The sequence below is a fragment of the Malaclemys terrapin genome, unplaced genomic scaffold (genome assembly GCF_027887155.1).
Source record: "Malaclemys terrapin pileata isolate rMalTer1 unplaced genomic scaffold, rMalTer1.hap1 scaffold_58, whole genome shotgun sequence".
Lineage (NCBI taxonomy): Eukaryota > Metazoa > Chordata > Testudines > Emydidae > Malaclemys > Malaclemys terrapin.
The window spans coordinates 41,274-148,949 of NW_026530219.1; the positions used below are offsets into that span (position 1 = coordinate 41,274).

General features: G+C 65.6%; 10 protein-coding genes and 1 long non-coding RNA gene across 12 annotated transcripts; 4 read left to right on the forward strand and 7 right to left on the reverse strand.

The window, feature by feature from the left end:
- The first annotated feature begins 1,325 nt into the window (after nt 1-1,325).
- On the forward strand, nt 1,326-5,439 carry EGFL8 (EGF like domain multiple 8). The gene is given in 10 exon segments (XM_054015172.1): nt 1,326-1,336; nt 1,413-1,536; nt 1,538-1,575; nt 1,996-2,030; nt 2,033-2,107; nt 2,201-2,296; nt 2,549-2,713; nt 3,274-3,350; nt 4,289-4,451; nt 5,242-5,439. Coding segments are annotated over 10 exon segments (834 nt in total). The 3' UTR covers nt 5,292-5,439.
- A 2,634-nt stretch (nt 5,440-8,073) lies between these two features.
- Nucleotides 8,074-21,560, reverse strand: AGPAT1 (1-acylglycerol-3-phosphate O-acyltransferase 1). Its single transcript, XM_054015178.1, has 7 exons — nt 21,409-21,560; nt 12,234-12,422; nt 11,904-12,037; nt 11,286-11,461; nt 10,936-11,031; nt 10,163-10,235; nt 8,074-9,293 (listed from the first exon to the last, which is right to left on the reverse strand). The coding sequence occupies exons 2-7, from the start codon at nt 12,416-12,418 to the stop codon at nt 9,133-9,135; spliced, it is 825 nt and encodes a 274-aa protein (XP_053871153.1). The 5' UTR covers nt 12,419-12,422; nt 21,409-21,560; the 3' UTR covers nt 8,074-9,132.
- A 6,071-nt stretch (nt 21,561-27,631) lies between these two features.
- RNF5 (ring finger protein 5) lies at nt 27,632-30,360 on the forward strand. Of its 2 annotated transcripts, none has more exons than XM_054015175.1 (6): nt 27,632-27,872; nt 28,289-28,307; nt 28,536-28,648; nt 29,105-29,159; nt 29,258-29,362; nt 29,784-30,360. In XM_054015175.1, the coding sequence occupies exons 1-6, from the start codon at nt 27,736-27,738 to the stop codon at nt 30,027-30,029; spliced, it is 675 nt and encodes a 224-aa protein (XP_053871150.1). In that variant the 5' UTR covers nt 27,632-27,735; the 3' UTR covers nt 30,030-30,360. The 2 variants fall into 2 exon arrangements, with proteins under 2 accessions (XP_053871150.1, XP_053871151.1); XM_054015176.1 differs by having other exon boundaries at nt 29,258-29,366; nt 29,784-29,972.
- A 2,322-nt stretch (nt 30,361-32,682) lies between these two features.
- PBX2 (PBX homeobox 2) lies at nt 32,683-40,771 on the reverse strand. The gene is given in 12 exon segments (XM_054015177.1): nt 32,683-33,749; nt 33,751-33,780; nt 34,389-34,475; nt 35,113-35,200; nt 36,123-36,277; nt 36,374-36,475; nt 36,477-36,510; nt 37,040-37,170; nt 37,172-37,231; nt 37,426-37,670; nt 39,608-39,681; nt 40,569-40,771. Coding segments are annotated over 12 exon segments (1,203 nt in total). The 5' UTR covers nt 40,703-40,771; the 3' UTR covers nt 32,683-33,686.
- A 1,433-nt stretch (nt 40,772-42,204) lies between these two features.
- GPSM3 (G protein signaling modulator 3) lies at nt 42,205-46,942 on the forward strand. Its single transcript, XM_054015174.1, is given in 6 exon segments — nt 42,205-42,287; nt 42,837-43,058; nt 43,150-43,333; nt 43,852-44,054; nt 46,706-46,756; nt 46,758-46,942. Coding segments are annotated over 6 exon segments (837 nt in total). The 5' UTR covers nt 42,205-42,206; the 3' UTR covers nt 46,854-46,942.
- A 29-nt stretch (nt 46,943-46,971) lies between these two features.
- Nucleotides 46,972-64,437, reverse strand: NOTCH4 (notch receptor 4). Its single transcript, XM_054015158.1, is given in 29 exon segments — nt 46,972-48,459; nt 48,946-49,043; nt 49,209-49,356; nt 49,827-50,077; nt 50,582-50,726; nt 50,903-50,963; nt 51,043-51,262; nt 51,494-51,894; nt 52,046-52,420; nt 52,767-53,047; nt 53,050-53,189; nt 53,516-53,629; nt 53,771-53,909; nt 54,016-54,118; nt 54,120-54,201; nt 54,419-54,572; nt 54,757-54,845; nt 55,070-55,222; nt 55,593-55,738; nt 55,830-56,028; nt 56,603-56,902; nt 57,556-57,711; nt 57,891-58,083; nt 58,085-58,128; nt 58,544-58,666; nt 60,335-60,673; nt 61,277-61,545; nt 61,660-61,735; nt 64,248-64,437. Coding segments are annotated over 29 exon segments (5,154 nt in total). The 5' UTR covers nt 64,303-64,437; the 3' UTR covers nt 46,972-48,159.
- Nucleotides 64,438-65,753: 1,316 nt separating this feature from the next.
- On the reverse strand, nt 65,754-74,038 carry ATF6B (activating transcription factor 6 beta). Its single transcript, XM_054015168.1, has 16 exons — nt 73,928-74,038; nt 73,444-73,520; nt 73,149-73,230; nt 72,848-72,939; nt 72,610-72,751; nt 72,132-72,308; nt 71,819-72,006; nt 71,086-71,271; nt 69,703-69,794; nt 69,304-69,468; nt 69,124-69,231; nt 68,689-68,776; nt 68,377-68,447; nt 68,151-68,262; nt 67,121-67,205; nt 65,754-66,698 (listed from the first exon to the last, which is right to left on the reverse strand). Exons 1-16 carry the CDS (start codon nt 74,010-74,012, stop codon nt 66,463-66,465), a joined length of 1,986 nt encoding a protein of 661 aa, XP_053871143.1. The 5' UTR covers nt 74,013-74,038; the 3' UTR covers nt 65,754-66,462.
- A 1,515-nt stretch (nt 74,039-75,553) lies between these two features.
- Nucleotides 75,554-77,483, reverse strand: LOC128829767 (uncharacterized). Its single transcript, XR_008443455.1, has 3 exons — nt 77,402-77,483; nt 77,146-77,235; nt 75,554-75,824 (listed from the first exon to the last, which is right to left on the reverse strand). It is a non-coding gene; the product is annotated as an uncharacterized LOC128829767 (long non-coding RNA).
- An 825-nt stretch (nt 77,484-78,308) lies between these two features.
- On the forward strand, nt 78,309-80,957 carry FKBPL (FKBP prolyl isomerase like). Its single transcript, XM_054015170.1, has 2 exons — nt 78,309-78,381; nt 79,151-80,957. The coding sequence occupies exon 2, from the start codon at nt 79,245-79,247 to the stop codon at nt 80,163-80,165; it is 921 nt and encodes a 306-aa protein (XP_053871145.1). The 5' UTR covers nt 78,309-78,381; nt 79,151-79,244; the 3' UTR covers nt 80,166-80,957.
- A 1,736-nt stretch (nt 80,958-82,693) lies between these two features.
- Nucleotides 82,694-94,506, reverse strand: PRRT1 (proline rich transmembrane protein 1). Its single transcript, XM_054015169.1, has 4 exons — nt 94,431-94,506; nt 85,374-85,798; nt 84,861-85,031; nt 82,694-84,642 (listed from the first exon to the last, which is right to left on the reverse strand). Exons 1-4 carry the CDS (start codon nt 94,447-94,449, stop codon nt 84,466-84,468), a joined length of 792 nt encoding a protein of 263 aa, XP_053871144.1. The 5' UTR covers nt 94,450-94,506; the 3' UTR covers nt 82,694-84,465.
- An 8,754-nt stretch (nt 94,507-103,260) lies between these two features.
- On the reverse strand, nt 103,261-107,670 carry LOC128829760 (carnitine O-acetyltransferase-like). The gene is made up of 9 exons (XM_054015161.1): nt 107,646-107,670; nt 107,161-107,339; nt 106,801-106,901; nt 105,961-106,080; nt 105,562-105,684; nt 105,286-105,421; nt 105,137-105,199; nt 104,538-104,675; nt 103,261-103,842 (listed from the first exon to the last, which is right to left on the reverse strand). Exons 1-9 carry the CDS (start codon nt 107,650-107,652, stop codon nt 103,594-103,596), a joined length of 1,116 nt encoding a protein of 371 aa, XP_053871136.1. The 5' UTR covers nt 107,653-107,670; the 3' UTR covers nt 103,261-103,593.
- Nucleotides 107,671-107,676: the final 6 nt, after the last annotated feature.

Genomic DNA, 107,676 nt, shown 5'->3' on the forward strand with positions numbered 1-107,676 from the left:
TCACACCCCCATGGGTGCAGGGAACAAAGCGGCAGCATCAGGGCCCCGGGGTGTGGATTCGGGGGGGCACAATGGGGCCTTTCTCGTCCGGGCGCTGAGGGGGGGGCGGCGCCGGGGGCGTGAATCAGACGCGGAGGCCGAAATGCCAAGGGGCACCAGGCGGGGGGGCGGGACCGACCCCACCCTGCTGACTCCAAGGAGGGAGGGGCTAGGGGGTCCCTGGGGTCTCTCGGGGGGAGGGGCTCTGGGCCTGGGGGGGGATTCCCTGACCAACACGGGAGGCGGGGGGACGGGATTCCAGCCCCCCTGGCCACAGGGAGGCGGCTCACAGACCAGGAGGAAGGAGCAGGCCGGGTCCTGGGACGAGCAGAACAGGTGAGGGGGGGCGGGGGATGGACGCGGGGGGCTATGAGGTGTGGGGCTGGAGGGTGGGTCTGTGGGGTGTCCCTATCTCCAGTGCATTTCCCTACTTTCCCTAACAAACTCCCACACCCAGGACTACTGGGTTCTCTCCCTGGCTCTGGAGAGGAGTGGGAGCTGGTGGGTCAGAGCAGGGCAGGCTGGGAGCCCGGACTCCTGGGTTCTCTCCCCGGCTCTGGGAGGGGAGTAGGGGCTGGTGGGTTAGAGCCGGGGGCTGGGCTGGGAGCCAGGACTCCTGGGTTCTCTCCCCCCTCTGGGAGGGGAGTGGGGGCTGGTGGGTTAGAGTGGGGGGGGGCGCTGGGAGCCAGGACTCCTCGGTTCTCTCCCCGGCTCTGGGAGGGGAGTGGGGTCTAGTGGTTAGAGCAGGGGTGGCTGGGAGCCCGGACTCATGGGTTCTCTCCCTGGCTCTGGGAGGGGAGTGGGGGCTGGTGGGTTAGAGTGGGGAGGGGGCTGGGAGCCCGGACTCCTGGGTTCTCTGCCGCTCTGGGATGGGGGTGGGCTCCCAGACCCGAAGGTTCAGTAGAGCTACCCCCTCCCACAGGGGGTCTGAACAGGATATGAGCCCCCGACTCCTGGGTTCTGTACTGACCCCCGTTGCAGGAGGCGGGTGTCCCGGATGCCTGGGTTCAGTAATTGTCTCCTCTCTCCTGCAGGGAGCCCCATTGGAGCCCCATTGGAATCGGGCCCCCCCTTCTCTGAGCGCCGTGGCCGGAGGCCCCCCAACATGTCAGGGGTGCTGCCCACACTGATGGCCGTGCTGTGGGGGGGGATCCTGGGGGTCGGGGGGGCAGGGAGCCAAGCCAGAAAGGTGAGAGGGGAGCTCTAGGGTGGGGATGTGGGGCCCTGGGGTCGGTGGGGGTCTCCTTGGAGTGGGAGGGGACCCTGGGGTGACTGTGAGGATATGGATGCTGGGAGGGTCTGAGGGGGCTGGGAGGATACGGGGGTTGGGGGGGGGCTTTGAGCAGAGAAGGGCTCTGGGGGGGTCTCTGGAGATGTGGGGGGGGCTGCTCTCTCACCATCTCTCCCCCCAGCCGGGGTGTCTGCGCCCGTCATACCCTGCGGGTCCCCCTGGTTTACAACGAGACCTTCGCCCGGCCACTGCACCAGCCCTACCTCAACCCTGTGCCCCGGGGGCCGCATCTGCAGCACCTACAGGTATTCCCCCCCCCCCGCAGAACTCCTGGGTTCTCTCCCTGGCTCTGGGAGGGGAGTGGGGGCTGGTGGGTTAGAGCCGGGGGGGCTGGAGCCACAACTCTTGTCTTCTTGGTCCAGCTCTGGGAGGGGAGTGGGGGCTGGTGGTTAGAGCAGGGGGGACTGGGAGCCAGGACTCCTGGGTTCTCTCCCCGGCTCCGGGAGGGGAGTGGGGGCTGGTGGTTAGAGTAGGGGGCTGGGAGCCAGGACTCCTGGGTTCTCTCCCTGGCTCTGAGAGGGGAGCAGGGGCTGGTGGGTTAGAGCAGGGGGGGCTGGGAGCCAGGACTCCTGGGTTCTCTCCTTGGCTGTGGGAGGGGAGTGGGGGCTGGTGGTTAGAGCTGGGCGGTGGGAGCCAGGACTCCTGGGTCCCATCGCTGCCCACAGGACCACGTACCGCGTGGCCGTGCGCCAGGTGACCAGGACGTGCTGCAGACCGACGCCATCTGCTGCCAGGGCTGGAAGAAGAGGCACGTGGGGGCCAACACCTGCGAGGAGGGTGAGTCAGGGAGGGGGGCCCGGCTGGGTGGGGTGGGACCCCCAACCCCTCCCCCACCCCGCTAACCCCATCAACGTCCTTCTCCCTCCACAGCTGTGTGCCACAAGCCCTGTCAGAACGGGGGCGTCTGCGCCAGCCCCGACCGGTGCCACTGCCGCCCCGGATGGGGGGGGCGCTACTGCCACGTGGGTGAGTAGAACCCAGGCGTCCAGGCCCCCCACCCATTCCCGTGCTCTAACCCACCTGCCCCCACTCCCCTCCTGGAGCCGGGGAGAGAACCCAGGAGTCCTGGCTCCCAGCCCCCCCTGCTCTAACCCCCCAGCGCCGGGGAGAGAACCCAGGAGTCCTGGCTCCCAGCTCCCCCTACTCTAACCCCCCAGTCCGCCTCCCCTCCCAGAGAACCCAGGTGTCCTGCCCCACAGTGGGGTCTCTCCTCTCTAGATGTGGACGAATGCCGCTCGCCCGCCCCCCTCTGCCCCCAGCGTTGCCTCAACACCCCGGGCAGCTACCGGTGCCAGTGTGAGCCCGGCTTCGCCCCGGGGCCTGATGGGACCGGCTGCCACCTGCTGCCCACCGCCCACACCGCCCCACTGCCCACACCCCCAGGTACGTGGGGCACCACTGGGGGTGGGGGAGCCCAGACTCCTGGGTTCTCTCCCCGGCTCTGGGAGGGGAGTGGGGGCTGGTGGGTTGGAGCCGGGGGGGGCTGGGAGCCAGGACTCCTGGGTTCTCTCCCGGCTCTGGGAGGGGAGTGGGGGCTGGTGGGTTAGAACAGAGGGGGCTGGGAGCCAGGACTCCTGGGTTCTCTCCCCGGCTCTGGGAGGGGAGTGGGGGCTGGTGGATTAGAGCAGGGGGGGCTGGGAGCCCGGACTCCTGGGTTCTATCCCCAGCTCTGGGAGGGGAGTGGGGGGGTCTAGTGGTTAGAGCAGCGGGGGGCTGGGAGCCCGGACTCCTGGGTTCTCTCCCCGGCTCTGGGAGGGGAGTGGGGTCTGGTGGGTTGGAGTCAGGGGGGGGCTGGGAGCCAGGACTCCTGGGTTCTCTCCCAGCTCGGGGAGGGCAGTGGGGGCTGGGGGGTTAGACCGTGGAGGGGCCGGACTCCTGGGTTCTCGGGGGGGGGGCGTTGTTTGTTCTCTCAGTGCCCTCTCCTCTCCCTCCCCCCCCCCCAGCGCGGGACCCCCCCGCCCCGGAGCGCCTGACCCGGCAGGTGCAGGAGCTGCAGCAGCAGATGGAGAAGTTGGAGGAGGTGAGGGGGGGAGGGGCTGGGCGGAGCTTAGGGGGCTGGGGGCGGGGTTACCGGCTTGGAGGGAGGGGCGGGGGGAGATGGGGGGTGCAGGGGGCTAGTGACATGATATGCGGGAGCTGGGTGGGAGAGAGGAGGGGCGGCGGGAGTTTCGGGTTTCAGATGTGGGGGGACTCGGGGGCGCTGGAGGAGTTTGGGGGCTCGGCCGTGTTGGGGGGCCCAGGTGTCGGGGGGCCGCTGGGAGTTTGGGGGCTCAGAGGGTGTCGGGGGGCGCTAGGGGGGGTTGGGGGACATGGGGGCGCTAGGGGGGTTGGCTCAGGGGGTGTCGGGGGGTCCGCTGGGAGTTTGGGGTCAGAGGGTGTTGGGGGCGCTAGGGGGAGTTGGGGGGACATGGGGGCGCTGGGGGGAGTTGGGGGGACATGGGGGCACTGGGGGGAGTTGGCTCATGGGGTGTCGGGGGGCCCGCTGGGAGTTTGGGGTCAGAGGGTGTCGGGGGCGCTAGGGGGGTTGGGGGGACATGTGGGGCGCTAGGGGGCTTGGGGGGACATGGGGGCGCTGGGGGGAGTTGGCTCAGGGGGTGTCGGGAGGCTCTGGGGGGAGTTGGGGGGACATGGGGGCGCTAGGGGAGGTTGGGGGGACATGGGGGCTCTGGGGGGAGTTGGCTCAGGGGGTGTCGGGGGGCTCTGGGGGGAGTTGGGGGGACATGGGGGCGCTAGGGGAGGTTGGGGGGACATGGGGGCACTAGGGGGAGTTGGGGGGATATGGGGGCGCTGGGGGAGTTGGCTCATGGGGTGTCGGGGGGCGCTGGGGGGAGTTGGGGGGACATGGGGCGCTAGGGGGAGTTGGGGGGACATGGGGACGCTAGGGGGAGTTGGCTCATGGGGTGTCGGGGGGGCCGCTGGGAGTTTGGGGCTCACCCCCCACTGACGCTGCCCCCCCAGCGCGTGGAGCGGGCCCTGGGGACCCTGCGCCGGCTGCTGCCGCCCCCCCTGGCCGATCTGGGCCCCGCCGAGCTCGCCGAGCTCTGGAGCCGCCTCCGGTACCTGGACCGGGTGGACTCGCTCAGCGACCAGCTGCTGCTGCTGGAGGAGAGACTGGGGGCCTGTGAGTGACCCCGCCCCCCCGGATCCCCCAAATCCCCCTGCCCCCACTGCCTGGGAGTGACCCCGCCCCCCCGGGTCCCCCAAATCCCCCTGCCCCCACTGCCTGGGAGTGACCCCACCCCCCCGGGCCCCCCAAATCCCCCTGCCCCCACTGCCTGGGAGTGACCCCGCCTCCCCGGACCCCCCAAATCCCCCTGCCCCCACTGCCTGGGAGTGACCCCGCCCCCCCGGGTCCCCCAAATCCCCCTGCCCCCACTGCCTGGGAGTGACCCCGCCCCCCCGGACTCCCCAAATCCCCCTGCCCCCACTGCCTGGGAGTGACCCCGCCCCCCCGGGCCCCCCAAATCCCCCTGCCCCCACTGCCTGGGAGTGACCCCGCCTCCCCGCGGGCCCCCCAAATCCCCCTGCCCCCACTCCCAGGGAGAGACCCCGCCCCCCGCCCCCCGGGCCCCCCAAATCCCCCTGCCCGGGAGTGACCCCGCCCCCTCCGCGGGCCCCCCAAATGCTCCTGCCCCCCACTGCCTGTGAGTGACCCCGCTCCCCCCGGGTCCCCCAAATATCCACGCCCCCAGCCGCCCCGCGCCTAGGAGTGACCCCGGCCCCCCTGCGGGCTCCCCAAATCCCCCCTGCCTGGGAGTGACCCTGGACCCCCCCAAATTCCCCCCGCCCCCTTCACTCACAAGCTGTGGGGACCCGGCCCTGGCGGGGGAGGGGAACTGCCGGGCCTGCAGCTTTGCGGGGGGGGGGGTCGCGGGGGCTCCCCCAGTTTAACCCTTTCTCTGCCCCCCCAGGCTCCTGCCAGGACGGGAGAAACGGGTTCGGATACGAAGTGAACCGGTGACGCCCACCCCGCCCGGCGAAAAACTGAGGGGGGGGCAAGGAATGGGGGGTGTCCCCCCCGCGCTTTAAACCCTTGTTAATACCTCTAATTTATGCCGGGACGTTGCTAATTAGCACAGATGAATTAAATAGTTAATTGGATTCCCGCCTCCAGCCCCAGGGCCTTTATTTGGTGCAAAGGGGCGGGTGGGGGATGGGAGCCCCCAGCCCGGACTCCTGGGTTCTCTTGCCAACTCTCCCTGCTCTCAGGGCCTGGCCGGTTTCTTTCCTCCCCTCATTGTTCTCACATTTTCCGGGCCGGGCGGGCTGGGTGCCAGGGGCCCGGTGCCGAGAAGCAGCAGGAAGGGGGGGTGGGGGGCAGAGGAAATGAGTCGGGGGGTGAATACGGCACCCAGCGCTTCTGCAGATGGGGCCACCCCTCGGTGTCCCCCCTCCCCCAGCTCTGCCGGTGCCCCTCACTCCCGACCCGCAGCCCCTGCCAGCCGGCCCTGCCCCCCCCAGCTCTGCCGGTGCCCCTCACTCCCGACCCGCAGCCCCTGCCAGCCCAGCCCCCCCCCAGCCCTGCCGGTGCCCCTCACTCCTGACCCGCAGCCCCTGCCAGCCCAGCCCTGCCCCCCCCAGCTCTGCCAGTGCCCCTCACTCCTGACCCGCAGCCCCTGCCAGCCCAGCCCTGCCCCCCCCAGCTCTGCCAGTGCCCCTCACTCCCGACCCGCAGCCCCTGCCAGCCCAGCCCTGCCCCCCCCAGCTCTGCCGGTGCCCCTCACTCCTGACCCGCAGCCCCTGCCAGCCCAGCCCCCCCCCCCCAGCTCTGCTGGTGCCCCTCACTCCCGACCCACAGCCCCTGCTAGCCCGGCCCTGCCCCCCCCAGCTCTGCCGGTGCCCCTCACTCCCGACCCGCAGCCCCTGCTAGCCCAGCACTGCCCCCCCCAGCTCTGCCGGTGCCCTTCACTCCCGACCCGCAGCCCCTGCCCCCCCAGCTCTGCCGGTGCCCCTCACTCCCGACCCGCAGCCCCTGCCAGCCCAGCCCTGCCGGTGCCCCTGAGCCCCCTCACCATGGCAACAGGGCACTGCACAGGCCCTCCCCCCCTCGCGGTTCATGGGGGGCTCTGGGTTGCTGAATTAGGCCCACATGCCATTAGCCCCGCCCCCTCCCTGATCCAGGGCAGGATGTCACCCCAGAACTATGACATCATCCTTTGCTGCATGACATCACAGCCTGCTGTCCCTGCCAGGCTCAGCGCGTGTGATGGTATCATTCTGTGTGACATCATCATATCTGTGTGATGTCACAGCCCTCTCCGGAGGTCACGCCCCCAAACTCCATGACCTCACCAGCCTTTCCCCAGGCGGGCCGACTATGGCGTGACATCATCCGCTGCGTGTGACATCATCAGTATGTGTGTAATGGCAGCACTCCCCACCCCCAGGCCAATGAGGTAATCACTCTACGTGACCTCAGTGCCCCACCCCCTGTGATATCATCAGCCCCTTTGCCCCCCTGACATTGCTTAATATTTGTGATGTCACAGTCTCCCACATGTGACATCAGGCGGTGACCTTGGGGACAGGGGCTGGAACAGAATTCAGGGCCACACCCCCTACCCCTAGGGGTGTGCCCCACAGGGGAGGAGCCAGATGGCCAAGGCTCCTCCCATCTCAGGTGACTGCCCCATATTGGCCTGGGATGGACGTGAAGGGGTGTGACAAAGGAGGGGGGGATTTTCTGTAACACTTGTACGATTCCTAAGCGTGCCTCAGTTTCCCTCCTTGGTACTCAGCGCTGCAAAGGCTCGGGCCCTGGTGCTGTCTGGGGGCGTTACAGGCCAGGCTGGGGTGGCCTGGCCCATTTGCTGCAGCAAGCCCCACAGATGGGGGCGCGGGGGCCACAGGCTCCATCTGGGGGGCCCTGAGCCAGACCCTGGGCAGTTGTGGGGCACTGTGAGCCCAGCCCGCTAAGGGGTCAATCCCAGCGGCCTGGGCACAGAGCAGAGCCTGGGGGTCAATTACCAGGGGGAGGAGATCCTGGCCCAGGCCCCGCCCACAGTGACCAGGGGGAGGAGCTCCCGACTCAGGCCCCGCCCCCACTGACCAGGGGGAGGAGGTTTTGACCCAAGCCCCGCCCTGTTACCAGGGGGAGGAGCTCCCGGCCAAAGCCCCGCCCTGTTACCAGGGGGAGGGGCTCCCGGCCAAAGCCCCGCCCCGTTAGCAGGGGGAGGGGCTCCCGGCCAAAGCCCCGCCCCAACCACACCCACAGTGACCAGGGGGAGGCACCGTGGGGCAGCCACATTCTATGGTGTTTATTAAAAGCAGAACGGTCGCGGGCGCAGGGACCCAACCCCCCCCATAACCCCCCCGGGAGAGGGTGCCCTGGGGGATCCCTAGGGGGCTGGGTGCCCCCCTCACCCCAGGTCCCCCCATGGAGCAGACGGGGCGAGGGGAACAATTGGCAAGATCCTGCCCCCCCGCAAAGTACACACAAAGAAACAGTTAATAAATACATACCATGGCCCCCTGCTCCTAGGGGCATGGCCTATCCTGACAGCCAATCAGAAGCCAGCACTCCCTCCCCCCCAAAAAATGGAGCCCCTGCACAAATGACCCCCCCCCATCAGAAGCCAGGTTTCCTGGCCAGCCCCCATCCCCCTCTCTGCCCCCCCCACCCCCCATTACCCCTCCTTCCCTCCCCATCCCTGCCCCTCTCCCCCACTAGCCCCATCACCCCACCCAGCCCCCACATCCTGATCTCCTGCCCTCCACCAGCCTCGCAATCCCCGCCAATCCCCTTCCCTCCACCCCGCCGACCCCTTCCTTCCTCTGACCCCCGTCCATGGAGCAAACCCCTCCCCCCAGCTAGGGGGGACTCCAGGGCCACCCCCCCATTTCCCCTGGGGGGGGTTATGCCACCTCCCCCCATCCATCCCGCAGCATCTCCGCCTCTGGGGGCATCAACAGGGGGACGCGACGCCCCCTTCCTGGGCGGGATCCATCCAGATTGGGGGGGGGGGTAATAAACATCCCTCCCTCCCCGGGGAAGAGTCTTCCATTGATGAGTGAATCTGAGGGGGGGGGGGGGAAATTGTCTTTCCTGTGTCCACTCCCCCCCCCCGCCCGCTCCACATAGCACCGTCCATCGTGTCCCTGGCACGGTCTCCTTTCCACGGTGCGCCCACAGCTGGGGGGCAGAGGGCATGTGGGGGAGGAACGAACGTCTCTTCCATGGGTTCCTCCCCCCCAGCAGGGTGGAGTGGAACGGTCTGTGGCTTCCTTCCCCCCAGCAGGAGGCTAGAGTGGAATGGTCTGTGGCTTTCTCCCCCCCCCCCAACAGGAGGTTGGAGTGGACCGGTCCAGCTTCCTTTCCTCCCCCTACCAGGAGGTTGGAGTGGAACAGTCCCTGGCCTTCTTTCTCTGCTCCCCCCAAAGGTTGAAGTGGAACAGTCTGCAGTTTGCTTTCTTCCTGGGGCAGGTTGGAGTGGAACAATCCATGAGATCCTTTTTTCCCCGGTTCCCCCCTGTGGGAGGGAGGAATGGGTTGGTCCACAGCGTCTGTTCTTCCTCCCAGCAGGAGGCTAGAGTGGATGGTCCATTATTTAATCCTCCTTCCCCCGTTAGGAAATTGGAATGGATCAGTCCATGGTTCAGACTGGAGTGGATCAGTCCATGTTGACAGGACTGGGGGGAGGTGATGGTGGGGGAGCGGGAGATACCAAGTGGCTAAACCGGGAGGGGGGTGTCGGAATGCTGGGTTAGTAGATCTGGTCCCTGGCTGCTCTGCCTGGTGGGCGTGGCTGGTGCTGGCTCCGCCCACTCGGCAAAGGCTCCGCCCCAGCTGGCTGGCGGGGGTGTCACTGTGGGGCAGGGGGGTCCGGGCCAGGGCTCAGCTCCCCCGACAGGCTGTCGAAGGCCTCGAGCATGGCCTGGCGCACGCGTTCCGTCAGCGCCGGCACCGCCTCCGGGCCCAGCCCCTGCGTGGGCATCGGCGCCAGCACCTGGATCAGACAGCGCCCTGCGGGGGAGGGGGGCACGTGAGGGGGGCGGGAGCGGCCGAACCGCCCCGCCTCCAGCCCCCCCAGGTCCCTTCCCCCACCTCTGGCCCCTCACAGCACCCTTCTCCCCTGACCCACCCCACAGGCCCCCCTTCTCTAACCTCCGGCCCCCCACAGCTACCTTCCCCCACCTCCAGCCCCCCACAGCTCCCTTCCCCCCCCGACCCACCCCGCACAGCCCCTTCCCCCACCTATGGCCCCCCACAGCTCCCTTCCCCCACCGCAAGCCCCCTTCTCCCGCCTATGGCCCCCCACAGCTCCCTTCCCTCCTGACCCACCCTGCATGGCCCCCTTCTCTAACCTACAACCCCCCACAGACCCCTTCCCCCATCTCCAGCCCCCCACAGCTCCCTTCTCCCGCCGCAGTCCCCTTCCCCCACCTATGGCCCCCCACAGTTCCCTTCTCCCCTGGCCCACCCCGCACTGCCCCTTCCCCCACCTACGGCCCCCCACAGCCCCCTTCCCCCACCTCTGGCCCCCCACAGCTCCCTTCTCCCCTGGACCACCCCGCATGGCCCCTTCCCCCACCTCTGGCCCCCCACAGCTCCCTTCCCCCCTGACCCACCGCGCACGCCCCCCTTCTCTAACCTCCGCCCCCCCCACAGCTCCCTTCCCCCACCTATGGCCCCCCACAGCTCCCTTCTTCCCCAACCCCCCTGCACGGCCCCCCTTTTCCCACCTACAGCGCCCCCAGCAACGCCCCCAAACATCCCCCTTCCCCTCCCCACCTACAGCCCCCCCATTCCCCGGACCTCCCACCTACAGCCCCCCAACCCCCCACACACAGCCCCCCTCCACCAGCCCCTCCCTGACCCCTGGGGTTGCTCACCCGTCGTGAATCTTCTCTCCTTCTTGCTGTAGAAATCGCGGTACGAGGACATCACGATGGGGATCACGGGCACCTGCGGGGGGAGGGGGGATCAGAATCGTACCCTGTAGCTCCAAGCAGCGCCCTGTACCCCCGTATCCGTCACGTCTCACACCTAGCTCCCGTGAGCTGCTGAGACCCGCTGGTCTGGGCAGCGTTGGGGTGCAGGGGGTTATGGGGGGATCACTGGGGCCGGCGAGTGGGGGAGCTGGAATCCGGGATTTGCAATTAATAAACCTCTGTTCTGCTGTCCCTCGACCAGGGGGTTTGCTCGGGGATCTCGGCTCCTATACAAAGGCTGGGCCGTGTCCTCCCCACAGCAAGGGGGGCAGACGGGTAATGAACTCACGCTTGGCAGGCTCAGGGGGCAAGGCCGGGGCTGGGGGGAATTGGCCGGGGCCTGGCTCTGGGTGTGAATCGGGAGCAGCTGGAGCTGGGTGTGGGGCTCCCCGTGGGGCTGAGTGATCACAGCACCCGGAGGGGTTTGCTGCAGGTCACTGGCTTGGCTCTGGGAGAGACGGCGCAGGCTGGGGAATGAAGGGGGCCCAGTGGTGCCACGGTCCCAGGCTGCACCCCGGGGACCCCATCACCTCCCCCCCCCTCGAGTAACTCACTGCACCCAGCCCAGCCAATATGGGGCTGAGAATCTCCCCAGTAGCCGCCTGCCATCAACCTGCTACCTGGGCCCGCGCGGCCGGGAGGGGGAGCCCGGGGGGGTCGTTGGGGGAACGTACCTGGGCCTGCACGGCCAGGTGGAAGGCCCCGCGTTTGAAGGGCAGCATGGAGCCGTTGTGGTTCCTGGTTCCTTCGGGGAACACCCAGACCCGGACCTGCCAGAGAGCGCAGGGTGAGAGCAGGGACCCACGCAGCACAACCCCCCCCGAGTCCCCTCACATCCCCCCAGGAAGTCCCCCATATCTCCCACCTCCACACAGACACCCCCATGGAGCCCCCCCAAACACAGCCCCTCATAGAGCCCCCCCAGACACCCTCACCCCAAACACACAGACACCCCCATGGAGCTGCCCCCACCCTCACCACATGCGCCTCCCCCCCGGCTGTGCACCCCCCGTTCTCCCCCTACATTGTCGCGCAGCATGGTCTGCGCCGTCTCCGACATGACGCCGATGGCGTCGTCCGTTTTCTTGCGGTTGATGAAGATGATGCCGCCGAGCCAGCAGGCCAGCCCCACGGTGCCCATGTACATCAGCTCCTTCTTGGCTATGGGCACGCAGCGGTCGGGCAGCACCTCCATCATCCCTGTGGGGAGCAAGGGGTTAACGGGCTGAGCACCCCGCCCACCCCCCTCAACCAGCCCTGCGGGGAGTGAGGGGTTAATGGGCTGGGAGCCCCGCCCCCACCAGCTGTCCCCGCCCTACTCTGCCCTCTGTTGGGCCCAGGAGGGACTGCAGTAGCCGGGTGCTCCCCCTCCAGAACCCCACCCCCAGCCCCACCCAGCCCGGAGCCCCGCCCCCAGCCCAAGCCCCGCCCGGCGCCCCCAGCCCAGACCCCCACCTCCAGCCCCGCCCCAGCACCCCCAGCCCAAGCCCCGCCCCCAGCGGCGCACCCAGCAGGTCGAGGGAGCTCTGGTGGTTGGAGACGACGACGTAGGGCTCGGGCAGGTTGAAATGCTCCAGCCCCGCCCCAGCACCCCCAGCCCAAGCCCCGCCCCCAGCCCGGAGCCCCGCCCCCAGCGGCGCACCCAGCAGGTCGAGGGAGCTCTGGTGGTTGGAGACGACGACGTAGGGCTCGGGCAGGTTGAAATGCTCCAGGCCGCGCACCTCGATGCGTATGCCGTACAGGTACTTCACGTGGTGCAGCATGAACCGGATGATCCTGGGGGGAGGGGAGCAGACACACGCTGGGGGGGGCAGTGTGGGGGGTCCCCCAACAACCAGAGCCTGGGGGTCAGGAACCCTCCCCTCCCGGCTACAGCCCTGCCCCTGCCGTATCCCACCCCCTGGCACCTTGACATGGCCCCCCCCGCTCTATCCCCTCCCCCAGCGGAGAGCCCCCCCCGGCCCGCACTCACTTCATGTTCTCCACGCTGCGGCCCCGCAGGGCGCAGAGCGGGATGACCAGCACGGCGAGCGTCAGGATCCAGCCGTTGTAGAAGGCCATCTTGCAGAAGTACCGGAAGGTGGCGTTGCACTCGTAGAGCAGGGGCACGGCCAGCAGGAGCAGGGCGAGCGCCCACTGGGCCAGCGACAGCTCCATGGCCCTGCGGGGACACGGCCCGTCACGCAGGCTGCCAGGCAGAGCCGGGCTAGCGGGGGCTGTGGGTCAGGAGTGAGGGGCACAGGCAGGGCTGGGGGGGCAGGGCCGGGCTGGCAGGGGCTGCGGGTCGGGAGTGAGGGGCACCGGCAGGGCTGGGGGGGCAGGGCTGGGCTGGCAGGGGCTGCGGGTCGGGAGTGAGGGGCACCGGCAGGGCTGGGGGGGCAGGGCTGGGCTGGCAGGGGCTGCGGGTCGGGAGTGAGGGGCACCGGCAGAGCTGGGGGCCCAGGGCTGGGCTGGCAGGGGCTGCGGGTTGGGAGTGAGGGGCACCGGCAGAGCTGGGGGGGGCAGTGTCGGGCTGGCAGGGGCTGCGGGTTGGGAGTGAGGGGCACCGGCAGAGCTGGGGGGGGCAGTGCCGGGCTGGCAGGGGCTGCGGGTTGGGAGTGAGGGGCACCGGCAGAGCTGGGGGGGGGCAGTGCCGGGCTGGCAGGGGTTGCGGGTCGGGAGTGAGGGGCACCGGCAGGGCTGGGGGGGCAGGACTGGGCTGGCAGGGGCTGTGGGTCGGGAGTGAGGGGCACCGGCAGAGCTGGGGGAGGCAGGGCCGGGCTGGCGGGGGCTGCAGGCGTGAGGGGTGCCAGCGCCTGGCGTGGCGTTGGGCAGGGAGTCCCACGCCGATTTCGCTGGCACAAGCCCGGCTTTCCCTGGCGAAAGGCCCCAAGCCCCCCACAGCCCCTGACACGCGCTGAGCGCCGGCCGAGGGGTGGAACGGCCCGTCTGGGCCTCTCCGGAGCTGCCAGAACCGAGCAGCAAAGGGACCGGGGGCTTTGCCAGGCCAAAGGGAAAGTCACCAGCGGGCAGAGCGCCGGGGGGAGCGGCCGCAGCCAGAGAGAAACCAGAACCAGTCCAGCAACCTCAGTTGTAAAAATACAATAGACAGACAGACAGACAAGACACACACACACACACACACACCCCGACACTGCCCCTGCCACGCACATCTACGCACAGGGGGTGTGTAACAACCGGGTGTATACAGGAGACGGGAGTCGGGAGTCACACGCCCAGCGGGTGTGCACACACCAGGCCGAACACATGCACACAGGCTGTGTCCGCAGTGCACATCTGTGTAGGCTGCGTGTAGACATGACAAAGTGGGAATTGTTTGCAGTGTTTTATGAAGCCGCGGGGTGCCTCAGTTTCCCCTACCCTGTACACGGTGCCCAGCGGGTGGCAGCGCCCGGGCAGGGTGGAATGGACAGCACCAGCAGGGAACTGGCTCAAGCCGACCCAGAGCAAGACGGGGGCTGGAGAGACGGTGCCGCTCACCGGGGGTGTGGAGCCAGCAGGGCCAGGCCTGGGGACAAGCGAGTGGGGGCACACACACAGCTTGTCCGCAGTACACGTACACACGGTGTGTACAATTATACACACACACAGCTTGTCCACAGTACACGTACACACGGTGTGTACAATTATACCCACACCCGGCTTGTCCACAATACACGTACACACAGTGTGTACAATTACATACACACACGGCTTATCTGCAGTACGTACACACTGTGTGTACAATTACATACACACACGGCTTATCTGCAGTACGTACACACTGTGTGTACAATTATACACACACACGGCTTGTCTGCAGAATGCGTACACACCGTGTGTACAATTATACCCACACCCGGCTTGTCCACAATACACGTACACACGGTGTGTACAATTATATACACACACGGCTTGTCCACAGTACACGTACACACAGTGTGTACAATTATATACACATCCAGCTTATCTGCAGTACGCGTACACACTGTGTGTACAATTCTACACATGGCTTATCTGCAGAATGCGGACACATGGTGTGTACAGTCGTACATACACAGCTTGTCTGCAGTACGCGTCACCATTTTCAAAAAGGGAGCCAGGCCGACTGTGTGGACTTTTGGGGCACTGGGGAGATTCTCGCCAGAGCCGCACTGAATCACCTGCTCCCTCTTGCGGAGGACGCGCTGCCAGAACCCCAGCACAGCTTCAGACCATCCCGAGGCGCCGCTGACGTGACCTCCGCAGCCGGGCAGATCCGGGAGAAATGCCAGGAACACCCCCAGGAGCTGCATACGGCCTTTAGCGATCTGATCAACGCCGTCGACTCTGTCAACCACAAGGCTCTGTGGAAAAGCGTGGAAAAGTTTGGCTGCCCGAGCAAACGTATCACCACGGTAAGACTCCTCCATGACCAGATGACTGCCTCCACCCTGAGCCCTGTGTCATCCGAACTGGCATGGAACAAGGCTGTGTCCCGGCACCCAGCCTTTTCTCCATTTTCTTAGCTAACCCAAGCCCGTCTACCACAGGGCATTGGCGATTGATGGCCACCTCTTCAGCCTTTCTCGTCTCCGGGCCAGAACGAATATCGGCAACAATACCCCAACTCCGGTATGCCGGTGATTGTGCTGTAGTTGTGCACTCAAAGGAGGAGACCTACAAACAGCCCGTAATTGCTTCTGACTCTGAACATCAGCAAAAGAAAAGCTCTCCACCAGCCAGTCCCTGGTCAAGCATCAGACCCAGCAACGAAGATCTACGCTGACAAAGAGGAAGTGGAAAATGTAGAATTCTTTGCTATCTTGGCAGCCATCTCTCAGAGAGGGCAGATGGGGATGTCGACACTCAGCACAGGCCGGGCGTTCAACGATCAGAACACACACGAGACTTCTCATGCACAAAGCGGTGGTAACCCCAACGCTCCTCTCCGGCTGTGAGACGTGGGCAACTGACGGAAAACACCAGCACCAGTACTTCCTTTGGAAGATCCTCCACGTAACGTGGGAGGCTCGTCACACTAATGTCAGTGTCCTCACAGAGGCCAACATCGTCAGTGATTATCCCGCCCCAGCTGAGGCGGAGCGGGCCCCGCGTGCGCATGCCTGACGTGCGCTTACCAAAACAACAGCTGTATGCCCAGCTCACTGAAGGAGAAAGGAAACGGGGAGGCCAAAAGAAACGCTTCAAAGAGACCTGCAAGATCAATCCCAAGAGATGTGGCATCAGCACCACATACTGGGAGACAGCAGCCCAGGAGAGGGGTAACTGGCCAAGACTTGTCACAGAGGGAATGTCCACTGTTGAGGAAAATCGCCTTGCCCTGGTCGCAGAAAAACGCCAGCCAAGAAAGGAAACACAACGGTCACGCAGCAATCGCGGGCCAGCCCTGGCTTCCAACACCACCCGCAACGTCTGCCACGGATCGGACTCCTCAGTCACCACAGGACCCATGAAAACTAAAACCTGGGAAAGATCATCCTCGCGGGATCGCTGACGAGGACGCGTACACACGGTGTGTACAAATGTACACGCGCACGGCTTGTCCGCAGTACGCGCACACACGGTGTGTACAATTGTACACGCGAACGGCTTGTCCGCAGTACGCGCACACACCGTGTGTACAATTGTACACGCGCACGGCTTGTCCGCAGTACGCGCACACACGGTGTGTACAATTGTACACGCGCACGGCTTGTCCGCAGTACGCGCACACACCGTGTGTACAATTGTACACGCGCACGGCTTGTCCGCAGTACGCGCACACACCGTGTGTACAATTGTACACGCGCACGGCTTGTCCGGAGTACGCGCACACACAGTGTGTACAATTATGCACACACTGAGCTTATCTGCGGTACGCGTACACACGGTGTATGTAATATCGACACCCCCGGACTGCACCTGCGCTGTATGCATGTGCCCGGGGGGCGTGCCCTAGAAGGCAGATTGCACACCCAGGGCGTGGCTGCAGCGTCCATGCTCACCCGGTGTGCCGATAACCATAGAATATCAGGGTGGGAAGGGACCTCAGGAGGTATCTAGTCCAACCCCCTGCTCAAAGCAGGGCCAATCCCAACTAAATCGTCCCAGCCAGGGCTTTGTCAAGCTGGGCCTTAAAAACCTCCAAGGAAGGAGATTCCACCACCTCCCTAGGGAACCCATTCCAGTGTTTCACCACCCTCCTAGGGAAATAGTGTTTCCTAATATCCAACCTAGACCTCCCCCACTGCAACTTGAGACCATTGCTCCTTGTTCTGTCATCTGCCACCACTGAGAACAGCCGAACTCCATCCTCTTTGGAACCCCCCTTCAGGTAGTTGAAAGCAGCTATCAAATCCCCCCTCATTCTTTAGTCTGCAGACTAAACAATCCCAGTTCCCTCAGCCGCTCCTCATAAGTCATGTGCTCCAGCCCCCTAATCATTTTCGTTGCCCTCCGCTGGACTCTTTCCAATTTTTCCACATCCTTCTTGTAGTGTGGGGCCCAAAACTGGACACAATACTCCAGATGAGGCCTCACCAATGTCAAATAGAGGGGAACGATCACGTCCCAAGATCTGCTGGCAATGCCCCTACTTATACAGCCCAAAATGCTGTTAGCTTTCTTGGCAACAAGGGCACACTGTTGACTCATATCCAGCTTCTCGTCCACTGTAACCCCTAGGTCCTTTTCTGCGGAACTGCTGCCTAGCCACTCGGTCCCTAGTCTGTAACAGTGAATGGGATTCTTCCGGCCTAAGGGCAGGACTCTACACTTGCCTTTGTTGAACCTCATCAGATTTCATTTGGCCCAATCCTCCAATTTGTCTAGGTCCCTCTGTATCCTATCCCTACCCTCCAGCATATCTACCACTCCTCCCAGTTGTGTCATCTGCAAACTTGCTGAGAGTGCAGTCCATGCCATCCTCCAGATCATTAATGAAGATACTGAACCGGCCCCAGGACCGACCCTTGGGGCACTCCGCTTGAAACCGGCTGCCAACTAGACATGGAGCAGTTGATCACTACCCGTTGAGCCCGACGATCTAGGCAGCTTTCTATCCACCTTACAGTCCATTCATCCAGCCCATACTTCTTTAACTTGCTGGCAAGAATACTGTGGGAGACCGTATCAAAAGCTTTGCTAAAGTCAAGGAATAACACATCCACTGCTCTCCCCTCATCCACAGAGCCAGTTATCTCATCATAGAAGGCAATTAGGTTAGTCAGGCACGACTTCCCCTTGGTGAATCCATGCTGCCTGTTCCTGATCACTTTCCTCTCCTCTAAGTGCCTCAGAATTGATTCCTTCTGGATCTGCTCCATGATTTTTCCAGGGACTGAGGTGAGGCTGACTGGCCTGTAGTTCCCCGGATCCTCCTCCTTCCCTTTTTTAAAGATGGGCACTACATTAGCCTTTTTCCAGTCATCTGGGACCTCCCCCGATCGCCATGAGTTTTCAAAGATAATGGCTAATGGCTCTGCAATCTCATCCGCCAACTCCTTTAGCACCCTCGGATGCAGCACATCCGGCCCCATGGACTTGTGCTCGTCCAGGTTTTCTAGATAGTCCCGAACCACTTCTTTCTCCACAGAGGGCTGGTCACCTCCTCCCCATACTGTGCTGCCCAGTCCAGCAGTCTGGGAGCTGACCTTGTTCGTGAAGACAGAGGCAAAAAAAGCATTGAGTACATTAGCTTTTTCCACATCCTCCGTCACTAGGTTGCCTCCCTCATTCAGTAAGGGGCCCACACTTTCCTTGATTTTCTTCTTGTTGCTAACATACCTGAAGAAACCCTTCTTGTTACTCTTAACATCTCTTGCTAGCTGCAACTCCAAGTGTGCTTTGGCCTTCCTGATTTCACTCTTGCATGCCTGAGCAATATTTTTATACTCCTCCCTGGTCATTTGTCCAATCTTCCACTTCTTGTAAGCTTCTTTTTTGCGTTTAAGATCAGCAAGGATTTCACTGTTTAGCCAAGCTAGTCACCTGCCATATTTACTGTTCTTTCTACACATCAGGATGGTTTGTTCCTGCAATCTCAATAAGGATTCTTTAAAATACATTTAAAATAATGCCGGGAATGTCACCCCGCAGCCGATCAGTCCGTCGGAGCGCGTCCCTTTACAGCGCACTATGCACTCATGGGCAGGATGTTCACAAGCGTCTCTCGCACGCTGGATCTGCACACGCCATGCATCTCCGCTACGGAGGCCCAGTGCAGCTCTAAATGCACTGTAAATTCCCATGCACGCAGCGCGTACAGACGGAGCCGGTGCCATCGACACAGCCTGTGCCCAGCGGCCTGGAACCCCCCTGAACTCTGGGGCACCCCAGGGACCCTTCTCCAGCCCCATCGCTCTCTCCCCACTAGGACCCTCCACGAGCCATGGCCCCAGTGATGTCCCTGTGCCCGATGCCGTGCCCTGGCCTGCGCCCGCTGGCAGGGCAGGCAGACGGCGGGGGTTCCCGGGGCCGGACGTGCAGTCAGCTGCCCCCCTCACAGCACCCCCAGAGTTCCCAGACACGGAGGCTGCCCTGGAATCTGGCTCTGTTCGGGTCAGCGCTCATGTCCTGCTCACCCTTCGCTCGGACCCCCGGAGCACCACGGTGTGTGTGTGTGGGGGAAACTACACCTGGCTTTAACACTCGCTTAACACCCCCGTCCCACCACAACCTCCTGCTGTGTACAACACCCCCACGGGGCGTGCAACACACGGTCAGAATACAGACACACCCCACACCTGTACCTAACACACAGAGCATGGATCACACTCATGGGGTGTGCAACACACAGTCAGCATACAGACACACCCCACACCTGTACCTAATACACAGAGCATGGATCACACCCGCGGGGTGTGTAACACACTGTCAGAGTACAGACACACCTCATACCTGTACCTAACACACAAAGCATGGATCACACTCACGGGGTGTGCAACACACAGTCAGAGTACAGACACACCCCACACCTGTACCTAACACACAGAGCATGGATCACACCCACAGGGTGTGCAACACACAGTCAGAGTACAGACACACCGCACTCCTGTACCTAACACACACAGCGTGGATCACACCACGGGGCGTGTAACACACAGTCAGGATACAGACACACCGCACTCCTGTACCTAACACACACAGAATGGATCACACTCACGGGGCGTGTAACACACTGTCAGAGTACAGACACACCTCACACCCCTACCTAACACACAGAGTGTGGCTCACACCCCGCCAGGCGCACACCTGCAGGGTATGTAACACATTGTCTATACACATGGTATATATAATATGTTGACACTCTTTCACACGCATGTCACACACACACACAAACATACAGAGTATGTCATATTGTGTCTGTACACACACCGGGTAGGTAATATACTGGTGCTAAACGTACCCCTTCCCCCCCCCTCCAGTATATAATGTATACACAAACACGCAGGGTATATAATATTGTCTACATACTCACACACAGGTTTTGCATATAACACACTATCTATACAGCTCTCTGCACGGCATGCGATATACACCCTGTGTGTGTATCTAGGGTCAGCACAACACACTGCCATAAACACGCCCAGAGGATATACAATATACTGTCTCTACACACGCAGGGTAGGCATAGAATATCCTGTCTCTACACACATACACACACTGTAACATATCACCCTACACACACTGTGTGTGAGTGTAACAGAAGCACACACACTGAACAGCCATACGCGCTCAGTACTTGCCCAAACGCAGGGTGTGTATCCAACAGACAGAGACCGTACACAACCCCCCCACACACACACACACACAACCACGCCCTATACACACCTCTCGCCCAGGCACACCAAGTTGTTTGGCTGGGAATTTCCTACGGTTTTTCTAACCCCAGCGGGGTGACATCAAGGGCGCGGCCCGGCTGGAAACACCCGCTCAGAGCGGAGAACAAGCGAGCAGAGAGGGATGGGGAATTTCCTCGCCTGGGGCTGGAAGAAAACCTGACGCTGGCGGAGAAGGTGACCAGGCGGGGATGGAGATGGGGGTAAGTGAGGGGAGCTCCGGGGAATGGCGCGAGCAGCTCGCACCGGAAAAGTCTGGCTGGCCACATGGTCCAAATACACAGGACTCCAAATTCCTGAGATGGGGGCTGCCGGCCATGCGGGCGTCTCATCCGCGCGTGGGCCTCTGTCGGGCGCACTGCCAAGCCGCGCCCACGGCCCGCACGGCCAGAAACTTTGGGACGGGAAAGCGAGAGGTGCCTCCCGCAAGCCCATGACTCCCGGAGCTGGGGGTTCAAGGGAGTTGAGCCCGCTGCCCCCCGCTAGTCCAGAGACAGGGAGGCTGGGCAGCCCACGCTGTGAGCACGGGATGGGAACCGCACGGGACCACGCGGGGGCCGGAGAGAAACAAAGCAAAGCAGCCCCCCTGGGCCGGGCAGCGCCATCGTGCCAGTCCCTGGCAGTGCCTCCGTGAGACGGGCAATGCCCCAGCCGGGCCTTGGGGGCACGTCGCTGCCCGGCACACAGCCCCCGCTCGGGGATAAATACCCGCCCCCCCCCGGCGCACTGGGGAGACACACACCCAGCCTGTCTGGTACAACACGGTGTGTCCATCGCACAGACTGTACCACAACCCGCCGGGCCCACGGGGCAGTGCAGCTGTCACTCACACACACACACACACACAGCGTGCCCAGCCCGGACACAGCCCCTATCCCGCACCCGGGGCAATGAGCTCGGGGCCCCTCAGCCCCCCAGGACACCGGGGGGGAGGGGCTGGGCTCTGTGCCACAGGCCCCCAATCGCCGAGCGGGGGAGGGGGCAGGAGCTGACTCAGGAAGGGGAAGAGATAAAAGGAGGCAGGCGGGGGGGGGGAGCGAGGGCGGATGGGGTGACAGACAGTGACCCCCCCTCACAGTCCCAGCCCCTCCGCCCCCAGGGACATGTCCAGCTGGGGGGACCCCCGAACTCCACCCCCCACACAGCCCCCCTCCCACAGCCCGCCCGGCCTCGGCCCCCCAATCCCCAGCCCCCCCTCTGCCCCCCAATCCTCCCCCCCAGCCCCACCTCCCGGCCTCTGCCCCCCAATTCCCCCCGCCCGGCCTCTCCCCCCCAACCCCACAATCCTCGCTCCCCCGCCCTCCAACCTCCAACCCCACAATCCCCCGCCCGGGCTCCCCCCGGCACCTGGGGCTGGTGGGGTCGGGCGGCGCCGCGCCCCGCGCCGGGCTCTACCCCCCGCGCCCCCGGGATCGGGGTCGGGATCGGGGCCGGGCCATGGCGCCTGGTGCTGATGCTGCGGGCGAGGGAGATGCTGATGCTCCGGCTCCGGCTCCGGCTCCGGCTGCTGCGGCGGCGCCTCCCCCCGCGCCTGGGGGGCCCGGCAGGAAGTGGGGGGGGGCGGGTGACGGGCTGCGCCGGCAGCCAATCAGCCCCGCGCCTGCCCTGCTCCGCCCCGCCCCCCTTGTGCCCCCCGCCCCTCCCCTCCTTCCTCCAGCCCCCCTTGTATCTCCCATCCCATCCCCCCTCTCCTTCTATCCCCCTCCCCCCTTGTGCCCCCCGCCCCTCCCCTCCTTCCTCCAGCCCCCCCGCCCCTCCTCCGCCCCCAGCCCCCCTTGTATCTCCCATCCCATCCCCCCTCCCCTTCTATCCCCCTCCCCCTCCTTCATCTAGTCCCCCTCCTCCGCCCCCAGCCCCCCTTCTATCCCCATCCCCTCCCCCGCCCCCCTTATGTCCCCCCTCCATCCCCCCACCCTCTATCCCAGTCCTCTCTTCTAGCCCCCGCCCCTCTATCCCTCCCTGCTCTCCCTCCTCCACCCCCTCCCTCCTATCCCCCAGCCAGCCAGCCCCCTCCCCTCTTCTATCCTCCCACCCCGTCCCCCCAGCCCCCAGTCCTTCCCCGCTCTGTCCCTCCTCCGGCCCTCATCCCCATCCCCATCCCTCCATCTACCCCCACCCTCTCTCCGGCATCCCTCCTCTACCCCCCTGTCCCGCTCTGTCCCTCCTCCGGCCCCCATCCCCACCCTCTCTCCCGCATCCCTCCTCTACCCCCCTGTCCCGCTCTGTCCCTCCTCCGGCCCCCATCCCCACCCTCTCTCCCGCATCCCTCCTCTACCCCCCTGTCCCGATCTGTCCCTCCTCCGGACCCCATCCCCATCCTCTCTCCCCCATCCCTCCTCTACCCCCCTGTCCCGATCTGTCCCTCCTCCGGCCCCCATCCCCATCCCCATCCCTCCATCTACCCCCACCCTCTCTCCCGCATCCCTCCTCTACCCCCCTGTCCCGATCTGTCCCTCCTCCGGCCCTCATCCCCACCCTCTCTCCCGCATCCCTCCTCTACCCCCCTGTCCCGATCTGTCCCTCCTCCGGCCCCCATCCCCACCCTCTCTCCCGCATCCCTCCTCTACCCCCCTGTCCCGCTCTGTCCCTCCTCCGGCCCCCATCCCCATCCCCATCCCTCCATCTACCCCCACCCTCTCTCCGGCATCCCTCCTCTACCCCCCTGTCCCGATCTGTCCCTCCTCCGGCCCTCATCCCCACCCTCTCTCCCGCATCCCTCCTCTACCCCCCTGTCCCGATCTGTCCCTCCTCCGGCCCCCATCCCCATCCCCATCCCTCCATCTACCCCCACCCTCTCTCCCGCATCCCTCCTCTACCCCCCTGTCCCGATCTGTCCCTCCTCCGGCCCCCATCCCCATCCCCATCCCTCCATCTACCCCCACCCTCTCTCCGGCATCCCTCCTCTACCCCCCTGTCCCGATCTGTCCCTCCTCCGGCCCTCATCCCCATCTCCATCCCTCCATCTACCCCCCACCCTCTCTCCGGCATCCCTCCTCTACCCCCCTGTCCCGATCTGTCCCTCCTCCGGCCCCCATCCCCATCCCCATCCCTCCATCTACCCCCACCCTCTCTCCGGCATCCCTCCTCTACCCCCCTATCCCGATCTGTCCCTCCTCCGGCCCCCATCCCCACCCTCTCTCCCGCATCCCTCCTCTACCCCCCTGTCCTGACTGTCCCTCCTCCGGCCCCCATCCCCACCCTCTCTCCCGCATCCCTCCTCTACCCCCCTGTCCCGATCTGTCCCTCCTCCGGCCCCCATCCCCACCCTCTCTCCCGCATCCCTCCTCTACCCCCCTGTCCCGATCTGTCCCTCCTCCGGCCCCCATCCCCATCCTCTCTCCCGCATCCCTCCTCTACCCCCCTGTCCCGATCTGTCCCTCCTCCGGCCCCCATCCCCACCCTCTCTCCCGCATCCCTCCTCTACCCCCCTGTCCCGATCTGTCCCTCCTCCGACCCCCATCCCCATCCTCTCTCCCGCATCCCTCCTCTACCCCCCTGTCCCGCTCTGTCCCTCCTCCGGCCCTCATCCCCATCCCCATCCCTCCATCTACCCCCACCCTCTCTCCGGCATCCCTCCTCTACCCCCCTGTCCCGATCTGTCCCTCCTCCGGCCCCCATCCCCACCCTCTCTCCCCCATCCCTCCTCTACCCCCCTGTCCCGATCTGTCCCTCCTCCGGCCCCCATCCCCACCCTCTCTCCCGCATCCCTCCTCTACCCCCCTGTCCCGATCTGTCCCTCCTCCGGACCCCATCCCCATCCTCTCTCCCCCATCCGTCCTCTACCCCCCTGTCCCGATCTGTCCCTCCTCCGGCCCCCATCCCCATCCTCTCTCCCCCATCCGTCCTCTACCCCCCTGTCCCGATCTGTCCCTCCTCCGGCCCCCATCCCCATCCTCTCTCCCGCATCCCTCCTCTACCCCCCTGTCCCGCTCTGTCCCTCCTCCGGCCCCCATCCCCATCCCTCCATCTACCCCCCACCCTCTCTCCCGCATCCCTCCTCTACCCCCCTGTCCCGATCTGTCCCTCCTCCGGCCCCCATCCCCATCCCCATCCCTCCATCTACCCCCCACCCTCTCTCCCGCATCCCTCCTCTACCCCCCTGTCCCGATCTGTCCCTCCTCCAGCCCCCATCCCCACCCTCTCTCCCCCATCCCTCCTCTACCCCCCTGTCCCGATCTGTCCCTCCTCCGGCCCCCATCCCCATCCTCTCTCCCCCATCCCTCCTCTACCCCCCTGTCCCGATCTGTCCCTCCTCCGGCCCCCATCCCCATCCCCATCCCTCCATCTACCCCCCACCCTCTCTCCCCCATCCCTCCTCTACCCCCCTGTCCCGATCTGTCCCTCCTCCGGCCCCCATCCCCATCCTCTCTCCCCCATCCGTCCTCTACCCCCCTCTCCCAATCTGTCCATCCCTCCCCTCCCACCTCCCGCTGCCCGGCCCACTCTGGAGCGGCTTCTGGCTGTCAGGACCTACGGCCGGCCAGACTGGGCCAGGACAGCGGGACACCCACCTTGCGTCCCGTCTCTGGCAGCACCGGCACCAGACGCCTCCGAGGGGATGAACAGAGCAGGGCAGTTCTGGGGCTCCCCGTCCCATCACCTAGTCCAGCGCCGGGCACTCAGGGCATTGGGGGCACCCGGGGCTGCGTCTCCGCCTATCTCAGATCCGTCTCCAGCCCTTCGCCTGGCCTCCTGCGGGCACCGCGGCTTTCGCTGGCCGTGGTGCTTCCCCTCGCCCTTGGTCCGCTGCTTCCCTTCCCTCCTCCATCCGCCTTCGTGTCCTGCTCTTCCAGCCCTTCCTCCTCTCTGTCCTCCTGCCTTCCCCCTTCCTTCTTCCCTCCCTTCTCTGTTTGCCGGCAGCTGGGAATGGGTGATGGGATGGATCACTCGATGATTCCCTGTTCTGTTCATTCCCTCTGGGGCACGCGGCATTGGCCACAGTCAGAGACAGGACCAGGGCCGGTTGCAGGTACAGGCTTACCAAGCAGGTGCTTGGGGCGGCCACTTCGGAGAGGGGCAGCACGTCCAGCTGTTCGGCGGCAATTCGGCGGACAGTCCCTCACTCCTGCTCGGAGCGAAGGACCTCCCACCGAATTGCCGCCGCAGATCGCGATCGCGGCTTTTTTTTGTTTGGTTGGGTTTTTTTGTTTGACTGCTTGGGGCGGCCAAAACCCTGGAGCTCTGACCCAGTATGACCGATCTTATGTTCTCTCTTCCATGTGTCCACGTGTTCCTTCCTTTGCCTTCTCTATTCGCTCGGGCTGGCTCCCACCTCCGCCCGGTCTCTGTCCTTCGGGTCTAGTCTGTATCCTCGCCCGGCCTCTCTCCTCCACCCCGTCTCTGTCCTCCGCCCGGTCTCTGTCCTTCGGGTCCAGTCTGTATCCTCGCCTGGCCTCTCTCCTCCGCCCCGTCTCTGTCCTCTGCCCGGTCTCTGTCCTTTGGGTCCAGTCTGTATCCTCGCCCGGCCTCTCTCCTCCACCCCGTCTCTGTCCTCCGCCCGGTCTCTGTCCTTCGGGTCCAGTCTGTATCCTCGCCCGGCCTCTCTCCTCCACCCCGTCTCTGTCCTCTGCCCGGTCTCTGTCCTTTGGGTCCAGTCTGTATCCTCGCCCGGCCTCTCTCCTCCACCCCGTCTCTGTCCTCCGCCCGGTCTCTGTCCTTCGGGTCCAGTCTGTATCCTCGCCTGGCCTCTCTCCTCCGCCCGGTCTCTGTCCTTTGGGTCCAGTCTGTATCCTCGCCTGGCCTCTCTCCTCCACCCCGTCTCTGTCCTCCGCCCGGTCTCTGTCCTTCGGGTCCAGTCTGTATCCTCGCCTGGCCTCTCTCCTCCACCCCGTCTCTGTCCTCTGCCCGGTCTCTGTCCTTTGGGTCCAGTCTGTATCCTCGCCCGGCCTCTCTCCTCCACCCCGTCTCTGTCCTCCGCCCGGTCTCTGTCCTTCGGGTCCAGTCTGTATCCTCGCCTGGCCTCTCTCCTCCGCCCGGTCTCTGTCCTTCGGGTCCAGTCTGTATCCTCGCCTGGCCTCTCTCCTCCGCCCGGTCTCTGTCCTTTGGGTCCAGTCTGTATCCTCGCCCGGCCTCTCTCCTCCACCCCGTCTCTGTCCTCCGCCCGGTCTCTGTCCTTCGGGTCCAGTCTGTATCCTCGCCTGGCCTCTCTCCTCCGCCCCGTCTCTGTCCTCTGCCCGGTCTCTGTCCTTTGGGTCCAGTCTGTATCCTCGCCCGGCCTCTCTCCTCCACCCCGTCTCTGTCCTCTGCCCGGTCTCTGTCCTTCGGGTCCAGGCTGTATCCTCGCCTGGCCTCTCTCCTCCGCCCGGCCTCTGTCCTTCCTGTCCAGTCTGTATCCTCGCCTGGCCTCTCTCCTCCGCCCGGCCTCTGTCCTTCCTGTTCAGGCTGTATTCTCCATCCCATCTCTCTCCTCCGCCTCATCTCTCTCCTCCGCCCGGCCTCTGTCCTTCCTGTCCAGGCTGTATTCTCCATCCCATCTCTCTCCTCCGCCTCATCTCTCTCCTCCGCCCGGCCTCTGTCCTTCGTTCCTTCTCTCTCCTCTGTCACCTCTGTCTCTTTCGTTCTCTCCCCCCGGCCGGCCGGGGGCCCCAGGCAGACGGAGGGGGCTGAGGTTGCTGGAGGATCGGGGGGCCGGGGTTTACTCCGACGGGCGGGGGCGCAATGGGCGGATTGGCCGGTTACTATAATGGTGTTGGCCTGGTTGCTGGTAACCATGGCTATAGGGTTGGGTTGATGGGCATGGGGCTGGCAGTTGTCATGGTAACGTGACAGGGTTAGCGACGACCGAGGTGACATGGTGAGGTTGGCGGTTGCCATGGCAGGGTGGGTGGTTGCTATGGTGACATGGAGGGGATGACCGGTTGCCATGTTGGAATTGGTAGTTGCCATAGTGACATGGCCAGGTCCAGGGTTGCCACAATGACATGGCGGGGAGGGTGTGGTTGCCATGGTTGCACAGCAGCCATTTTACCCAGGCCACTCTGGCCATTGAGGGGCTCAGGCTTCGCCCTGGGCACTAGGCCCCAAACCGGAAGTGTCTCCCACCCAATCAGGGCCTCCCCCACCAGGCACCCCTCCCGCTCTGCCGCCAAGACCCTCCTCCAATCACTTCTGGGTCCCTGAGCCAATTGGACGGTGATTGGATCAACGGGATGTCGATCAATCTCTGTCTCGCCACATTACCCTGCCGCAGCCAATTAGTCGGCTGGATGTTAGAGTGACAGAAGCACTGACCAATAAAAATCCGTCTGGTCGCAGAGAAAACCCGCCCCCAGGTCGCTGATGGGCATTGGATTAGTGCTGTCAATCAAGATTTTCTCCCCGCCAAGAGCCAATACCCGCCTCTTTCCCCATCAGCCAATAAAATAAAGCTGAGGCTTGATAGACGGGGTAGAAGCCAATAGGAATAGCCTGTGTCGCCGCCACTAGGAAGAGGGTTCTAAACAGCATTACCCAATAGGAGATGGGCAGATTTTGATTGACAGCTAGAAGAGCCAATAGAAATGTTAGATGCCGTAAGACAGGTTTTACTGAGCAGCAGCCAATGGACTCCCTCGCTAAATGTGATTGACAGCGGTGGTGTCCATTGAGCGAGCGGGAGCGTTGATTGGCCGTCGGGGTGGCCAATGGGATTATCTAGGGAAGGAGGAGGCGTTCCCGTCCAGGGGGGGGCGGAAGATGGCGGCAGGAACGGGCCCGGGGGTCCCGGACGGGGGCCCTGAGGTGCCAAACCGCGACCGCGGCGCCTTCGAATGTAACATCTGCCTGGAGCCGGCCCGGGAGGCGGTGATCGGGCTCTGCGGGCACCTGTACTGGTGAGGGGGCGGGGTGTGTCAGGGGTGGGGACGGATGTGTCGGGTGGGGGCGGGGCAGGGCGAAGGGGGCGGGGCGGAGCGGGGGGGGTAGAAGGGGGGGTTGGGGACGGATGTGGGGGGCGGGGCAGGGTGAAGGGGGAGGGGCGTGTGGGGGTGGGGCAGGGTGAAGGGGGGCGTGCCGGGGCGTCTCGGGGGCGGGAGGTGAAGGGGATTTTGGGGATGGATGTGGGGGGCGGGGCAGGAGGTGAAGGGGGGGTTGGGGATGGATGTGGGGGTGGGGCAGGGAAGTGAAGGGGGTTGGGGATGGATGTGGGGGGCGGGGCAGGGTGAAGGGGGTGCAGGGGCGTGAAGAGGAGGTTGGGAACGGATGTATGGGGGGCAGGACCCATGTAATTCCTTCTCTCTCTCCCCCCCAGCTGGCCCTGCCTGCACCAGGTGAGTCCCAAGCGGGGGGGTGGAGGTTCCTCCCCTCCCCTCCCATAATGCTTCAGTGCCCCCTGCCCGTGGCCCCCAACAGCCCCCTGCCCGTGATTTTCAGGCCCCCCTCTGCAGGGTGACTCCCTCGGGCCCCCCCTAAGCCTGTGTCTGCCCCCGAACTCCGTTGGGGGGGGAAGCAGAGGCAGTGGGGGGCTGCTGCTAACCTCCCCTCCCACCCCCACACAGTGGCTGGAGACCCGCCCCGAGCGCCAGGAATGCCCCGTCTGCAAAGCCGGCATCAGCCGCGACCAGGTCATCCCACTCTACGGCCGGGGCAGCGCCGGCCAGCAGGACCCCAGGTGCGGGGCGAGGGGGGGGGGTGCGGCAGGACCCCAGGTGCGGGGCGAGGGGGGGGGGGGTGCGGCAGGACCCCGGGGAGGGGCGAAGGGGGGCAGGACCCCAGGTGCGGGGCGAGGGGGGGGGGGGGTGCGGCAGGACCCCGGGGAGGGGCGAGGGGGGGCAGGACCCCAGGTGCGGGGCGAGGGGGGGGGTGCGGCAGGACCCCGGGGAGGGGCGAGGGGCGGGGCAGGACCCCAAGTGCAGGGCGGGGGGGGGGGGGGGGCGGCAGGACCCCAGGACCTGGGGGGTTGCAGGATGTGGATAGGGGAGGTGGGGCTGAGGGAGAGTGGCAGAACCCAGATATTGGGGGGGGGACGGGGACAGGAGGGGATGGATGAGAAGCATCAGGGGAGATGGGAGGCAGGGAGGGGGGTGTTGTTCTGACCCATCCCCCACGCTGTCTCTGCCCTCCCCAGATTGAAGACCCCCCCTCGGCCACGGGGGCAGCGCCCAGAGCCGGAGAGCCGCGGGGTGAGTGCGAGGCAGCAGCCTCCCTTCCCCCCCGGTGCTAACGCCCCCTCTCTCCCCAGGGCTGGGCCCCCCCGTGCTAACGCCCCCTCTCTCCACAGGGCCTGCCTCCGCCCTACCACGACGCCGGCTTCCACATGGCCTTTGGCATCGGAGCCTTCCCCTTCGGGGTCTTCACCACCGTGCTGCGGGGGCCCGAGGCCAGAGTAGGTACGGACCCCCCCGCTGCTACCCCCAGATCCCCCACGGACCCCCCTGCTGCTACCCACAGATCCCCCACAGAGCCCCCTGCTGCTACCCCCAGCCTCCCAGATCTCCCTGCTGCTACCCACGGAGCCCCCACGGAGCCCCTGCCGCTACCCCCAACCCCCCAGATCTCCCTGCTGCTACCCACAGATCCCCTACCCCCCCACTGCTCCTCCCCCAGCTCCCCACCACACGCTGCCCATTCCAACTCCTCCTGCTATCCCAACCCCCCACAACTTTCCACTGCTCCCTGTGCTCCCCACCCCCTCCCATTCCATTGCACCCCATGCTGGACCCAGCCCACCGCTTGGCATGGGGGGGCGGGGGGGCTGGGCTGGATTTCCCCGGCTCCCCCTTCCACTTACCTCTCTCTACCCCCAGATGAAGCCGGCGCCCCCCGTCCCTCGGGCTGGCAGGATTCGCTCTTCCTCTTCCTGGCCATCTTCTTCTTCTTCTGGCTCCTCAGCGTCTGACCCCAGGGGGCCCAGCCCCCCAACACGGCCCCAGGACACTGCTGGACTCGACCTGCCCCGCCCCCAACACGGGCCCGGGACACTGCCGGACTCACGTCCTGCCCCGGCCCACACGGACGAGGAGGGGGGTCTCCCCGCCCCCTGTGTGGGCTGAGAACGGGGGACTGATGGTGGGTTTGGGGGTGATGTGGGCCCCCAAGGGGCTGGGCTGACCCCCGCTTACACTACACAATATAAATGTCTGTGGCACCCCCTGCAGGCAGGCCCAGGAACTGCAGCTGGACAGAAGTGCAGCCGGGGGGTGCCCCGTGCTAGTGGGGGTGGTTTGGGGGGGTAGCAGGAGCCTGGGGGGGCTCTCTGGCTATTGGTATAATGGTGGTTGAATGGAGGTGAAGAGCAGCTGGGAATGGAGGGTGGGGGGCAGGGGGGATTTGGGGTTCACAGTGTACGTTCCCAGCACTGATTAAAACACCAGTGATTCTTCAGCCCCCTGCGAAGAGTGTGGGGGGAGGGAACTAAGGGGTCTGGGGGGCTTGGCCCCAGTGCCCGAGAAACCAGAACTGTGACCTGTCAGGCGTGGGCCTGAGGTAGACGGGGCTGTAGGCAGGGCGAGGAGGGGAAAGCGGGGGGCTGGAGGGAGGAGACAGGAAGGAAGGGGTCAGGGGAAAGTGGGGGGCCAGAGGAGGGTGGGGGGCAGGGGAAAGCAGGCAGGAAGGCGGGGGGCTGAGAGGTTCTGTGACCGGCCCAGAGGAGCCCACGATGGAGCGGAGCCAGGGGGTCTGGCTGTGCCCCTGGGGACCCCTGGCAGCTCCCCCGGGAATCGCAGCCCTGGCCCCTGGGGCGAAAGGCCATGAGCGGCTGGTGAGCGCCAGCGAACGTGTCACCGGGTGGGGAGCACCACGGGGGAGGTGGAGAAAAGGGAACAGCAGGGGCTGTGGGTCAGGAGTGAGGGGCACTGGCAGGGCTGGGGCGGGCAGGACTGGGCTAACAGGGGCTGCGGGTTGGGAGTGAGGGGCACCAGCAGAGCTGGGGGGGGCAGAGCTGGGCTGGCAGGGGCTGCAGGTCAGGAGTGAGGGGCACTGGCAGGGCTGGGCTAGCAGAGGGCTGTGGGTTAGGAGTGAGGGGCATGGGCAGAACTGGGGGGCAAGGCTGGGCTGACAGGGGCTGCGGGTTGGGAGTGAGGGGCACTGGCAGGGCTGGGCTAGCAGAGGGTTGTGGGTCAGGAGTGAGGGGCAGGGCTGGGCTAGCAGGGGGCTGTGGTCAGGAGTGAGGGGCATGGGCAGAGTGGGGGGCAGGACTGGGGCGGAGTTGTGGGGGGAGACATGGCTGGGCCCATTGGAGAGTCAGGCACCTCTGGGGGGGGGGGGGGGGCAGGTGCAGTTCCCCTCACCCATGTCCCCCAGCCAGCTCTCCCCCAGCTATGCCGGGGCAAGCCTGAGATATGGGGGGGGGCAGAGCCCATCCCGCCTGCTTCTGGGGAGGGGAACAGGGCAAACAGCTGGAGACAGATGGGGGGGTTCACACTGCTTCCCCCCCAAGCAGCACCTGCAGCTGCTGCCCAAGGTGGGGGGCTGGTACTGAGAGCAGATGTCACCCCTTTGGGCAGCCTTGGTTTTGGGGTTCAGGTTGGGGGAACTGATTTGGAGAGACAGCAAGTTTCAGGGAACACACACACACCCCTGAAATCCACGGACCTGAAATAACCAGCAAGTGGAAAAAATATATTTTATTATATAGGCAAAAAAGTCTGTACAACAGCAAAGGGGGGGGCAGAACCCCAGGGGGGGACCCCAAACCAACACAGATGGCCTGTGCTGCACCCCCTCCCCCCACTAATTCATTTGAGGCCTAGTTCCCCCTCAGAAGCCTGCTCTTGAGTAAGGCTCATCTCTCCTAGGTTGGACCTACAGCCCCACACTAGGGTCACAGGGTGCAGGGGAGGCCCCCATGTTGCTCCTGGGCTCCCCCCATGCAACCACCTGCGTGTCCCCCCATTGCAGTCTCCCTAAAGTAGCCAAGGAGCCAGCATTGATGGAAGAGATGAAAGGGCTGCCCTCAGCCAAGCAAAACAGGAGGTGGGGGGAGGACAGACCCCCCCACCTTATTAACTGATAGAAGAGGGGGCAGGGTCCCACACACACAGCTGGGGAAGGGAGGCCCCATTTCTGAGGGAGAGAAACAGGGAAATGGCCCCATGAACGGGAAGGGGATGGAGGTTCTGGGGTTGCTGGGGGCGGGGGGAAAATCAGGGAAGATCCGAGGGGAAGGAGGGGGGTGATGGATCACGGGGGGCGGGAAATCAGCGTGATGATAAATCCAAGGGGTTGAGGTGACAGGGTTCAGGGTAGGGGTGGTGATCGAAGTGATGGGGCAGCATGTGTGGGGATTGGGGTAATGGGGGTTCAGGGTGAGGGACGGGTGATGGGAGGTTTGAGGCGGGAAGCAGCCGCGGGGGGTTACATTCCAACCAGCTGCTCCCCAAGAAAACCCAAACAAAACAAACAGCCCAAACCAAAGGGTAACTCCTGGGGGAGATGCCCAGGGACCCCCCGTGACACCCCCCCACCCCAAGAGCCATGGGGGGACACCCAGAAAAACAACAAAAGTTAAGAAACATATGGCAAAAAAAATGTTTTTTTTTTCCCATTCTAAACATTCCCCCCCACACACACTCGCATTGGGGGAGTCATGTCAGGTGTGATGAGCCCCCCACCCACTGAACTCCCCCCACAGCCCCCATCCAGTCCCGCCCGCTTACCCAGGACCCCAGTAACCCCCTCCTCCACTCCAGCCCCCCCTCCCTCAACTAACCCCCTCTCCAACCTCCCTCCCCCGGCAGACACACGCCATAGTTGCAGACAATAAAAGAAATTAACCTTGACAGTGGCGGGGGAAGGGGGGAGATGGGGCCCAGCGCCCCCCATGTCGTGGGGGGGCTGGGGGTCAGAGGTAGAAGGTTCCATGGTCTCTGGCTCGGAGTCCGAGTCTCTCTTGGTGTCGCGTTGAGGTAAATGAAGTAAGGGGCCCGCGGCGCCGGGCGAAACGCAGTCCCCTTCCCGCGCCGGCCTGGCCGCTCCTCGGGAATTCGTCCCGGCACTCCCATCTGGCTCGCGCGGGCCGGCCCTGCGTCCCCCGCCGGCTTTCAATGGCTAGAGTTCGACTGGTCAGTCTCCCGCCATGTTCGCTGCTCCTCTTCTCCCGCCGGCGCCCCCCGCCTCCTCCTTACGGCCCCTCCCCATCACGTCTTTCCTCCCCCCGCCCCTCTCTCCACACACCCCCGTTTCCCGCGGCTGGGCGGGGCACTGGGGCTCTGCTCCCGCAAACATCCTGTCCTGGAGCCCCACGTGCTCAGCGCCCCGGGGGGCACAAATGGGAGCAGGGGGCAGCCAGCCAGAGCAGGTGTCGGGGGGGGGGGGGTAGCGAGAGACGGCTGGACACGGGCCGAGCGCGGCGGGAAACGGCCGTGCGAGGGAGCTGAGAAAACGGGGAGAACCCGGCCGAAACGGCGAGGCCGGCGCACGGGGACGAGAAGGAAACGCCCTGAAGAGTGACAAAGCCGGGGGGGGGAAGCCGGGGGGGTCTTGGCCCCACATGGGGGAGTCGGGGGGGGGGGGGCTCACAACCTTTGTGCTGCTCGTTCAATACCAAAAAACGCCCAGGGAGCCTGGATTCGGCTCCGGCCCCCTCTGGATTCACCCTACAAAGCGATGCCGTCGGGGGGTCCCCATGGGCACCACCTTGGCTTGTTTCCCATGAAGAGATGCCAGCCCCCCCGCCCCCCATGGATGTGGGGGGGCGGCCGGGGGGTGGATCAGTTGGAGGTGTCGGAGTGGACGCTACCGGGTCCTTCCGTGGGGGACGTCACCGAGGAGGGGGGTAGCGGCTTCCTGCCACCCGCCATTAGCCTGGGGGGGGTCAAAGGTCACAGGTTACATTGAGCCACGCCCCTACCCCCCCCCAACATCCCTCAGAGGTTATGGGGGATCCCCTGCCCCCTGCCCCATTGAGAACAGCGGGCTCCGGAGCAGTGGGGGGGGTGGGACGGATGGGGGCGGGAGGCAGTGGGTGAGGGAGGATTGGGGGGGGTGGGACAGATGTGGGGCGGGAGGCAGCGGGTGAGGGAGGATTGAGGGGGTGGGGGAGGATTGGGGGGTGGAACGGATGGGGGCGGGAGGCAGCGGGGGGGGAGAATTGGGGGGGCGGGAGGCAGCGGGTGAGGGAGGATTGGGGGGGCGGGACAGATGTGGGGGCGGGAGGCAGCGGGTGAGGGAGGATTGAGGGGGTGGGGGAGGATTGGGGGGTGGAACGGATGGGGCGGGAGGCAGCGCGGGGGGGAGAATTGGGGGGGCGGGAGGCAGTGGGTGGGCGGGGGATGGGGAGCAGGAGGCAGCTGGGGTTGGGGGGTGGGACGGATGTGGGGCGGGGAGGCAGCGGGTGGGGAAGCATTGAGGGGGCGGGAGGCAGCAGGGGGGCTGGGAGGCAGCAGGCAGGGGTTCGGGGGGAACGGACTCACCCTCACGTCGCGGGGGCTGTAGAGCTGGCCGGGCACCAGGCCCTCCCCATAGGGCCCCTGGCTCATGGAGTGAGGCACAGACTCCACCTGTGGGGCGGGGGGGAGAGACTGAGGGGCCAGATCCACAGGGTGGGGGGGACGCACACCGGACCTAGGGGTCGGGCGGGGGGGGGCGCGAGCGGCATCGCCCCAGCCCTGGGGAGGTGGGAGGGGTCAGAGCTCAGGGGGCCGAGGCAGGTCACACGGGCGGGAGACAGACAGAGCTTGGCCCCGGGGGTTCCCCCACCTGGGCCTGGCTCTGGGGGAGCAGGGGGGCTGCAGGCCCAGACGTCCAGCCTCGGGGGGCAGGGAAGCCTTGGGGCTTCTCCTGGAGGGCGAGTGAGACCCCCAGGGGGTCCCCCCAGAGCCTGTTGCGAAGTTGGGGCCGTAGCCCTAATCCGGGGGGGCTGTGACGGGGGGCTCACCTGGGAGGGGGGGGGTACATCTCCCAATCCGGGCGGGCTGTGACGGGGGGCTCACCTGGGAGAGGGGGGAAACGTCCCTGATCTGGGGGGGCTGTGACGGGAGGCTCACCAAGGAGGGGGGGTACGTGTCCCCGATCTGGGCGGGCTGTGACGGGGGACTCACCTGGGAGCGGGGGGACACATCCCTGATCGGGGGGGGCTGTGACGGGGGGCTCAACAGGGAGGGGGGGGGTACGCGTTGCCGATCGGGGGGGGCTCACCTGGGATGGGGGGTACGTGTCCCCGTTGAGTCCCGGCAGCCCAAGGAACATGTCGCTGGAGCTGGAGAGGTTGAAGGAGCCGCCGGACCTGCGGGGGGGGGACGGGGACGACGACGCTCAGAGCCGGACGCGGGTTAAAAGCGCGGCCGGCCCAGCCAGCAGGGGGCGCTGTGGGGAGCAGGGTGGGGTGGGGCTCTCCCAGTGACGCCTGGACAGCAGGGGGTGCTATGGGGGGGTTCCCAGCCTGGCGTGGGCGGGGCAGTTACCTGTGGAGGAGGGGGGGGGGCAGGGCTTCCGGCTCGGGCGGGGCAGTTAACTGCAGAGGAGGAGGGGGTGGCCGGGGGCTCCCGGCGGGGGCGGGGCAGTTACCTGCGGAGGAGGGGGTGGGCGGGGGCTCCCGGCGGGGGCGGGGCAGTTACCTGCGGAGGAGGGGTGGGCGGGGGCTCCCGGCGGGGGCGGGGCAGTTACCTGCAGAGGAGGAGGGAGGGGGCGGGCGGGGGCTCCCAGCAGGGGCGGGGCAGTTACCTGCGGAGGAGGGGTGGGCGGGGGCTCCCGGCAGGGGCGGGGCAGTTACCTGCGGAGGAGGAGGGGGCGGGCGGGGGCTCCCGGCGGGGGGCGGGGCAGTTACCTGCAGAGGAGGGGGTGGGCGGGGGCTCCTGGCGGGGGCGTTACCTGTGGAGGAGGAGGGGGCGGGCGGGGCAGTTACCTGCGGAGGAGGAGGGGGCGGGGCTCCCGGCGGGGGCAGGGCAGTTACCTGCGGAGGAGGAGGGGGCGGGCGGGGGCTCCCGGCGGGGGGCGGGGCAGTTACCTGCGGAGGAGGGGGGTGGGCGGGGCTCCCGGCGGGGGCGGGGCAGTTACCTGCGGAGGAGGAGGGGGCGGGCGGGGGCTCCCGGCGGGGGCGGGGCAGTTACCTGCGGAGGAGGAGGGGGCGGGGCTCCCGGCGGGGGGCGGGGCAGTTACCTGTGGAGGAGGGGGTGGGCGGGGCTCCCGGCGGGGGCGGGGGCAGTTACCTGCGGAGGAGGGGGTGGGCGGGGAGTCGCCCCCCGCTCTGGGTCCCGTGGGTGACGCTCACGGCGGTTTTCACGGCGTAAATATTCGCCTCCTCCTGGAACTTACCAATGTTCTTCTTATAGCGAATGCGCTTGTTGCCAAACCAGTTGGAGACCTGGGGGGCCGGGGACAGAGGGACCATTGAGTAGGGCAGGATCCCCCCTTCCCCGTCCGCCCCCCGGCCCGGCCCCCCGGCCCGCCCCCCGCACACCTGGGAGATGGTGATGCCGCACTTCTTGGCCAGCTCCTCCTTGGCCTCCTCGCTGGGGTAGGGGTTGCTCAGGTGGGAGTAGAAATACTCGTTCAGCACCTCGGGTCGCCTGCTTGCTGAAGTTACGTCGCTTCCGCCTGGGGGGCGAGGGGGTGAGTGGGGGGAACGCGGGGGGCTCCCGGCCGAATCGCACAGGGGCTGGAGGCGGCCCCTCCCAACCTCCCCCAGCACCCCTGTCCCGATTCCCGCGGCACTGCAGGGAGACTCGGGGGGCCCTGATGCGCGAGACCCTGGGGGAGGGGGGGGGGCTGGTGTCAAGAAGCCCCATGTGCGCTCCGGGGCCTGGGCTTTGGGGTTGGGGCAGCATCAGGTTTATGTTAGTGGGGGAAGGCTGGGTGCAGGGGGTGGGGCCAGGCACCAGGGGGGCGGGGCTGGGGGCGGGCACAATGGGCGGGGGCCAGGCGCAGGGAGGCGGGGCCAGGCGCAGGGGGCGGGGCCAGGCGTCCAGGAAGCGGGAGCACAGGATCATGACGGCCTCGCACGTGCTCTGGGGTGAGTAGAGGGGGGCGGGGGGCGGGCGCAGGGGGCGGGTGCAGGGGGCGGCGCTGGGAGGCGGGGGCCAGGCGCTGGGGGGCGGGGCCAGGCGCTGGGGGGCGGGGCTGGTACCTGGCGTCCAGGAAGCGGGAGCGCAGGATCATGACGGCCTCACACGTGCTCTGTTTCAGCTGCATCTGGATGGAGCTGAACTTGCGGTGAATGATCCCGACCATCCGCTCGATCTCCCGCGGCGCCACCGGGGCGCGTCCGGCTCTGCTCCCGCAGCAGGTTCATCACGTGCGTCGTGAACTCGTTACACGCCTGCGGGGGGCAGGGCTCAGCACAGCACCAACTTCGCCCCTGGCCAGGCCCCGCCCTCCCAGTCAGGCTCCCGGGCCCGAGGACCCCAGCCCCGCCCCAACTCGTCCCCTCAGCCCTGGTGCCCCATGCCCCAGCCCATGGTCCCAGCCCCGCCCCCTGACCCAGGCCCCACCCCTGACGCAGGCCCCGCCCACCTGCTCATATTTCTCCAGCTCGGCATGGTAGATCTGGCGGATCTGCGCCAGCTTGTTGCGATAATCCGAGTGCTCAATGGAGTTATCGGGGGAGACACCCCCCGAGGCCGCCGCTGCCGCCGCCGCTGCTGCCGATCCGCCTCCCTTCTCGGGCCCGGCCACCCCCTCGGCCAGCAGCATGTTGTCCAGTCGCATCAGCTGCGGGTCCACCGGCTCCTCCTCCTGGCTGCTCCGCACGCTGAGCCCTGCCGGGGGCGGCGGGGGGTGAGACACACGGTGCCCCTCACTCCCGACCCGCAGCCCCCGGCCCCGCCGGCGCCCCTCACTCCCGACCCGCAGCCCCCGGCCCCGCCGGCGCCCCTCGCTCCCGACCCGCGGCCCCCGGCCCGGCCCCGCCGGCGCCCCTCACTCCCGACCCGCGGCCCCCGGCCCGGCCGACGCCCCTCGCTCCCGACCCGCGGCCCCCGGCCCGGCCGACGCCCCTCGCTCCCGACCCGCAGCCCCCGGCCCGGCCCCGCCGGCGCCCCTCGCTCCCGACCCGCAGCCCCCGGCCCGGCCCCGCCGGCGCCCCTCGCTCCCGACCCGCAGCCCCCGGCCCGGCCGACGCCCCTCGCTCCCGATCCGGCCGGCGCCCCTTGCTCCCGACCCGGCCGGCGCCCCTCGCTCCCGACCCGCAGCCCCCGGCCCGGCCGACGCCCCTCGCTCCCGACCCGGCCGGCGCCCCTCGCTCCCGACCCGGCCGGCGCCCCTCGCTCCCGACCCGCAGCCCCTCCGCTCCGCCGGCGCCCCTCGCTCCCGACCCGTAGCCCCTCCGCTCCGCCGGCGCCCCTCACTCCAGACCCGCAGCCCCCCCACTCCGCCAGCGCCCCTCACTCCCGACCCGCAGCCCCCAGCCCAGCCGGCGCCCCTCACTCCCGACCCGCAGCCCCCAACCCAGCCGGCGCCCCTCACTCCCGACCCGCAGCCCCCGGCCCAGCCGGCGCCCCTCACTCCCGACCCACAGCCCCCGGCCCGGCCGGCGCCCCTCGCTCCCGACCTGGCCGGCGCCCCTCACTCCCGACCCGCAGCTCCCAGCCCCCCAGCGTCCCTCACTCCCGACCCGCAGCCCCCTCCTCCTCCGCCGGCGCCCCTCACTCCCGACCCGCAGCCCCCCCGCTCCGCCGGCACCCCTCACTCCCAACCCGCAGCCCCCGGCCCGGCCGGCGACCCTCACTCCCGACCCGCAGCCCCCCCGCTCCTCCGGCGCCCCTCACTCCCGACCCGCAGCCCCCCCGCTCCGCCGGTGCCCCTCACTCCCGACCCGCAGCCCCTTCAGCTGGCGCTGTCAAAAGTTAAGCCCCCCTCGCTGGCCCCATGGTCGCCATGGTGACGACCTAGTAATGACTCTTCCTCTCCTGGGAAGGCCCCCTCCAACCCCCCCGCACTCTCAGGGGACCCCCAATAACTCCCTGGGGTTAGTTGGGGGGGGCCAGGGGGTGCAGACCCCAGGCCCAAACAGCCCCCCCTGGGGCACACACGGAACCGACACCAATCCTCCCCCCCAACAAACGCCTCCCCCCCCCCCCTGGCTCCCTTGCTCGCTGGCACACGCCCCCCCAGGCCACGCCCGGCTGCTCCCTGTTTCCTACACACGCGCCTGACTGACACCCACAACCAGCACACTCACACTCACAGATCTACAGCTGGGGGCACCTGATCCGCGAGGTTGTGTGTGTGTGTGTCTGTGTGTCCGTGTCCGTGCACACGCGTGTGTATCTGTCAGTATTAGTACAGTGTGTGTCACACATAGACACACTGCCAGCCGAGTACACACACACACACACACACACAATATCTCTGTACACACACGACTTCCACGCATGTAGCAACACACGTAAATCCCATGCACACAATAGTGTGCATATGGACACAACGCAATTTCTGTGTGTTTTAAACACCCCCCCGACACACACACACCCCAGCCAGGGTCCCCCCAACGCAGGGTGCTGACCAGCTGGATGTAACACACCCCCACACACAGGGTCCTGTTGCACACACAGACCCAGCTGCCCAGGCCCCCCGGCATGTGGGGCACAGGGAGGGGGGGCCGATGCTCAGTGCCTGGACCCCGCCCAGGCCGCGCTCCGGCCCCAGACAGGGGCTGCCCAGGCGGAGGGGGACGGGGGGCCCGGGACCCCCCTACCTGTCTTCTCCTTGATCTCGCACAGGACGGTGAACAGCGCCGGCTTCATGCGGTGGCAGTTCAGGGCATGTTTCCTGCGGGGGGGGGGGGGGGAGTGAGAGATAAAGCAGCTTTATACGGGGGGGGACACTCCTGCCCCCCCAGTAATTCCACACTATGACCCACAACCCTTTGGATAAGGACTCCTGGGTTCTCTCCCCAGGTCTGGGAGGGGAGTGGGGGCTGGTGGTTAGAGCAGGGGGGGCTGGGAGCCAGGACTCCTGGGTTCTCTCCCCGGCTCTGAGAGGGGAGTGGGGGCTGGCGGGCGAGTCCAGGAGCCAGGACTCCTGGGTTCCCTGCCTATATCAGGGAGGAGAGTGGGGGTTGGTGGGCTGGGCTGGTGTGGGGGGAAGCCCAGACTCCTGGGTTCTTTCCCGGCTCTGGGAGGGGAGTGGGGCCTAGTGGGGTGGGGTGGGCTGGTGGGGCCTGGGAGCCCGGACTCCTGGGTTCCCTGCTTGGCTCCGGGAGAGGGGGTGGGGGAGCCCGGACTCCTAGGTTTCCTGCTTGGCTCTGGGAGGGAAGGGGGGGAGCCCGGACTCCTGGGTTCTCTGCTTGGCTCCGGGAGTGGGGGAGGGGAGCCCGGACTCCTGGGTTCCCTGCTTGGCTCCGGGAGAGGGGGTGGGGGAGCCCGGACTCCTGGGTTCCCTGCTTGGCTCCGGGAGAGGGGGTGGGGGAGCCCGGACTCCTGGGTTCCCTGCTTGGCTCCGGGAGAGGGGGTGGGGGAGCCCGGACTCCTGGGTTCCCTGCTTGGCTCTGGGAGGGAAGGGGGGGGAGCCCGGACTCCTGGGTTCCCTGCTTGGCTCCGGGAGAGAGGATGGGGGAGCCCGGACTCCTGGGTTCCCTGCTTGGCTCTGGGAGGGAAGGGGGGGAGCCCGGACTCCTGGGTTCCCTGCCTGGCTCCGGACGCTGCCCCCCCCCGTACTTGGCCTGCGCCTCGTCCAGGCTCTGCTCCGTGATGCCCATGATCTGCTGCAGGATCTCGCCGAGCTCCTGGCGCCGGGGCTCGCCGGGCTCGGGCCGGCCGGGGGGGGGCAGCAGCCGCCCCTGCTCCTCCATGGCCCGACAGCGCCGGGGGGGCCCCGGGAGACTCCGGGGCTGCCAAGATGGAGCCGCGGCGGGGCGGGGCGGGGGGGGGTCGGGGCTCGCCCGGGCTCGCTGCAGCCGGCGCGTATCGGTGCTGCCCCCTGGCGGCCGCGGGGGGAAGGGGGGGGCCTTAAAGGGACAGGACAGGAATTTCCGGGGGGTGAGGGCGCTCACAGGTGGAGGGGCCGGGAGCCAGGACTCCTGGGTTCTCTCCCCAGCGCTGGGCGGGGGAGGGGCCAGGAGCCAGGACTCCTGGGACCAGGCTACAGAAAATTTTCTTTTATTTCCTCCAGACAAGGGCGGGGACTGGGGCCCCTTAGCACCCCCCCCCGCAGCGATTGGGGGAGGGGAGAGCAGGGAACAGCCAATCACGTTCAAGGCAGCCAGGGCCCCTCCCCCCGCCGCGCCCCTGGACGGGGCGGGCCTGTAACCGGACCCCTCAAAGGGGCCTGGGAAGGGCGGGGAGACCTGGGGGGGGTGAGCTGTGGGGCTGTCACTTGGGGATCCCAGACCCCCCTGTGACCACTAGACCCCACTCCCCTCTGAGGGCTGGAGCCCCTCACTCCCGACCCACAGCCCCTGCCAGCCCAGCCCTGGGCCCCCCCAGCTCTGCCGGTGCCCCTCACTCCCGACCCGCAGCCCCTGCTAGCCCAGCCCTGGGTACCCCCCAGCTCTGCCGGTGCCCCTCACTCCCGACCCACAGCCCCTGCCAGCCCAGCCCTGTCCCCCCAGCTCTGCCGGTGCCCCTCACTCCCGACCCCCAGCCCCTGCCAGCCCAGCCCTGGGTACCCCCCAGCTCTGCCGGTGCCCCTCACTCCCGACCCACAGCCCCTGCTAGCCCAGCCCTGAGCCCCCCACAGCTCTGCCGGTGCCCCTCACTCCCGACCCACAGCCCCTGCCAGCCCAGCTCTGCCCCCCCCAGCTCTGCCGGTGCCCCTCACTCCCGACCCACAGCCCCTGCCGGCCCAGCCCTGCCCCCCCAGCTCTGCCGGTGCCCCTCACTCCCGACCCACAGCCCCTGCCGGCCCGGCCCTGCCCCCCCCAGCTCTGCCGGTGCCCCTCACTCCAGACCCACAGCCCCCGCCGGCCCAGCTCTGCCCCCCCCCAGCTCTGCCGGTGCCCCTCACTCCCGACCCGCAGCCCCCGCTAGCCCAGCCCTGCCCCCCCCAGCTCTGCCGGTGCCCCTCACTCCCGACCCGCAGCCCCCGCCAGCCCGGCCCTGCCCCCCCAGCTCTCCCGGTGCCCCTCACTCCCGACCTGCAGCCCCTGCCAGCCCAGCCCTGGGCTCCCCTCAGCCCTGCTGGTGCCCCTCACTCCCTGCGGCCCTGACTGCCTGGGGAGGGCACCCCCTGCTCTGGCTGTTGCTGGGGGGGAAGTGAGTTGTTGGGGGCGGGGGGGGATTGTGCAAAGTGGAAACCGCGTCTCTTTGGGCGCAACATCCTGTGACGTGGGGGCGCGGGGGGGCAGGCGCCAGCCAATGGGGCGCTGGCAGGAAGGGCCGTGGTGGGGCAGCCAGGGCCCCGAACGGGGCGCGGCAGAGGGGCAGCCGGGAGCCGCGGTGAGGGGGGAGCTGGGGGGCAGCGGGTGGGGGCTGGGTGCTCCTCTGGGTGCGCGGGGCCAGTGGGTGGGAACAGGTGGGTTCGAGTGGGGGAGGGGCAATGAGGGACTGGGGTGGGGGCCCTGGAGAGGTCACAGGGGCTGGGGGAGGGGAGGGGAGGGGGGGTCTCGCGGTGGGGGTCGGGGGGGGGCATGGTGCCAAAGTCCGGTTACTTTCAGTGGGGGAGCCCAGCTTCTGTCCCCCTCCCCTGGCTCCCTCCCCTAGACTGCCCTGCCCCCCTGCTGGCCCCCTCCCCTGCCTGTCCTAGGCCTAGACCTCTCCCCTTCCCCCAACTTCTTCCCCTCCCCCAGCCCCCTCGGCCCCTCCCCCCATTTCCTCCCCTGGCTGGGGCAGGGGCTGGTGGCGGGGTTTGGGAAGCCCATGGGGGGCAGGGTTGGGGGGCAGCTGGAGAGAGATGGAGCCGGCCCAGGCTGAGGGGAGCGCCGGGGGACAGCGGGATGGGCCCCCCATATCTCTGCCCCCCACATCTCTGCCCCCTTCCTGTTCCAGGCCATGACTAGTTTGGAGAGTGAGGGGGCGGTGGGGGACAACGCCCAGCTGTGCCCCCCCAGCCCAGCTTCCTTTGGGGGCTCAGCCCCCACGACTGACCCCCTGGTGCCCCCAGACGAGGACGTCGCAGGGAGGGACCCTGGGGACCTCTCGGTGGGACAGGACCGGACCAGCAGCGACCGCCCTGCCCCGGACAGCTCCGACTCCCCCACACCGACAGAGGTGAGGAACGGAACCCAGGCGTCCTGGCGCCCCCCTCCCTCCCCCGCGCCGGGCAGGGAACCCAGGCGTCCTGACCCCGCTCTCCCCCCAGGCCGACCCCCTGGACCCCTTCGACCGGGAGCGGCTCTTCGACCTGCTCTTCCGCTCCCAGAGCCGGCGGCTGAATGAGCAGCGCTGTGTCCTGCCCGGCCTGCGGGGGGCACCCCGCCACGACCCCGCCCGGCCCTGGCGCTCGCTGCCCGGGACCCCCACCGAGGGCCTGCTGGGGGGAGCAGGTAAGAGACGCGGCCCCGCGCCGGCCTGTCCTGTGCCCCAACATCTCCTGACCCCTCCCCCCGACTCCCTGCCCCCCAACCCCTCGCCTGGCCCCAGCCCCAGCCCCTGCCCCTGCCCCCAAACCTTCTCCTCTGCCCCTGAATCCCTCCCCCTTCCCCTCTGCCCCCCAACCCCTTCCCCTCTGCCCCAGCCCCCTCTTCTCTATCGCCCTGACCCAACCCCTCCTTCAATCCCTCTGCACGCCCCATGGCCCCCATCCCTTCCCCCTCACCCTGTGCCCCTCTCAGCTCCCCCCATCCAGCCCCTCCATTCCCAGCCTTCTTCCTCTTACCCCCATCACCTCCATCCCTCTGCCAGCCATGGGGGGGAGGGTGCAGTCTGGCAGGGGGTGCAGCCGGGGGGGGTGCAGCTATGGGGTGCAGTGGGGGGTGAAGTGGGGGTGCAGCTGGGGGGGGTGTAGCAGGGGTAGAGCTGGGGGGCACCGTCCAGCCCTGTCTAACCCCCCCCAACCCCCCAGGGAAGTTCTGCTCGCTCACCTCGCTGCAGGCCGAGCAGTTCTTCGAGCTGGTGGCCACGGCCCAGGCCCGGCGGCTGGACGACCAGCGGGCTGACTTCGCGGGGGACCCCGGGGCCGAGGAGGGGGCTGAAGAGGGGGCCAAGGGGCCTCCGGAGCCCCCCGACCAGGGGGAGGAGTTGTACAGCACCATCCTCACCCACCAGGTAAGAGGTTGGCCCCCCGGAACCCCCACCCCTGAGTCCTGCCTGACCCCCCAGTCCCCGAGACCCCCACCCCATAACCCCTCCCTCCAGACCCCCCGAGATCATAGAATATCAGAGTTGGAAGGGACCTCAGGAGGTATCTAGTCCAACCCCCTGCTCAAAGCAGGACCAATTCCCAACTAAATCATCCCAGCCAGGGCTCTGTCAAGCTGGGCCTTAAAAACCTCTAAGGATGGAGATTCCACCACCTCCCTAGGTAATGCATTCCAGTGCTTCACGACCCTCCTAGTGAAATAGTGTTTCCTAATATCCAACCTAAACCTCCCCCACTGCAACTTGAGACCATTGCTCCTTGTTCTGTCATCTACCACCACTGAGAACAGCCGAGCTCCATCCTCTTTGGAACCCCCCTTCAGGTAGTTGAAGGCTGCTATCAAATCCCCCCTCATTCCTCTCTTCTGGAGACTAAACAATCCCAGTTCCCTCAGCCTCTCCTCATAAATCATGTGCTCCAGACCCCTAACCATTTTCATTGCCCTTCGCTGGACTCTTTCCAATTTTTCCACATCCTTCTTGTAGTGTGGGGCCCAAAACTGGACACAGTACTCCAGGTGAGGCCTCACCAGTGTCGAATAAAGGGGAACGATCACGTTCCTCGATCTGCTGGCAATGCCCCTACTTATACAGCCCAAAATGCCCTTAGCCTTCTTGGCAACAAGAGCACACTGTGTTGTACTTAAAGTACTGCACCGGATCTTTTCAGGGGGAATAAGGCAAAACGCCACATTTATTAGTAATACATGTATTCATTAACACTGTATCATATGCATATAATATATTACACACACACACACACACACACACAAACACACTCCGTCTTGTTGTTACCAATTAGTTGCTCCCCTTAACTTCACTGGCCAGGTGAGTTAGATGGGGGAGGGGGTGGAGCCGGGCTTCTGCCGATCCGGATCGATGCTCCCATGTTGACAAGACGAGACCCGGGGTCCTCTGCAAGACACCTCACTTTTATAGCAGCTTTCCTCTTATGCAAATCTAGACCAGATTCAAACTCTGTGTCTGTGTCCATTGGTCCTTTGTGCTGCTTTCTTTTGAGTGTTGTCCCAATGCTGCAAAGAGGGTGTTTCCAAAAGAAGGTGCTTGCTTCTAACCCCCGAGGCCGTCGGTATGTCTGCTTGTCTTTAATGAGCCCACTTGACACGTTTTATTGTCCTTGGGTCTGGCTCCCAGCCCCTCTCCAACAGTTGAGGCTGTCTGGAGGTGCTGCCTTCCATGCCTTGCTCATCCACACCTCATTCGTTCAACAGGGCAATTGATTAAGAGTGGGGGGGGAGCTCTTGTTCTACTGCTAGCAAAAAGAAATTTTTCTTCTATCTTATTCTATCCTGAGGGGCTATAATATTATACCAAGGGCAATGAAAAGTTTCTAAATGAGGCTTTGATAACAGAGGTCACACGTGGGTAGACCCACCAGAAGAGGCACAATGTAAAGTCATATGAAAATTATCAGAGATTTATCTACAACTGTTGACTCATATCCAGCTTCTCGTCCACTGTGACCCCTAGGTCCTTTTCTACAGAACTGCTACCTAGCCATTCGGTCCCTAGTCTGTAGCAGTGCATGGGATTCTTCCGTCCTAAGTGCAGGACTCTGCACTTGTCCTTGTTGAACCTCATCAGGTTTCTTTTGGTCCAGTCCTCACATTTGTCTAGGTCCCTCTGTATCCGATCCCTACCTTCTAGTGTATCTACAACGCCTCCTAGTGTAGTGTCATCTGCAAACTTGCTGAGAGTGCAGTCCACGCCATCCTCCAGATCATTAATGAAGATATTGAACAAAACCGGCCCCAGGACCGACCCTTGGGGCACTCTGCTTGATACGGGCTGCCAACTAGACATGGAGCCATTGATCACTACCCGTTGAGCCTGACGATCTAGCCAGCTTTCTATCCACCTTACAGTCCATTCATCCAGCCCATACTTCTTTAACTTGGCGGCAAGAATACTGTGGGAGACCGTATCAAAAGCTTTGCTAAAGTCAAGGAATAACACGTCCACTGCTTTCCCCTCATCCACAGAGCCAGTTATCTCATCATAGAAGGCAATTAGGTTAGTCAGGCATGACTTCCCCTTGGTGAATCCATGCTGACTGTTCCTGATCACTTTCCTCTCCTCTAAGTGTTTCATAATTGATTCCTTGAGGACCTGCTCCATGATTTTTCCAGGGACTGAGGTGAGGCTGACTGGCCTGTAGTTCCCCGGATCCTCCTCCTTCCCTTTTTTAAAGATGGGCACTACATTAGCCTTTTTCCAGTCATCTGGGACCTCCCCCGATCGCCATGAGTTTTCAAAGATAATGGCTAATGGCTCTGCAATCTCATCCGCCAACTCCTTTAGCACCCTCGGATGCAGCACATCCGGCCCCATGGACTTGTGCTCGTCCAGGTTTTCTAAATAGTCCCGAACCACTTCTTTCTCCACAGAGGGCTGCTCACCTCCTCCCCAGGATCTCTCCCAGGGGCTCCTGCCCATCAGTTCCCTGAGATCCCCCCAGACCTGCCACCCCTGTGCCCTAACCCATGACCCCTAACAGCCCCCCCCCCCGCAGACACTAACCCCCGTCCCCCCCCCAGAGCCAGCGGCTGGAGGAGCAGCGCAGCGACCCCCCCCATCCCGCTGGGGGCCCAGGAGCTCTTCGACCTGCTGCTGCGGGTGCAGGGGGGACGCATGGAGGAGCAGCGCTCGGAGCTCCCCCCTGCCCTGCTGCCCCACCCCTGCTGAGCCCCCCCCGACGGGCAGGGGAAGGGGGGGCCGAGACCAGGCCCAGCTCGCTGCAGGAATGGGGGAGACAGCAGCTGAAACGGGGAGGGCTCATTCCCTCCCCAGTCCCCCGCTGATAGCTGAGAATGGACACAACTCGCTGTAGAAATGGGGGTCCCCCGCCCCCCCTACTAACACCTGGGGGCTGGGAATGGACACAGATCATGACGGAAATGGGGAACCCCCCAGGAAGCCCCGACTAACGCTACTGGCTGAGACTGGCCCCAACTTGCTGCAGGAATTGGGGGGACCCTGGAGAGCTCAGCTGAGAACAGGGGCCTCAGTGCACAGATGGGGGACCCACCCACGTCCCCCCCCCACACACCAACGACCAGGGGCTGAGACCAGGCCGGACTCGCTGCAGGAACGGGGAACCCCCCCACGCCTGAGACCAGCCACGCCTCCTGATGCCCCCGGGTGGGCAAAGACGGGGGCTCCTGCCCCCCCCCCCCCCAGAGCCGCCCGGGGGGGGGAATGGAGCCAGAGACTCAGAGTTTTCTAAGCTAATTCCTGATGTTTGTGAAAAAGTAAAAAAACTGCTGGGGCAAAGGGGGGTGACGGCTTCTGATTGGGGGGGCAGGAGCCAGGACTCCTGGGTTCACTCCGGGGTCTGGACTGGGCAGCGTCTCCCTGCGCCTCCGTTTCCCCCTCTGCCCCCCCCAGACATTTTATCCCAGCCAGAGACAGAGGCATCAACTCACTTTATTCTCCAGCTGCATGGGGGTGTGTGTGTAAATGGGGGTATAAATATGTGGGAGAGGGCGGGGGCAGGGGTTGGTGCCGGGGGGGGGTCATCCACCCACCACCTGTCCCTCTGTGACAGGCAGGGTTGCAAAGCCCCGCCTCTTCCTGCTCCATGACATCATCACAAGGCTCCCCGTGTGACATCATCAGTTCCTGGGAGTGTGACATCACTTCCTGCCTGTCGTGCTTTCCCATTGGGCGCTGTCACGTCTTGTCAATGATGTCAGAGCACCTGAGGCTGTCAGTGTCCTGGGTGACATCATTTCCTGTCCACTGGGTTGCACGTTATGACATCACCGCCTTCCGTGTGACATCATTTCCAGGCTGCGACATCAGCATCCCGTGGGCATGTCACCACGCCACGGTGTGACCTCACTTCCTGTCTCTGACATCATCCTCCGGCGCTCGCTCTGCCCGCCTGGTGATGTCACAGCCCGGCATGGCCACACCCCTCTGCTGTCCAATCCGAGCCCCCTCCCCAGCAGCGCCCCGGGGGCGGAGTCACTGCACCGGGGAGGCGGAGTCACTGCACCAGGGCGGCGTCCGATTGGCCGGGAGCCCAGGGCCGGTGGGGCGCGAGGCAGGGGGCGGGCGGCTCCGGCTGCTCCAAGAGGGGGTGGCGCCTGGGGGGGCGGCGGGGCGGGGGGCCCAGGCGGGGGTCGTCCAGCAGGCGGAGCAGGTCGTGGTGGGCGCGGGAGAGGGCGGCGTCGCGGGGCAGGTGACCCAGCTCGTCCGGGAGCTGCCGGCTCGCCCGGTGCCGGAGCAGGATCCGCACCACGTCCGCGCTGCCCTCCCGGGCCGCCAGGAACAGCGGGGTCTGCGCCTGCGGGCACAGGGGGGTCAGGACACGCGGGGGGGCTGGGAGCCAGGACTCCTGGGCTCTCTGCCCGGCTCTGGGAGGGGAGTGGGGGCTGGTGGGTTAGAGCAGGGGGGCTGGGAGCCAGGACTCCTGGGTTCTCTCCCCGGCTCTAGGAGGGGAGTGGGGGCTGGTGGGTTAGAGCAGGGGGGGCTGGGAGCCAGGACTCCTGGGTTCTCCCTGGCTCTGGGAAGGGAGGGGGGCTGGTGGGTTAGAGCAGGGGGGGCTGGGAGCCAGGACTCCTGGGTTCTCTCCCTGGCTCTGGGAGGGGAGGGGGGCTGGTGGGTTAGAGCAGGGGGGGCTGGGAACCAGGACTCCTGGGTTCTCTCCCCAGCTCTGGGAGGGGAGTGGGGCCTAGTGGTTAGAGCAGGGGGGGCTGGGAGCCAGGACTCTGGGGTTCTCCCCTGACTGTGCTAATGGAGGACCCCACCCCCCCAGTCCGGGCCCCGTTACCCGGTTGTCCTGGGCGTCCTTGCTGGCGCCGCTCCGGAGCAGGGCGAGGGCGGCCTGGGCGTTATTCACAGCTGCAGCCCAGTGCAGGGCCGTCTTCCCTGCCAGGCAAGGGCGGGGTGAGACAGCGGAGCCAGGACCCCCGGCCTGCCCCCCCCACCCCTTCTCTGCGGCCCCCCCCGGCACCCTCTGCCCACAGCCCAGCCCCCTGGCGCCCCCTGCTGGCCCCGTCCCCCTCGCCCAGGCCCCCGGCGCCCCCTGCTGACCCCACTTGTCGGCGGCATTGACAGCCGCCCCGCCCCGCAGCAGCTCCTCCGTCCCACTCTCCACCGCCAGGCGCGTGGCCAGGATCAGGGGGGTGGCACCGTCGCTCATCCGGGCGTCCAGGTCCGTCTGCCGGCAGCGAATCAGGATCTGGAGGGGGGAGGGGTGTGTGCGTGTGACATTAGGGGCGGGGCCTCCAGCCCCATTCCCCGCCCCCTACCCCATGTGGCATGGGGCATGGTTCTGTGGCGCAGCCATCTTGGATTGTCCCCCATTCCCCAGCTAGGGCCCACTGGGATCTGCCCCCTGCCTGGAATTTCACACTTGATTTCTGCCCTGGGAACGGGGCGGGGGGGGGAGTCGTACCAGAGTGGGAGGGCTGCGGGTTTGGGACTGGGGGGCCGTCTGGGAGGGGGAGGTTAGGGGGTTGTGGCTGGATGCTGCAGAGATCGGGGCGTGGTTTGCACCAGCCATCAGTAGGGCTCAGAGTGAACAGCCCAACTCGGGGCAGGTGGGGACAGACAGAGTAGCAACATCCAGCTCTCTGCAGGACTAGACAGGGACTTGGGGGACAGATCCCCCATTCCTGTCCCCCACCTCCCACCACCCTGCCCCCGCACCTGGCAGGCCCCCAGGGCATCGGCCCCAATGGCACTGTGCAGGGGGCTGCGCCCCGCCCGGTCCCGTGTGTTGGGGTTGGCACCGGCATCCAGGAGGCTGCGGACGGCGCTGGCCCGGGCGAAGCGGGCGGCCAGGTGCAGGGCCGTCTCCCCCGTCGCATCCGTCTGGGCGTCCAGCTGCGCCCCCTGCGCCAGCAGCTCCCCCACGGTGCCCCCCGCGCACACCGCTGCCATCAGCGGCGTCACCCCATCTGCCATGGTGCCGAGAGACAAGCGTCAGGACGGGGGCAGGACTTCCCCCTTTCCCTGCCTGCCCTGGGGCGGGCTTCCTGTTTTCCCACTTCCTGTGGGTGGGACTTACCTCCGTCACCGAATCCCTATAGGGCGGGACTTCCTCTTTTCCCCACCTGCCCTGGGGGGCTTCCTGTTTTCCCACTTCCTGTGGGCAGCACTTCCCCCTCTCAGCCAACCTCTAGCATGGGACTTCCTCTTGCCATGGGGGGCGGGACTTCCCCTTCCTCTGCAGGCCGGGACTCCCTCCTTTCACTCACTTCCTGCAGGGCAGGAATTCCCATGTGTAGTGGGCGGAACTTCCTCCTTTCCTCTGGGTGAAACTTCCTGTGGGCAGGACATCACCCTATCATCCCCCCGGGTGGGAATTCCCACTTCCTGTGGGCAGGGTTTCCTCCCCACCCTGTACTAATTCTGCGTATGTTTGAGGATACTGGGAGGGGGGACCCCACCCTGCCCCTCACCTGGCCCCCTGGTGTCGAGGTCCCGCCCCTCGGGGTCCTCGTCCTGGGGCGGGGTCAGCATGATGCATTGTGGGATGGGAGCCCCGGCACGCAGGTGCTTGGGTGTCCATTGCCGGCAGTCCTGGTCCGAGGGGGGGGCGTCAGCCTGGCAGGAGGGGGATGGGGATTAATGGCCCCCCAAGTGTTATCGCCTCCCCACCAACCCCTGGCTTTGGGGCTCCCAGCCCCTCCCTCCGGGCAATGCCCCCAACCTCTCAATGGGAAGACGGGTCCCTGCCTGGCCCCCCGGGGCTCCCAGCCCAGTTGGGGTCACCCCGATACCTCGATTTCCTGAGAGGTCGGCTGCCCGTCGTCCTCCAACTCGGGGTCCAGCTTCAGAGGCCTGGGAAGGAGAAGTGGGGTGAGTGTCCCAGCCTGGCCCCCCAGGGGGTGCTGGGGGGGGGTGTCGCTATGTCACTCACTTCAGCCCGATGGCATCCTCTCCGACGGGGTCCCGGCGGCGCCGGGCGTTGGGGTCCCGGGGGCGGGCGAACCCCGCGGGTAGCCAGAGCACCCCCTGTTTCCTCGTCCCCCGGCGGCGCAGCCGGAGCCCGACCACGGCCCCCAGGGCCAGCACCAGCCCCCCCGCGAGCAGGCTGCCGAGCAGGGGCCAGGGCAGCCGTGGGGCAGAGGCCTGGGGTTCTGGGGGGGGGGGGAGAGGCAGGGGGTGAAATTGGGGGCACAGGCTGACCCCCAATGACGGATCCTCCCCCACACCCCTCTTGGGACCCCTTCCCAACCTGGCCCCACTACCCCCCACCACTGCCTTGACCCCTCCCTGTCCCCCCTGGCCTGCCCCCCCTTGAGTATCCCTCCACGATCCCCCCCAGCCTGTGCCCCCACTGCCCTGCCCCCTCCCCAGCCCCCGCTTACCGCTGCTGGCCTCTTCGACCCACACGGCCGCCAGGGGGTGGGGGGTCAGCGCCCCCAGAGCGTTGGAGGCGGCCAGCGCCCCCAGGAAGCGCCGGGCGCCCTCGGGGGTTGTCAGGCAGCGCCCGGCGCAGCGGGACCCGTCCACCACCAGGAACACGACGGACCTGGGGGGCGGCGCGGGGTCAGGGGCTGCTGGAAAGGGAGGTTTTGGGGAGCAGGGTCTCTCCCTATGGGGGTGGGGTCCGTGTTGGGACAGGGTGTTGATTGGGGAATCGGGAGTGGGAGGGATTGGGGGGGTCTCACCCGATGGTGTCCCTCTCCCCCATGGCAGGTCCCCGCAGTTGGCTGGGGATTCAGGGGCTGTGGAGATTGGGGGTGGGGCAATGGGGGATTTGGAAGGTCGAAGGGATTTGGGGGGTCAGGGTGTGTGGATTTTGGGGTGCAGGAATGCAGGATTTGGGGGTCAGGGGATGGGGGATTTGGAAGGTCAGGGTGTGTGGATATTGGGGTGTGGGAATGCGGGATTTGGGGGTTCAGGGGAGTCTCACTCACCCGATGGCATCCGTCTCCCCCTCCTGGCCGGCTGCGGTGGGCGCAGGGTGTGGGGCAGGGCGGGGGGGCCTCCGGCCGGTGCGGTTCCCCCCGCCTGGCCCCTCGCGCCCTGTGTAGGGGTACAGCCTGGGCCGGCCCTGGGGGTCGCGCCGGGGGCTCAGCCCCACACGCAGGGCCAGCGCCAGGGCGTGGAGAAGGCCGGGCAGGGCCGGGGGGGGCAGGGCGGCCGCCAGCCCCAGGGTGGCCCCCTCCCCCGCCGGCCCGGCCCCCCCCAGGGCGCAGTCCCCCCCGTCCCAGCCGCACTCGGGGGTCAGGCAGCCCCGGTCGCAGTGTCCGTTGGCAAAGTGGTCGTGGCAGTAGTGGGCGTAGGCCAGGCTGGTGGCAGAGACACGGGTTGGGGGTACCCTGCAGAGCTCCCCGGACCCACCCCCCACAGCCCCCCCGGGTCCCCCAGATTCCCCCAATCCACCCCCCACAGAGCCCCCCAGGATCTGCCCCCGCAGCCCCCCGGTCACACTTGGAGACACCCCCTGAACCCCCAATCCCTCTCAGCCCCCAATGTTCCCCCGCCCGGCAGCCCCCCAGATGCACCCACTCCCCATCCCCCCGATGAGACCCCCCCATCGCAGACCCCATCCCCCCACCCCAGCAGCGAGTCCGAGCTCAAAGCCGGCCCCGTTCCCCGCCCCAGCCCAGCCCGGCGCCCCCCGAGGCCCCTCACCTGCAGGTGGCCGGGCGGCAGTCGTACCCGTCGTACAGACAGGCCTCGCTGTCGCACTGGGGCTGGCAGCGCCCGTCGCGGAAGCCCGGCTGGCACAGCTCCGGGCACCCCGCCCAGGGCTCCAGCACCCCCAGCGAGCAGTCACCCCCGTCCCAGGCGCTGGAGGGGGAGCTGCAGGCCGGGTGGCAGATGCCATCCCCCGCCAGCTCCCTGCAGGGCCCCCCCCGCCCCAGGCTGGGGGCAGGCCGAGCCGCCAGGGGGGCAGGGCGCCGGGGGGCGGGGCTGGAGGCAATCGGGGCCCCCGTAGCCTCCCGGGCAGAGGCAGCGGGGACCGGCCGGGGGCTGGACACACACCCCTTTGTGGTGGCAGTAGTGGGATCCACAGGGGGGCAGCTGGACGTCGCAGGTGGCACCGCTGTAACCCTGGGGGTGCGGAAAGAGGTGGGGGTCAGATGGATAATGAGGAAAGGGACCCAGGCATCCGGCAAGGGAGAGGCAAAAGGACCCAAGTGTCCGGCAGGGGAAGGGGAGCAGGGAAAGGATCCAGGAATCTGGCGATGGAGGGGGAAAGGGACCCAGGCATCAGGGGCGGGGGAATGGGGAGCGGTGAAAGGACCCAGGCGTCCGGCAGGGAATGGAGAGCGGGGAAAGGACCCAGGCGTCCGGTAGTGGAGGGGGAAAAGGACCCAGGCATTTGGGTCAGGGGAGGAGGGAGTGGGGAAAGGACCCAGGCGTCCGGGGGAGCTCACCGAAGGGCAGCGGCAGGTGAAGCCGGAGGGGGTGCTGGCCGTCACAGCGCAGGTCCCCCCCATTGGCACATGGGTTTGATTGGCAGCTGTCAATCACTGACTCACACCGGGATCCTGGCGGGGGGGCACAGGAGAGTTAGAACAGGCCGTCCCTGGAGCCCCCCCGCCGCCCAACAACCCCCCTCGACCGCCCCCACTCCCAACGAACCCTTCCCCATCCTGCCCTGGCCCCCCGCCCCTCCCCCGCCCACTTACCGTGCGTGCTGGGGGGGCAGGCGCAGTAGGGGCCGGTGGGGCGCTGGGAGCAGGTGCCCCCGTTCTGGCAGGGCAGGGGTTGGCAGGGCCCCCCAGGCCCCGGCTCTGAGCAGTTCACCCCGTGCTGCCCGGGCGGGCACTACAATGGGGAGAGGTCAGGGGTCAGCCCAGGCAGGGTCCCCCCCCAGCACAGGGCCGAGGGACCCCGGCGTCCGGGCAGGGACCCCGGCGTCCGCGCAGCTCACCTGGCAGACGTAGCCCCCAGGCCGGGCCAGGCAGGTGGCCCCGTGTTCGCATGGGTCCGGTTGGCACCGATTGGCCTCCTGGCGGCAGGATGGGCCCCCCCAGCCCGGCAGGCAGGAGCAGCGCGGGGTCCCCGCCCCGTCCACGCAGTGCCCCCCCGTTCCCGCACAGCTCCTCCAGCCGCACCCCTGGGGGCAGAGCAGGGCAGTGAGCCCCCGGCTGGAGCTGCCCCCCCCACCTCCCAGAGCCCCCCTTTCCCTCCCCCACTGCCTCCACCCCTCCTCATGCTCCTGCTACCCCCTCCCCCAGCATCCCCCAGTCCCCCTCCCCCACTCCCCTCATTCCTTTTCCTTGAACCCCCAGACCTCCGGCCCCCCATTCCTCCCTCCAGCCCCCCCTCGGCACCTCGTCTCTGGGCGGCCGCCTGGCAGGGGCTCTGCGGCTCCTGGCATAGGGGCCCCCCCCAGGCTGGGGGGCAGCGGCAGCGGGGTGGGGAGGGGCCGCCCAGCTGGCAGCGCCCCCCGTTCTGGCATGGGGGGCAGCGGGGGGGCAGCGGCGTCTGGGGGAGAGACAGAGACCATCAGGGAGAACCCCCAGCCCCTCAGTGGGGAGACACTGTATCCCCCTCCCCCCCTGCCCCTTTCCCCTCCCTGCTCCCCTCCCCCCCTGCCCCTCACCTGGCAGCGCTCCCCTCCCCCCTGCCCCTTTCCCCTCCCTGCTCCCCTCCCCCCCCTGCCCCTCACCTGGCAGCGCTCCCCACTGAATGCCGGGGGGCAGAGGCAGCTGAAGGATCCGGCCCCGTCCAGGCAGGACCCACCGTTCCCGCAGGGATCTGGGGGAGAGCTGGGGTCAGTGCCACCCCCTACAGTGCCCCTCGGCCCCAGCCCCCCAGCCTCCCAGCCCTGAGACCCCCCCACCTCCTTAGCCCCAGCCCATCCCGGTACCGGCCTCCCTGCCCCCCAGCCCTGAGACCCCCCCCAGCCCCTTAGTCCCCCCCTCATGTCCCCCAGACCTGAGTCCCCCCACCCAATGACCCCCCCGGTCCCCCCCACTCACTGGGGGCGCACTGGTCCAGGTCGCTCTCACAACGCTCCCCGCTGAACCCTGGGGGGCAGAGGCAGAGGTACCCCACAGGGCTGTTCTGGCAGGTGCCCCCGTTCCGACACGGCCCCCCCCGGCACCCGTCCAGCTCCTCCTCGCACCTCACACCTGGGGGCAGAGACAGAGCGGGGAACCCAGGGCAGGGCTGGGCTGACAGGGGGCTGCGGGTCGGGATTGAGGGGCACCGGGGGAGCAGGGGCTGCGGGTCAGGAGTGGGGGGCACTGGGGGAGCCGGGGGCTGCGGGTCAGGAGTGGGGGGCGCCGGGGGAGCCGGGGGCTGTAGGTCAGGAGTGGGGGGCGCCGGGGGAGCAGGGGGCTGCGGGTCAGGAGGGGGGGCGCCGGGCAGAGCTGGGGGGCTGCGGATCAGGAGTGAGGGGCGCCAGGGGAGCCGGGGGCTGCGGGTCGGGAGTGAGGGGCACCGGGCAGAGCTGGGGGGCTGCGGGTCGGGAGTGGGGGTCGGGAGTGGGGGGGCCATTACCTGTGAACCCCTGGGGGCAGGTGCAGCTGTAGCCGTGGGGCTGGGGCTGGCAGGTCGCCCCCTGGGGGCAGGGCCCCGAATCGCAGTGGTCGATCTCGGCCGAGCAGTCCCGGCCCGTCCAGCCGGGGGCGCAGACGCACAGAGCCCTGTGTGAGGCAGGGGGGCGGGGTCAGTGTGAGGTTCCGCCCCCCAACCCCGGCCCCCCCTTACCCACCCCCCAGCCCCGGCCCCCCTTACCCCTGCGGGTGGCTCTGGCAGGTGCCCTGGGCGCAGGGCCACTGGCTGCAGGCGTCGCTCCAGGGGGCGCAGTCGGGGCCCGTGAAGCCCGGGGGGCAGAGGCAGGAGAAGCCACCCGCGATCTCCAGGCAGGTGCCCCCCCGGCAGGGGTCACTGGCGCAGGCCCCCACCTCTTCCAGGCAGCGCGGCCCCTCGAACCCTGGGGCGACGGGGGGGTCAGGGGGGCTCCAACCCAGCTCCCCAGTCCCTGCCCCACGTCCCCCAGGGGAATCCCCCAAATCCGCCCCCCTATGCCCGTGTCCCCTGGGTCCTTGTACCCCCAAATCTACACTCCCCTGTCCCAGTTCTAATGTCCCCCAACAGAGACAGATCCCCCAAGTCCCGGTCCATGCCCAGCCCCCCCCCCGAGACAGCCCCCACCCCCCCATTCCCGGTCCATGCCCAGCCCCCCAGATCCCGGTCCATGCCCAGCCCCCCCATGACAGCCCCCAGCCCCCCAGATCCCAGTCCATGCCCAGCCCCCCCATGGCAGCCCCCAGCCCCCCAGATCTCGGTCCATGTCCAGCCCCCCGAGACAGCCCCCAGCCCCCCCAAGGCAGCCCCCAGCCCCCCAGATCCCAGTCCATGCCCAGCCCCCCCATGGCAGCCCCCAGCCCCCCAGATCTCGGTCCATGTCCAGCCCCCCGAGACAGCCCCCAGCCCCCCAGATCCCAGTCCATGCCCAGCCCCCTCATGGCAGCCCCCAGACCCCCAGATCCCAGTGGGTGTCTCACCAGGGGGGCAGTGGCAGCGGAAGGCCCCCGTCCCGGCCTGGCAGCGCCCCCCGTTCCCGCAGGGGTGACTGGCGCAGGGGTCGGCCTCTCGCTCGCATGTGGGCCCCAGGGAGCCTGGGGGGCAGAGGCACTGGAAGTGGCCAAGCAGGTCCAGGCAGGGCGCCCCCCGCAGGCAGGGCTGGCTCAGACACTCGTTCACGTCGGCCTCGCAGCGGGACCCCGTGTAGCCGGCCGGGCAGCGGCACCGGAAGGAGCCCACGGTGTTCTCACAGCGCCCGCCGTGCTCGCACGGCTCCGCGCCTGGGGGAGGGGCGTCAGGGGGCTGGCGTGGGGCCAACACGGCAATGACACACGATGAACACGCCTGGACACGGGGGGCCAGGCACTGACACGCGATGAACACGCCTGGACATGGGTCCATGTGCAGACATGCGGACATGCCTGGAAACGGGGAGCCATGCACCGACACACGATGAACATGCCTGGACACGGGGGGGCAGGCACCAACACACAATGAACACGCCTGGACTCAGGGGCCATGTGCAGACACACGATCAACACGCCTGGACACGGGGGGCCATGAACCAACATGTGATGAACATGCGTGGACTTGGGGGGGGCACGCAATGACATGTGATGGACACATGTAGACAACACACACAGACACACATGGAAAATATGCCCAGACATGTAATGCACACACACAGTCATGTGATGCAGATGAAGGCACACAAACAACACAAATGTGCATGTCCACACAGACACACAGGATGGTGCATAAACGTGCAAAGCACACGCACAGACACAGGGCAACAGGCAGAGATTTAATTCACGGGCCTGGCCCACATGCTCAGCGACACGGGACCAGCACCGACGTGCCGTTCACGTGACATGCGGGCAGAGACACGCAGCTGATCGTGCCCTGCCTGTGCCCGACCCCCGGTCTCACTCACCCAGCTGGCACTCGTCCAGGTCCTGGTGGCAGGTGGGCCCGGTGGAGCCCGGCTGGCACACGCACACAGCCGAGCCCGTCAGGGGGTTGGTGTCGCACGAGGCCTCCGCGTGGCAGGGGCTGCTCAGGCAGACGTCGCTCAGGTGGCACAGGAGCCCTGGGGGCGTCAGATGGGGTGAGAGATGCTCCCACCCAGAGCCAGCCGCACCCAGATCGGGGCCTGCCCCATTCCCCACCCCCCTGAGCCAGCCAGTCCCCACCCTGGGGCCGGACGGGAGCCGGCGCCCCCTAGAGGGGACAGGCCCACCCCACTCCCCACCCCCCCGCCGGCCCCACCTGTGCGCCCCGGGGGGCACTGGCAGAGGAAGGTGCCCACACGGTCCAGGCAGGTGGCGCCGGGGAAGCAGGTGGCCGAGACGCAGTCGTCCACGTTGTGGCTGCAGCTGGTGCCCGACCAGCCGTTGACGCAGACGCAGCGGAAGCCCCCGGGCAGGTTGTGGCAGGTGCCGCCGTGGTGGCAGGGGGGGGGGGCCCGGCGCCAGGCACTCGTCCTCGTCCCCCGCACAGTCCCAGCCTGTGGGGAGCATGTCAGGATGCCGGGGGGGGCTAGTGGTTAGAGCGGGGGGGCTGGGAGCCAGAACTCCTGGGTTCTATCCCAGCTCTGGGAGGGGAGTGGGGGCTAGTGGTTAGAGCAGGGGGTACTGGGAGCCAGAACTCCTGGGTTCTCTCCCTGGCTCTGGGAGGGGAGTGGGGGCTGGTGGGTTAGAGCAGGGGGGCTGGGAGCCAGGACTCCTGGGTTCTCTCCCGGCTCTGGGAGGGCAGTGGGAGCTAGTGGTTAGAGCAGGGGGGGCTGGGAGCCAGGACTCCTGGTTCTCTCCCCAGCTCTGGGAGGGGAGTGGGGCCTGGTGGTTAGAGTGGGGGGGAGGGGGTCTGTGAGCCAGGACGCCTGGGTCCTGTCCCTAGTAAGGGATGGGGGGTGTCCTACTCACCCGTCCAGCCGGGGGGGCAGAGGCAGGAGTATGTCCCCACCCCGTCCTGGCAAGCCCCCCCGTTCCGGCAGTGGTGCTCCACGCAGTCGTCGGGGTTCACCTCACACAGCTGCCCCGTGTACCCTGGGGGGGGACAGAGAGAGACGCCCCCGGGGGGGGGTAATTCAGCCGCAGTCGCTCCCCTCCACAGCGGGCGGCCATGTTGGGAGCCACGGTTCCAGGGCGGAGGGGCTGGGGAGGTTGGCTATCTTGGAGACTGGCCTCCGGTGGTGCCTGCTGACCCCCCCACACCGAGTCCCCCCCATTCCCAGTCACCCCCAGGAACGGGTCTGGTTCTAATTAGCCCCGTCCCATAACGGCCCCGTTGAACATAACAGCTGGTGGGAGGAACCAAGAACATGGCGGCCATATTGGATTGGTCTGTCTAGGGGAAGGTGCCTCTGGGACGTTCTGAGTGTGATCTCATCTCTCACTGACAGGGCCAGGCCAGAGAGAGTCAATTCCCGCCGACACCCACCTGCCCCAGGGCCCAACTTCAGAGACTCGTTAGGAAGATCTGGGAACGAGCAGAGCTGGGAAACGCAGCCGCATCGTTAGGGAGACGGGAGCTGTGTGCTCAGGGCTTGGGGGGTCAGCAAAGTCTTGTCTATTGCTAGGGCTTCGATTCAAAGACCAAAACAGGGATATTAACATTTAGGGAGACACTGGCGGGAAATAGTGTCATTGTCTCTGTGTCTCTTTGAAGGTTGTGGTGACCTGGATCTGAACTGTTCAATGGATAAATGACCCTGTGCTAATTGCCAGGATGTTTAAAAGAAGGAGAGTTAGGCCTATTGTTTTCTCAGGCCGAAAGGCTGCTGGAAATGTGTAAGAACCCTGGGACATGATCCTGCTTCATCTCAGATCTGCTTTAGGTTTCAAGAGGGGGAAACCTTAAGCCACAAGGATTGAGATCTCCAGTCACTGACTGGAGTCACCCTGAATATGGACATTGGACTATAACCTCTGGACTATTTCTAAAAGGACTTTTGGCAACTACAAGCTCATCTCTGCTGTGTCTGAACCTCAAGAATTGAATTCAAGTCTGTCTGTAGATTGATCTTTTAACCAACACTCTCTCGCTTTTCTTTTTTAATAAATTTTAGTTTAGTTAATAAGAATTGGCTATAGTGTGTATTTTGGGTAAGATCTGAGTTATCATTGGACCTGGGTGTGTGGCTGATCCTTTGGGGTTGGAAGAACCTTTTCTTTTATATGATGAAGTAAGATTCTCAGTAATCATCATCATATCTGACGTGTGTCTGGACGGAGGCCTGAGGCTGGGCACTTTAAGGGAACTGCGTTGTTTGGACGTCTGAGTAACCAGTGAGGTTCTATAGAAGCTGTTTTGGGCTGGTTGGTAAATCTCAGCACTGGAGGATCCACCAGCGTTTGGGGTTTGTCTGCCCCGGTCTGTTTGCAGTTCACCCTCGTTGAGTGACCTCAGCTGGCTCCCACAGGCAGCACCGTTACAGCCTCGATGGGGCGGCCATATTGGATTGGTTCTGTCTAGGGGAAGGCATCTCAATGTGGCGGCCATATTGGATTGGCCCTGTCCGGGGGATGAGAAATGGATGGGGCGGCCCTACTGGGACGGTCCAGTCTACAGGAACGGGCCAGGGCCTGGCGGCCATATTGGGCACCAGCGGACGATACGTCACCTCGGCGGCCATGTTGAATGTCGGCCCCATGTGCAGCAAGGCGCCCCCGGCCCAGCCCCAGCCCCCGCCCCCGCCGCGGCGCAGCCCCCACCTGGCGGGCACAGGCAGCCGTGGAAGCCGCCGGGCAGGGGGCGGCAGGTCCCGCCGTGCAGACACAGCCCGGCGGAGCAGGGCCCGGCGCGGTGCTGGCACTGGGGGCCAGAGAAGCCGGGGGGGCAGAGGCAGCGGAAGGAGCCCAGGCTGTTGAGACAAGTGCCCCCGTTGGTGCAGGGCCCGGGGTCCCGGTAGCACTCGTTGACGTCGTGCTGGCAGGTGTGGCCGTCGAAGCCGGGCAGGCACTGGCACACGATGTGCGGGTAGGTGAGCAGGCAGGTGCCCCCGTTGGCGCAGGGGTTGGTGGGGCAGAAATCCATCAGCTGGCAGTTCTTCCCTGGACGGGACCCCGCATCAGAGCCACGGAGAGAACCCAGGAGTCCTGGCTCCCGCCCCCCTCCCAGAGCCACGGAGAGAACCCAGGAGTCCTGGCTCCTGCCCCACTCCCAGAGCCGGGGAGAGAACCCAGGAGTCCTGGCTCCCAGCCCCCCACCCCCTTGCTCTAACCACCAGCCCCCACTCCCCTCCCAGAGCCGGTGAGAGAACCCAGGAGTCCTGGCTCCCGCCCCCCTCCCAGAGCCAGGGAGAGAACCCAGGAGTCCTGGCTCCTGCCCCACTCCCAGAGCCGGGGAGAGAACCCAGGAGTCCTGGCTCCCAGCCCCCCACCCCCTTGCTCTAACCACCAGCCCCCACTCTCCTCCCAGAGCCGGGGAGAGAACCCAGGAGTCCTGGCTCCTGCCCCCCTCCCAGAGCCGGGGAGAGAACCCAGGAGTCCTGGCTCCCGCCCCTGCTGCTCTAACCCACCTGCCCCCACTCCCCTCCCAGAGCCGGGCAGAGAACCCAGGAGTCCTGGCTCCCAGCCCCCCACCCCCCTGCTCTAACCACCAGCCCCCACTCCCCTCCCAGAGCTGGGATAGAACCCATGCGTCCGGGCACCTACCTGTCCATCCTTCCATGCACAGGCAGCGGTACTGGGCGCTGGACAGGCGCTGGCAGGTGCCGCGTTTCTGGCAGGGCGAGGGGAAGCAGGGGTCACCCACGGCCCCCTGGCACTCGTCCCCGGTGAACCCTGGGGGGCAGGAGCAGGTGTAGGTGGGGGGCACCGAGGGGTGGAAGAGCCGGGGGAAGCAGGTGCCCCCATTCCGGCAGCGCCCGGGGCGGCACGGGTCCTGGAACTGGCACGACTCCCCCACAAAGCTGGGGGGGCAGCTGGGGAGAGAGAACCCAGGAGTCCAGTGAGGGGAGAGAGAGTTAAGCCCCCCATTTTCCCTCCCCCCAAAACCCACCAATCAGCTCCCTCCCCCTGGGTTCCCCTCAACTCACAGGCAGGAGCGGCTCCCATCGGGGTGTGCCAGGCAGGTGCCCCCGTTCGTGCAGGGATCCCGGGCGCAGGTCAGACCTGGGGGGGGGGGTGGACAGACTGATGGCAGGGGTCAGAATACCCTCAGACATGGAGACCCCATCTCCCCAGCCCTCCACCCCTATCCCAGAGCCCCGGCTGTACCTCGCCCAGGGGTCCTTATCCCGGGATAAGCCCCCGGTACAGACGCCCTTATCCTGGGATAAAGCAGCCAATCCCCCTTTAGCTCCGTCCCCCACAGGGACGGCTCCGCGCTGCCCCCCAGCCGGGGGATCTCCCACTGGGGACCGAACCAGCCGGCCCCACTATGGGCACAGAGAACCCAGGAGTCCTGCCAGGCACGGGGGCAGCTGCCCAGGGGGGGTCGAGCATTTCTGTTAATTGGTTTCCAGTTCTGGATGGGATGAAATGACGGAATATTGGGTGTGACGTAGCCCAGGGGAGCTTGACAATGCGACAGAAAATCCATCGCGTCAGAGGATACAGCGTTCAAACGTGTCGCATCAGCTGGGTTCGGATTTCATACACTGCACCCCCCGGGCCGAGAGCACGGAACGGAGCTGAGTTCACGGGATTATTTTAATATAATAGGACACGGAATACGAAAACATGAAAATAACCTTAACGTTCATAAATCTATTATACGCACGACTGAAATATTAGAGAGTGATTCAAATGTAAATATATTTGATAAGATATTTAATATGAACCATATTTGAAATATAATTGTGTATGTAAAATATATTACAATATTATATACAGCAAATAGTATAGTCAATATTTTAATCTTCAACATAATAGATACTTATAATATGAACACAATAGATCTTCTATTGAACCTTGATAGCTTGATCTGACTACATCATATGAAATGTCAAATATATAATTAATTTTAAGACTAGATTATTATATTGACCATTTTAATATATTATACTTATATAATAGCGATTCTATTTAATATTTATTAGAACATATATTAAGTATAATAGTATATATTCTTCAGTTTAGTGTGTAAACACACACACAATAATATATATTTTATATATATATAAAAATGAAATATTCAAACAATAGCTCTCATATTAGTATATGCCATTCAGTATAAGAATGTCAGTAATTAATGAGCAGTCTCTGTAACACCACCCCCTAGCGTACCCCTGGGGTTCTGTTTACTAGGGCACCATTCACTAGCGTTGCACCGAATAGCTAGTCCAGCGCAATGTGACACTGGCTCGTTCACGTGGCCGCTAGCAGTGGTAGTCACTAGGCCGTGTAAACGGAAGCGAAGTGACGCCCCCTGAGCACGCGGACACGACGCGATTTTACCTGGGCGAAAGGAGCGATTGGAAACAGCCAGACGGACCTTTCCCGGCCGCCATGACCCTGCCCCCCCATCCCAACCCCAGCATCTGCATTTCGAGGTCTCTGCATTTCTGTCCCAAAGCCGGGGGACGGGGGAGCCTGAGCCGTCACGGCCCTGCGGGCCCATCAGCGCATCGAATCCGACCTGCTGTACGGCCCAGGCCTGAGAACGTCCCCCGCTGCCCTGCCCCACACAGACACACACGGTCCCCAATACATCGCCAGCTCCTTGGGCACAGGGCTGGGTGCGAGCAGGCACGGGGGATTTCGCAGCCAGGAACTCGCCTGGGAAACAGGACTTGGTGCCATTTCTTCTCCTGAAGCCACCCAAGGACTGGCCACCGCTGGGCCTCCTCCACACACACACTGGCGAAAGGCCCCTTTATCCTGGGACAAGGGCCCCACCCAGGAGAGCAGAACCGGGAGGCCACGTGAGGACAAGGCCAGCGTTTAACCGCTGGACACAATCCTTCGCCAGCGAGGTGCCACTCACCCCCCAGACCGTGGTGCCAGCGTCCGTCACCCACCTGGGACCTCCTCAAAACCCAGAACCCCAGAAACGCCCAACGAGCTACCTCACAACCCTCCTGCTTTGCCACAGTGCCCGCAGGAGTCTCCTGCCGGTGCCCACTGCTGCCTTATGCCACCCGCCCAGGTGTTCCCAGGATCGCCCTCGTCTGGGCAGCCGGGAAAGGCACCCAGGTGCTCAGCGCATGGCCAGCAGCCCGGCTACAGGGATCAGCCCGGACGTCCCGGGTTTCGGGCCCTCGAGGTGGCAGCTGTCACCATCCAACAGGGCGGGGGGGGGGGGGGGCAGGGGTACCATGACCCAGCATTAGACTATAACAACTGAAGGAGGGCTGGCTCCCGGGACCCCCGGACTCACTCACTGGCCAAGTCACTCCTCGGTGTCTCGGTTTCCCCACCTGGACACTGGGGAGAATGATCCCCACCTGTGTTATAAGGCGCTCGGAGCTGTACAAAGGAGGTTGGCTTCTTAATCCCTATTGCACAGATGGGGAAACAGAGGCATGGGGCAGGGAAAGGAACTTGGCCAAGGTCACCCAGCACAGCAGTGGCAGAGCTGGGGATGGAACCCAGGAGTCCTGGCACACTGGCCACTCCACTCCCCCTTAATTAAACAGCACTAATTACGCCCCCCCCCCTCGCTGCCCCTGGCGCCCGTTACCTGGCGTTTGTTCTCCTCTCCCTTGCCTGCCTTGGCACCAGCTCCCTCTGCCCATTAATTAACCTCGGTTCCTTCATTGCCATTAATTCCCTCTCGCCTCCTCCTGCAATTAAATTCCCACCCGTCAATTCTTTCATTTGCATTCACTAATGGGCAATAATCGCAGGCGGGCGCACGGGCATCCCCCGCCCTGTCGCTACTGGGCACCGATTCCACCCCCCCCGCTAATGAACGGGCGCCAATTATCCCCCCCTGCAGCCTTTGAATTCTTTATTAATCCACCCCCCCCACAGCCTTTTAATTCTTTATTAATCCGCCCCCCCCTGCAGCCTTTGAATTCTTTATTAATCCGCCCCCACTCTCCCCCAAGTCCTCCCGCATCCTGCCCCCCCAGTTCCTGTTGTTTTCCTGTTGTTCCCGATTCTGACTGTCCCGGCGGCATCCGGACCTCGGGGAGGGGTTCCGGGGCGGGGGCGCTGAGCGTGGGAATCAGTCGGGGGGGGGGGAACAATCACCCCCACTACACATGCGGTGCCAGCCAGGTACACACAGACACACACACACGGTGCCAGCCGGGGACACACACACACACACACACACAGTGCCAGCCGGGTGTACACACACACACAAACACACACGGTGCCAGCCAGGTACACACACAGACACACACACAGTGCCAGCCGGGTGTACACACACACAGACACACACACGATGCCAGCCAGGTGTACACACACACACAGTGCCAGCCGGGTACACACAGACACACACACACGGTGCCAGCCGGGTACACAAACACACAGACACACACACACAGTGCCCACCAGGTACACACAGACACACACACACGGTGCCAGCCGGGTGTACACACACATAGACACAGACACACAGTGCCTGCCGGGTACACACAGAACCACACACACGGTGCCAGCGGGGTACACAAACACACAGACACACACACACAGTGCCCACCAGGTACACACAGACACACACACACGGTGCCAGCCGGGTGTACACACACAGAACCACACACACGGTGCCAGCGGGGTACACACAGACACACACACACACGGTGCCAGCCACGTACACACACACACACAGTGCCAGCCATGCCCACCCCCAGGCAGCAGGTGCCCAGATAAGTCAGGGGGCTTCCGGGGGGGCTCCCACTCCCCAGCCTGCTCCCCCCCGGGTCCCCCCCCCGTACCTCGGGCCAGCGGCAGCAGCAGCAGCAGCAGCGGCCCCATCGCTGAGCACGGAGCCCCCCAGCCCCGAGCCCGGCCCCCGCCCGGCCATTGTCCAGAGCTTCCTGACCCACAATGCAGGGAGGGACCCGGACCCACCCCCTTCCTGCCCCCCAGCCCGGGAGCACCCTGCCCCCGCACGGAGCCCTCCGCAGAGCGACCGGCGGGGCCAGAGCCGGCCGGGCTGCCCCCGTGCCCCAGGGCGGCGCTAGGGGTGGGGTCACCTGCCCAGACTGGGCCCCCCCACAGGACAGGAGCCAGGCGGTTCAGACACCTCTCGCTTTTATTTATAGATGTAAAAAAGCCCCCGGGGCAGGATCCGGCTGGGGGGATCCACAAAAGGGGGGGCCCTGTGGAGGGGAGCCCCCCCGGTCCCTCATCATGCCCCCCCAGTCTATAAATATCCACAGGGGAAGATAGTGCAGTACGGGGGTGGGGGGACAGGATCACCCCACGGGAATGGGGGCCAGGTCCTAGCGGGGGGGGGGGTCACCCAAGGAAGGGGGGATCCAAGCGCTGTCCCCCAGCCCGCCTAGGCTGGGGGCGGGGCTAAGTGCTGCCTCATGTGGGAGGGGTGGTCACTAAGGGGCAGGGCCAGCCCTCACCCATGGGGGAAGGGGCAGTGGCTGAGGGGGCGGGGCTAGGCTCATCGGGGAGGAGGGGCTCTCTGAAAGGGGCAGGGTTAGTGCTGCTCAGGTGGGAGGAGCTATCCACAATGGGGCAGGATGAGCCTCAACATAGGCGGGGCTGTACCAATAGGGGCGGGGCTAGCCACATAGGGGCGGGGCCAGCCACATAGGGGCGGGGCCATTGCCAAAATGGCATATCAGGAGGCAAGGCGAGGCCCAGGTGGGCATGTCTGTCACCAAGGGGCATGTCTAGCCCCGGGCGGGCGTGGCTCTTGCCAAGGGGCGTGGCCAGCCCCGAGTGGGCGTGGCTAACTTGGGTGGGCGTGGCTTTGCCAAGGGGCGTAGCTAGCCCTCGCCCTGCTCCCCGAGGTAGAAGGTGCGGGGGCGCCGGGCGGAGCGCAGGGGGCCTCGGCCCGGGCGGGGCTGCACTGAGGGCGCCTGGGTGCGGTTGTCGGGCGCCGGAGGGCGGCGCAGGAAGGGCGGCACCGTGGAGCTCTTGATGTGAATCACCCGTGTGTCCATCACCTCGCAGTCGATCTGCATCATCACCTCGAAGCCCCGCGACGCGTTGTACAGGCTCTCTGGGGAGAGACAGGGGTCAGCCCAGTGCCGGGACGCGGCTGGCTCTGGTGCGGGGCAGCTGATACGGGGACCCGGCCCTGGGGAGAGGCTGGCTCTGGGGCGGGGCGAGTGATACGGGGACCCCTCGCCCGGTGCCGGGACGCGGCTGGTTCTGGGGTGGGGTAGGTGATACAGGGACCCGGCCCCGGGGCGCGGTGGGCTCTGGGACAGGGCGGGTGACACGGGGACCCCTCGCCCGGCGCTGGGATGCGGCTGGCTCTGGGGCGGGTGATACGGGGACCCGGCGCTGGGGCGGGGCTGGCTCTGGGGCGGGGCGGGTGATACGGGGACCCCTCGCCCGGCACTGGGAGGCGGCTGGCTCTGGAGCGGGGCGTGGGGGCCAGTTATCGCGGTTCCGAAGCACAGGAAGCCAGGACCATACCATTCAGCGCCATGGCTGGCATCACCAGCGACATCTTGGGCCGGGTGGTTTTGTTGTGGCTGATGGCCGGGAGCAGCAGGTGATCCTGGGGCCAGGAGACAGACAGACCAGAATGAGAGACAGACACGCAGAGAGCGCCCCCACTGCCCCTGCCCCACTCCCTGCAGCACAGCCCCTAGCGCCGCCCTGGGGCAATGGGGAGCCCTGACTGCCCGGGGAGAGCCCCCTGCTGCCCCCGCCCCGCCCCCTGCAGTACAGCCCCTAGCGCCGCCCTGGGGCCATGGGGAGCCCTGACTGCCCGGGGAGAGCCCCCTGCTGCCCCCCACCCCGCCCCCTGCAGTACAGCCCCTAGCGCCCCCCTGGGGCCATGGGGAGCCCTGACTGCCCGGGGAGAGCCCCCTGCTGCCCCCCACCGCCCCCTGCAGCACAGCCCCTAGCGCCGCCCTGGGGCCATGGGGAGCCCTGACTGCCCGGGCAGAGCCCCCTGCTGCCCCCCACCCCGCCCCCTGCAGCACAGCCCCTAGCGCCGCCCTGGAGCCATGGGGAGCCCTGACTGCCCAGGGAGAGCCCCCTGCTGCCCCCCACCCCGCCCCCTGCAGCACAGCCCCTAGCGCCGCCCTGGAGCCATGGGGAGCCCTGACTGCCCGGGGAGAGCCCCCTGCTGCCCCCCACCCCGCCCCCTGCAGTACAGTCCCTAGCGCCCCCCTGGGGCCATGGGGAGCCCTGACTGCCCGGGCAGAGCCCCCTGCTGCCCCCCACCCCGCCCCCTGCAGCACAGCCCCTAGCGCCGCCCTGGAGCCATGGGGAGCCCTGACTGCCCGGGGAGAGCCCCCTGCTGCCCCCTCCCCGCTCCCTGCAGTACAGCCCCTAGCGCCGCCCTGGGGCCATGGGGAGCCCTGACTGCCCGGGGAGAGCCCCCTGCTGCCCCCCCGCCCCACCCCCTGCAGCACAGCCCCTAGCGCTGCCCTGGGGCAATGGGGAGCCCTGACTGCCCGGGGGGGAGCCCCCGCGGCACAGCCCCCCAGCTCACCCTACGGAAGGAGACCACGTAGAACGTGTCCTCCCGCCGGTCGATGGCGTCCATGAAGTGGTGCTCTGTGCGGTCGGGGCGCTGGTAGACCTGCAGCTCGCTCAGCGAGTCCCTGAAAGCGGAGACGGGCGTCAGGGAACAGGGCCTGTCCCTGTGGGGGACGCCGGCCCCGATCCGGGTACAGGGCGAGGCTTGGCTGGCTTTGGGGGGACCGGGGGCCCCTTACCTCTCTGGGCGTTCGGGGGGGCTAGCTGGGACGTATCGCGATGGGCTGGGCACCTTCCTCGGGGGCGACTCCTGTGACCGAGATGGGGAAGAAGGTCAGTGGGGGGCACCGGGGAACCCCCGCAACAGCCCAGCAAAGGCTGCCGCTTGGCACCCCCAGAGGATTGTGGGTAAAACCACCCAGGATTCTGGGTAACGCCCTGTGGCCCGGGCAGCTCCCAGCCCCCCCTCCCTGCAGTCCAGACAGGGACAGACTTGGCTCCTCCCCCAGTGGGTGGAGTCACCCTGGCTTGCCCCGCCCCTCCAGCCTCACCTGATTGGCGCGTGGCTTGCGGGACTGCAGGGGCTTCCTGCGGTTGATCTGGTGCCGACGCACCCAGCCGCTGAGCTCGTCCGCCAGCCTGGGGGGCAGAGCGGGAGAGGAAGGGTTAAAGTGGGACTCGGGGGCGGTGCCCAGGGGGATTGTGGGATAAGTTACCCACAAAGCCTCACAGCCAGGGCTCCATTCATGTGTGCACAGGACTAAAGGGGCTGCTCCCCAGAGGAATTCTGGGATACGTTACCCACAATTCCTCACTGCAGCAGCTCTGCTACTGCCTGTCAAAAGACGGTTTGCAGGGGCTTCTGGGAGATGTTACCCACAATCCCTTACACGGGGGGGCCCTGCCCATTGGCATATGTTGGCGGCCCCCAGGGGACTGTGGGATACGTTATGCACAGTCCCCCCCGGAGGCCCTGGGGAACCCACCGGAGCGACTCCGTGCGGTTGAAGTGGCGGCAGTCGGACGCCAGGAACAGCTTGTCCAGGTCCCGCAGCATCAGGTCCTTCATGCCGGAGAGGGCGGCCGTGAGGTTCCTGGGGGAGCAGAGAGCAGCGTCACCGGCGGCTATGGGGAGCTGCGGGGGTGGGGGAGCCCCATGCCCTTACCTGAACCTGGTCTTGCCCACGCTGGTGGGGGCCAGCTCCTCCCGCAGCTCCCTCGGCTCCTCCTTCGGCGGCTGCTCCATCACACCCAGCAGGTGCCGGCGGCTCTGCCCGACCCCCGCCCCTTGCCTGGGCGGCGCCGTCTCCACGGCCTTCTGATCGCTGATGCTGGGGGGGAGGGAGGGGTCAGACAGGCAAGGCTGCACCCAGGGAAGACTGGAACATGTTACCCACAATCCCCTGCAGGCAGGAGTGTGATACGGGGGCTACGAGGGCGGGTACCGGGGGATGCTGGGACACGTTACCCACAATCCCCTGCAGGTAGGCAGTGCAATACAGGGGCTCAGAGGGAGCTCCCGGGGGATGCTGGGACACGTTACCCACAATCCCCCGGGGCCTCACCTGACGGGCCCGAAGTTGAAGGCGATGAAGAGCAGCACGACCATGACGCAAACGACCTTCCGGTTCCCAGGGCTGAACTTCAGCTCCCTGCTCTGGAGACAAGGGGGGCAGAGGGGTGTCAGAATGGTACAGTCCGAGCCAAACCACCCTCCCAACAAGGGCTGCCCCCCTAATATCATAATGGTACATCCCAGCCAAAGGCAGCGCTCCCCCTCCAAACCAGGCAGCCATGATGGTATGTCCCACCAACTTCCCACCCCATATCATAATGGTACATCCCAGCCAGAGCTCCACCCCTACAATGGTATGTCCTACTGACTCCCCTCCGCCAAAATTGCTATCATAAAGGATCATCCTACCAGAGATAGACACCCCCACACACTATAATGGAACCTCCTAGCAGGAAACAAAATTTTTCAGCTCCCCGCACTGTTACTATCATAATGAAACACCCCTCCAAAACTTTGGTGCCCCCACCCTCTAGGGGTGTTAATGGAATATCCCAATGGTTGGGACGGCCTAAACTCCCCTTTTACAAGGAATATAATGGCACATCCCTAAAGGTTCTCAATCTCCCTCCCCCCAGAGATCATAATGGACTCTCCCAGGATATACTGCTAATGGAATTCTCCAGAAAGCAATTTCCCCCCCCCTCACACAGTGGAGCTAATGGAACATCCCAGGAGGAGACTTCACAATCCCTTACTCTCACAGGAGCCATAGCGCCCGCCCCCGCCCCACAAACAATGGAATGTCCCACAAGGGGGTTGCTCCCTTCCCCCTCCACATGGGCCACAATGGAACATCCCAGAAACAGACAATATGACCAGTGTCCGTCCCCCCCCCCCCCCCCCGGCCGAAAGGGATCATAATGGGACATCCCAGCAGAAAGCATCTACCATTATCACCTCTGAGGTAGGGGGAAGGGATTTAGAATGTACCATTATGAACTCTACATGGGGAAGGGGGGGCACAGCACCTTGCAGGGATGTACCATTATGGTCCTGTTCTGCCTGCTACTACATATATCACCATGACCCCTGGGGGGGGTTATGGGATGTACCACTACCACCATGATCATTAACTGGGGGGAGCAGTTTACTGCTGAAATGTACCATTATGATGGGGGGAGGAAGATACTGTGGCTGCAAGAATGTACCATTATGACATGAGGAGTAGCTTGGTGTTGGAATGTACCATTATGATCCCTGCATGAGGGGGGGTGCTTTGTGCTGGGATGGGGGAAAGAGCTGATTGCTGGGATGTACCATTATGTATCAAAATGGGGGGGATGCTTGGTGTTGGAATGTACCATTGTGACCCACCCGGCAGAGCGCAGCCCCCGTGGTGCCCTGCCCTGGCTCGCCTGCGGGGGGCGCTCACCTCACCCAGGACGCAGTCCAGCCGGCGCCGCAGCAGGGTGTTCTCCCGCCGCAGCCGCTCGTTCTCAGCCAGCGCCTCCCGCAGGCGGCACTCCAGCCCCTGCAGGTACTCCTTCTTCTTCCGGCGCGACTGGCAGGCCGACTCCCGGTTCTTGATCATCCGCTGCTGCCGCTTCAGCACCTTCACCTGGGGCCGGGGCAGGCAGAAAGGGGGGGCTGTGGGTCAGGAGTGAGGGGCATGGGGGGGCTGCGCTAGCAGGGGCTCCGGGTCGGGCGTGAGGGGCACCGGCAGAGCTGAGGGGGTGGGGCTGGGCTAGTGGGGGCTGTGGGTCAAGAGTGAGGGGCACTGGCAGAGATGGGGTGGGCTGGGCTGGCCGGGGGCTGCGGTTTGAGAGTGAGGGGCAGCGGCAGAGCTGGAGGGGCAGGACTGGGCTGGCAGGGGCTGCGGGTCGGGAGTGAGGGGCACCGGCAGAGATGGGGTGGGCTGGGCTGGCAGGGGGCTGCGGTTTGAGAGTGAGGGGCACCGGCAGAGCTGGGGGGGGGGCAGGACTGGGCTGGCAGGGGCTGCGGGTCGGGAGTGAGGGGCACCGGCAGAGATGGGGTGGGCTGGGCTGGCAGGGGGCTGCGGTTTGAGAGTGAGGGGCACCGGCAGAGATGGGGTGGGCAGGGCTGGGCTAGGCTAGCAGAGGCTGCGGGTCGGGAGTGAGGAGCACCGGCCGCACTCTGTTACTCACGTCAATCTCTGGGTTGCAGGGTCCGAGCTGGCTCGGGGCCGGGACGATGGTTTTGGCCTCGGGTTTGGGGGCGCTGGGGGGGAGCCTGGCCGGGGGGCCCTCCTTCCCCGGGGGCTGCACCTTGAGGAGCCCCGAGAGCGGGAGGTGCAGGAGGTCGCTCTGGGAGATGACGACAGACGGTGCTGGGACTGCGGGGAGGGATGTGGGTCAGTGTCCCACACACGCACCAGCCCCGAGTCCCACGCCCCCGCCCCGAGCCAGCCAATTCCTGCCCTGGGGCGCCCCCTAGAGGGGACCAGCCCCGTGCCCGTACCTGTGATGGCTGGCTTGAGGGGCTGCGGCTGGGCCCCCGGCACCGTCTGCAGTAGGATGGTGGGGCTGGGGGTGGCCGCGGGCTGCACCGGGACGGTGGCCACCACCACCGGCTTTGGCTGGATGGGTGGCTTCCGGCTCAGGATCGACTCAGCCTTGATGGGAGTCACTGGCTTCCCTGTGAGAGAGTGCAATGTACTTCCCCCAGCGCCCCCCGCAGAGACAGCCCCTCGCCCCGCGCCCCCAGTGCCCCCCGCAGAGCCAGCCCCTCGCCCCACGCCCCCAGCGCCCCCCCGCAGAGCCAGCCCCTCGACCCGTTTCCCCAGCGCTCCCCCACAGAGCCAGCCCCTCGCCCCGCTCCCGCAGCGCCCCCCGCAGAGCCAGCCGCTCGCCCCGCTCCCCCAGCTCCCCGTTAGCTGGGCCTGGAGTCGCCAGAGACCCTCCCCCACAGTCAGACCCTACCCTCCAGCGCTGGTTACCTGGCGTTGTCTGTGTCTCCGGCGCTGGCAGAAGGTTGATCTGGACGGTGCCAACTGGGGGGGCCAGGACATCCCCAAACATGCAGGGTGGGGTCGGGGGGTGCTCAGCTTTCACTCCCATCACGTCGTCTGGGCTTGCGGCCTGGGGGGAGCCACAGCTGAGTGTGGGGGCCAGGGGGGCACAGAGCTGAGTGCGGGGGCTGGGGACGTCTCCCAGGCCAAGGGGGGGGGCACGTACCTGTCTCGTGGGGTCGGGGGTCAGGGAGAGGATGGAGGAGTCTGAGCTGTGGGAGGAAGCGGGGGACACGGGCTCGGACTTCACCTGGAGGTCTGCGCGGGGGATGGAAAGGGGTTAGAAAATAGTCCCTCACAGACATCCCTCCGCCCCCTACATCCACCCGCCCCAGGGCAGCCCCATTGCACACAAATATCCCTCCGCCCCCTACGTCCACCCACCCCAGGGCAGCCCCATTGCACACAAATATCCCTCCACCCCACCTCACCATCTGTCCCTAATGCTGGGAGGAGGCTGGGCTCACCCGGGAAGAGGCTGGTTGGCATCTGGTCCCATGGCGGCTCTGGAGGGCTGGTGTCCATGCCCAGGTCGAAACCGTCGTCAAACTGCAGGGGGAAGGGGGGAGATGAAGGGTGAAGTGGGGGGGTAACCCGTGTATCTCTCCGGGGTCCAGTCCGGCAGCCCCCAGTGTACAGAGGGCCCTACTCTGAGGGGGAGCTGGGGCCCTGCTGCCGGGGGGATGGGGAGTGGGGGTGCTATGGAGCAGATGGGTCACTGGGGGCACCCCCCAGGCAGGGCAGGGTGAGGGAAGGACTCACCAATGCACTGGGCTCCAGGCAGGGGAAGAGGGCGGCGGGCTCCTCCCCATCGTCCAGGCAGCTGTAGAGAGCCGCATCTGGGGGCAGAAAGAAAGGGGGAGTCAGTCCCCTTCCTCCAGGCCCCTCCCCACTCCTCCAGCCCCTCCCCCTCAGGCACCCAGCCCCTCCCACTGTTCCAAGACCCTCCCCCTCCGGTACCCATCCCCTCCCACTCCCCCAGACTCCGCCCCCTCATGCACCCACCCCTCCCCCGCAAGCCCCACCCCCTCCGGCACCCAGCCCTTCCCCCTCCTACAGGCCCCGCCCCTCAGGCACCCAGTCCCTCCCCCTCCTGCAGGCCCCGCCCCTCAGGTACCCAGCCCCTCCCCCTCCTGCAGGCCCCGCCCCCAACGAGTCTCCAGCCCTTCACCCCACCAAGCTCCTGCCAGTCAGACCCCCTGGCCCCGCCCCGCCGCTCCGCAGGCCCCTCCCCAGCCCCGCCCACCCCAGTCCTCGCTGCTGAGCAGGTTGTCGGCCAGGAACCGGCCCGAGTCGTGGAGCAGCAGCAGCTCCGGGGCCAGCGCCGCCATCTTCCCCCGGCCCCGCCCCCTCCGGCTGCCATGACAACCGCCCCACCCAATCGCAGCGCCGAGTCAGCCCGCGCCAGCCAATCACAGCGCGCGGGAGGCGGGGCCCGAGCGAGATCAGCCAACGGAGAAGCGACTTCCGCTCCGATCTTCGGGAATGGGCGTGGCCGCGGCAGCATGGCGAGAGCGGCGCACGCGCGGAACGGGGATATTGGGGCGGCGCGCAGCACGGCGCATGCTCACAGGGCGGGAGCCTCTCACTGCGCCTGCCTGAGTTATAGGAGCCTGAGACGCGTCTGCGTGAGTTTGGAGACAGCGACGCGCATGCGCGAAGCGGGGTGGACATGCGGCGCATGGACAACACTCCAAAGAGCGCATGCGTAGCTTTGAGACCCCCCCTCCCCCAACTGCCCCCCCGCCAAGTCCGTGCTACGCGTGCGCAGCGACGCACTGCCTCCTGGGACGTGTAGTTCCGGTCCCCCTTAAAGGGCCAGTAGCGACTCATGCTCCAGGCCGGCTCCCAGAGGGACTCAGCCACCCCCCAGCTATAGGCCAGAGCCGGTGGGTGAGGTCACATCCTTCTGTGATGTCATCAACATTCCGTATGCTGACATCACCACCCTCCCTCTGTGACATCACACTATGCCAACAGCACAAGCAGTGATGTCATAAGGCTGCATGACATCATCAGCTCACCCCCCTCGAGGGAACATGCCCCTGCCCCACTCCCCGTTCCCCTGAGCCAGCCAATCCCTGCCGTGGGGCTGGATGGGAACCGACACCCCTATATGGGACAGGCCCCTGCCCCGTTCCCCAAAACCCCTGAGCCAGCCAGTCCCCGCCCTGGGGCTGGATGGGAACCGACACCCCTATATGGGACAGGCCCCTGCCCCGTTCCCCTCGCCCCTGAGCCAGCCAGTCCCTGCCCTGGGGCCGGATGGGAGCCGGCGCCCCCTAGAGGGGACAGGTCCTGTGCCCCATTCCCCGTCCCCCTGAGCCAGCCAGTCCCTGCCCTGGGGCCGGATGGGAACCGACACCCCTATATGGGACAGGTCCCCGCCCCGCTGAGCCAGCCAGTCCCTGCCGTGGGGCTGGATGGGAACCGACACCCCTATATGGGACAGGCCCCTGCCCCGTTCCCCTCGCCCCTGAGCCAGCCAGTCCCTGCCCTGGGGCCGGATGGAAGTCGGCACGCCCTAGTGGGGACAGGTCCTGTGCCCCATTCCCCGCCCCCCTGAGCCAGCCAGTCCCTGCCCTGGGGCCAGATGGGAACCGACGCCCCCTAGATGGGACAGGCCCCTGCCCCATTCCCCATCCCCCTGAGCCAGCCAGTCCCTGCCCTGGGGCCGGGTGGGAACCGATGCCCCCTAGAGGGGACAGGTCCCATGCCCCATTCCCCATCCCCCTGAGCCAGCCAGTCCCTGCCCTGGGGCCGGGTGGGAGCCGGCACCCCCTAGAGGGGACAGGCCCCTGCCCCATTTCCCACCCCCCTGAGCCAGCCAGTCCCCCAGCAGCTCCAATCCAACAAGAACCCCTCACTTGGCGCTTTTGCACAGTGGCCTCTGAAACCTATTTATTCTGAATTCCTTTTTGGGGTACAGTGGGGTCGGGGGGGTTGGTGTCTCGGGTCCGTCCGCTGCCCACGACTCTGGGAGTTGCCAGATGAACCGTCATTCGCCCCTCGCCAACCCCACTGTGAGCCTCAGGAGGGCCGTCCCGGTGCCCCCCATTCTGCTGGGACCTGGGGAGTGCGCCCCGGGGGGACAGAGTCCAACGGAGCCACCACTGGCCGAGGGGTTACATCTTTCTTGTCACCTATGGGGGGAAGAAAGAGGGGTACCTAGAGAGTTACTTGGGGTGTTAGGCACCCCCAAAATCCACTGTACTCCCAACCTTGTCCCTGACAGTCTCCCAGTGGGATGTGCTCTCCCAATATATTGGGGGGGGGGGCAGAAATCACTGATATATTGTGGGGTGTGCTAGGAGGTAGCACCTTGAAGCAGTGAAAGTTTTGGGGTGCACACAAAGAGCAGAACAGAGGAGTTTCAGGATGGTAGAACGGAGGTGATTTCCAGATATGGCAGGATATGAGGGACCTAGAGGGATTGCATTTTGCAAAGATGTGGAGTGATTTTGGGGTGCAGAATTGGGAACCCCAGAGATTAGGAGGCATTTTGTGGTGCAGGGAGACCAAAAATCAGGGTACACAAGAGTGGGAAACCCTAACAAAGATCTGGATGGTGTAGGTCAGTTTGAGGGTTTGGAACAAGAGACTCCCCCAAATGATGGAAAGATTTGGGGATACCGAATAGATGCAGAACAGGTCAGTGGGCCCCAGAAAGATGTTAAAGGATTCTGGGGTACAGCTTCAGTTTTGAGGTGTAGAAGAGGGAGAATCTCTACAAAGAGATCTGAAATTTGGGGGGAGGGGGGTAGAATCAGGAAGACACTTTATGAATATAGAGAATTTTGGAGGTTCGGAAAAGGGGGAATCTCTGCCCATAGATAGGAGACTTTGGGGGTGGACAAAGGGGCCCTCACAAAATCAGGGAGGGATTGGGAACAAAATGGGTGAAAACTGGGGTGCAGGATAAGGTGAAGGCCAAATTAGGGGTACAGAACAGCTACATATTGGAAGTGTAGATCAGGGAGTTTTGGGGGTGAGCTGTAGGGAGGTGGGGGAGATTGGGGGGGGACTCAGGGTCCAGCCAGTGGGGTGCACTCTCTTGTTTAGGTAGGGGTGGCTACATAAAGGGGTGCCCTGTGAGTGTATTATGGGTGAACTGGGGGGCTGGAAAAGGGGGTTCAGCATTAGAATGGGGGAGTTTGGGGTGCTGATAATGGTGTGATCCAGTGAGGGAATTCAGGACCATTTGGGGGCATGAACTGGGGACCCCAAGAGTTGGGGTGTAGCGACAAGAGGGCATAGGAGTTAGGGGGTACAGGCGTAGAGGGGTAGTTTCCTGGGGACGGAGGAGGGGATTTTAGGGTGCAGAACTGGGGATCCTTCGAGGGCAGACTGGGAAGCTTTGGGGTGCAGTTCACAGGGGTGGGGCACCCCACAGGGACTCAGATTGCTTCCAAGGGGGCTGCGTGGGGACAGGGGCCCACCAGCAAAGAAAGGGGGTGCACTTACCTAGGTCCTTGCGCCGGCTGGGGGGCAGGGGCGCTCCAGGGTCGTCCAGACGCAGAGCCGAGGCGATTTGCCGCCCCACATAGCGGCAAGCTGCTGGGAGAGAGACGGGGGCTCATTGAGGGGTGATCTGGGGGCGCAGTGCACCCCCTTTTCCATCCCCCCGGATCCCTACTCGCCAGCACCCCCCAGACCCTGCCTAGTGCCCCCCGGGACCCCCTCCCCCCTCTGTCCCGGGGCCCCCGGGCCCCCCACTCACCCCCAATGACCAGTCAGACCATGCCGGACCCAGCTGGGAGCTGACGTAAGCGGCATGGAAATAAAGCGGGAGGGGGAGAGGGGAGGGAGAGCAGGGGATTCTGGGAAATGTAGTCTTCAACGCTGCCCCCTCTGCTAGCCCCCGCCCCCCGGACGCCTGGGTTCATAACCCCCCTCCCCCTCCCCCCGCGAGTGTGGATCAAGGGGTGAACTAATGAACACTTAACCCTGTCTCTCCTGGATGCCTGGGTTCGCACCCATCCCTCGCCCTGAATTAGGGGGTACAGAGCCCCCCAAAAAACTCCATCTTCCCTGGACACCTGGGTTCACACTCCTGAATTAGGGGTACGGTCTCCCCTCCCTTTACCCCATCTTTCCCTGGCCCCCGGGGGGGTTCCCACTCCTGCTTCCCCTCCCCCTGGTCCCGCACAGGTGGGGTACGATCTACCCCCCAACCCCGGCACCCCAGGACCCACCCTCCCTATCCCCCCATTCCTGCCCTCCCCCACCCCTGAATCCCCCCTCTTGCCCATCCCCCCAACAGCCCCTTCTGCCCCATCCACATCTGCACCCCCTTTGCCCCCCTCAATCTTGGGGTGCGTCCCCGATCTCCCCAGCTGCAACCCAGCCCCCCCCCCCATGCGGGGTCAGCCACCGGCAGCCATCTTGTTTGGCCAACCCCAGTGCCCAGGGGCAGAGGGATTTGGGGGGGAGATCCCCCCCAGCGCCCCCAATCGTTTGCTGCTTCTTAACACACTGATGGAGCCTGGGGTCCCAGCCCCCTTTCCCTTGTGGGGGGCAGGGAGGGTCTGGGCCTGGCCCCTCCCCACACGGCTCAGCCTGGCTAATCGAGGCAGGCTGCGGCCTAGCGGGGCCGCCCCCAGGAAGTGATGCAAAGACAAGGGGGGGGCGGCGGGGGGAGGCCGGAGGAGCGGGGCCAGAGCGCAGCTGGATCCCCCCAGTCTGCGCCCCCCGCCCGGGGTGAGGGGGGGCCAAGGGGGCACAGCTGGGCAGGGAGGAGCAAGGGAGCAGGGCAGAGACAGACAGCACAGCCCGAGCGGGGGAGTGAGCCAGGACTCCTGGGTTCTCTGTGTGGGGGCTGGGAGCCAGGACGCCTGGGTTCTCTTGAGGGGGGAGGGCTTAGAGCCAGGACTTCTGGGTTTTCTCGAGGGGAGGGGCTAGGAGCCCAGATGCCTGGATTCTTGGGGCGGGGGGCGGTCTAGCAGATTAGGGGAGGGGGCTGGGAGCCAGAACACCTGGGTTCTCCGGCTGGGGGGTCTAGTGGTTTACTGGGGGGGGCTGGGAACCAGGACTCCTGGGGTCTCTTGAGGGGGGAGGGCTTGGAGCCAGGACTCCTGGGTTCTTTTAGGGGGGGTCTACTGGGTTAGAGGGGGGGCTGGGAGCCCGGATGCCTGGGTTGTCGTGGGGGATGGGGGGGTGTCTAGCAGATTAGGGGAGGGGGCTGGGAGCCAGGATGCCTGAGTTTTCTTGGGCAGGGGGATGGGAGCCGGTCTCCTGGGTTCTTTGGGGGGAGTGGTCTAGTGGATTAGTGAGGGGACTGGGAGACAGGACGCCCAGGTTCTCTTGAGGGGGGAGGGCTGGGAGCCAGGACTCCTGGGTTCTCTTGGGGGCGGCTGGGAGCCAGAACACCTGGGTTCTTGGGGTGGGGATCTAGTGGTTTACTGGGGGGGCTGGGAGCCAGGACTCCTGGGTTCTTTCTGACCCGTTTCCCCTGCCCTCTGGTTCACAGGAGCTGCCCGTCCCTGAACCCCCCAACCCTGCCTGGCTTCACCTCTTGGGGGTGCCGAGCCAGACCCCCGCACTCCCCGCTTGGCCAAGGGCAGATGGAGGCAGCGGCAGTAGCCAATGGGAAGGCAGAGGGCAGCGGAGCGGCCAATGGGATGAGTGGTGCCAGCAGAGGCGCTGAGCCCCAGGGCGCGGGGCCAGAAGAGGACCAGAGAGAGAACCTGGAGGCACCCAGTCAGCCACCGGACGCCTGGGTGGCACCGGACGGCGCCTTCACCAAGCAGATCCTGCAGCCGGGCGCGGGACTGGACAAGCCGACGCTGGGCGCCCTGTGCCAGGTCTTCCTGGAGGCGCCGCCGGGGGCGCCCCTGGGGTACCCAGCCAACCGCTGGGCCCAGCTGGAGTTGGGGGAGGGGGACGGCGCCTGGGACGGCCTGGTGGACGCTTGCCTGGAAACCATGGGGCCGGGGGAGCGGGCCGAGCTGCGGGGCCCGGACGGGGCCGTCCTGGGGCTGCACCTGGCCTCCTTCGCCCCGGCCCCGGAGCCCTGGCAGCTGGACCCAGCGGAGAAGTGGGCACTGGCCCTGCGGCACAAGGAGCGCGGCTCGGAGCGCTACCGGGCTGGCGAGGTGGGGGCGGCCGCCCGGCGCTATGCCCGGGCCCTGCAGCTGGCCATCGCCGCCGGCCCGGCGCCCCTGGACCCAGAGCATGCCCGCCTGCGGGCCGACCTGCATGCCAACCTGGCCGCCTGCCAGCTGCGGCTCACCCAGCCAGCCCACGCCGCCCGCAACTGCACCAAGGCGCTGGCGCTGTGGCCCCAACACGCCAAGGCCCGGTACCGCCGCGGCCTGGCCCGCGCCGCCATGAACGACCTGGAGGGGGCAGCCGAGGATTTCCGGGGGGTGCTGGTGGCTGAGCCAGGGAACACGGCCGCCCGCAGGGAGCTGGACAGGGTGGGGCAGCGGGCGCGGGAGCGGGACGCCCGCCTGGCTCGGGCCATGAGCAAGCTCTTCTCCTGAGCGCGGCAGGGACAGAGCCTGGACCCTGCATGTGGGGTGGGGCAGGGGGCCCTTCCCCTCTAGGGGGCGCCGGCTCCCATCCGGCCCCAGGGCGGGGACTGGCTGGCTTGGGGGGGGAATGGGGCCCGGGGCCACAATAATTGTCAGTTTCGATAATAAAATTAATTTCTTAAAATACAAAGAAATCTTGTTGTTGAAACAAGAAAATCACAAAGTTGGGAGCAGGTCAAAGGTTGTGGTCCGGCCGTTCCGATTGGCTGCTGGTTGGACAGCGGGATGTGCCGGGGTCAGGGGGCAGCACCCTGGGGTCAGAGGTCACTGGGAGTTGAGGCCTTTTCCTGCTTGCTCGCACCCAGGTCGAAGGCCTGAGGCCTCAGGTGCCATTTTGGGTCAAAGGTCATCAGTCCGGGCTAGTTGGCCAATCCCTGGTGGGGTTGGGTCAAAGGGCAAGTGTGGACGGAACCAAAGAAAAGTGGCACGTGTAGGGTCAAAGGTCACAGGAAGTGGCCAGGTCCATTGGTTGTGCTCTGGGTGGCCTGGGTCCAAGGGCAGGTGCTGAGGAGGGAGCCAATCAGGCTGTCAGGTCAGAGGTCATGGACACTGGCTGACACTCCAACTTCAGCTCCGTGGGAAGGTCACAGGCACCGTTACCGTGGCCGGGTCAGAGGGCAGAGGTCACGGAGGGATGCTGGCAGGCAGCAGGGCTCCTCCTGCAGCCCCCAGCCGCTGCGCCGGTTAATGGGGCCTGTCCCAGGGCATGGGGGGCCCCACATGGGCCAGGCGGCGGGAGGTGCAGCAGCCCCAAATCCACCTCGGAGCCCTTCACCCACGCCTGGGAGAGCGCCCCTCACTCCCGACCCGCAGCCCCTGCCAGCCCAGCCCTGCCGGTGCCCCTCACTCCCGACCCGCAGCCCCTGCCAGCCCAGCCCTGCCGGTGCCCCTCACTCCCGACCCGCAGCCCCTGCCAGCCCAGCCCTGCCGGTGCCCCTCACTCCCGACCCGCAGCCCCTGCCAGCCCAGCCCTGCCGGTGCCCCTCACTCCCGACCCGCAGCCCCTGCCAGCCCAGCCCTGCCGGTGCCCCTCACTCCCGACCCGCAGCCCCGGTCAGCCCAGCCCTGCCGGTGCCCCTCACTCCCGACCCGCAGCCCCGGTCAGCCCTGCCCCCCCAGCCCTGCCGATGCCCCTCACTCCTGACCCGCAGCCCCTGCTAGCCCAGCCCTGCCCCCCCCCAGCTCTGCCGGTGCCCCTCACTCCTGACCCGCAGCCCCGGTCAGCCCTGCCCTGCCCCCGCCCAGCTCTGCCGGTGCCCCTCACTCCCGACCCGCAGCCCCTGCCAGCCCAGCCCTGCCCCCCCAGCTCTGCCGGTGCCCCTCACTCCCGACCCGCAGCCCCTGCTAGCCCAGCCCTGGCCCCCCCAGCTCTGCCGGTGCCCCTCACTCCCGACCCGCAGCGCCTGCCAGCCCAGCCCTGCCCCCCCAGCTCTGCCGGTGCCCCTCACTCCCGACCCGCAGCCCCTGCCAGCCCAGCCCTGCCCCTCCAGCTCTGCCGGTGCCCCTCACTCCCGACCCGCAGCCCCTGCCAGCCCAGCCCTGCCCCCCCCAGCTCTGCCGGTGCCCCTCACTCCCGACCCGCAGCCCCTGCCAGCCCAGCCCTGCCCCCCCCAGCTCTGCCGGTGCCCCTCACTCCCGACCCGCAGCCCCTGCCAGCCCAGCCCTGCCCCCCCCAGCTCTGCTTGTCTGTGACAAGTCCCCACCCCCCAGCTGCCTCCCCGTCCCTGGCCCTACATGCCGGGAGCCATCACATGGTCCCTCCATCCTGCCGCAGCCAGGCAACCGTCACCATGGATACATCAAAGCTCCAGGATGCTGGGGGTGGACGGGGGGCCCTACAGGGACACAGAGAAGGGAACTGAGCGAGGGGGAGGGGGACTCAGGATGGGGGGCTGGGGGCGGTATCCGGGAGCCAGGGAGGGAAAGCGGGGGTGGGGGGACATGGGGGCAGACGGAGCTGCTCAGGGACCGGGGGAGCAGCGAGGTGGGTCAATGGGGCTGGGGGAGGGATATCGGGGCCGGAGGGGGGCGACGGGGTGGGGAACAGGGGGGCAGCACTATGGGCTTCGATATTTCCTTCTGTCACCTGTGTAACACCCCCCACCCACTGCCCCGCTCCCCCAGCCAGCCCCCTTCCACCAGGCCGGGGGGCAGCCGGCGCCCCCTAGAGGGGACAGGCCCCTGCCCCATTCCCCACCCCCCTGTGCCAGCCCATCCCTACCCCATTCCCAGCCCCATTCCCTGCCCTCCTGAGCCAGCCAGTCCCTGCTCTGGGGCCGGGTGGGAGCCGGCGCCCCCTAGAGGGGACAGGCCCCTGCCCCATTCCCCGCCCCCCTGAGCCAGCCAATCCCTGCCCTTGGTCCGGGTGGGAGCCGACGCCCCCTAGAGGGGACAGGCCCCGCCTCATTTCCCGCCCCACGCCCTGCCCCCCCCCCCGATTCCCGTGCAGCCGGTCAGGGCCAGGGACGAGGCTGGAGTCGTTATCAATAGAGATTTATTAACCCAGATGACTTGCAAACAGGCCGACGGGAGAGGAATCGGGGGCCGGATCGCACAGGGACCAGGGCCATGTAGGGGGGCTACGATGGACCATACAAAACTGCACCCCCCCCAGCTCTGCCGGCACCCCTCACTCCCGACCCGCAGCCCCCCCACTAGCCCAGCACACCTGTCCCGTTCTGGGGTCTCTGCAAGGGATGCCCAGATGTCTAGGCTTTGGGGCAGCGTGCTGGGTGGGGGTGACTTGGGGGGACCCCAATAAAGAACAGTGTCTCCCCCATCCCAGTGATTATGCCCCCAGACTTCAAACACCCTGAACCCCAGAAATGCAGCATTGGACCCTCAAACTTCTCCCCTCCCTGCCCCCCACCATCCCCCTGAACCAGGAATCCCCCCATAGGGGGGCAGAGGTGGCGTCCCAGAAGGGCGGCATCACTCACTTGGGGGTGTGTGGGAAAAGAGGGGTCTCATTGTGGGGGGGGGCTGTGTCTTAAAGGGCCAGTGTCACAGATTTGGGGGGCTCATGCTGGGGTCACACCTTGGCAAGGGGGTTATTTCATTGCTATGTACAGCTGGGGGCTCTGTGATATATTGGGGTTTGCGCTCCCCCTCCAATCTGGAGCAAAATGTTTATGGGGGAGGGGCTAAAAGGGGAAGGGGCTGTTGGGAAGAAAGGGGGCGGAGTCTGTGCTGAAGAAGGCGGAACCAATTGGGGAGAAGCCAATTGGGGCTTTGGGGGAGCAATCAAGGCATGAAGCTATTGGGGGGGGGGTGAGGGGGCGGAGCCTGATATGAAGGGGCGTGGTCTGATGGGGAAGCTCAGGAATATATTTAGGGCAAGCCAGGGGGTGTGGCCTGAGCCAATGGGGCGTGGCCTAATCATGTGGGAGTGGAGTCAGACCCAGGGTTGGGGGCAGAATACGGTGCCTGCAAAGCATTGTGGGTAGTATTCCATTGGAGGGTGTGAGGCCAGAGGGCGGAGCTTGTTCCTAGGGGCCAGAGCCAGAGGTGCTGACGGGAAAATGACAGTTGCAAAGGACTATGGGAATTGCTCAGTTGGGGAGGAGGGGGGCTGTGGGGCTGCTGAGGGGTGGAGCCAAAGATGCCAGTGGGGAGGGATGGGGGGCAATAGTTACAAAGGATCATGGGAAAGGTCCTGCTGGGCAAGGGAGGTGTTGTCATGGATACAGGGGTGACTGAGGGACAGGGGCGGAGCCAGGAGAGGGTGGGGCTGCAAAGGCTCCTGGGTATCCAGCAGGGTGGTGGCTGCAGGGGATTGTGGGTGTCGCTGGCTAGAGCAGGGCTTGCAAAGCCTCATGGGTATCCTGAGGGACAATACCTGCAGGGACTGTGGGTCTGGTGGGCGAGGTCTGCAAGGGATTGTGGGTAATGTTGGCAATGGCTGCAGGGGATTGTGGGTAATGGCATCTGCAGGGGATTATCAGACTGGTTGAGGGGTGGGGCCAGCAGTGGACATGGCCTGGTCGCTAGGTGGGGCCCGGCTGGCAGGCAGGACAGGTGGTGGGCGGGACAGTCGGTGGGCAGGGCCGAGGCTAGGGGTCCCAGGCCTTGTCGTGGTGCTGGGCGGGGCCCGGTTGGCAGGCAGGGCAGGCGGTGGGTGGGGTCTGGTCGCTGGGCGGGGCCCGGTTGGCAGGCAGGGCAGGCAGTGGGCGGGGCCTGGTCGCTGGGCGGGGCCCGGTTGGCAGGCAGGGCAATCGGTGGGTGGGGCCGCCAGGGGGCGGGCCCATGGCTAGGGGTCCCAGTCGTTGTCGTGGTGCTGCGCGGCGATGATGATGACAACGGTGAGGATGGTGCACAGGACCATGGCGGCGATGCCCACGGCCAGGCTGATGAAGGAGAAGTTCCGGGCCTCGCGTGACGCGATCTCGGCTGACACGATGTCCCCCCGCGCCACGGCCGTCCGTACCTGGGGGGGACACGGCGTTGGGGGGGACGTGTTGTGCTCCCCGTCGCCTCCCCCATCGACCCCTGCCCCCCGTCACTCCCACGCCCCCCATCTTCCCTGCCCCCCCACATATTCCAGCTCCCCTCTGCTGCCCCCTCGCCACCGACCTCCCACATGCCCCCGTCCGCATCGCTCCCCATTCCCAGTCCCCCACTGCTCCCCGCCCCGCTCCCGCTGACCTGCACAGCTTTGATGATGGCGATGATGCCCGTGGGCCAGAAGCAGCAGATGGTGGTGAGCACTGCGATGGGCAGGTAGTCGTGGGGCGGCCGGCGCGGCTCCAGGATGGCGATTCCTGGTGGCATCTGTGGCGGGGGGACCCCAGGGGGAGGGTTGCCAGGGGGGTACGGCTGCGGGGGGGTGGTGAAGAGAGCGAGAGTTAAACAGGAATCCACAGCCAGGTGGGAAGCCACGCCCACTTGAGTGAAGCCCCGCCCCCACCAGCAGCAGCAGGGGAAGCCCCATCCCAGGGAGGCCCCGCCCCCAGGCAGCAGAGGGAAGCCCCACTCCAGGGAAGCCCCGCCTCCCACCAGCAGGGGAAGCCCCACTCCAGGGAAGCCCCGCCCCCACCAGCAGGAGAAGCCCCACTCCAGAGAAGCCCCGCCCCCACCAGCAGAGGGAAGCCCCACTCCAGGGAAGCCCCGCCCCCCAGCAGCAGGGGAAGCCCCGCCCCCCGGGACTACCCCACTCACCGTGCCTACAGGGTACACGGGGACGTAGGCTGTGCAGGGCTGCAGCTGCACAGGGTAGCCGGGGTGCATGTACCCCCCGATGGGCAGGGTCCCCATGGGCGGGTGCGTCTGGACCATGTACCCCTGGGGGGGGGCGTTGAACTGGGTCTCCTGCATATAGGGGTCGGGGGGCAGGCGCGGCAGGGTGGCTGAGTGGTGGTGGGGGGGCCGGGGCAGGGTGGCCGAGGTGGGGGGCGGCCGGGGCAGGGTGGCCGCCCCCCCGAGGCGGGGCAGGGTGGCGGTGCCAGAGTGGGGGGGCAGGTGCGGGGGGTCACTGTAGCCGGGGATGAGGGGGGCATTGTTGGGGGCGTCGGGTGGGGGAGGGGGCGGCTGCAGTGGGGCGTTGTAGGGAGGGGGGGAGGTGTGGGGGCCAGAGTCCGGTAAGCCTGGGAAAGAAAGGGGGTAAGGTTAGAGACCCCCTTATATACACAGCGCCCCCTATATACGTACATAGACAGTGCCCCCTATATGCACGGCCCCCCTATGCACAGCCCCCCTATACACACACAGACAGCGCCCCCTATGCACAGCCCCCCTATACACACACAGACAGCGCCCCCTATGCACAGCACCCCCTATACACACACAGACAGCGCCCCCTATGCACAGCACCCCCTATACACACACAGACAGCGCCCCCTCTGCACAGCCCCCCTATACACACACAGACAGCGCCCCCTGTGCACAGCACCCCCTATACACACACAGACAGCGCCCCCTCTGCACAGCACCCCCTATACACACACAGACAGCGCCCCCTGTGCACAGCCCCCCTATACACACACAGACAGCGCCCCCTCTGCACAGCCCCCCTATACACACACAGACAGCGCCCCCTGTGCACAGCACCCCCTATACACACACAGACAGCGCCCCCTCTGCACAGCACCCCCTATACACACACAGACAGCGCCCCCTGTGCACAGCCCCCTCTATACACACACAGACAGCGCCCCCTGTGCACAGCACCCCCTATACACACACAGACAGCGCCCCCTATGCACAGCCCCCCCCTATACACACACAGACAGCGCCCCCTGTGCACAGCACCCCCTATACACACACAGACAGCGCCCCCTCTGCACAGCCCCCCTATACACACACAGACAGCGCCCCCTATGCACAGCACCCCCTATACACACACAGACAGCGCCCCCTGTGCACAGCCCCCCCTATACACACACAGACAGCGCCCCCTCTGCACAGCCCCCCTATACACACACAGACAGCGCCCCCTATGCACAGCCCCCCTATACACACACAGACAGCGCCCCCTGTGCACAGCCCCCCTATACACACACAGACAGCGCCCCCTATGCACAGCCCCCCTATACACACACAGCGCCCCCTGTGCACAGCCCCCCTATACACACACAGACAGCGCCCCCTCTGCACAGCCCCCCTATACACACACAGACAGCGCCCCCTATGCACAGCACCCCCTATACACACACAGACAGCGCCCCCTGTGCACAGCCCCCCCTATACACACACAGACAGCGCCCCCTATGCACAGCCCCCCTATACACACACAGACAGCGCCCCCTATGCACAGCCCCCCTATACACACACAGACAGCGCCCCCTATGCACAGCCCCCCTATACACACACAGACAGCGCCCCCTATGCACAGCCCCCCTATACACACACAGACAGCGCCCCCTCTGCACAGCACCCCCCTATACACACACAGACAGCGCCCCCTATGCACAGCCCCCCCTATACACACACAGACAGCGCCCCCTCTGCACAGCCCCCCCTATACACACACAGACAGCGCCCCCTGTGCACAGCCCCCCCTCTATACACACACAGACAGCGCCCCCTATGCACAGCCCCCCCCTATACACACACAGACACCGCCCCCTATGCACAGCCCCCCCTATACACACACAGACACCGCCCCCTATGCACAGCACCCCCCTATACACACACAGACAGCGCCCCCTATGCACAGCCCCCCCTATACACACACAGACAGCGCCCCCTATGCACAGCCCCCCCTATACACACACAGACAGCGCCCCCTATGCACAGCCCCCCCTATACACACACAGACACCGCCCCCTATGCACAGCACCCCCCTATACACACACAGACAGCGCCCCCTATGCACAGCCCCCCCTATACACACACAGACAGCGCCCCCTGTGCACAGCCCCCCCTCTATACACACACAGACAGCGCCCCCTATGCACAGCCCCCCCCTATACACACACAGACACCGCCCCCTATGCACAGCCCCCCCCTATACACACACAGACAGCGCCCCCTATGCACAGCACCCCCTATACACACACAGACAGCGCCCCCTGTGCACAGCCCCCCCTATACACACACAGACAGCGCCCCCTCTGCACAGCCCCCCTATACACACACAGACAGCGCCCCCTATGCACAGCACCCCCTATACACACACAGACACCGCCCCCTATGCACAGCCCCCCTATACACACACAGACAGCGCCCCCTGTGCACAGCCCCCCTCTATACACACACAGACAGCGCCCCCTGTGCACAGCCCCCCTATACACACACAGACAGCGCCCCCTGTGCACAGCACCCCCCTATACACACACAGACAGCGCCCCCTATGCACAGCCCCCCCTATACACACACAGACAGCGCCCCCTGTGCACAGCACCCTCTATACACACACAGACAGCGCCCCCTGTGCACAGCCCCCTATACACACACAGACAGCGCCCCCTCTGCACAGCCCCCCTATACACACACAGACAGCGCCCCCTGTGCACAGCCCCCTATACACACACAGACAGCGCCCCCTCTGCACAGCCCCCCTATACACACACAAACAGCGCCCCCTGTGCACAGCCCCCTCTATACACACACAGACAGCGCCCCCTATGCACAGCCCCCTCTATACACACACAGACAGCGCCCCCTGTGCACAGCCCCCCCCTATACACACACAGACAGCGCCCCCTATGCACAGCCCCCCCTATACACACACAGACAGCGCCCCCTGTGCACAGCCCCCCTATACACACACAGACAGCGCCCCCTGTGCACAGCCCCCCCCTATACACACACAGACAGCGCCCCCTATGCACAGCCCCCCCTATACACACACAGACAGCGCCCCCTGTGCACAGCCCCCCCTATACACACACAGACAGCGCCCCCTGTGCACAGCCCCCTATACACACACAGACAGCGCCCCCTGTGCACAGCCCCCCTATACACACACAGACAGCGCCCCCTATGCACAGCCCCCCCTATACACACACAGACAGCGCCCCCTATGCACAGCCCCCCCCTATACACACACAGACAGCGCCCCCTGTGCACAGCCCCCCCTATACACACACAGACAGCGCCCCCTATGCACAGCCCCCTATACACACACAGACAGCGCCCCCTGTGCACAGCCCCCCTATACACACACAGACAGCGCCCCCTGTGCACAGCACCCCCTATACACACACAGACAGCGCCCCCTATGCACAGCCCCCCACCTATACACACACAGACAGCGCCCCCTATGCACAGCCCCCCTCTATACACACAGACAGCGCCCCCTATGCACAGCCCCCCCTATACACACACAGACAGCGCCCCCTATGCACAGCCCCCCTATACACACACAGACAGCGCCCCCTGTGCACAGCCCCCCCTATACACACACAGACAGCGCCCCCTATGCACAGCACCCCCCTATACACACACAGAGTGCCCCCTCGTCCTGGGGAGCTCCGGGGGCACCCACCCTAGAATGGGGGGCGCCGGTTCCCGGGGGTTCTCTCTCGTGAGCACCGATCCGGCGCCGCTCTCGTTTTTTAGGTCACCTTCCTCATTCACTCGGTCTATTTATAGAGGGAGACAGAGGAGACACAGAGCCCGGGGGGCGGGGGAGCAAACAGCGAGAGATGGCGAGTTCCAGGATGTGTGTGTGGGGGAGATGGATGGATGGATGACACCCACCCCCACACATACACACACACAAAGCTCTGCTGGTGCCCCTCAATCCTACCCCACAGCCCTGGGCTCCCCCACGGCCCCTCCCCCCAGCCTGGCTCAGGGGTGTCATGGGTGGGGGTACAAATCGCTGGGCCGGGACTATGGCGGACGGCTGGACTGGGCCGACGCGGAGGGGGAGCGGAGTTAGGGGTTACATCTACACGACAAAAATCAGCAAGGCTCAGAGTCTGGGTCTGGCTTGTGCTACAACGCTGCAAACGGCCGTGTAGGTGTTTGGGGCTGGGAGACCCCCCTGCCAAGCCCCCAAGGTTTCCAAGCCGCAGCCCGAATGTCTACACAGCGCTTTGAATGCTTGTGGGGCAGCGTTTCACAACGCTGAAAGCCAGGAAGAGCCAAATCAGCGGGCAGGAAGAATTTCATCAGAAAAACGTTAATGTTCATTAGGAATTGTTTGCTAGAGGCCCAAACCCACAATTGGGAAAGGAGGCCGAACTGGTTAAAAAATACAACCTGGCTTAGAGGGGAAGTATAGGCAGCTATATAAAATAAAACATAACAAATTGAAACGAGGGGAAGCTGATTGTAATGAATATGAATCAGAAACTAGGAATTGTAGAAAATTGATAAGGGAAGCAAAAGGACACACAGCAAACTCTTTGGCAGCAGAGTTAAGGACAATAAGGAGTATTTGAAATATATTAGCAATACAAAGAATCCTGACAATGCTATTTGTCCATTACTAGATGGAAATGGTCGAATTATCGATAATAGTGCAGATGAGGCAGACGGGTTCAATAAATATTTCTGTTCTCTATTTGGCAAATAAAAGCCAGATGATGTAGTAGTCTCAGATGATCATGGTGAAGAATCACTTTCTATTCCACTAGTATTCAGGACGATGTTAAACAGCAGCTACTAAAGTCAGACATTTTTAAATCAGTAGGTCTAGAGCTGGCTGAGGAGATCGCTGGATCGTTAATGTTGATATCCAACATGTCTTGGGCCAATCGGGAAGTTCCAGAAGATTCGAAGAATGCTAATGTTGTGCCAATATTTAAAAAGGGTCAATGGGGTGACCTGAGTAATTAAAGACCCGTCACCTGACACTGATCCCAGGCAAGAGAATGAAACGTAGGCTATGGGGACTCCATTAATAAAGCATTAAACTAGCGTAATATATGTAATGCCAATGCGCAGGGGTTTATGGGAAATAGATCTTCTCAAACTAACTTGATATCTTTTTGTGATGAGGTTATAAATCTGGTTGATAAAAGTAATAGCTCGTCTTGGAAGGATCCTATTTCTACTGGTAAATGGTGATTTCACCACACGCACAAACCGATTCAAAGAGATTTCTACTGATCATAAACAAAATGTGCAGACAGCTAAAGAAAGGAAAAAGCGCAGCTTGAGAACTGAATGGAGTTTGCTTTAAGAACACTGACATTGGCTATTCGGGCATGCTGTTGGCGATTTCGGTTTGAATGGTTATAAATCATAGAATCAGAGACCGTGGCCTGCCCTCAGAGGTTAAGGAGAACAATTTACCTCCCTCCTCCTTGTAACAAAGCTTGAACTTTTTGAATCGTAACGTTAAATAATTCCTGTCTGACCGCCCTGATCATTACCAGCAACTACGAACATGTACATCGATAAACATTACACAATGCGTCACACCCATCATTTTGCGCAACTGTCAATATTTCAATTGATGAAAATATTTTAAAAATTAAAAACCAACGTGGATATTATCAAAAAGCAAAACTCGCCTTCTGCCCAGCCTACTGCTAGTGCTGATGTACGACACTCGGCCTTCTGTGAGGCGTCCGCCGCGGTACCGCACGACATTGTTCAGAGTCAACCCGGATGGCACCGGGGCCAGCCATTCTCGGGGGAAGAAAGAAAGGCCCTGGCTGAATTCAATGAAGACAGGGCACAGCTGTGGCTTTGACACGGTATCCCCAGAGGTACTACAGCATCTTGGGAAGACACCAGCCAGCACTGCTTGGCATCTTCATGTCACTCGGCGTGCGTGACACCCACGAGGTGGCGGAAAGCCAAGGTGAAGAGACCACCATTGTCAGCAGTGTCACAGACACCCACAGAGCCTCCCGCCCAGGGCCGAACAGTGTTGGCGTGGCGCTCCGGCTGATTTCCACCCAAAGCGAAGCACCGCTGACCAGTGCTGGCCCTCGCTATGTGCACTGAGAATGGATTTCCAGAGAAGACGAAAACCGGGCTCTCTTTGTGTGACCTGACAGCAGCCGGTGACACCAGCCGGCACACTGGTCGGCTGACAAGATAGCACAGGTTCTTCCTCGAAGGTGGGTTGTCATCGTGGCAACCGAGCTGCTGCTCCAAGGTCGATGTTTCCAGGTGGCTGTGGGCCACCACAAAGCGCCTGGAGAGTCCAGCAAACCAGACTCTCCCAAGGCTGGCACCACGTCTAATGCATCCACCAGGGACCAGCCGGCTCGTGGGCCTCAAGGGGCCGTGACTTGCAAAGCCTGAGGAGGGCCTGAAGAGTCATTGGGCTGCCACCCGTGACTGGTGCGAGAAATAAGCCACTGCTCCGGGATAGGAGACGCGCCCGCCACCGAGTGTAGCAGGACTCCTACTGGGACCGTGCTGCACACCCCCAGCAGCAGCTCACCGGGGTGGACAGCTGGGAGGGAGCCCCAGCCACTCCCGGGAACTCCCACACCAAGGACCTGGCTTTGGGCTCTGGCGCCAGCGGCACACGGTCAGGTGGGGCGCGGTTCGCTGGGCCAAGGCCGCCCGTGCCTGCGGCATCCAGGACAGCCCACTGTGCATCCGGACGCGGCGCTTCACGCTGGACCCGGCAGACTCAGAGCCCATTGCGGGGCTCAAGACCATTTTGCATTCCCACCCCCCCCATAACTTTGCCTTGTCCAAGCGTCATCGTTGGCTAGCTAGATACCCGCAAACAGGGCCTCCCCGCCGAGCCGGGGGGTGTCCAGCAGGTCCCGCAAGGATCCGTTCTTGGCCCTCCGCAAATTCATATTTTTCTCAATGACTTGGGAGAAAACATCAAACTGTGACGGATAAAAGGCGCCGACGACACAAACCCCGGAGAGCGGGACCAGCGAAGAAGCAGGGCCCGGATCCCGAGGGGCCGGTGGGGCGCAGGGGATCTGGGCCAGAGCCAACAATCTGCGTGTCAATCCGGCTCCATGTGAACGTCTCCATCGAGGAGCGGAGCGTGGCGGCCGTAGGGCCAGGCTGGGGGACGCAGGGACGCCGACCCAGGCTGTGGGCGATGGTGGAGAATCAGCCGACGGGAGCTGCCGGGGCGGCGCAGGGGCGAAGGGCGAACGCCGGCCTGGGCCGTGGCCGGGGGGATCTCGGGTAGGAGCCGGGAGGGGGTTTTCCCGCGGCTGGGTCCTGGCTCCCGTTCCGGTGCCCGCGATTCGAGGAGGACGTGGGTCAATCGGGGAGGAGCCCCCAGGACGATGAAAGGGTTAGAAAACCGGCCTCCGAGCGAGACCCCCAGCTTGGTCCATGAGCTGAGCACGGCCGGCGAGGGGGGGACGTGTCCCCGGCTGGAGGCACCGACCGGGGGAACCAAACACCCCCCCGGGGTCCTCAGGCCGGCAGGGGATCGAACCCCAGCATGGGAACAAGGGGTCAGCTTGTGCCAGGATGGGAATTACCCCCCACCTGTTCTCCCATCATCCCCTGCTCCAGCGCCCCATCACTGATCCCCCCACCTGTTCTCCCATCATCCCCTGCTCCGCCTGCCCCCATCCCTGCTCCCCCCACCTGTTCTCCCATCATCCCCTGCACCCCCCACCCCATCACTGCTCCCCCCACCTGTTCTCCCATCATCCCCTGCTCCGCCTGCCCCCATCCCTGCTCCCCCCACCTGTTCTCCCATCATCCCCTGCGCCCCCCACCCCATCACTGCTCTCCCCACCTGTTCTCCCATCATCCCCTGCGCCCCCCACCCCATCACTGCTCCCCCCACCTGTTCTCCCATCATCCCCTGCTCCCGCGCCCCATCACTGCTCCCCCCACCTGTTCTCCCATCATCCCCTGCGCCCCCCACTCCATCCCTGCTCCCCCCACCTGTTCTCCCATCATCCCCTGCGCCCCCCACCCCATCACTGCTCCCCCCACATGTTCTCCCATCATCCCCTGCGCCCCCCACCCCATCACTGCTCCCCCCACATGTTCTCCCATCATCCCCTGCGCCCCCCACCCCATCACTGCTCTCCCCACCTGTTTTCCCATCATCCCCTGCTCCAGCGCCCCACCACTGCTCCCCCCACCTGTTCTCCCATCATCCCCTGCCCCCACACCCTCCATCCCCTCCCCTACACACGCCTGCCCACCCATTCCTCAATCACCATCCCCCACACACTCCCGTGCCCCCACCTGCTCCCCATTCCCCATCCCCACTACCCCTGCCCTCCATTCCTGCTGTCCCTCACCCGCTCCCCATAACCCCATCCCTACTCCCCCCAAATCCATTCCTGCCCCCTTCCCTCTCCCCCCCACAACCCATTCCTCCTGCCCCCACACCTGCCCCCTCCTTGCTCCCCCACACCATTCCTGCTCCTCCCAAACCTGCCCCCCTCCCCACTCCCCCCACACCCCATTCCTGCTCCCCACACTCCCTGCCCCCTCCCCTCTCTCCCCCCAAATCCATTCCTGCCCCCTTCCCTCTTCCCCCACAACACATTCCTGTTGCCCCCACATCTGCCCCCTCCCCTCTCTCTCCCCACACTCCATTCCCGCTCCCCACACGCCCTGCCCCCTCCCCTCTCTCCCCCCAAATCCATTCCTGCCCTTCTCTCTCCCCCACAACGCATTCCTGTTGCCCCCACATCTGCTCTCTCCCCCTATACGCCATTCCCGCTCCCCACACCCCCTGCCCCCTCCCCTCTCCCCCCACACTCCATTCCCGCTCCCCACACCCCCTGCCCCCTCCCCTCTCCCCCCACACTCCATTCCCGCTCCCCACACCCCCTGCCCCCTCCCCTCTCCCCCCACACACCCCCTGCCCCCATCCCCACTGCCCCCAAATCCATTCCTGCCCCCCAGCCCCCTCACCTGTTTTCTCGGAGCTCATCTTGCGGGGGTTGGCTCCGCTCGTCTCTTCTCCTGCGAAGCAGCCTGGCTGGGGGGGGGGGGGAACTAGCGGCAGCGGCTCCAGCGTCACCGCCCCCCCCCCCAAACGAGCTGGTACCCGGATCCCCCCCCCCCCCCCCAGCGCCTGAGCTGCAGAGACAGGGACCCGCCAGTCAGAGAGACGGGGCAGGAACAATCGCCCCACAGCCCCTGCCCCCCCACTCCGCCGGCGCCCCTCGCTCCCGACCCGCAGCCCCCCCTCCTCCGCCGGCGCCCCTCGCTCCCGACCCGCAGCCCCCTCCTCCTCCGCCGGCGCCCCTCACTCCCGACCCGCAGCCCCCCTCCTCCGCCGGCGCCCCTCGCTCCCGACCCGCAGCCCCCCCGCTCCACCGGTGCCCCTCACTCCCGACCCGCAGCCCCCCGCTCCGCCGACGCCCCTCACTCCCGACCCGCAGCCCCCCGCTCTGCCGGCGCCCCTCACTCCCGACCCACAGCCCCCTCCTCCTCCGCCGGTGCCCCTCACTCCCGACCCGCAGCCCCCCGCTCTGCCGGTGCCCCTCACTCCCGACCCGCAGTCCCCCCCCGCTCCGCCGGCGCCCCTCACTCCCGACCCGCAGTCCCCCCCCCGCTCCGCCGGCGCCCCTCACTCCCGACCCACAGCCCCCCGCTCCACCGGTGCCCCTCACTCCCGACCCGCAGCCCCCCCCCCGCTCCGCCGGCGCCCCTCACTCCCGACCCGCAGCCCCCCCGCTCCGCCGGCGCCCCCCACTCCCGACCCGCAGCCCCCCCGCTCCGCCGGCGCCCCTCAGTCCCGACCCGCAGCCCCCTCCTCCGCCGGCGCCCCTCAGTCCCGACCCGCAGCCCCCTCCTCTGCCGGTGCCCCTCACTCCCGACCCCCAGCTCCCCCAGCCCGGCCAGCGCCCCTCACTCCCGACCCGCAGCCCCCCCTGCTCCGCCGGCGCCCCTCACTCCCGACCCGCAGCCCCCTCCTCCGCCAGTGCCCCTCACTCCCGACCCGCAGCCCCCCCTGCTCTGCTGGTGCCCCTCTCTCCCGACCCGCAGCCCACCTCGCTCTGCCGGTGCCCCTCACTCCCGACCCGCAGCCCCCCCGCTCCGCCGGCGCCCCTCACTCCCGACCCGCAGCCCCCAGCCCGGCCGGTGCCCCTCACTCCCGACCCACAACCCCCAGCCCGGCCGGTGCCCCTCACTCCCGACCCGCAGCCCCCTCCTCCGCCGGTGCCCCTCACTCCCGACCTGCCGCCCCCCTGCTCCGCCAGCGCCCCTCACTCCCGACCCGCAGCCCCCTCCTCTGCCGGTGCCCCTCACTCCCGACCCCCAGCTCCCCCAGCCCGGCCAGCGCCCCTCACTCCCGACCCGCAGCCCCCCCCGCTCCGCCGGCGCCCCTCACTCCCGACCCACAGCCCCCAGCCCGGCCGGTGCCCCTCACTCCCGACCCCCACAGCCCCCTCCTCCGCCGGTGCCCCTCACTCCCGACCCGCAGCCCCCCCGCTCCGCCGGTGCCCCTTGTGACGGAGCAGGGAGCAGGGCAGATTTGACCTGGGAATGTTGCAGGGGGGTTGCAGTGGGGATGTGGGACTTCCCTTGAAGGAAGCTACCTGAGCTGTAACCTGAGCCAGGAACGGGGGTGGGGAGAATTAACACCTTCTGCCCGGGAGACTGAACAAAGGAGAGGAGCAGCAGGAGGAGGGGAGTTTAGTTTCGGTTGGGGCTGGGTGGTGCAACGCAGGGAACCCCAGGCTGGGGTCTAAGCTCCCTGAACCTCCCCGAGGGACCTAATTGAGGGGGGGTCTGGTCGTACCTACACGCTCTGCTTGAGACTGTGTTCCTGTCCTTAAATAAACCTTCTGCTTTACTGGCTGGCTGAGAGTCGCAGTGAATCTCGGGAAGAGGGGTGCAGGGCCCTAACTCCCCCACAATCCGCAACAACTGGTGGCAGCGGTGGGATCTACTGCACCCCGTGGACGGCGCTTCCTGCAGTAAGTGACTGGGGAGCAGTAAAACGAAGGGGGATTGATGGGGACCAGGCGTGCTGAAGAGTGAGAGAGAGACGGTTATTACCCCTGGGAGTGTGTGACCAGCGAGAAGGACTTTTGCAGTAACAGGGTCCCCCGGGGGGATCGCAGCGAGTGGTCCCAGGGGCGGAGGAGTCTGCAGCTCGACCCTGGCAGAGAGGTGGTGACCTCGAGAAGGGCTGGCACACTAGGGGGCCCCCTGGGAACTGTGGGGAGCTGTGAGCACACAGGCCGGTGAGTGGCCAGCAGGAAGATGTATGCCAAGCGGCTTAAGAGCAACCTGGTGGAGCTGTGCAAGCAGAGGCGGCTGCGCATTGGGAGGCTCACCAAAGAACAGCTCATTGCCCAGCTGGAGGCGGAAGATCGCGCGAATGAACTGATCCCTGTGTCTCAGGGAAGCAGCCTGGCAAATGCAGCGCAGGCACCAGTGTCTGTCCCAGCTGGGAGTGGTCAGCCGGCTGCTGAGGGCTTCCCGAGACCCCTCCTTCCTATGCCTAGGGGAAGGGTGGGGAGGAGCCCAGCAAATACCGAAGGCGCCGTGACCCCCCCGGCCAGCAGGGGGTCCCCCCCGGCAAAGCCCACCGGCCAGCAGAGGATCCTCCCGGCGACGTTTGGCATCCGGGGAGCGGAATTGGCTGGAATGGGAGAAAGAGCTAAAACTGAGGGAGCTGGAGGATCGTGAACAACAGAGACAGCATGAAGAGAGACAGCGTCAGCATGAACGGGAGGAGAAAGAGAGACAGCATCAGCGTGAACGGGAGGAGAAAGAGAGACAGCATCAGCGTGAACGGGAGGAGAAAGAGAGACAGCATCAGCGTGAAGAGAGACAGCGTCAGCAGGAACGGGAGGAGAATGAGAGACAGAGACAGGAGAATGAGAGACAGCGTCAGCATGACCTGGAACTGGCGAGATTGAAGGGCAGCGAACCCCCGGCTGCGGTGAGTGAGGGGGGACCCAGGACTGCACGGAGCTTTGATAAGTGCATCATGGCCCCATACAAGGAGGGGGAGGACATGGATGACTTCCTGGAGGCCTTTGAGACGGCCTGCGAGCTGCACCGGGTGGATCCCGCGGACAGACTCCGGGTCCTTACCCCCTTACTGGACCCCAAATCCGTGGCATTGTACCGCCAACTGGGAGAGGCAGAGAAAGGGGACTACGAACTATTCAAAAAGGTCCTGCTACGGGAGTTTGGGCTGACTCCTGAGATGTACCGGGAAAGGTTCCGGAGTCAAGATAAAACCCCTGAGATCTCATATCTGCAACTAGCCGTCTGCATGGAAAGATACGCCAGCAAGTGGGCTGGTGGGGCCCAGACGAAGGAGGACCTGATTAAACTGCTGGTACTGGAGCAACTGTATGAGCGGTGCCCATCTGACCTGAGGCTGTGGTTGGTGGACAGAAAGCCAGAGAACCCGCGACACGCCGGGCAGCTGGCTGATGAGTTTGTAAAGAGCCGGTCAGGGGGTGGCAGGGAGGAGCCCCAAAGGAACAGGCCCGCCGCGATGCAGAGAGAGAGTCACCCTGGGACCTCCCAAAGGGGGAATATGGGGAACCCCCTCCCACGGGGAAGGCCCAGCATCAGGGACAACCGACCGGCTCGAGGGGACCCACGGGACCTGAGCTGCTATTACTGCGGCCGAAGAGGCCACGTTCGGGCCCAGTGCCCCAAGCTCAAGGACAGACTGAGCAGACCGAACCCGCACCGGGTTAACTTGGTAGAGGCCCAGACGGACGAGGGGCAGGCTTCCCACGCAAGAGGGGCTGGCAGCTTATCAACTGCTCAAGAGAGAGAAGGGCCCCCGGCCAGCTTCTCTGGGGGGCCAGATGCTCCGGATTCAAAGTTCTCCGTTTACAGGGTTGGCGCGGGGCTGTCCCTGCGGAGCGAGTGCCTTGTTCCCCTGGAGGTGGATGGAAAGAAAGTTTATGGATACTGGGACACGGGCGCAGAGGTGACACTGGCCCGGCCCGAGGTGGTGGCCCCAGATCGGGTGGTGCCCAACACCTTCCTGACCCTGACCGGGGTGGGCGGGACCCCATTCAAGGTTCCCGTAGCGAGGGTACACCTGAAATGGGGGGCCAAGGAGGGCCCCAAGGACGTGGGAGTGCACCACCATTTGCCCACTGAGGTGTTGATGGGGGGGGACCTAGAGGACTGGCCAAGCAGCCCCCAGACCGCCTTAGTCGTGACCCGTAGCCAGAGCCGGCGAGGGGCACTACGCCCTGACCTTGGGAAGGATGTCCCACCGGAGGCACCGAACCCTTTCCGGGTGGGGAGGGAACACCCAAGGACAGGCCGCGGGGTGGCTGGGGCTCCCGACCCAGCCGACGAGAGGGAGCAGGTCCCCATCCCTTCCCCAGCCGCCGAGTTCCAGGCCGAGTTGCAGAAGGACCCCTCCCTGCGGAAGCTAAGGGGCCTGGCTGACCTCAGTGTGGTACAGACCATGAGGAGAGGATGCAAGGAGAGGTTCCTGTGGGAGAAGGGGTTCCTGTACCGAGAGTGGGCTCCCCCAGGGGAAGTGGAGTCGTGGGGGATCAGGAGGCAGCTGGTGGTTCCCCAGAAGTTTCGCCACAAGCTACTGTACCTGGCCCATGACATCCCTCTCGCAGGGCACCAGGGGATCCGGCGCACCAGGCAGAGGCTGCTACAGAACTTTTACTGGCCCGGGGTCTTCACCAACGTCCGGCAGTACTGCCGATCCTGTGACCCCTGCCAGAGGGTGGGGAAGGCCCGGGACAAGGGGAAGGCAGCATTGAGACCTTTGCCCATCATAGAGGAGCCTTTCCAGAAGGTGGCCATGGACATAGTGGGACCTCTCAGCAAGACGACCCGGTCTGGGAAGAAATACATCCTGGTGGTGGTCGATTTCGCCACCCGCTACCCCGAGGCAGTGCCCTTATCGTCCATTGAAGCAGACACTGTGGCGGACGCGCTGCTGACCATTTTCAGCCGAGTGGGGTTCCCCAAGGAAGTCTTGACGGACCAAGGGTCCAACTTCATGTCGGCCCTACTCCGGTGCTTGTGGGAGAGATGTGGGGTCCGGCACAACTGGGCCTCAGCATATCACCCCCAATCCAACGGGCTGGTGGAGAGGTTCAATGGGACGCTAAAAATGATGCTGAAAACATTTATGAATCAGCACCCGCAGGACTGGGACAAGTACTTACCTCACCTGCTGTTTGCGTACAGGGAGGTACCCCAGGAGTCTACCGGGTTTTCGCCTTTCGAACTGCTATATGGAAGGCGGGTAAGGGGGCCCCTGGACCTGATGAGAGACGAATGGGAGGGGAAGGCCACTCCTGACGGAGAGTCGGTGGTGGAGTATGTCCTGACCTTCCGGGAACGACTTGCCGAGCTCATGGGCCTGGCCAGGGAGAATCTGGCCAGGGCCCAGAGGAAGCAGAAGGTCTGGTATGACCGCACAGCACGGGCCCGCGCCTTCGCCACTGGGGATCAGGTGATGGTCCTCATCCCCGTGAGGAAAAACAAACTCCAGGCCGCCTGGGAAGGGCCCTTCAAGGTTGTCAAGCAACTAAACGAGGTAAACTATGTGGTGGAGCTGTCGAACCGGGCACACCACCACCGGGTGTACCATGTGAATATGATGAAGCCATATTATGACAGGGGGAATATGGTGTTGGCCGTGTGTGGACAGTGGGAGGGGCAGGGAGATGACCCTTTAGTAGATCTATTCCCTGGGACAAGAGTTGGCTTCCCCCTGGAAGCAATTCCCCTCTCTGATCGGCTAACCCCTGCCCAGCGAGCTGAGATCGGAGGGGTGCTGCATCTGTACCAGCAGCTGTTTTCCAACCAGCCTGGACGCACTAATCTGACTGTCCACCGGGTGCAGACAGGATCGCACCCGCCTATAAAATGCTCCCCCTTCCGAGCCACAGGGAAAACTGCTCAGGACCTGGAAAGAGAGGTCAATGACATGCTGGCTTTGGGGGTGATCCAGCCGTCTTCCAGCCCTTGGGCCTCGCCGGTGGTGCTGGTCCCCAAAAAGGACGGGTCGATCCGGTTCTGTGTGGACTATCGGAAGCTCAATGCCATCACTGTAGCCGATGCCTACCCCATGCCCAGGCCGGATGAGCTCCTAGACAAGCTGGGAGGTGCTCGGTACCTTACCACCATGGATCTTACAAAGGGCTATTGGCAAGTGCCGCTGGATGCAGATGCCAGGCTGAAATCGGCCTTTGTCACCCCTCTGGGGCTCTATGAGTTCCTGACCCTGCCCTTCGGCCTCAAGGGAGCGCCGGCCACCTTCCAGCGCCTGGTGGATCAGCTACTGAGGGGGATGGAGAGTTTTGCCGTGGCGTATATCGATGACATCTGTGTCTTTAGCCAGACCTGGGAGGACCACATATCCCAGGTTAGACAAGTGCTGGACCGACTCCAGAAGGCTGGGCTGACCGTAAAACCGGAGAAGTGCAAGGTGGGGATGGCTGAGGTATCCTACCTAGGCCACCGGGTGGGAAGCGGCTGCCTAAAGCCGGAACCAGCCAAAGTGGAGGTGATCAGAGACTGGCCCGCTCCTCAAACCAAAAAGCAGGACCAAGCCTTTATTGGGATGGCAGGGTACTATCGGAGGTTCGTGCCCCACTTTAGCGCCATAGCCGCCCCCATCACTGAGCTGTGCAAGAAGGGGAAGCCAGACAAAGTGGTCTGGACCGAGGAGTGCCAGGAGGCTCTCCGGGCGCTGAAGGAGGCTCTGGTCAGTGGCCCAGTTCTGGCAAACCCAGACTTTGACAAGCCCTTTATGGTGTTCACCGACGCCTCAGACACAGGACTGGGGGCGGTGTTAATGCAGGAGGATGAAAAGGGGGAGAGACACCCCATCGTGTACCTGAGCAAGAAGTTGCTACCCCGGGAGCAGAACTACGCGGCCATCGAGAAGGAATGCCTGGCCATGGTGTGGGCCCTCAAGAAACTAGAGCCATATCTCTTTGGGCGTCACTTCACCGTGCACACCGACCACTCTCCCCTGACCTGGCTGCACCAGATGAAAGGAGCCAACGCCAAGCTCCTGAGTGGAGCCTGCTCCTGCAGGATTATGACATGGACGTGGTCCATGTGAAGGGACGTGACAACCTGATAGCGGACGTGTTGTCCCAGAGAGGGAGCCCTGAACTTCCCCAGGTCACTGGTCAGAGTGACCCCGCTCAGTCCAGTCTCGAAGGGGGGAGAGATGTGACGGAGCAGGGAGCAGGGCAGATTTGACCTGGGAATGTTGCAGGGGGGTTGCAGTGGGGATGTGGGACTTCCCTTGAAGGAAGCTACCTGAGCTGTAACCTGAGCCAGGAATGGGGGTGGGGAGAATTAACACCTTCTGCCCGGGAGACTGGACAAAGGAGAGGAGCAGCGGGAGGAGTGGGGAGTTTAGTTTCGGTTGGGGCTGGGTGGTGCAACGCAGGGAACCCCAAGCTGGGGTCTAAGCTCCCTGAACCTCCCCGAGGGACCTAATTGAGGGGGTCTGGTCGTACCTACACGCTCTGCTTGAGACTGTGTTCCTGTCCTTAAATAAACCTTCTGCTTTACTGGCTGGCTGAGAGTCGCAGTGAATCTCGGGAAGAGGGGTGCAGGGCCCTAACTCCCCCACAATCCGCAACACCCCTCACTCCCGACCCGCAGCCCCCAGCCCAGCCGGCGCCCCTCAGTCCCGACCCGCCGCCCCCCTGCTCCGCCGGCACCCCTCAGTCCCGACCCGCCGCCCCCTCCTCTGCCGGTGCCCCTCACTCCCGACCCCCAGCTCCCCCAGCCCGGCCAGCGCCCCTCACTCCCGACCCACAGCCCCCCCCCCCGCTCCGCCGGCGCCCCTCACTCCCGACCCGCAGCCCCCCCCCGCTCCGCCAGTGCCCCTCAGTCCCGACCCGCCGCCCCCCTGCTCCGCCGGCACCCCTCAGTCCCGACCCGCCGCCCCCTCCTCTGCCGGTGCCCCTCACTCCCGACCCCCAGCTCCCCCAGCCCGGCCAGCGCCCCTCACTCCTGACCCGCAGCCCCCCCCGCTCGGCCAGCGCCCCTCATTCCCGACCCACAGCCCCCTCCTCTGCCAGTGCCCCTCACTCCCGACCCACAGCCCCCAGCCCGGCCGGTGCCCCTCACTCCCGACCCGCAGCCCCCTCCTCCTGTCCCCGGAGTGAGGGGAGGCCTTGTACAATGAGGAGGCGGGGCCACAGAGGGGGAGGAGCCTCCACTGGCGGGGCGGGGCGATTGGGGCAGGAAGGGATCCCAGGGGAGGGGGGCTCTGCCCTCCCTTCCATTCATTCCCCCCATGGGCCGTGACCCCGCCCAGCCCCCCATTGCCCCATAGCGGCACTATGAGCTCAGGGCTGCAGGGAGCCGGGGGCAGTAGGGTCATGGGGGTCACTAGGAGGCACCGCACCCCCAGGATGGGGGAGATCAGGGGGGTCCCTGGGGGCACAGCACCCCTGGGAAGAGGGGGCTCAGGGGGTCACTAGAAGGCACCACACCCCCAGGAAGGGGAGGATTAGTAGGCACCGTGCTGCCAGGACGGGGGGGTCCAGGGGCTGCCACACCCCTGGGAAGGGGGAGATCAGGGGGGTCACTGGTAGGCACCTTGCCCGCAAAAAAGGGGGTCATTGGGGGTCCCAAATGACCACAAAGTGGGGAGCACCACAACCCCAGGAAGGGGAGGCTGGGGGGGGTTACTGAGGCACCACCCCCGGGAAGTGGGTGGGTTGGGGGTCACTAGGGGCATCGCACCTCAGGGACGGGGGCATTCAGGGGGGTCCCACACTCAGAGCCGACACCACATAGCTACAAATCGCACCATGATTTTTATTCATTTTCCGTCCATCAGAAAATAAGTTAGATTTGTCTCCCAATTACCTGTGTGAATGGGGGGGGGGCTGCCCCCGCGCAGAGGGGATTGTGGGTAAGGAGGGGAGGGGGCACAGAAAGGGATTCTGGGTAGGATGGCAGGGGATGCATAGAGGCTTCTGGGTAGGGAGCGAGGGGGCGCAGAAGGGGATGTTGGGTAATGGGGGGGTGTCAGAGGGGTTCTGGGCAGGGGGATTGTGGGTAAGGGGGCGAGGGGTGCTGCAGAGGGGCATTGTGGGTAGATGGAGTGTGTGGTGGCAGGCGGGGGCCGTCAGGGCTGCCCCTCCACGTCCCCGCCCCCCTCCCCGTCAGCGCTCCCCGGGTTCTCTCCCAGCAGGCGGGCGAGCTGGTCCAGGACCTGCTGCAGGGTGCGGGCCAGGCGCTGGGCGTGGGTCTCACGGCAGCAGTTGAAGGCTGTGATGGCAAAGTTGACGTGGGCGTCCAGCGGGTTATAGCAGACCCCGTAGCCGTCCGGCACCTGCGGCCCGTAGATCATCAGGCAGTCGGAGCGCGAAGCCACCTGGCAGGGTGTGGGGAGAGCGGGGTGAGGGGGGCGGACAAGTCCCCTCCCCCTGCCTGCACACCAGCGTCCACCCAACCTGAACCCCCCACCGCTGATGACCTCCACTGAGGAGGCAGGATAAGAACCCACTATGGCTGCCTGCGAAGAGAGCTCCCCGCAACACCCCTGGGCAGGGAGAGGGGAGGGAGCAGGAACGGGTGTTAGTTGGGGGGCAGAGGCCCATATCTGCCTAGTGAGCAGCCATCAGTGGATGGCAACGGTACTGAGGGCAGCTGGTGCGGGGGAGGGTGTAGCTGGGGGGTCCATACCTGCCTGGTAAGCAGCAGGTAGCACGTGGTGATGGTATAGGGGCGCCGTGGGGCGGGTGAGGGTGAGTTGGGGGGCGCCATGGGGTGCCGTGGGGCAGTACCTGGCCGGTCAGCAGCCGGCAGTGCGTGGCGATGGCGCAGGGGCGCCCTGGGGCGGGTGAGGGTTAGTTGGGGGGCACCGTGGGGCAGTACCTGGCCGGTCAGCAGCCGGCAGTGCGTGGTGATGGCGTAGGGACGCCGTGGGGCGGGTGAGGGTTAGTTGGGGGGCGCCGTGGGGCAGTACCTGGCCGGTCAGCAGCCGGCAGTGCGTGGCGATGGCATAGGGACTCCGTGGGGCGGGTGAGGGTTAGTTGGGGGGCGCCGTGGGGCGCCGTGGGGCAGTACCTGGCCGGTCAGCAGCCGGCAGTGCGTGGCGATGGCGTAGGCCGTGTCCATGAAGATCCCGGGCAGCCGCTGCCCGTCCCCGATGGCCGCCAGCTTCAGTCCCAGCAGGTGCCGGTCGATGCCCTGCCCGGCCAGCACCTGCGGGGAGAGGGTCAGAGCCCGGACGCCTGGGTCCCAGCCCAGCCCCACCCCCGCCCATGTGGGGAGAAGGTCCCAGTCTGGACGCCTGGGTCCCAGCCCTGCCCCACCCCTGCCCACGTGGGGAGACAGTCCCAGCCTGGACACCTGGGTCCCAGCCCCGCCCCACCCCCACCCATGTGGGGAGACGGTCCCAGCCCGGACGCCTGGGTCCCAGCCCAGCCCCACCCCAGCCCACGTGGGGAGAAGGTCCTAGTCTGGACGCCTGGGTCCCAGCCCCGCCCCACCCCCACCCATGTGGGGAGACGGTCCCAGCCCGGACGCCTGGGTCCCAGCCCCGCCCCACCCCCACCCATGTGGGGAGAAGTTCCCAGTCCGGACGCCTGGGTCCCAGCCCCGCCCCACCCCAGCCCACGTGGGGAGACGGTCCCAGCCCTGCGGGGTACGGGGGGTTGGCTCACCTGTTCGGTCCTGGCGCTCTGAGATTCCACCGCCGCCTGCAGCAGGGACAGCGTCTCGGCGTCCTGGGGGCCGGGGGAGCCGGGTCAGAATGGGGGGTGCTGGGGGGCAGGGGGACGGGGTAAGGGCAGGGCGTGGGGGGGGGGGTTACCTGGCCGTGGGGAGTGTCCATGGCCCGGGCCAGGCGCAGCACCGGGGGGGCCGCGGGGCGCACGGCGTCCGTCCGGCCCAGGTGGAAGCGGCGAAGTGACACCACCTCGCTGGTGGCGCAGAGCGAGCCGTGGGTCCTGGGGGGAGACGGGGGTCAGCCCCACACCAAACCCCCCAGTGCCTCACCTCCACCCGCCCCACACAGACCCCCCCCACTGCCCCACCCCCAGCCTGGTCCCCCAGGGCTGCCCCCGCCCATACCTGCCGGGGCCCCCACCTGTAGTAGGCCAGCTGCAGCGCCACCTGGAAGAGGGAGTCGGGGCGCAGCCCCCAGCGCTTGGGGAGCCCCTGCCCGAACCCCCGGTAGGTGAAACAGCTGATGTCCAGGTCTGTGATCAGGCTGGGGGGAGAGAGGTGTTAGATGGGGGGCTGGGCCCTCTGCCCCCCAATAGCGCCCCCTCTTCCCCTCTCCCCACCCCTCCATCCCATCCCAACCCTCTGCCCTCCCAATAGCCCCCCCAACCCTCCGCCCTCCCAATAGCCCCCCCTTCCCCTCTCCCCACCCCTCCACCCCATCCCAACCTCCTGCTCCCCAATAGCCCCCCACCCCTCCCCAACTTTCCCCTCCCCCCTTCACCCTCCCTCCCATGCCCCCTGCTGCCCCCCCGGCTCTCACATGTCCAGGTTCTGTTTGGCTCGCTCGATGTCCCACTGGATCTCGGGGGTGATGTAGAAGTACAGCTTTGGGGGGAGGGGCAGGGGCGTCATGGGGGCACGCGCCGTGTCAGGGTCCTTGCTGCCGGAGACCCCCGGGTCAGATGGGAGGATCCCCCCCAAATCACCATGCTGGGAGCACATCACTGCACCCCAAAAACAGCCTCCGCAGGTAGCATATTCTGCCCTTTCCCCCGCCACATCCTCCCTCCCCTTCCCAAGGCAGAAGGTTCCACCCCTTTCCCTACCCCCCAGGCAGGAAGTCCCGCCCCTTTTCCCATTCCCAAAACAGGAAGTTCTGCCCCTCTCCCCCACCAGCCTGCTCCAGACCCACAGAGGTGGTACAGGGGATCCCTCACCCCAATTCCACTCCCCCACACATGCTTCCCATTTTGGGGTCCCTCCACTACAGGACAAAAACAGGGGATCTGGGGCTGCTGCTCCCTGAGAATGGACCTCCAATTACCCTCCCACCAGTTCAGGGGCTCCCCAACACAGGTGTAATGTGGGGTACAGGGAATGCCATGCCATAGGGAAGGGTGAACCCCACACCCCATCTTGGGGAGCCCCAACATTGGCACATTTGGGGTACTGCCTTGTGGGGAGATGAAATCACCAAATCTCCCCCTTCTCTCCATTATAAGGGGGTCCCCAATTCAGAAGAATATTGGGGGGCTGCCTTATAGGGAGATGTGACCCCCAAATCCTCTGTTTCCATTGGGTCCCCCCAGGCTGGCCCTGTGGGATTGATCAGGGGGTCAAAGGTTTGGGGGCACCCTGAATGTCCTAGTTTAGGGCTTACCAGTAATCGAGGACATGGTCGATGATGGTTGCTATGGGGGCTCCGTCGGCCACGGCCTGTTCATACAGCACCCCACAAACGCCGTCCTCCCCCAAGATGAACTGGGGGCAGGGAACGAGAGAGCAGGTACACAAGACAGGAAATTCCCCCTCTCCCCTTCCACCCTAATCCCAAAACAGGAAGTCCCGCCCCTTTTCTTGCCACAAAACAGGAAGTCCTGCCTCCCTACACACAGTCCCACCCCTGCAGTCCAAACTAGGAAATCCTGCCTCCCTATCTACATTTTCTTCACCGCCGGAAAATTAGGAAGTCCCGCCCCCACCCAACACTCCAAGACAGGAAGTCCCGCCCCTGCCTCACCTGCAGTGTCTTGTCAAACCAGCGGTTGCCGCTGTTGGAGTAGCTGCCGCCCCCGTGCAGCATCTGGGCGGCGACGCGGCTGGGGTAGCGCTCGTCCGACACCTTCAGCACCGGGGCGTCGAGGCAGACGGTGAAGAGGCTGTGCTGGATGCACCGGGCCGACTCCCGGTTTAGCCGGTCTGGAGGCGGAGTCACCGGACGGGTCAGCCCCACCCCCTCACACCAAGCAGGATTCGAACCCAGAACCTCCCTGCTTTGGGGTCCCACCCTTGTTACACCCCATTCACTGCTGTCCCCCAGGCATCGGGGTCCCCCTTTAGCCCCTTCCAAAGCAGGAAGTCCCGCCTCCTTTCCCCCTCCCCCATTACATCTTGAGATTACCTGGACCCCCAGCCAGGTCCCCCAGGCCACGGGGCCCCCCCGTACCTCTCACAACGGTGCTGCAGACCTGGCCCAGCTTTTGGGGTCCCCGGCCCCCCCCGTACCTCTCATGAGGGTGCTGTAGGCCTGGCCCCA

What these genes read in the sequence shown, in the direction of transcription:
- AGPAT1 (XM_054015178.1), bottom strand. Translation starts at nt 12,418, where the DNA reads ATGGAGCTGTCGCTGGCCCAGTGGGCGCTCGCCCTGCTCCTGCTGGCC. An exon ending in CGCAGCGTGGAGAACATGAA is followed by an intron (nt 12,038 to 12,233) that starts GTGAGTGCGGGC and finishes CCCTCCCCCCAG; the next exon opens with GATCATCCGGTTCATGCTGC. An exon ending in GGAGAGAAGATTCACGACGG is followed by an intron (nt 9,294 to 10,162) that starts GTGAGCAACCCC and finishes CCTCCCCCGCAG; the next exon opens with GGCGCTGTCTGATCCAGGTG.
- LOC128829760 (XM_054015161.1), bottom strand. An exon ending in CTGCAGCTGGCCTACTACAG is followed by an intron (nt 105,422 to 105,561) that starts GTGGGGGCCCCG and finishes GTCTCCCCCCAG; the next exon opens with GACCCACGGCTCGCTCTGCG. An exon ending in GCCGGCTGCTGACCGGCCAG is followed by an intron (nt 103,843 to 104,537) that starts GTACTGCCCCAC and finishes ACACCCTGCCAG; the next exon opens with GTGGCTTCGCGCTCCGACTG.
- ATF6B (XM_054015168.1), bottom strand. Translation starts at nt 74,012, where the DNA reads ATGGCGGCGCTGGCCCCGGAGCTGCTGCTGCTCCACGACTCGGGCCGG. An exon ending in GCTCAGCAGCGAGGACTGGG is followed by an intron (nt 73,521 to 73,927) that starts GTGGGCGGGGCT and finishes TTCTGCCCCCAG; the next exon opens with ATGCGGCTCTCTACAGCTGC. An exon ending in CCTGCAACCCAGAGATTGAC is followed by an intron (nt 71,272 to 71,818) that starts GTGAGTAACAGA and finishes CCCCGGCCCCAG; the next exon opens with GTGAAGGTGCTGAAGCGGCA.
- RNF5 (XM_054015175.1), top strand. Translation starts at nt 27,736, where the DNA reads ATGGCGGCAGGAACGGGCCCGGGGGTCCCGGACGGGGGCCCTGAGGTG. An exon ending in CAGAGCCGGAGAGCCGCGGG is followed by an intron (nt 29,160 to 29,257) that starts GTGAGTGCGAGG and finishes CTCTCTCCACAG; the next exon opens with GGCCTGCCTCCGCCCTACCA. An exon ending in TGCGGGGGCCCGAGGCCAGA is followed by an intron (nt 29,363 to 29,783) that starts GTAGGTACGGAC and finishes CTCTACCCCCAG; the next exon opens with ATGAAGCCGGCGCCCCCCGT.
- FKBPL (XM_054015170.1), top strand. Translation starts at nt 79,245, where the DNA reads ATGGAGGCAGCGGCAGTAGCCAATGGGAAGGCAGAGGGCAGCGGAGCG.
- PRRT1 (XM_054015169.1), bottom strand. An exon ending in CCGTGTACCCTGTAGGCACG is followed by an intron (nt 85,032 to 85,373) that starts GTGAGTGGGGTA and finishes ACCCCCCCGCAG; the next exon opens with CCGTACCCCCCTGGCAACCC. An exon ending in CCATCATCAAAGCTGTGCAG is followed by an intron (nt 84,643 to 84,860) that starts GTCAGCGGGAGC and finishes TGTCCCCCCCAG; the next exon opens with GTACGGACGGCCGTGGCGCG.